Source organism: Scomber japonicus, chromosome 1 (genome assembly GCF_027409825.1).
Source record: "Scomber japonicus isolate fScoJap1 chromosome 1, fScoJap1.pri, whole genome shotgun sequence".
Taxonomy (NCBI): Eukaryota; Metazoa; Chordata; class Actinopteri; order Scombriformes; family Scombridae; genus Scomber; species Scomber japonicus.
This window is the reverse complement of record NC_070578.1, coordinates 22,886,866-23,008,761: the sequence shown is the minus strand read 5'-3', so window position 1 is coordinate 23,008,761 and position 121,896 is coordinate 22,886,866. Positions and strand designations below refer to the sequence as shown.

The window sequence follows — 121,896 nt, the reverse complement described above, 5'->3', positions numbered from 1 at the left end:
CTTAATACAAAAAACAACTCAGAATTAAATGGAGCGTCCTCATCCTATAAATAAACACTAATGCCCGTAAGACTTTTTTTTCTCTTTTTGTTTTCTGTAGAAAAAAGAAAAAGAAAAAAAAAAGAAAAATCAACTCTATACAAAAGTTTAAAAAAATACCCATATTTAAAAAAAAAAAAAAAGAAAAAAAAAAAAGAATATTACGTAGAAAAGAAACATCTAACTAAATGATCTAGTAAAGGGAATGAAAATAGGGAGTCTGCCACTGGAGACAAATCCAGGTGAATGCCATGGATAACCCGACAGAAGGATTCAACAAAAGCAATCACCAGGTTTCTTTAATGTCTTCGGGGAGCTGTGGAGGAAGTGTGTCTGGAAGGTGTGTGGCCACTTGCGTTGATGCCAGTGTGCTCTGTTTTCTGGAGCTGCAGCAGGGCTTGAAAAGTCGAGGGTCGATGATCACCTCTCCAAATCGCCCCTTGTAAACAATTCCGCAGCACACCTTTTGCCTACAGAAAATATCAAAGTTATTTAACATATGAAGAAGATTAATCAGTTTAAACTTGTCCCATCATGTCGTCTAATAAGAATAAATTAAGTTTACTTACCTTTTCCAGTAGGAACGGTCCAAGAAAGAGAAGATAGACGGAGTTGAGCGTCTCTGTTTGGACTCGATGTCTGAGCCGTCATCTGATTGGTTGCTGTAGCTGGGTGACTGGGCAGGAGACACACTGGAGGTCGTACTGTGGGCATCTGAGTCTGCTTAGAAAACAAAACCCAACATTTAACACATCAGTCATCAGATACATTTGGTAATCTGCTGCCTATCATTAATTGTTTTCAATAAACAGTCCAGATTAAAACTACAGGGACATTACCAATTATGCTCCTTAATTGATTAATCTGCCAATTATTTTAATCAATAAACTTTATTCTTAGTTTAAAATGATACGTTCACACTGCTTGTTCGTCCAATAAACAGCCCAGAACAAAAAAAAAAAATACTGTCAGAGGACAAAGAACACATTTTTGCATTATAGAAGGTGGAATCAGTTTTTGGCATTTTAGCCTCAAAAACAACCAAACTATTAATTTTTAATCAAAATTGTTGCCAATTGCTTTTCTAATAACAGACTTATTACTGCAGCTCTAACATGAACCACACTCCTCTGCAGTTTTAGGGCATGCGCTAATATAAAGAGCCACAAGATGCTGCTCTACAGCCATTTTTAATTCAGCTGTTAGATTAACACTCAAAACACAGACTGACAAAGTGAAATGTGGTTGTTGTCAATGACAACATGTGCTCTTTTCGAAGCACATCAACAACAAATCAGAGAAAGTTTCTTTAAACTAACTCCTCACATATAGTTAACACTGTAGAAGTAAAGACATTTTTAAACAACGTACTTAGTCTCTTTAACTTGTGAAGCTTCTTTAGCTTGCTTTTCTTCTTCCCATCACTGTTCTTGATCTTCTTGGGTTTTGTCACCTTGAAGCCCGGTCCAGCTCTGGCATCCACCACCTGTATCAGGTCATGTCAATTTAAAGCTTTACTTAACATGGAAATTAAACAAAAATGCATCTAACGACACTGCAGAGAGTATACATGACTTACATGGTTCCAGTTCTTCTTGGAGCCATTAGGCAGCTTCTTCCACCTCTTCACCAGTAACACACAGGCGTTGCAGATGTCTCCAACACGATCCTCTGACAACCTTAACAAATAAACAAAAACACACACACAATCAAGTACCATGAAAAGTACAATGACTCACACCCTAAACACTGCGAAAAAATAAAAAGGTCAGGAAAGTTGTATCTTATTTTAGGATGGTTAACACCCCCCTTCTTATTCAAAAAACAAACAAATCAAAGACAAACACTCTTTTTGAGCACCACATGCACTACCAGTTATCACTCAAGGCAACTGATCTTAAATTGTAATAGTATGAAAAGTGAACGGCACTGTTATCACATGACTATCAAAACAAGATGGTTTTTGCTTATTTCAGAAATCAGATCACAACTGAAGTGTTTGAAGTTATTAATTAATTAAAAAGGGTAGGCACCAGATACACAACAACTCATAAACTAAGGTGACTTTAAAGACAAATAATCTCGTTTTAAGCAGCTTTAATTTGAATTTCTTATGGTTCATTCATTATAAGAAGCCTTTACACAACTTTTTTTAAATTTACTTTTAAAAAGGTTTGATTTCATTAAATAGATTATTTACAGAAAATTAAGTCACGTGTCCTCACCCAAATTTTCTTTCTTGTAATGATCAAATGTCACAAGTTCAAAGAAAAGTATGCACCGTTTCAATTAGGGGAGTTTTTGCAGTGAATGAAATCTATTCTCTCACACACACACCCACCCACGCTGAAGCAAGACAAACGGACGATATGAGTGAATGAGATATTTTACCCAAAGCAGAGCCTGAATGTTTCTTCATATCGACTGCTGTCTGTGAAGCGTGAACTGGAGGACTTGGTCTTGCAGATGCAGCAGCCGTCGTTACTCCGGTAGATCTTTGACTTGTGAAAGCCAAACATAGTCGGTCAGAGTTAAAGCAAAAAACCTGCAAATGAAAAACAGAGATCAGCCATTGCCTCAGTCCCGGACCACCGTGATATCCATCGTGGATGTCTGCAGACAGCCGTGCTTTTACTACTGAGAAGGGGGCGGTCCCCACACGCAAATACACACAGACAGACATGCAAGAAACCAGCCGCGTAAACCCGTAATTTAAACAAAAGAAAGACATGCATTAAGCACGCATAAATACACAAACACACTCAAGTGCACAGTCAGATGAAAATCAGAAATAAGTTAACAAAAGTGAAAGCGGCGATATCCATGCATCCAAGTGTCAGTAGCGGGAACGGGAACAGGCTAAAAAAATACACAATATTGACTTTAATTCAAAAATATAAGCTACTGATCACTGTTTTATTGTAAATAAGCACATAATTAGCATCAAGTGAGTAAAATTTGGTGCATCAGCAGCAGATAAAGGTCTAAACTGTCAAACACACTGCACGGTAAACGTAACACCGCGTTTATAAGTAACGTTACCAGACCTCGGTTTTACTTTGCTTCAAGGTGCTCAATAAACTGTAAATTTTAGCCATTTGCTGAGGCACCGACACTTCAAAAGAGTTGATGTTATATACACCGCTGTGTTGAGTTGAGTGTTTGCGGGGTAACCTCGGGACAAAAAGCGGGCAGCAGCGGCAGCTTTTCTGGAGTGAACAAACAAAAAGCTACCGGGGCTACTCGCTCAAATATATGTGCAACACGCGTGGATAATTAACACACGATTATCAACTTGGCACGACTCGTTTACGGTGTCAGTATTTTCAACACAATGTGAAAAGTTGCGATGCAAGCATCCTCCCCCTTTAAATTTAAACTTTTGCCCGCTAGAGCGCCAAATACGGCTCATTGTTGTTAGCTGTTAGCATGCTGGCTACCATCACCACGCCACGCTCCCGTTCACTTCCACGTTATCCGGTGGTCGAGTCTTTGTACGCGTTATCTAGCAACGGTTAAGGTAACACCACATCACTACTAGTCTCATCACACAAAACAAGCATGCTACGTCTGACAAATGAAAGTTGTAAGATACACAGGAGGAGAGAAAAGAGGACACTTACTGAACAAAAACTTTGAATCTTCACCGTATTCTTTGAACGCACTGCGCATGCTCTTACTACGGCTGCATACAGCTGCTCATTAGCATCTCATTAGCATAAAAAGCCGGAATGAATCGGCTGAACGTACAATGACCATATAAGGAGTGCAGCCGCTGGGTTTGAACCTGAGTTCAGCCAATCACTGTCCACCTCGAGTTCTCCTCTGGCATGCTGAATGCCGGAAGGTGTAGTTCACGAGCGGGAGATCTCCATGTCGCCAGTAATTAACGGCTTCATTTTGAACTCAAAGTCCCATCAGCCACCTGGCCCAAGGCTTTAAAAAAAAACAGTTACTCGACATGGCGCGAACGAGTTTGTTTACATTTTTCTCAGCTGAGAAAGTAGAGAATATACATCTTTATTAGCGGGTGCTGAAAGTATATGAATCGTTTTACTACTTCAATAAAAGTAGCAACTAAATTCTGTAGAAATACTCAATTACAAGTTCTGCAGTAAAACTGTTTTGAGCAAAATGCACCTAAAGTTTCCAAATCAAAGTAATGTAGAAATGTTGTGCTATTATAAATCATAACATTTGAATATTGTCAATCATTTAATGTTAAGGTAGCACTTCATAATTTATTCATAGATTATTTTCATTATCAAAGAATCTGCCAAATAATCTTAAAATAGTTAATAAAAATATATAATTTCACAGACCCCACAGTGACATATTTAAATTGCTTGTTTTGCCAGACATATATTATAATTGTTGCAGATACATTTTCTGTTAATCAACCAACACTAAATCCCTTGATATACTGTAGTCTGTTTAATACAGTATATAACTATTCAACATATTTTATAAGCTCATGTTTTGTCTGTAATATCTTGATTTGTAAGGTAACTGATAATTATATCTGTCAAATAAATGTATATAAGAACCATAAAGTAGCTTAAAATTAAAATATTCAAGTAATGCAGTCAAAGCAGTAAGTACAGTCATGAATATTTCTACTGCTGACAACTACTCAACACTAAAACAATTAAATTCACTTTAACGCATTACAGATGCTTTATTCTTAATATATTTTTACACTGTACACTGTTGCTCACTTAGTAAACACTACATTACACAGCTATGTCAATAAATGTACAACAGTATTGGAAAACAAAAATATATATCTCCCAAGATGCTCATGTGTGGGTCGTACACGGACGAGTACAACACAGTCGTTCCAGACATTGTTGGCACAGAAAAGAAGTCCTTCACATATCAAATCTCTTGTTCTGCACAGTTCAGTTCAATGTAATGGAGGAGGGCCCAGTAATACCTCAAGAGACCACCGATGTAGAGTTTTTAGGAGGTTTACATTTTCTCTTGAGGATATTGCATAGCAAGAAACCATGACGACAAAAATCAGGCAGGGGAAAGAGCAGTCCTTTAGCAGACAAGCAGGAGTTCGCCCTTCATCACGAGGAGTCTACAAAGACACTGTTGTTGTTCAGAGAGGAGGGCAGACAGAGTGGCAGATGGTGGTCGAGGAAAGGGCCGGTTGGAGGTATTTACATGAAGGCTGTCGTCGTGAACCAGAGAGAACTAAGTCGAGCATCTCTCGGAGAACTTGTGTGTTGAGCACAAACAGATAACAGGGTTTTTTCTTTTATCCGACAGAATCCACCGTCGGTTGCTGGATTCAGGCTGAAGCCACACAGTATCATGCAAGAAGCATCCTTTTCTCTGCTGAAGGTATTCCATGTAAAAGATTTGCATACGAGTACATTTCCCAAAGAAAGGCCTTAAATGTATCAGCCTTTTTAATTCCTATGTAGGTGAGTCAACCTTCCACACGTCACCGTCTCTACCGTCATACACATACTTATAAAGCATACTTCTACATCATTTGCTTTAAGCTCTGCATTATGACATTGGAATCTGAGTTGACGACAGAGCAAGCAACCTGACTGATTTAACAAAATAATACTGTTTTTCTCTGAAAATATATTAACAGTTTTGATCTCCGCTTTCCCTTAAATATAGCCATTGTCAGCAGTTCACGGTAACAATGAAAATATTTAGCTTTCAATAAAACATTTTAGCACAAGTAGGTCATCGTCAATATTGTGAAAATCATGGTTCATAATAGAAAACATATTTGAAACATCTAATGGCAACATCATTGAGGATAAAAATAACAACATGTCTTAAAAGGCTCATTGCACTTAATATATGGCAAATGTAACAGTAGCTTTAATATAAGCCAGAAGATGTCCTTTGTTCAAGTCTGTTCCTGCATATAAAAGGTTCAGTTAATCTTTTAAGTGGTCCCCAGTGCTCTTCCTGGTCAGGTACAACCGGTGGGAGGCTGGTTTGGTTTAGATACCGACGCCTTTGACGAGCGAAGCCTCCAGGGTGATGTTGAACTCCTGCAGAGTCTGTAGTACTCTGATCAGAGAGTTTACCAATGACCGGTCCTTGATCAGTGCGGTGTCCTCATACATCTGAGCAGTGATTGGACAGTCAGCGAGCAGAGCGATCCAGTGGTGCAGCAAATGGTCCCTGAGATAAACACACATACACGTGGAGTCAGCACAACATCCCACTAAATTACTGCACACTGTGTTTTTCTAATAAGAATAATTTAAAACCACTGTTGCAGAAAAGCGAGTTTCATAGACAAATTACTTTATACTGTAATTAAAAAATCCCTTAGTCTATATAGGCCTCATAAAAATGTACAAAGTAAGGTTGCAAACTAATGATCATTTTCCTTATAGATGTATCTAGCATATGATAATAATAATAATAATAATAATAATAATAATACTAACACTAATCAATTGTTTAGTGTATAAAATGCACTTCACAATTACCCAGAGTCTAAGGTAACATCTTCAAATAGCTTATTTTGTCTACCCAACATTAAAAAATACAAACTCATTCAATGTACAGTGATATAAAACCATGAAAAGCAGCAAATATTCACAATTGAGAAGCTGGAATGAGCTATTTGGCATGTTCTGCTCGATGAAATTACTTAAACAATTCATCATTAAGCAATGTTGTTGCAGATTAATTTTTTCTCAGTCAGTTAATCTATGAATTGACTAAGTGTAGTGGCGAGGAACAGTAACGACCGTCAGAGAAGGAGAGCTAAAGGAAACAATGAAATATCTGATACTTCACGAATCCTCAGAGGAGAGATCATGTTCACTTGACCCCTGCAGGTCATGATCCAGTATCAGATACAGAACAGCCCCTCTTAACTACAGACAGGGAGGACAGCTTTGTATCCCAGACCCTCAACACTCTAACTCTTCTTGTCATATTTAGGTTGTTCTCTACATATAAATCAGTTTTATCAGGTTAATAGGAGTGTTTCCTGCCTACCTTGAACCCAGACAAACGAGCATCTGGAACTTTCCATCCTTGCCGATGTTCCTGGACGTATTGTTGATGGCGCGCATGAAGCGGCAGAAGTGGCGCACTCTGCTTTGCCAGTTTTCATCCGAAGCCACCTCTCGCTGCTCCGCACTTTCAAAGTACACTTGTGCCTTTTCTGTAAAAGCAAAATTTAATTAGGAGACACATTAATTACCACATAACTACCAAGTAGTATAAATGTGAATACGACTTAAACTGCTGATGGTTTTACCCAAGAAGTCCCAGATGAAAACATTCTTAAAGAGTCGAGGTGATTTAAAACCGTGCTGGAAAACTTGCTCCAGAGCCCAAACAAGGCCATACTCCCCACAGAGGAGAAGAGTCAGGCTGCCTCTCTGTGAAGAGGAGAAACAGGAAAACTCTTCATCTAAAAACAGCTCATTAAAATACCAACCAAACTTGTCAATATGATGCAGAGAAAGAGGACTGAGGTGCAAAGACACAACCAAACGTAACAACAGAATATCAAGTGCATTTAAATTTTGAAACATCATTTTTCCTTAGCAGTGTCCTTCCACATTGTATTAACAGGTGGAGAAACAGTGACGGGGATTTCCCTGTAAAACCTCTTTGTTCTCTGACTACACAGTGACTCCTAAAACCTGCAATCAACTGTTCAGTTACAATGTGCTTTAAAAATCTCCTTTGAATCTCAATTATCACCTCAAGATCAATTTTATATTAGTCTCTTAAAAAAAAAAACAGGCATCATTTAAAGCCAGAAAAAAAAAGCTCAAGACCGATGTACAACACATTAATAATCTGAATTATACCACACAGCCTGTTACTGAGTTACTGAGGGGCTCAGAGACCACCAGAGGAGAAAGCTGCTTCTCGTCATTCGTGATGAATAATAGAACTACATGTTGGGGCCTGTCTAGACTGCCGTCTCTCACCTCCTTCTCCGGTTTGTGGAAGTGCTTCACAATCCCATTGATGGCCTCTCCCACTCCCTCCTGGATCTGACCTGTGTTTAACTCTGGAAGGGAAGGGGAAAAAAAGATGCTGTAAGACAATATGAGAAGTCTGAGGGAGGAAAAATCCCCCAGCCTCGTTTTATCTATTTTTCTTTGTGTTTTCTTTTTCATGCGTATCAATTTTTACCACTGAAGGTATTAGGAACAAGACTTTAAACACCAGTGATTACACAAAAAAGGGAGCACTGTCGTCTCCAGCTTCTCAGATAACTGAGAATTAATAACTGCTGAATCTTAAACTGAGGTGTAAAAAAGATAATCCGGGGGAAACAAATGCTTCCTGTCAGGTAGGAAAAAAAGGATTTATTTAGAGTAAGCTCCAGATGATTTATGGTTACTCTGTTTTGTTACTTACTTGGTTTGCTGTTTGGCGAGATGGTAACAAACCTCCTCATCATTCCGGGGGACTGCTGCATTGGGGGTGTGCGGCACATCCGTTCATCATTCTCTGTGCTGGGGGTCATCAGCTCTCCTACCAGGATCCTCTCCAGACTGCCGTCATCCACACCTTTCCCCAGCCACCGGCCACACGGAAACCTGCCCAACACACACATTTTGTTCATTTTCTTTAAACTAAACATCATTTTAAAGCAATATTAGGCACATTTTCCTCAGAAGGTTTGCTTACTTGTACGTGTGCCCGGTGATCTCATTGCGGACAATAACACACTCCACCAGCCACTTTGCGTAGAGCCCCGTGTTATCATGACCCATCTGCACGGTGGTCAGTTTGCCCAGATTCTGGCACTGAAAGAGAGGGTCACATGTTAATGTCATACTGAAAGTACACATTCAACTCCAAAAAAGGTTGTAACGCACTTTCAATGTTTCATCAGAAACTAAATGTATTTAAAAGTTTGAAGCTAATATGAAGCTTCAGCCTCCGAAATTAGTCCAATCAAGTTATCTTTCAAATTGACTCTCTTTTTAGTGCCAAATTCACAATTTTTGTTACATCCTCTCAACTCCAGGAAAACAGTCCATCAAGATGCAAACAAGGAATTTTCAAGCTTCATATTATCTTCAGATAAACTAAAAAAACACTTTTGCTTAAAACAACGACTGCAGATTTTTTCCCCCATCACTTAAACTGTAAGAACATTTGGAGGGAATCCTGTAATGGTCTGTACGAACAGGAGCAAAACCTGTTTCAGTGGTTAAATGTGGTACATATATACTTAGGGCCCCATTTTAACGATCTATAGCACATGGCATGAAGCGTGTGGCGCAAGTGCCTTTGGGGCGTGTCCAAATCCACTTTTGCTATTTCAACTGTGGAAAAATGGTCACTGCGCATGGTCTAAAAGGGATGGACTTAAGTCCCCTCATTAAACATAGGTGTGTTTTGGGCGTAACACGCGGTAAACCAATCAGAGTGTCATCTTCCATTCCCTTTAATATCCAGGACCGCTGTCACATTAGCAGATTGCTATTATAACAGCGCATTTACCCAGCAATGCATTTCAATAATATAACATGAGTTACTTTTGTGAAAGGAAAGTTGGCTGATGAGCTGCTAACCTCATATTTAATTCATATAAAGGAAAAATATGGAGATATAACCAACCAGTCTGATGAGTGTAGAGGTGTGCAACAGTCTGGTGTCATCAGCTGATTTAATAAACAGTGAGTGGCTGTGTGTAATGGCACTGCGCTCTGTGCAGCATCTCAGAGGCTACAGACTTTCATAGGTTGTTGGGACTGTCCGCAGATTTAATTAAATCTGATAAATATTATGACTAACTAATATGACATGTATTTTCAATATGTTGATGTACATCATAATACGAATTCACATTGTGGTCCTTTTATTTGTAATGTTTTGCATGTTTGTGTGCTGCTGCGCGTCCATGTGTGTAACAAGCTCAGTGTCTGCGTGCAGCGCACCCGTCTATATAGCAGCATATTGGACTCTTGATGATGCACCCCTTAAATAACAATGAAATATGTGCCAGTGACTTTAGACCTGTTTTTTTTTGGTCAGTAGCGCAATCGCTTTCCTCTGCCTCAAAATAGCAACGCGCCACCAATGCACCTGACCACACCTCATTTTGAGACCAACACGCCCATAGACAGACTGGTGCAAGTGCATTTGCTATTTAGACAACGTGGGCGCAGGGCGAGAAAATGACAACTGCGCTGGGGAAAACTAACAAAGACACATGCACCACGCGCACTGACCGCAAGATGGGGCCCATAAAGTAGGGGTTTGTTTAAATTTTTTGCCCTGGCTGTTTGATTTAAGACTGACCTAAAAATGGTAAACCTGTCCTTCAAACACCAGCTGTGCAAGCAACAAGAAACAAACTTTACCAAATTTATCTCGAAGACAAAACAAAGACAAACAGTCAAATTATGACATAAACTATCTGCTGTAAACATCCATCACAGCTTACAGGCAAACTTCCAAGATCAACTTTGACCTATTGTAGTTATGCACAGTTTTCTTGTGCAAAGAGGGATTATTACTGCTCACTTTCAGTTTTAACACAAACCTCAAAAGTGATCTCCATAGTATTCCTCGGGACCTGCAGAACCCCGGTCTCAGCCAGCTCGCCAGAAACACACACCCAAGGGTTGGCTGTAAACATGGAGCCTCCCAGTTTCTTACTGGGAACAACCACCACATGGTAGGGGATCACTGGGAGACAGAGAGAAGAGAAATGTCATTCAGTCAAGAATAAAAATCAATACCAATGTGGGAGTTTATTGGCGGTGTTATCAGGCTGCATAGCGTCAAAGTAGCACTCACTGATGGTGGTAAAGACATTGGTGAAACAGAAGTAGTCCACAGCATTGAAGGACAGGAGATGGTAGAGGAACTGCTCTTTCTCGTCATCACAGCGCAGGAAGGCGTATCGCTTGTACAGTTTTCTAACATGAAGATAAACAAACAATGCTTTCAGTTATTATTAAAATGGGGACACACTCAACGGTGTCAGCAGCATGACGACTGATGGGTAACAAAGGGTTTATTGCTTTGTGTAAAATAGAAGAAATGACAACAGCGGACAGAAATCCCTCTGACCCAGTTCATCACTCATATCAATTATGAAGTGAGCTGTGAATTATTGATGCTGCAGCGGACTACAGTATGATGCTTTGCAATTTCAAGAGTTCATGTATTAAAGATGAGCAGATCAAGCATCATCTTAATTTTACATGACACAGACATTCCTCCACAAGCTCAGAAAGGAGGTCAACCAAATATGAGTTGGGGAAAATAAAAGATGAGATGTGATGTGATGTCAGATTCACTGTTGTGACCGTTGTGTTTCTCATTTGGTGTTTTTTCTCACTTTGTAAGCTCGTGATCAGACAGCAGCTGCTTCAGGTGTCTGGAGAGCAACTTCTTCTCCATGGAGAGGCGAACCCAAGCTCTGGCCTTGCCCACGTCGGTCTTGATCTCACTGATGTTTTGAATATGTCTGGAAATAAAATGACGAGGTCAGAAGTCTGAAGAGCAGAGGAACTTATACAATCATCACAGGAATGGAGATTCATTTAATATAAAATCTTTGAAAGTTCACTGAAACTGTTTGCATCATCGATAACTTCATTGTGCAAACTTATTTGTCTGTTTCCCCACAACTAATACTGTTAGTACTGTTGCTGTTGCTATTATACTGCATAGAAAACGCAGAAAGTTAACATCATTTACAAACAATAAAGATTATAAAAATGCATCTTAGAACACCAGATAAAAGCTATCGAAGCTTAGATAATGCAGTTGTTTCATTTCAGTGTTATCAGCTCAACACATCGATCAAGTACTTTGTTATTTAGATCAGTTCTGAAAAAATGATGTCGATACACTTTTAATTTGTAAGATTGGAAAAGTGGAGCCACCACAGTGATCTGAATACATATATTGTAATGCACAAAATCAATCGTCTGAACTGATACAAAGCAAACATTCAGGGCAGCCATTAATGCTTTTGTTTTTTATTGATTCATTTGTTGATGATAATAAGGTGATGCCTTAAATGTGTTCATTTTGTTCGCACATATCAAAAACTCAAATAGATTTAGTTTGATAATGATGATATGACATGATATATAATGCCCATGTATATATATATATTTGAAAAGCTGCTACCAGTGAATTGTAGATATTTTGTACTTGATAAATGACTGTTAATTTTCTGTCAATTTATGGTAACACTTTAAGTCTCCCATTTAGCATTTGTAATGACTATACAGACACACTACAATGTGGTTAGAAGCAGATAAAAGGACTATTTTGTGTTTATTAATGTGCAGTATCTGACACAAATTCTAACTTCTCCTGTGAAGACATATTTTAAATTTTAACACCTGTGTTTTATTATAGTTTTATTAATTATCTGTTTATATATCAGCCTCCACTTCAGGGTGTCCACAGAGTTATTATAAATGCTACATTATAGTGTGTAATAAAGCATTTATTAACTGACTTAAAGTAAAGTGTTTTATGGACTAGTCATTTCAGCACTAGAAGAAAGAAAATCTGACTTAGTTTTATTACTTCTGCTGTATTTGTGCAGCATTAACTGAATGATCCAAACTGCTGTTATGGACAGAAACATTGTCTCAGTCTGCCTCTGCAGTGGCATTTTACCGCAGCGGACCTCCTGAGTGTGAAAGCTGGTCTCTGTGTCATCGCTCCGAGCCACTATCATGCCTCTGATGTCCAGACACATTCCCTTCCACTTCACCTGTGCCATAAGCTCGTCTGCTCTCTGAGAGCTCTTCATGTCTCCTCCTCCACCTTCCACCCCCCCCTCCATGTCTCCACCCTCTACTCACATTAGGTAACCCAGTTTCCTGCTCGTTATCTCCATGGTAACAGAGGAAAACACCCACTGTATGCACCAATATTACTGTGACCTCTTACCCAGAAATTACAGCAGATACTGCCAATATCAGATATTATCATCATATCAAAAATGCTTAAAATGTGATTAATTCAAACATACATTCATCTTTTTTTCAGTGTAAACATCTACTCTTTTAAGATAATGCTATCAATTATTAAAACTCATTATGGGTGGGTGATGGTTGCTTGTGTGTCAGAGTATGTTTACGATCCTGCCGTCAGATGTTCGCATGAGTGAGGAGGAGGGGAGGAGGAGAGGAGGCTCCACCTATCGGCACAGTGCATAGACGTGTGTGTTTGTGCCCTGAGTTAACCCCTCCTCTGTTCTCAGCCAGGCTGGCGGGGGGTCTGGTAATTAGGCTGGAAGTAACATGCTGTTACACACGCAACACAAACCCTGACTCCTCAACTCTGGCTGTGCACAGCAGACGTGACGACAGCGCTGGCTACGGTCACGAACGAGCATGCGAAGCACAAACACGCAGCTGATGCTGCAGGAGCTCCCATCTTCATTTGTATGAATATACACATCACATAAAAAGTACTGGGAAAACTGGGACACCCTGAGGTCTGGGATGCTCCTGGCTCTCTTTATCCTCATTTCCAGTCACATCACCTGCCAACTACTAACTATCAAATGTTTAAAATTCCCATACAATAGTAAAAAACTATAATATAATAATAAGTATGGTAGTGATTATATTGGCTGTTCAATGCAGTAGTGTGACAAACATTTTGGCAGTTTCAGTTTCTGTAGTCTTGAACTAAGTTAGGAGTCATAGTAAGTAAAACAATATCTGGATTAATGTTGTGATAGAACATTTTAAACTTCTGCACTATGATGTGAAATGTTTATGTTACTAAAACTTGAGTGGCCTTGAAAATGTGTCACAACATATAATCTTGTGGTAGTTGCCTTATGTCTATTACTGTAATGCTACATTACATCTAGAGTTGTTCCGATTCACTACTGTTTTTATACTGTTCTATTTAAAAATACATTTTAAAGTAAATGGTTTCCATTTGCTGTATTCATTCATGTTTTACAAAGGCTTTAACCTGAGCCAGGCTTTACCACAATGATAATCATAACACAATCATGCAGGCGTAGTATTTTTTTCTTTTTTTTCCTTTTAAAAAAAAAAAAATCGGTACTCGATATCGGCCAATACCCACAGCACAAGTATCGGTATCGGGAGGGGAAAAATGGTATCGGAACATCGCTAATTACATCTATACATGATATATTAGTAATATTATTATAACAGCTCTTTGGCGAAGAAGAGTTAACTGGTCTGTGTGTGAAACAAGACTTTTACAAAGCAGTTACTGTTTTCTGAAGATTTATTTCCTGTCAGAGTTGAACTCAAGTTAAGTGGCAAATTAGGAAAAAAGAAAACAGTACTGCTAGAACTAATTAACTTATTTATTTACAAACACAGTGAAGCCAATAAAGAGACCACTGTATGTATTTATCTGATAGAGGATCTCAGATAATTATTTAATGACTAAATGACTGAATGACTGACCAAAGAAAAAACACACATTAGGTCACTCAAAGTGGATATTTAGTCTAAAGGGGAAATTCTGGGAAAGTATCATTTGTTGTTTATTGTAGTTGTTTCTGTATGTGGGCAGACTGGCAGTTGCACACATGATTTCCACTGATGACCTTTAATTATCATGTGAATGCTTGAACCCCCGAGTAGGTTTTGTTTGACAGTCTACCACAAGGGGGCAGTACTACTCCAACTTACTTTTCTCTGTAAGTACAGTTATACATACATGTCTGTAACAGATCTGCTAAAGTGACTTTATCATTCATTTCTTCACAACAAGATGGCCATTTAAGCTCATGCATAAATGACCATCATCCTTCCTCACCTCATGTCCTGGATCAGAGAGACTTTAAGAGGCGGCAAGGCTGATCCACCACCATCAGATTTGCGTCTCTCGGTATCATGGATGAAACCTGCAGTAGAAAGAAGGATGTTAGGCACTTTCTAGGTCAAAAGTCACCTTTTTCTTCATCAATTAATTAATTAGGTGAACTGATTTTAGTATTTAATTGTACCTGGAGGTCCCAAACCACCTGGAGTCGCATTCTTCTTCTCTTTGCTCTCCTGGTAATGGAGCAGGTGGGACCACAAGGCAGATTTACCCTGAAAGAAAAAGTGCATAACCCAGGGTCATTAAATGCTGTGAGAGTTTGACAACCAGCTGCTGGGACTCAACTAGGCACAGAGTGACTTCCTGACCTGTTTAACCTGCAGACCATGGCTCCAGATCCTCTCCAGCAGGTCACAGAGACTCGCAATCAGGGTGTTCTCCTCCACACCAGTGATGCTGACCTCTCCGTGACCCAACTCTACTGCCTCTCGACCCATCTTCTCTACTAGCATGCGCTTAGTCTGTAGGGAAATAAACAGAAAAAAAAAAAAGAAAAAAAAAGCACATTCTGCTGTTACTTTAAGGTCTGATGATATAGCAATCAAACTAAACTAAAACTAAGATGTATTTATTATTTCGGGTTTCATAAGCTAACTTCAGAACAAGCCTCTCCTCTATGTAAACACATGAACCAACTGAATATAATTTCAGCCTATATTATATAGTATTGACTATACTTTGTCAAATTCATGTTTTTGTTTTTAATGATATCTTTCTTAGTTGAGATAGCAGTAGCTCTCAAGAAAGGTTTGATTCCATAACATTTGTATTTTCAAAATGATTTGATGTATAATTCTCAATGACAATGATTTACTTTGAACTGCAGCACTCCGTCAAAGTTATTTTGTATAAAACCAACTTAAAAGGCCGAAATATCCATATATGAGTATAAAATGCAGTGAGTTTGTCAGCTACAATAATGCTGCAAACAGATCAAACTGAACAACTAAAGGTCAGTCATGCACAAACCTTGTTCCTGCACTCTTTCAGCAATCCTTCAACAAATTTCCAGTTAGTCTGTGCGATGACAGAAGGTGACAGGTTCGACAGTTTGGGCTGTCTGATGGTCGTGCCCAGGTTTCTGGCTTCCTGGATGTATTTCTGATAAAAGACACACAGAATTCAGTCAGGTAACAGCAAACCACAAAAGGAAACTGTGATGTTCTTTTTCAAAGAAATCTACTGAGCACTAGCGTCACAAATGGAGATTACTTCAACGTTTCTTACAAATGTTTCTTTAACCACACAGTCGATCTCACTGCGACGTAGAAAGGGAATAACAGAGAGTTCAACCACAGGTCGACTAATGATGAAGTTAATGCACCATCTGATGATGGGTTACCTTTTTTCTTTCTGCTTTAAAAAGGGATTCAAAGGTCTCACAAGTGACAAGTCAAATATTTTGTTTCTTGCACAGTTTACCTCTTGCAGTAAGCTTTGAGAGATTTGGTATAGTCAGTGTTATACCAGTGGTAAATATCTACACTTTAGCCTTAAGATGCTGAACTTACACTCCAAACGACAATATAAAAGCTGTGTATCAAAACCAACCTAACTGATAGAGCTGCTAAATTGGATCAAAAGCTCCAGTTGGATCTTACACTGAACATTTTCTTTACTTTGTTGTCTTTACTTTCTTTTGTGTACTGACACTTAAAATGAGTGACTAGTGATCGAGTAGACCTGTAAGCATAATTACTGAAAGGATTTCAATATAATAGATATTGTTTTACTACTCAATTCATGTTCATGAGTACCAACTCTCTCTAGGTAATTAGGTAAAGCTCAGCTGGTGTTTGAGGGAGCAGAGGGAGGTGAAGAGCTAAAAGAGAGAAACCACATGAGTGGACGCGTCATGTGATCCCAGTGTGAAAACTTAACACCTCACAGAACACTAACACATACCACATCCACAGTCACCGACTTTAGACAGGGCTTGTAGGACTGCGAGAGCCAGTAGTAGTCAAGAAACAGCAGGAGCTGCAGCTCCGGAAACAAACACTCTACATGCTGAGAGTGTGTGAGCGTGAGTACGAGGCAGGCAGGCAAAGAGAGAGAAAGAAAGAAAGTGACCAAACGTGTGAACAGGGGGTGAACAAGATGATAAAAGCAAAGTCAAAATAAAGCAAAGAGAGAAAACGGTCATGCAAAAGTGAACAAAGATAACAAAGCTGAGGCAGTCGATATGTGTGCATATGAGCTGAGACAGCAGGGACTTCTCACCTCTCTCTGGTCATTGTCTAAATAAAGGTGCTCAGCGTGCTGCTTCTGTCGATCCCTCCTCCTCCACTGGGCAGGAGCGCTCCTCTTGGTCCATCTGTAACACAAGACAACACACATTACAAAACTGTGTCAATGAACATTGTAAAACAGCAGTCAGACTCAAGTCAAGTACAGACAAAGGTTAAAGGCAGTGTGAAATACTCACTTGTTGCTGGTTGGCCCAGTGGAGAGCACGTCGGACTGAAGGCGGGGGAAGAAGCCCTGCTCATAGCGTCCCTGACCGATCTTCATGTCCAACAGGTGGGGGTGCAGGGCAGTGTGGTCGATCTTTACCACTCTCATCTCAATGGCCTTCTCTGTAAGAAGATGTGGGAGGGACGCAAGAGTTGGATATATCACAGGACGCATCCATGAGTTTCATCGTCTTAATTTGCCCGAATAGTGATTTGATTTTGTGAACTATTTGAACTGAAGAAAGACAGAAAGTTCAAACTGAACAAATCATTCCATCCCAAACTCCCACACAAGCAAAAGAAGTGACAGAATAAAGACCCAGCATAAAAGTAATTTTTTCTTTGATTCAACCAGTTCAGTCATCCATGAATCATGGATCAGCTTCAGACAGTGACTCTCTGATAACTGCTTAATAACCCACACACACATTAACAAAAGCACCCACAAATACATAGAGAAATACAATAGATTTTTAATAGATTGCATCAAGTAGTCTACATAAGGCACACAAAGCAGAGAAAGTTCAGCAGAACAATGACTGAGAGAAAACGTTACCTACACTACCTGAAGCTGCGATTCACTGATAACAGGATTTCATTTCCACGTTCACCCACATGCTCTGATCAGACCACCACTAATAAGATCAGTGAAAGTGTTTTCATCTGTAAAAAAGATCAAGTTCACCCAGCTTTCTAAAAACTCACATGTATGCAATGCACAGAGGGTCTCACAGAGGAATCAGGAATTTATAGTAATTCATTAGAAACACATTCATACTATCTCTAATCTATAAGGTTTTCTTTGTTCAACATTATTATTGTGTACTCTGACTTAAAGAGGAGTGTTATTATTACTTCAGAGAATGTCCATCTATCCTCTGTGAGTGAACCACAAATTATGCACTGCACACACATTCAGAGAGCTGCCACCCAGCAATGTTTAAGATATCGAGAGCAAATATTACGAGTCTTGTCGTTCTCGAGATGAATGGCATGAGGTCCAGGAGCAACAAAATCAGTTTTTTCATATCGCTTTTTAAGCAGGTTGTCTGTAAATAAGACAGCGATTACCAGTCAGAGCTAATTTGACACAGCAAACACCAAGTTTGACAAAGGTTCACATTTTGAAGCTAATTTATGCTCTTAGTTATTTGGATGTCAGAGAAAAGGAGTTTTAAGGTCTTCTTAATTTATAATCCACAAAACCTGAAATTGTAAGCTTTTGCCTTTAGACATGGTCAAGATTTAACATAACAGAGGTCAAAGTTTTATCTGTCTCAAGTCAAGATCTTGATTTTCAAACTTAAGCCTGTGGCTTTATCAGTATACATCGATCAGAGTTTCCCCTCAGGATGACAGGTGACAAGATTTAGTGATGCCTAGAGAACTGAGGCAAAATGACACATATGAGTACAACATTGGGTGCTTCAAAAACTCTTTCTAAAGTTTTTTAGTCTTTTTCTGAAATCCACAAAGGTTTTAAGGATTTTCAAGGTTGGCGTGTTTTCTTACCCGCTTCTTCGATGTTTGTGCATTTCTGGTACATAGATGTGCGCAGAGTGGGCGTGCGGACGTTCAGCATGCGGATCTTATCCACACGGGAGTCAAACACCCTCAGCGTGTGCTCCTTCTCCTCGTCATCGTGACAGAGGATCTTACTGTCGATGAAGGACGCAAACATCTGAGTCTCCAGGAAACGGGACAGGAAGGGCAGGTAGGGTTCAGGCTGGTCAGACAGGAAGGAGGCCTGCACACAAACACATTTAAAGGGGGGTGTAATTTAATCTTATATGTCTCAGAAAACAATTAGCTTCACTATAAAAATCTATCTATAGGGCTTCACCTTATCAAAGTTCTGCATCTGGTCTCGGTTGGTGAACCAAGACTCCTTGTCGTGGCTCGGCTGGATGACAAACACCTCGTAGTCTGCGAACATCTGGGTGAACCGGTTGGCAAAGACCTCACGCAGCTGGATGTTAACCTGGTGCATCTTCAGCTCCTCCTCGTCACACTGAACACGAGCATCCTTATTGCTGCTGGCATCTTCTCTCGTCTCCAGCTGATGTTCACGAGCATGAAAAACACGGAAAAAACAAAAGGAACAAAAATGAGGAAAACTGTTAATAAAGACAGGGAGCAGATCAGTGTATATTTATCATAATCTTAACTGACTGTTATCGCAGGGTGCTAATGAGGCTGCAAGGTTATGGGAAAGGAAGTCAAGGAAGTACATTTTTGATTTATAACTGAAAACAAATTGAAACACAGCTTCTATTTTTAGCATGTCAGTGGGTCAGCTGTACAGATGCCAACATTTAGGAGGTTAAAATAACACAGAGCAAACCCACTACTGTATGTACATATTAATAAGAAAACAAAGGGACAATCCAATCACATGATCATATGACCAGAGAGCCTCATATCCATATAAATCCAGTACAGCAGTAAGTATCTGTAGGGCCCGACCTCATAGCTGGACATGTATACATATGAGATAATCCCTTCATGGAAAGCTAATGTCAGTCACCATTGTATAAGCGGATTAGGCCACACAAAGACTTTCTCTAGTTAGCAGCTAATTCATCCATTTATCAACTGAGAGTATTTTGTCATACTACCCTACTGTCCGTAAAACACTAGGGCCGACAAGGAAATTAGACTGTACAGATGCCAACTTCATTTATGTCTGTGAAAGGATTTTGCCATCCAAGCCACAAGATGTCAACCAGCAGCTTTTTAAAAGGCTACATGAGTTGAAGCAAGCTTTGAGTATTTCCAACACTACTATTACCCACCTGCTCTATGTCAGATTATTCAAATATATTTGCTGCTGGCACAAATGTCTTTTTATACATACAACTGTAGGTCTGCATTTAAGTCTACATGGTTATGATAAACATGGAAATCCTGATTCTAAACATCCAAAATTTGTCCAGAAAAAGTTTTATGATTAATAGTTAATGATTTTATAATGAATAGTCTTGATAATATGCTGAAAAAAATGGATCAGTGTCTGCTTCAACAACCAATATTTTATGATCACTTACTGGAGAAGACAACCCCCAAAATGTAATACTCAATCAGTTGTGCATCTTAGCTTTGTTTTATGAGAGATTTGATCATTTCCCACCTTCTCCAGACTGACTCCTGTCCTCTTGACCAGAGCCTGCAGTCTGGCGATGGTTTCATTCTCCCTCAGCAAGTAGGAGTTGAGGGGCGACGCCAGGTTGCCATTACGCTTGTCAGAGACCATATCCACATTTCTGAAGACCCGGTACTTGGCATGGCTGTCACTAGAGTGAATATTTCCCTCTGGAGACATGCCGAAGGACATGAGCACCTCTGAGATCTCCTGGATGAACTCTAGTTTGTTGGGAAACTGTGGCAACTCCTCTGGCAGTTCGATGAAGTGGTTATCAATGTCCACAAAACACAAATTAGCCTGGAGGAAAACAGCACAAAATACAAAAAATACTGAAGTTAATGAGACGAGCTGGGAGAGTCACACACTGTGAAATTTTAATTTTTTTTTTATCTCCTCTGACAGTTTGTCAGCACAAGTTACAATTATTTATACATGTCCGTGTCGAAAGTTTGATTAAAAACTGAAAACTGAAACTGGTACACAATGCTGAGAGCACTTGCAGATGTTGAAAGACCCAGGGGCGTTGGCCTGATTATTAACCATCACTGTCTGAGCCCAAAATTCTTCTCCATCAAAAACATTTTAAATAAACAGTTTCCAAGCATATTTGTCTTGCATGTGAGGGTTACATATTGCTTAAAAATGTAAAAAATTGGAGAAGGAAGAAAGGAAAGGTTTGGATTTGATTTACATATAATCTGCACATAAATATTCCAGCCACGCAAATGTCTCAAACAAAAATGAGCTTTATATCAGACACTTGTAACCATTATAACTACACCTACATGATGTAGAATCCTCAAAACCTATAATACAATAGCTATTTCATGAATGAGAGATGAAAACTACTCAAAATGACTCTTTTATAATTTGGTTATAAATTCATTGCCAATGGGCCTACATTATACAAACAATCCCCACCTCACCTAGAAAAAAAAAAATAATAATATAGTTAAATTTTGCCTACTTCATGACGCAACTCAGGTCTAAGCTGCGATATAAGAAAGGTGACAGACATGAAGCTAAGATTAAATGAAACGGTGACTGAAATTATTTGCAATTACAAATAAAGAAAAGAAAAAAAAGAAATTAACTGTTCACTGAACATAATAAACAGTGCTGATAAGGAAGTGAAAGTAACTAACATATCACACACACACAATCCGAGCTGCTCTGAACCATGATCCCTTGCTTCATCCACAAGTTTTTGCTTCTTTCATCTGAGAGAGGATCTTTGAAATTATAACATCTGAGGTGCTTTGAATCATCTCATTTTGGGATGATATTGAGAGACTTGTATGTTTGCAGGAAAGAATAAAACTTCTAATGAAGCTTCACGCACTAAATAAAGTTCCCTCTATTGTCACTGTTTGGGGCTTCATTGTGACCTCAAAAAGCAATCCCCTGCTTTCCCAAGAAAGGCTGTCACTGCTGCTATACGTCTCAGATGTTCCCTACGATCCACAGTCTCATTGATGTTTGCAGCTTTTAGCTGCTCTGAGATGTCCCCGTGGACCTGTGTTTCTTTAAAGCTCATCCAAAATATCACTGAGCCTTGTGCATGTTGGATTTTTCGTGCTCCCTAAAAGAATCTCGTGCTCTCTTCCAGTTTGTGTAACCTGTGGTGGTGAGTGCATCCTTCTGATCCCCTGCCTGTTTTGGTTTGCCATATAATCTGCACACGAAGCCGAGAGCTGCATTGGCAGTCAAAAAGTACTCCAGCTACTCAAATGTATCAAACCAATTTGGCTAGAGTGACCTTTTTTTGCAGGCCGAACATGCTGAATGGAAAGCAGTGATGTTTTACTCGTCTTGGCGCTGAATCTGCAGTACTCTGTTGTCTATTTTACCCCCTCATCTATCTCCTTTCTTCCTGTTTCTCCTGTTCTCTCTTCCTCCTCTATGCTGTCATATAATCATATCAGTCAACACAAAGAATAATGGTCAATTCTCCACCTCTGTGACAAATACATGTATGACAACATACATAAATGTGTCTCCATTCAAATGAGACCTCAGATACCTACTGTATGTGACACAAAATCATCAACACATAATACAATGGCTGTTATGTTCTGTGTTTTGTCACACCCAAACAGTCATTTTAGTGAGGCTAGTTTGGTGTTGCTAGCCAAGGATAGGCAGAAGTAGGCAATCATTGCTGTTTAGCTGGGTAATGCAATGCTAAGGAAGTTAGCTGTATATAACTTACACTTATCATATCATGTAAGAACTCATACAGACATTATACATTTTGTTTTCCTGACTCAGCACAACAGGATGTTTGTGTCACTGCCTCGGTTTCTCTTTTACCTTCGTAGGTAAATTTTTCCCCTCACACTGACTAAGTGTGAGCTAGTGGTTGGTATTGTAACCCCAAGAATTCACAGAGATGTGTCAGTCAATAAGACACAAGTATTTCATTTATGTTCCTGTAAACCCCCTCTGGCCATGCCTCTGCTCTGTTCACTGAAGATACTAAATAACACTGTCGTCTCTTTTAGTGACAAACTGCTCAAAGTGAAGAATTATTACTACATTATTACTACATTCCTGAAAGCTAAGGCCAAGCAATGCACAGTGACGAGAGCATGGTGCATGTTTTACATTAAAAGACAGAAGGTCAAGTCACTGCAAGCTTCAAAAGGGGGCTTAAAAACCGCTGACAAAAGAGGAATGCAGAGAGTGAAACTGTCCTCTGTCCTCCATGAATCGTGCCTGCAATACAACAAAGGGCTTACCTATGCAGAACAGCAATAATAAAACTGCTTGCTCTGAAACTATTGTAAAACCACTGACATGTTACAGCAAACAACAACATGTGTGCATGATGACAAAACAAAAGTAGTTCCATTTAAGGAGTGATCGATCCACTAAAATCCTGAACATCTTTTTGCACAGACAAAAACAAGCTAAGTAATCTAATCAACAGTAAAAAACAAGAAGAACCGTTCAAAGAAAAAGGTATTCTTTGTTTTACATGTGGGACAAATGAATGAAGGTAGATCTACAGTACTGCTCACACCTCTTTCGACCACTTTCACACATGAATTTAGCAGCAGTTCACAACCATTTCAATTGTTCCGTCATTCCTTTGCAATAAATAAAATATTGAAATATAACAAAATCAGTGTGTGTGTACCTCCTGTGGCAGTTCTAGCTTGGTGCGGTCATCCTGTCCATTGGAGTGGAGGCCCATGAGATACGGCACAGGTGCGTCCAGGAAGTGGAGGAGGGAGGCGGGCAGAATGGGGACGTACACGTGTTGCCACTGGTAGGGGAACATTAAGGCGGTGATGCTCTCTGCCACCGTCATCAGCCTCTGGTAATCTGTTTCACACACACACAAAGAAAACAGGGACTGTAACCATATAACAAATATACTGTACAGTACCAGAGGAGCATACAGTGCACATTTCAGGGTTAATTTCCTAGCTTCATTATTATTTTAAAGGTGATGTAATGTGAATTGTAATCACAGCTAATGTAATGAATTCGAAGTAATCATGTTTTTTTCCTGAGTGGTGGTTTCCTCAGCACAACCACAAAATGTATCATATGCAAGGACCTGCTAAATGACAACAGTTGGGGATTTTTAGTGTTTTTTAAACTGAACTTTAAAGGGTAAATAGAATTATTTTATATCTGAAACCAGAAAGGGAAAAATCTGCAGATGTACTTGCTCATCATAATCATCAAGTTAGCTTCACTCCATTGAAATGTTTGGTTTATTCCTCTTAGAAAAGAAGAGTTGTGCAAGCTGTCTTTTATATTAATGTAACACAGATGTAGCAACTTTCTTATATGGCATGATAGCCAATCCTGCTAAACATTAGCATTAGCTTTGTTAGAAAGCACATCTGTTCAACAAGGTGAACAACAGGAACACACAAAAGGTCAGAACATTCATCTGGGAATTTCTGATGTACCACTTTGTTGGATGTGACAAAATCACTGATGTACAATATGAATGAAAGTACTAACAAAAGAAAACACCTTAACTCTCTGTTCTGTAAATGTGGGGGTGGAACTAGATCGATGACCAATCTTACAGGAATTAGCTGATGAAATGCAAAAATTTGGGGAGTAGATCCTCTCAAGTCCACATCTGTCAAGCAAATATCTAATAACAAGCACACAAAGTCTGCAACTTTCCAAAGACTCTTCCACACGCAGCCAGAAATGTGTAAACAATATGTCTGAATTTGGACAGCACAACTGGTTCATCATTTGCAGTCCTCGGTGCTCCACTATCCACTGAACACTGGAGAATATTTGGCAGGATGTTTTTAGTAAAGGTCTGAATACTTCCAGCACTGTAATCACACTATAATCCCTGATAGCATTCAACTTGCGCATGTTTACTGATGGTATTTACACTTTGTGGGCTATTCTCCACGTCCTTGACTTGAAAGGACCTTTATGAGGTTGGGAAAATCTCAGAGTCTCTCAACTATGACGGAGCTAAAGTCAGCTGGCCCTCCAGCTAACACTAAATTCCTTTGTCATGACTTCACATGGCAACATGTTCATGGTTTCCCACTTGAGTCGACGGGTATACATGCAAATATGCGTCCGGTCCTCCTCATCTGCATTCCTATCATGTTGACACCTACAGTACATTCAGCAGCAGTTCTGCCTCTCCTGTTATGGTGGCAAAATAAATGCCGTTCCTTCATTTGGTCATGTGCTGGTCTCCATGAGAAGAGACTCTAACCCCCCTCGTTTCCCTCCTCTTGCCAGGCGTCCTCTCCCAGGATGGGGACAAGAATACTAACATCCTCCGTCTGCTCTGAAATGAGGCCACAAGAGGAGGAAACCACTTCCACTTCTGATCCTCTTACTTTTATACAAGAGCACAGCAAAATGAACCTCTAAATACTGAGATTCTTGTAAACAACAACTATAAAATCAGAAAATGTGATTTTATTTTGCTTGTTTACACTGAAAACTAGCAGCTCAGGCTTACTTAGGCTTGCACTCTTCAATTTACATAGTGCAAACATATGCACAACACCAAGCTAAATTTACACTGGATATACAGAAATGAAACTGCTACTGATCCTCCATCTCACCACTAAACTGACCTAACAGTTTGACAAAAGACAGCGTTCATTTCAACAGCCTGTCACTTGGCACTAAAAGAAATGACTTACAGACTCTGATACTGTTTGTCAGAGCAAATGTTGTAGATGCAGTTCTTACAGTTACTAGTGGTTGAAGATAGATCAGCTAATTGATATTGCTGTTTAAGGAGGAAAGACAATAATATAATAAGCAGCCCTCAGAGTAAAGTTAAACTGGAGATATTGTGTTTGAGAGGTTGAAGGGAGAGAAGAAAGTTAATGAAGACTGAAGTGCGCAGACATTAAAATCACTTAATCCGATAAATGAAGAAAGGTGGGCAGGATGTTAACGCTATTGCAATGCAAGGAGAACACAGGATGATAAAGTCATTTACAATGCTGAAAACACTATAATGTAAGTGGTTTTGCATTGCTGTAATTAAAGCTTAATTATAAAGAAAGACCACAGCCAAACCCACTGTGCTGTCAAACATCCAGCTTCAAATCCGAGCTTTTAAACTTAATTTCTGAAGCTATTTTGGTGGCTCACACAGCTCAGATCTCTCCTACACAACCCAATCCCTCTCTCCCTCTTTCCTCCCTGCCATTTTCTACTGCACAAACCACATAAAAGCAGAAGCTGCCAATGAAATAATGCTGATAATGACTTTAATTGCGGCATGTCACAATGATGGACACGTGATTGATGCGTGACGAGCTTCCCTTCTGTGATGGTAGAGAGAAACAGCAGCCAGTATTTTAACATTTCTTTAATGGCTGTATAGGAGAGATGCTGGCCAGCATTTTTACAATCAGAGTTATGAATTCCAGCTCTATTTTTAGCACACAACACACAGTCATCTCCTTATTTGCAGAGCATCCTTCTCTCCTCAGTGTGTGTGTGTGTTTGTGTGTTTAAGAGTGTGTGTGTGTGTGTGTGTGTGTGTGTGTGTGTGTGTGTGTGTTTAAGTGTGTGGCATTTGTTTCTCGCAATCCCTCGTTTCTCCTCTGTGGAAGATTGCCAGAGCTCAACTCTACACAGCACCCTTCACACGTTCTGCAGTGATGAGTCCCATGGGGGTGGGGGGTGGGCATGATGTCACTTCCAACCAATAATAATCATCCTGCATCACTGCTATCCTCCCTGTCTCCAGGTCGCCTAGCAACACCACAGCTTTCCCCCCTTAAGAGCTTCTCCCCTCAGCCCCGTCCGTTTTGTAAACCATTTGCCTTCTCCTGCCGATGTAATGGATCCAGAGAGCAGAAGAAAAAAAGTGTCGCACACTCAGTGTGAATTTCCCTCAGGCCTTCTTCAGCTTCAACAATAATAGACGGGCACAGTGTGATGTGTAGGCCGCACGTCTGAGACAATCATGTCCCATATACAAACAAAAGGTCTTCAGCCAATCAAAACTCTCACAAAACAGCAACCCTATCAAATAATTTCAAACAAAGTGACAATAAAATACAGAATTAAATTTTACATTTTAGTGTATTAAAATATGTTTATTTTGAATTAATTAGATTTCAAATTGATTTTAAATAGATATACAGAAAAAGTCCAACCTCAGGGCCACATGAACATGATCTAAATATCCAATAAGTGGAGGTATATGAGAGGAAAAGCTTCAAGTCTTCATCTATATTCAACCCAGGAGGTGACAGGGATCTCAGATGGTGGATTCAACAGTGTTAACTCTTGAATATACCTCATCTTGGTGGAGTGACACCTTCTCAATGTCAATAGATCATAAAGAGGACATAGGATGATGAAATTAAGCAGGAATAATTCATGTTTTTGCATCTAGTAGTGCTTCTAGTGTTGAGCCCTCTGCTCATCTTTCTAGCCTATGACTTACCGGAGAGGTAAGAGATCAGATAAATGACTGACTTGGTGTCACATTAAATAGCTAATTTTATAGGGATCTCTTTATCAGTGTGAGGATGTTAACACAGTCAGTATAATTACACTGATGACAACACAGTAGTGGTGTGCCCTCTGGGATAGATGCTGAAGTAGCTCAGGCTGTTGGTTGAGTGATTGAGGTAAATATGAGTGTACCAGGTGGCCCCTCTAGTTTTACCTCGTTTATATATCATGAGAGATCGTTCTTTGAATACACCATTGAGTTGACAATCAAATACAGCGTACACTACAGCGTCAAGTACAGCCAATGTTTTTCCCCTTTATTCTTCATATTATTATTGATCTAGAAGAAGGGTTAGGGTTAGGGTTACCTGGGAGCCAAAACATCTAAATATAGGAGAAATGCATTTAATACCAGAGGACTTGAATTTGTTGTTTTTCAAGTATAATAATCATCACCTCACCTTACCTCTCCACTATATATTGTAAAGGATCCAAACATCACAGGAGACCAACCATCCTTAAATCATTTCCTTGTTTCTCTAAACACACAAAACACCCACACACACTCTTAACGATGAACAACGCCACCTCTTCTTAAAACCTGTTCTGCCTTGCAAATGATCGTGTGGATTAACTGAATCTTGTCATGATTTATTTAGTGTAATAATAATTTACACTGAATAAATACTAACAGGTTCTCTGTATCTCAGCTCCACTAAAAGGTTGTTTTTTTTTAAATCAACTGCTCCTCTGAAATCTTGCTGTGTGTTTGCTGTAATGAAGAAGCTGAAGAAGCAAAGGGAAGACAAATACAGACTTATCACCACCAATAAAAAACACTTTCTGCTCGGCATCCTAAAATGTGCACACAAGCAGAATCGACATAATAACTCAGTCATGCCCACGTCTACATGTGAGTCGTGGCAGTGGGAGCCGCCTGTGATGGGTGAGGGGACCAACATTTACACAAGCTGGTACTCACACTGCATCACTTTAATGGAAACACTCAACAAGTTACGTAATCTCCTGGATAATAGTTCCGCCATGAATATCAAACATGTGTCCTACCCTCAGGCTCCAGACTCTGCTTAACAAGGACCATCCGGGCATTTTAAATCTAAAAAATCTCAGAAGCCGGCCATCAAGTTGTATTATGGAGCTGAAGCCACAACATTCCTCCTTCTTCTTCTTCTTGTGCTAATCTTCTGTAGGATTGTAGGGGAGGCGGACGTTGCCAAGATGTGATGGTCTAATTTGTCTTGACAAGCACAAAGAGCTCAGAGATTTTGTTTTTGCCACTGACTACACTGAGTGATGGTGTTTTCTGTTAAAGCCTGGTGAATTAACAAACAAGCTTAAGTATTTTAGTATCACCCAAGAATTTAAAAGACAACCATTAGGTCAAAAAACCTTTCCTGGACTCACAATAAATATTTTACTGAAAGATACTCAGAAAATCACAAATACTAAAAATCTAGGTAGTAGACAAAAGCATAAATATCTGTAAAATAAGACTTTTATAGAAAAAGTGACTTAAAATTCAAAAGCCTTTAAGCTGTATCAGTATATAATAACTAATAAGATCCGATATAATATCTAATTACATGTCCAGATGTGGTTTCCCAGCTCCAGCTGCAACAGTTGGTTCCCTAGAGACCACCTCTGCTAAGGGTCTCACTACTATATGTGCTAGAAAACAACTGTTACAGATAATGCATGATTTCCTGTTTTCTTCTTCCAGCTCTTTAGAAAACTTGACGCTGATTAATTGTGTCCAATGCTAAATAGGATTTCAACGTAAGCCTTCAACTCATCTATCTGGTTTTTAAAGACAGGCTGTAACATGCAACATGACAATTAACTTGGGATACTTGAAGTTGCCTGACAACTTTGAGTGTAATTGTGGTGGGGCAGTTACTTACGCTGTGAGTAGAGCAGTATCTGCATCTCGAGGAGGGCACAGGTGAACAGCTGGAGGACGTTCTCCACCCCCAGCAGATTAAACATCTCACTGATGGCAAAGTCAAAGAGTGGCAGCTCTGATGTGCTCGGCCTCTGGCACACCACGGGCCCATAGACGCCTGAGAATTTGAGGGAGCGCCCGGAGGGAGGCAGGGGCACCTCATAGAGGATGTTGTAGATGTAGCTCTCCAGGGGAAGGGGTGGGGGCTGGGGGGATGTGACAGCCTGGTGAAGCTGCTGCAGCACCTTCCTGCAGGCCTGGGCAAAGGCCATGGGTGTTATCAGACAGATGCACTTGGACACGTACAGCGTGTCACGGCTAATGTCGTAGGAGTTGAAACGCTGCAGGCGGGAGATGGCGGGCGCAGCGTGGAGAACGGGCCGGGGCTGGGAGTGTTGGTGTCGCAGCTCCTCGTGTCCATGTGGGGAGGTGGGAGTGTGCAAGATGTCGTACTGCTCTGCATTGTGCATGTGGTAAAGAGTCTGCATGGCACTGCAGATCTGCTTACTGGTCACCTCCTCGAAGAAGGTGAGGGCGAAGCCATAGGTCCGAGAGCCGTCCTCTCTGGTGATGATGTAAGAGTGGAACTGAGGCTCCCGAGAGTCAACCTGCGTCCTGAAGGACAGACCCTTTGGCATGCAGAGCTGTGGAAGAAATTAGTAAATAATATTTGTCTTTTACATTAATATTAATATTGGCAGTAATAGAACACAGTGCTATATATTGAATTATGTATATAACTCTGCATTAGGTCTGCAACTAACAATTATTTCATCAATCTGTCAATTGTTTTCCATATTAATCGATTAGCTGTTTGATCTATAACACTTTCCACAGCCCAAATTAACATCCTCAAATGTCTTGTTTAGTCCTGACTAACAGTCCACAAGAGATACAATAGTAAAGGACTAAATAAACAGAACAATATTTAAACCTTCTTAAACATGCCTCAAAACAATGAATCAATTATCAAAATAGTTGGTAGATTTATTAAATATTTGGCAGCTAATGGATTCATTGTTACAGCTCTGCTATGCATACATTTGCCCTAACATGTTACATGTTTATGTAGGAACAATACTCTTTCAACTATACACCCGGCCCTTGTATTACATTTAAGGGATACAATAAAACTTTTAGCTAAGTAGAGATCATACCATGCCCACTGCATCCTGGTCAAATGGATTCCACTCCACATTGTCTGGATAATGTGCAAGAACTTTGGATTTAAAGGTTCTCCGCAGTGGACTCTGCTCAAAATTCTCACCTAAAAGTGATTTAAAAAGAGAGAAGAGAGGAGAGGAAGAAGGAGAGCAAGAACAGAAGACAAACAGTCAGCACAATACTCCAGCTGAGCGTAGAGGAGTACAGAAGTCAGCTTGATCAGAAGCAGGTTTTAAGTGCCAGGCACAACTCCAGATGGGAGAGCGGGTCAGCATATTTGTCTTGAGAGGAAGACTGTATTGCATCATATAAAGCTGCCATCTGCATCCCAGGCTAGAAAATAAACAAAATAATCTCCTAAATTATGCAAGGAATCAAAGATCATTTAAAAAAAAAAAAAAGACAACTTTAAAAGATCATGATGCTTTCTGACAGCTTTAATGACAATACAAAGAAACACACAAAATAATCAATCAGAGGAAGCACAAACTGAGTTGATTTGAACCCAGAGTGAAGCAGAAGTGATGCACACACCAAGGCAGTACTGAAAAAGTCATTCAGAGTGTAGGGGGGAGAGTAAACATTGACCAAGCAATACCAGTGAAGGCAGCACTGGATTTGTGTGTGTGCGTCAGAGGAACAGAAGCAGCGATTGTCAAACATCAGCTCATTGTTAAGCTGCTGCTGAAGGATGGAAGGGAGATGGAGGACGGGAGAAACCGGGAGGAGATAAATCAAGAGTGCGCAAAAACAGAAAGGGCACGTCCCCAAACCTTGTGCAGAAAATAACCTGAAAAATTTGGAGTAACAAAAAAAGAGGGCTGCTGAGAAATTAACAAAAAAATAGTGCGGTAGGTTAAAGATTGAAGGGTTGAAGCAGAGGAGCACAGGTTAAGAGGGGGGAGGAGAGTGTGTGGTGGGAGGGTTACCTTCATCTGCACTCGCCAATTTTCCTCTGGCCCCATCTCTGAATTTAGTAGCCTCTATATATTGGCATAAAGCTACACAACAAATAAAAGCAAAAATAGAATTAAAAGCCTGGTTCTGGATGGGTAGCGCATCACTTCTCAGTTTGTGCAAACCCATCCTGACAGCTGTGTTGTCGGAGCTTGGCTGTGAGAGCAAGCCGGACACAGACTCAGGACAGGACTGTGTCTCTGTCAGGTGGGTTTGCTCAATTCAAGCCAGATGGTGCAGCCGTGGTACCAGGATACAGTAACTCTGTGTGTGTGTGTGTGTGTGTGTATTGTAGTTTTCTCTTCATCTGGAGATCATGCAAATCCATACTGCTCAGATATGGATTATAGTCTCACAGTAAACACACCAGAATGAACCTGCCAGTGTGGTAAAAATTCAGTGTTACTCATTGAAGATTGGATTGTGTAGGATCTGTGAGTATCAGTGCAGAGAGATACTGTTGGTATTTCATTGTACTGGGCATGCTACTATTTATAAGATATGGTTGGCAATATTCAATATCTTTCTTTTTGTCAAACAATCCCATGAGAGAAAGACCAAAAATCAACAATGAGTTATTTCTCTCTGCTGCATTATCGTCTAAAAAACTACTAAAAACATGTCTGTGTACCTCACAGTTACACCGGGTGACACGTTCCTTCATTACCCTGAATGCAGCCACTGTACTTTATTTTGAAATCGATCAAACATACGCCGTCCTGCTGCCGTTAGAGTTCCCAGAGAGTCAAATGAGGATTAACCCGTGGCTGAAAATAGTCCCTAAAACTAATGCACTTAAAACTATTTGAGTAACATTTGCTGCAGTACCCAGCGGTTGTAGGAATTCACATAACCTTTATAAAAAATGACACTACGTAATTGTGACCCTGTTTTTGGAAGATTTACAGGAACGACTGGGCTTGGAGCCGAGTACCACAGGCAGGGAAAGTTGGAAAATAATGAGAGACGCTAACAAATTGTTGAATTTTCATGGGATTTGTTGACAATAAGAGAAATAAATGATAATGACAACTTCACAGATTAAGATATACAAAGAAATGATGTGGCATTTACACAATTTGCCGTTTCGATCCAACGTTAAAAGCATTTCAAATGGATCTGTGTGACATATGCATCCCATCAGTGGACAGTCATGAGTTTGACAGCAGTGAAAGGCTGCTCTTGTGTTCCACACTACTTGGACCAGGGGCTGCTGCGTTAGATTATCTAACATTTTACATAAAAAGAACCTTTATGTAGCCAGGCAATGCTTTTTGCAGTCCTCCTCTTCATGCATGACATTTGCCAAGCCTCAATGAAACAGTCCTGCTGACGGAAACACACATTCATGCAGTATGTTGAAGCCAAATGAGAACATGCCATCAACTGCTTTCAAGTTACACCATGTGAGCTTTGAATTAAGACTTTTCTTTAGGGATGCAACCAACGATTACTTTAACCTGAAAATTATTTTCTGGATTTATTGTTTTGAATAAAAATGTCAGAAATGAGCAGAAATGCATAATAAAAAATGTAAAATCTCAAATCCTCACAGTTATTTAGGACATGTTTTTATTTATTTAGAACATTTTGTTGTAACACACCAGACAAAATAAAACAAAGACTTGAATCTCAATTGTCCCTTCTGTCTCTCTTCTAGCCAAGATGGAGGCAAAGATAACACATCAAGATACTCATCTCATATTCTGCCTAACTTTAGTCAATCAGGTATGGAATTAATCAGCAGACGCCCCGCTTTGAGCCTCAACAACAACCAAAATTTGGCCTTTTTTTAGTCTAGCTGATTTCCGGAAATGCCTTTTGCTACTTTGTAACACATATAGCAAAATGGACTGCTGAAAAGAAACATTGTGAAATCACTGCATCCACTACAATCATAAATGTGCACAAAAATATGAGGTTGATGGGTCCAGCGGTGTGCCACATTTCCTGGGGACAACCAAGTGCATTGCATGATCCCCTCCAGGCTTACACCTAGCGGACATCATTACTGGTCAAAATAGTTGACGATTAATTTTCTGTCTGACTGAGTAATCGATTAATCATCCAACATTGGTCATGATTTAGTCACAATACTTATATTTTGAATTTGCTTTCTGTCTGTTTGACATTGTGTGGGTATTTTTGTGTTAGTTTGTTTTTGTTGTTCATCCACTTTTTCCTTTTTAAAAAAGATTTATTTATTTATTTATTTACTTATTTTTTATTATTATTATTTTTATTTATTTTATTTTATTATTTATTTTTATTTTTTTCTAGTTTATTCTTGGTTATGGTTTTTATTTTTATTTTTTCTTTGGTGTTTAGATGTTTGTGATGGAAAAATTTATACCTTGTTTCTGTGTATTAATCTTAAAATCAATAAAAAATAAGTGAAAAAAATCATCTAACATTGCAGCTCCACTCTACTTAATGGACTTTCTTATAGTTAGAGTCAGAATATGTCTCGGAGGTGTATGACACACACTGAATGATGATGATAAATCTCTCGAGTGTCTTCTCTGTGAATATTTATATGAAATCTACATTCACATCCTAGCTGAGACTTTCAGAATGACGGGTAAATGTCTTTATTTGGGCCAGCAGCTGAAATTATCTGACCACAAATGTATCAGAGATTAAATTCCCCCTTTAACTCCACAGTCTTCTCTTCCTCCAGGCGGGAGGTGTTGAAAGTAGCGACAGACATGTTCCTCTGACATGAAACTCTGTCAAGGGAATAAAAACCTTGAGGATTAAAGTGGTTTAATCTGTTGGTTACTTTCATATCCAAAAATGCCTACAGGGAAGAAACTAGGCCAGGAACACAAACTCAGACTTCAAACATGTCAGAAACCACTGATACTCAGACAGGGAGATTATTATGATTAGTAATGAAGGGAAAACATGACTCAGTTCCTTTCCTTATTATTTCTCTGATGTTTTTATGCCTCACTGATGGCCCTAAAATCATGTTGTTGTTATTCTACGTCAGTTTATTTAAGGTATACAACTGTTTATATGTTTAGAGACATTTATTAAACACTTTAATACTTGGCAAAGCTGAAATAACAAATTCACTTCATTTGTTCAAAGACATAAACAACAAACAAACATGAAGCACGACCATGTGACTGAAGCTGTTTGTACAACCTGTCAAGTCAAGTCAAGTACTGCGGAAATGTAACAAACATCTGGAAGCATCTGGCTCGACACCAAACACAGAGAAACACGCTTGAACAGGAGCAGAAGCAACATGCTGCTTTACTTGACCAAGTCCCGCAGCTTTGACAAAACCCCGACAACATCAAAATGTGCGGCTCGATCGGTAAAGAGGTGCTATGACTTTTGGTGTTAACCAAAAAAAAACGGGAATAATTCTCCACTGGAAATGAATGGGAATGTTTTTTTAAAACCCAACCTTTTTTTCAAAATCACCTAGCTCTCTCATACCTGCACGTAGAAATGTGCTCTCTCCAAAACCCCAAACTGTTTTTACATAACATGTAAACTTTTCGAACTATGAGCAGTCAAACGAGGAGTGGAAATCACTTTTTCTAATTCCTGTCTGTTTTGCTAGTTAACCGAGCTAATTCATTTGAATGGAGTGATTAATTCATTATTTACTGTGGACAAAATAAATAGTTTTATTGTATCGTATTGTATTATAGTTATATGATTTGTGGTGTATAAAAAGATTCAACATTTATCAATAGACGATGAACAAAATGTTAATAATTATAATGAGTAATAATTTCATACAACTAAGTAATTTAAAATAAAAAAGTATAATAAAATCTACTCTCTTAATGATAACATTTACTGAATAATTTCATAACAGTGATGTTCCTGTCTGTGAAGTGAAGTACACTTTAATTAATAAGTTTAAATAAATATTAAGTTGAGAATAAAGTACATTACACTTGATACTGACTAGTAAGATGTACTTAATACTCGAAACCAGAATATGATCAGGGTGACTTTTGAACACTGGAAATCAATCATGTACTCATCCTGGCAGCGCCTCGTGGCACTCAAAATTTCCCTGGAATTTTCTAGTTGTTCTTTATTCTTCTGTATGTGCAATTATGTAAATTTCCCCACTGTGGGACTAATAAAGGAATATCTTATCTTTTCTTCTCTAAAGTCAAATATAAATATATTTATGTATGATATAAATTTGCTAAATAATAAAAAGTTTTCTTTATGGTGTTGCTTACTGCTGTGAACTTTTCTTTTCATCAATTACCTGCACAAAAACTGGCTACATAAAGATGTACTATGTTTAGTGTATGAAGGATGATTTGAGCTGGACTTAAAACTAGAAAAGAAAAGTGTAAAATTAAAAGAGAAAATGGAAAATGAACTAATATTATACTGAACTACAGGACTTTGGACAATCAGGTCATAAGTAAATGTTAACAAATAGATATTGTTGAATAGTAAATGGAAATGAAATTGAATAAAAATGGTGTCCCTGTCCCTTGTATATGACTTTCATAGCTTTCCTTCCAATAATTTCTAGGAAAACTAATTTAAGTGTGTAATTTTATTTTTTCACATTGGGTGATCAGTCGGTTGTGACTGTTCCTGTGCGACGATGACGAAGGTGCTCCTTTCCTTCACATCTTCACCTGCTTCACCAGAGACTTGCTGACATTTGAGCACCTACAAGCTCTCCAAATATAAACACTTTCTCCATCTGTCATATTCTCCAACAAATGTACACTGATGATGATGATGATGATGATAGCGTGGACCGGTAGCAGTGGGAGTAAAGCGTCACTAAGCTCTGGCTCCTCGCCGGGTTCCCTCATCATGTAAGCCAGGGACCACCCACAGCTCTGCGCCCGTCCGGTATTCAAACACCCTCAAACCTACTGTCGTGTGCGGCCCATCAGGCTCACACACATAAGGGGGTGAACCTCTCCGACCGGAACATGATTTTCATCTACGACTCGATTTTGACTGCCGGCAGCAGAGTGAGGCACAGACACTGACGAACAACATCAAACCACCTCGCCAGCAAAAACATCAACGCTTACTGGCCCAGAGGACCCAGCGTTGACAGAGCATGATAGTTCACTCTGTGCTTAAACTCACAGCCTTCACAGTTTTAACTCCCAACAGAGACTCTGTGTTTTTTGTGTCATTAAAAAGGGATTTTTAAAAAAACTTGCTACAGGGAAGGGGAACGCTTCTAAACCGGCACTGCACTTTACACAAACGTCACTTTACAGGCTAGCTGTCTTGTTTCCTGGATAGCTTTCAGGCAAATATAGATGTAAAAATGTGATATCAAGGCACCCCTCCTACAAGATTGGGTCTGTTTAAAACATGCGTACTGGTGTTAAAACTAATAATGCTCCTCATTTTTTAAAAATACAGACAAAAAGGGGTCTATTTTCTGTCATTTTAATACTGTTGTGATGTTGGATGTCTGTGTTAAATGTGGTCAGAGCTCCAAAACTTGAGGTGAACGTATGTAAAAAAAAAAAAAAAAAGTTCAATTTGTAATGTTCCTTCTTCTTCCTCCTCGACATCGGATCGTTAAGGCGTGTCGACAAATGGCCGTCCGCTGGTAGCCTTTTTTGCTTAAGTTGTTTGCGTTCCCCGCCTGCATATTTTAAAGGGACTTCGGGTTTGAACATGTACTGATGTGTTTGAGAAGTTTCTGTTTTGAGTTAAGAGCGAGAAATAAGAGTGAAATCCTGCTATTACTGTTTGTTTACCTATAGCCTCCTGAAGCTGCCGGGAATCGACCGAGACGCTGCTTCTAGAAAGTTAACGGGGTCTCGTCGGGCGAAGGCCTTAAAGAGACGGGAGCTAAAACAGAGGCTGAACTGAGGGGCTGCAATAAAAGACCAGTAATAGATACATTTATATATATTTACTTGTAAATCGTGCTAATATATTACAGCACATTCCCCAGAATATATAGATGTGGAAATATGCGTGATAGGTCTACTTTAAGAGATTTCCTGCCAGGGAGCCAGAAACAGAGCAGCGGACTGAAAACAAAGTAAGGACATACCATAATGTACGTATGACAAGTTCTTAGCACTCGATAGTTAATCTTTCAGAGATGATAATAATAACAACAACAACAACAACAATTATAATAATAACAACACATTGTATTTATAGGCTCCTTTCAAAGCACTCAAAGACACCTAACAAGGCACACCTTTAAAAAGAGTTACTCTCTCTCATAGGTGGATGATGAAGATGCAGATTATATTACCCCAACTTTAATTGAAGTGTTCATTTATCTGATTAGTTCACACTTCATTGATACCTTTGGGAAAGTTAACACCTGTACAAATACTATAGTAGAGGAGTCCCTTTCCTCCTGGTTATGAGTCAATATTTTGGTAGCATTTTTAGTTGAGTATTCAGCATTAGACTGTTTTCTAACTGTGATGTGAAAGTTAAATGACTTCTTTTATAAGTGGACCTATTGATATTTATACTATGTCCACATAACTTATGACTCAAGGCAGTATCTTAATCTTTAAATAGTTGTTGTTGATGTTCATGTTTTTTATGATACTATGACTAATAATATTTAATATGAAAAAAAGAGTAATCTTTTTAAGCAAAGCCATGGTGTAAACTGGTTTAGGCAGGCTCAATACAATCAGTAGCTCCTCTGTTATCCTGAACTTTATTCCAGTTTATCCAATATTAATATCTGCGTCATATCAACAGATAACAAGAGGACAATGTGGGCAGAAAAGTCATTTAATCTCTGGAGTCTGTGTCTGGAGTCACAAGACAGCCTGAAAATTTAGCTCACAAAACATCTGTTAGACTGCAAAAAGGGGGTTGAACTGCAAACCTGACCCACAGAAAATACACAGCCTCGCAGACAAGAATGTGCAGGTTTAATTACCGATGGGAAAGAATGTAAGTCCTCACTGAGAGAGAAGCTGAGCAAATTTGAGCTGGTGAGTGACAACATACAAACTGAGTGAACTGAGTGATGGCCAACTATAATTTAACTTCAGTGGAGTAGAGTGAAGCTATATATAAGGAGGTAAATCTGTTTCAGTAGAATAAAATCCAATAACTGACATCTGATTAGCCAGTAAGTTGTTAGCTAATTATATCAATGAAAATAAATAAAAGTAAAAACAGACCATCAGCAGATATTATGATGAAGCTCATTACTGATTATTAATAAAAATGTTTAATCTACAGCTCATTGGCCTGTGTTTGTGCTCTGGTTGTGTGTGAAAATATCAAACACACACACAGCACCCTGAGAGGACTTCGAGATGTCTCATGAATCTTTAAACTGCATCCGAACATTTTCACATTATCAAGCAGATTTTTAAATCACTGACGGGTCCTCTTTACAGACGCATTAAATAAACAACTTGGAGTGAAAAATATGAAAGGGCCACATTATGCATTTAAAGCCAGCTTTCATGTTGAGCCATTGAACCTCATTTGTTTGCTGAGTAGGATCGGGGGAGGGGGGGGTTGCCTGGGAAATTCAAAAGGATATTTAGCATTTGAATAAGTGGAGCCTGTGTGCGAGTGTACATATGTCCCTCAGCTCCCTGTCTTCCAGTGTCGCCTGTGAGGCAGCGGGGTCATACATATGCTAATCAGGTCCTGGTTGTGCTGCCAAACACTGCGCCTAAAGAAAGTTTTGGTCATTTCTTTGTGTTTCACTGTACATGAATCACCACAGCACCATAATGTGGTACTGTTAAATACTGGAGAACGTCACTGGAGACTTGGATTTCGCTTACTTCATTCATGGCAAGTATTTATCAGTTGCTGGCAGTGACCATAGCTAAATTTTAGGCAAGATCCCTTTAACTAAAAGAACATTTACAGAAGCTAGAGAAATAAAGCCAAGCACTAGTCCGTACATGACGTCCCATAAAACCAGCACTTGCTTTTATACTGTACAGTTGTTCTACATGTTTAACAAACTTGATATATAACATGTGAATCAGTGAGCTTTAGAGGTGCTACATGCAAACTTTATGCTAAGCTAAGCTAACCAGCTGCCAAAATAATACCAAAATGAGAATTACTGCAGTGTTTCCTGGCGGGCGCATTTCTTACTGATCTGCCAACACATGGATGATGATAAGAAACACTGCTGTATTAACAAATATATTTTATACTGTGAAAAAAGGATGGGTGCTCTCTGAGAAGACTAAAACAGATAACTTCAGATAACTTTATATTTGTAAAAACCAACAGGTGGATTTTTCTTCACATCTGTATTTAAATAGAAAAGACCTGGCAGGTAAACTTATATCCTTTGTTAAGCTTACATAAACAGATGTTACAATGGACTTTCCAAACCATTTCCTTTATTCAAGTGAAAACTGAAACATAGATGAGGGCAAGCCCCTAACCTTTGTCTACAGTAAACAGCAGCAACATGCAGTAAGTAGAACAACTTCAGTCATCTACAACCACATGGCCCCGCATCTCAGACCTGTGCCGGGTTTCAAAGGCTTACTTTGCCCTAGTTGACTTTAAAGGTGAGTAGTGTAGCCACACTTCAGTATGTGACTCTCTGTAGATGTATATTTATGGCATTAAGACATTAGCATTAACCATAAACACACTGTTGTAATACAGAGGTCAAGTGAGCTTTACTGAAATACAAAATAAAAAGTTGGTTTCTTAATTTTGATGCTACACAATTAGGTAACTACACATGGTGACTGAACACGCTTTGAAGAGTGTCAATCATACAATAGTGTTTTATCTTTCCACAATAATGCAAGAATGGCATTTTCAAGGTTTCAAAAGGCCGTACTTTCACAAGCAGACAATGCTCGGCTGCAGACAATGCAGGTTTATTGTGCATGAAAAGCCTAAAAACAGAGAGAAAAAGATGCCTTTTCACCACATGTGTGGACATAGGAAGCAAAATCGGCCTACGCTCTACTCCTGGTTGTTGATGAATTTGGGCTACAAAGGAAGTTAAATGAAAGGAAGTAAAAATGAGAAGTGCAAAGAGTGTGAGTCTTTAACTTTTTTTTTTAAATGATTTTTGGTTAAGTATTGCTTCAAGGAGGAAACCCCTTAACAGCTGGCTCTGTAGGTCTCACTACATGCTGAGTCACGACAAATCTCACAAAAACAGAAGAGATAAAAGATAAAGAGAAACACAAAGGTCAAGTTCATCAATCACTGTGTTTACAAGATCAGTAAAAACTGTTCGGTCGCCTGAAGCACAGAACAGCCTGAACCACTGACCCACTAAACGAGAGCTTACACACCGCAAGACAGTTACTCACGACAGGCTTAAGGCTTATTTCATATTACCAGATTTACACTTGGATACTTTGCCTGACTCAACCATAACAACTGTCAGCAGGAGACTAACGTGAGTGAAAAAAGCTCCAGAGACAAATTGGAGTATTTTCTAATTCTTGGTAATATATATATTATAAAATAATTGAGTGTGAATGCAGTAAGAAGCACAGCATTAGACTTGAAACAATATAATAGTGGATATGCTTGTTTTATTCAGTATGTGGGGTTGTCTCCAGGATATATTGTTTGCAGCGGTGGTGGTGGTGTGGAAAACCCTGACTTTATGTGGTGTGGGAATGCCAGCGCTACCACTTTTACCCATCAAGTCCAAACGACACAAATCTCCATAGTCAAAAACTCTATTATTAAACACGACTTCCACCGTCCCTATCCTGAGTATACTGACTCCCAGAGGTGGAGAGAGCTCAAGAGTATTCATTACTACGTCCTTTTTTCCAAGGTGGAACGGCCTTTAGGGAAAACTATATTGAAGACACAACCCCCGGAAACTGTGTAACCAAGGAAGAGTCAAAAAAATCCAATACACTTCATTAACACAAGTCTTCAATAACACTGCTTAAAAGGCCAGTGGACAGTAAAGATTCATCGTCCACAGTTCACACAGTAGATGAATTACTACTGTAAGAAGGATTTTTTTGTGATTGAATCAAACATGACTGTTAATATTTTAAATCTGTTTGTCTCAGATGATCAAATATGTTCAATAAATTCATCAAAAGCAGAATTTCTGAGGAGAAATGTGATCATATATGTGTAGATTGGATTATGTGACTGCAGTAAAAAAAATGTCTTAAGCAATTAATAACATCTAGATCAAATACCAGACTGACTGTTTCACTCATTAAAGCCGCTGAAATAACAGCTAACTATTAAAGTTTTTGTGAATACTCAAAATTAACATGAACAGGCTTCACATAATGACTCCTTCACCTCATTTGAAATGTTAATCAGATGTTTTTGAACATATTGTACATTAAGTGGTTTGTTTGGTAGGTTTTTATCTTGGATTCTGTGTCTCAAAAGGTTCAGGATGGTAAAATCATGTATTGTTTCGACTTATGTCTCCAAAAACACCAATGTTGTAAGTGCTACAGTAACCATCTAAAGTTGGTCAGTGTTCCCAACCGCCACTGTGCTATTTATATCAGCAAATCCAAGTTATTTGAGTCATCACAAACACACAGAAAATATTTAACCATTTGTAGTATTTGTCTCAATTAAACAAGTGCGTAAAGTATCAGATCTTCTATCACAATATGTACATTGTGTATTGTTATATTAATATATCATCATCATGTAGAACACTGTTTTGGAAAATCTAATCTAATTTCTGGATTCGTCTTAACACAGAGATATAAATAACCTGACGAATGAAGAGAGGTTATTATATTGATGTAAAAACCAAAACATACATCTAGTGACCAGCATTATGGTATAAGATCAATAGCACTATACAGGGCCCAGACTAACCATTGACCCACAGGCAACAGCTTCACATGCATATATTCAGTATTTGCAGCATCTTCTCATTTTCAACTAGTCATATCGCCAAGTCCCAGTCAAAAAGGACTCAGTTCCAGTCACAAAAAACAAACTGGTTTCAGGTGTGTCACAACCTATTGTATTCTTATTAAAAGGTTTCAGCATTTTTATGTAATTGTCTGTGAAGGGTGCGTCCTCTGAGAAGGTTGCTCGTTGTGGATGGTGTACATGCACTGTGTGAATGTTGGGGATGTCAGGGGTCGATGTGATTTTCGCATATAAAATTGGGCCTGGCCGATACTGAATTTTTGGGGGCAATGCTGATACGATTAAAAAAAATTCTGTTATCAATATATCAGCTGATAATCTTACATATACACACACAGAACATATACATAAACACACTTTTCAAATGCAGTAGACAAACCCTTGTGACAAAGGTATGCCACGGTGGTAATATTTTACAGTTTAACATGGAAACTTGAATTAGGTAAAAGGTTTGAAGATAAATCAAATGCGGTGTGTTTACAAATAATATTGGCACTTATCGGACAGGATCAACACCGATACCGATATATCTGCGATACGCCAATATCGGTCGGGCTCCAATATAAATATGCACAAACACATGAAAAAAAACCTCAATACCACAGAGGAAACAACACAATAACACTACTTAGATGTGTCTGCAGTTTGAAAAAGGTGTCAACATTTTAAACAACACATATTTGACCTCAGATTGTGACAGACAAAACATAAACAGCCTGTATCTTGTCTATGTTCCTTTATAATTGTTCATTAACTCATTTATATCATTGTATATTTTTACTTTCTCTAAGTTGATCCTGCCATGTGTGTAGTGTCATCAGCAGTGAGCATCATGATGACTTTAGTAGTAATGAGGATTTATATTGACATCAGTGTTACACCATCAACCATCACAGCGGCCTGATTTAAAATTAATGTTAATTTACGCATCAAATATCCACATTTGAGCTGCGACAACCACTGATTTTTAAGATCAATAGTATAACATTCAGCAGGGAGTTTATGTAGGCTACAAGCTTTAAATTATAATTCATGTCAGGTCTTTAAAGAGACATAGCGGGGCAGTAATCCACTCTCCCTTCACCGAGCAGACACAAACAAACAGGCTGGGATGAGCTAACGATAGGCCTGACATTCACGTTAAATGCGGTGTACGGTCATCCTAACAGCCTCCGGTTAATGTCACACTAACAATTATACCATTCACACTGTTAAATCTACATGAAGAGGCTGTCTCGGTGTTATTTTTAAGCTGGCTACATCTCCCTGCCTCCTGCCCGACATTACCGCGATGGCTGCAGTGCTTACCGGACAGTTCGTCGGGTTCCAGCCCGCTGTCGGTGTCGAGTCCGCAGATCACAAAATAATCTGCGAACCGGCAGGAATTGGAGCTGAAGCCGGTGGTCATTTTGAGACTGGTCCGGTGGTTCCCTTATCCCTTCAACAGGGAGCATATTAGAGCGACCCGGAGAGGTTATTCCTCCCTGCCATCACGGATGCTACGTTACTGCGAAGCTCGAAAATCACTACCGACTGACTTCCAGCTAACTGCTAGCAGAAAGCGTCGGAACCGTAGCTGTTTCACACCCGGCTGCGACCCTTCAGAGTAAAACACCGCCGCCACAGCAATACACAGAAACTTTAATTTGTAGGGTTTAAGTATTCAGATCCTCTACGTCAGTAGAAGCACCACTGTGTCAATACTGCATTACAAATACAAGCTCTGCACCAACAAAATGTAGATAAAATATTAAAGTAAAAGTGGTGGTTTGGTCCCTCTGACTGATATGTTATTATGAGATCATTAGATCATTAATACTGAAGCATCAAGATGTAAGCAGCATGTTGTAACTGTTACGGTAGCTGCAAGAGGTGGAGCTAGTTTGAACTGCTTTACATAGCCTACTTTTAGCTGGTTTGGTCCAGAGGTTTCCAATCTAGGGGTTGGGCCCCTCCAAGGGGTCACCAGATAATTCAGAGAGGTTGTGAGATGATTCATGGGAGATGAAAAAAGAAAAAAGAACAAATCTGTTTTCATTTTTTTTTAACCTTTTCTCTGATCTTTGATCTTTGGTGAAATATTGGATCGTTTGAACATTTATTGAAATCAAAGCATGTGAGATATTTATAGGGAAAAATCACTATTCGGTGAAGCTGTTAACACCATCTGAAATGTGACCATGACTACACACTGCTTTTTGTAGGAAGTCAAAAGCAATAAGGTTCAAATCTTCATCTGGAAAATAACTAGTCCTCAAGCTGTCAAATAAATGTAGTAGAATGGAAAGTACAATGTTTCCCTCTGAAATGTGGCAGAGGTGAGAGGAAGTAGCCTATAAAGTAGCATCAAACGGGAATAATCAAGTAAAGTGCAAGTATACCTCAAAGTAAATGTATTTAGTTATGCTCCACCATATATGCTGAACACTCCGACTCCCTTTAGAGTAATTCACTCAAATGAGTAATTTATATAATTGTTGTGGTTGGTGATAATTATTGTTTTATTTTGAAGAATATCTGCTTAATTTCCGGTTCTTTCTAGTTTTAACGGTTTTAACCATAGACATATATAGCCTACATACGTACGTACGTATATGTATAACATTATATGTAGTATGTATATACATACGTACATATATATATACGTATTTCTATGTTTTTAACCATAGACTGTATTAAAAAAAAGACATTTTTACAAAAAATCAGTGAGTGTTGCAGTCGAAATGCATTGTGGTCTACATCTGTAATCATCAGGTCACATCAGTCTGCTGATGTTTTTGCATGCAGGATTATTAATGTTGAGCAGCCAGAACTCAGCAGTCACTGGACCTCCTCTGTCCTGCTTCACTTTACTTTAAGGCAAAGTGGTTTTAGGATAATTGTTTACTGAAGCATCAAAATGATCCTCTAAATCCTTCATCTTCTCTCTCTCCTCATGCCCTCATTTTCACTGAGATGATAAACATATTTAATTCTGTAGATCACAGTGTAAAACAGTTTGTATTCTTGACAATGAAGCATAGATTAGAGTTTACAAGTACAATTTACTCAGAAAACATCACTGAATGTAATACTGACTGTTGGTACAATAAGACATATTGGAGCCAAATTTGTAAATTTTCTTTTTGTTTGTTCTTTCTTGAAATGGTTGTGTTGTTTTCATACCAGGCTGGACTCAAGTATGAAACAGTTGCTCAACATTTCACAATAGGACAATAATAATAATAATAATAAGGTTCCTCAGTTTAATTTGTGAGCTCACTACAACAAATTAACACTTGGATTTAAGTTTTTTAATTGTATTTGTGCTTTTGAGTTATAAGTTATATATTATATTATAGATTAACTGCTTGTTAATACATTTTCTAACCATTCAGCCTGGAGTGTTTATATTTGAGTGAGAGCTTTTCAGCTTCTTATCATGTATATTACAATGTCACCACCTGGTGGCATTAGCTCAATTTTGTTTTGTAAATGGTGGTAGTTGTTCAAAGATTTCTATTTGAGGATAACTTGAAGTGACACAAATTAGATCACAGACCACCATCTGATAAGATTTTTACTATCACATGTTTTATTACAGAAGTGTATGAACCCCACAACCAAAAAAGTCATACAATCTATCATTGTGTGACTTATGGATGAAATTATCATGAAAATAGATGTTTTTCCTTTTTCGCTGGGGACCACTGTAACCTCGCCCAAGGACCCCTGGTTGCCCCCGAACCCCACCTTGAGCACCACTGCTCAAAAGCGCACAAGAACTCTTTTTTGTCTTAACTGATTAGAAAATGTGCATCATACCATAGAACTTTAAACACCTCAGACAAGACAATAATGTGATTTGAAAGCAGATGTTTGCAACACATTGTTTTTGTAGTTGCAGTGGTCTTTTTTAATTTATTTTTGTTTTCAATATATTATTCTCCATATTATAAACTGTATGTGCAGTTTTGTCTCTATCTGTCAGTTCTCTCTTATTTGAAATGGAGTAATCAGTGCTTGATGTCTCAGTTCTTGAACCAGACTTGATTTACTGTGATTACTCTCATCAGCTGGAAGTTCACTTTGTTAAAAACCTCCTGCTTCAGTTTGTAAGACACATTCAAGACAGGCTTTTTAACACTTAGTCCTGCTTTTTCTGAGCCTTATGAATAGTGGAGCTGAGTGGAAGAACAAACACACTACTGTAAAATCATAAGTAGCAAGAACAGCGATGATTCACCAAGGTTTAAATTTAGCAGCATGCAGAGATGAATATGAAATGTGCTTCACTCATTTCATCCAGTCTTAAAGTAAATGCCAGAAAACATTGGAAGGATTTGCTAGAACTTCATATTCATCTTCTTTTTTTTTTACTGCAGTGTTTCTTATCCACAAAAGGCCACAGCACTATGTTGACAGCTGCCTACATTAGGAGACATGAGAATGAGGATGAAACAGGAGCTCCACACATCATTTTCAAAACTCAATCATATTCTGTAAAGATCATTTTAATGATTCAATAAATATTTTTTTAAAAACAACATAAATTTGATTAGATAGGACAGAAAATTGCAATCTGTTAACACTTGGAACTGCAATACATCACTGCTCAGTACAAAATAATACTGCCTTCTGAGATGTTAACAAACAGTTACAAAGAAATGATTACATCTTTGACAGAATGACAGGACGAAAATACCAGTTATATATCCAGTTTAAGTATATGTTCAGCATTAAGTTTAGAATAGGTTTAAGGTTTGAATGTTTTAACAAATAGAAAAAAAGAAATCTATTAAGATTCTCCCATTTTTCATTTCTTGGAAGATTCAGTGTTGTGGAGACCTCACAAGAAAGGTATCACTTTCTGGGTAAATATTAAGACAAAAATTTGATTTATCCTACTTACTGACTTTGAATTTTCAAGATGACGATGTATTTCAGGTGTAAAAATGCAGCTTTCTCATCATAACCCTGTAAGAACCATAAAAACAACCCGACAGTCTTTTCTGATGATCAAAATGTGTCAGCAGAAAATGCTCAGACATTATAACCTTAAAACAAAACTGTTCAAACTTTACATAAATTAATGTTAGGTCGTCATTTCACATCTGGATTTGAGAGATTAATAATCTCATGGTAGTGGACAGTAATCTGTTCAGCATTAAGATGTTGGAAAGAGTGAAAACAGAAAATGAGCCAAACCTACTGTTTCCATCAATGCAATTTTAAGATTAAACAAAGTCTCTCATATAAAGACCTTTAAAAAAAAAAATAAAAACCTGCATGTACATTCACTGCATCAAGGTCTAACCTTCCAGAAAGGTTTTTAAGCAGCAGCTACAAGTTATCTTGGTACAGTACATGAGTGAGAAAATAATTAATAACATAAAAAATGAAAAATTCAATAAAGTTTATATAGCACAGAACAAAATCATAAGTCATTCAGCGCAATTAAAAGAACACAAACCAATAACATAAATCAGGCATCAGAACACATTTGACCTGGTGAAGAAAGGAAGCAGTAAACGCAAGGTAAGGCTTTGATACCTTGCAGTTTGTTGGCAGTCTTATTGGGGGCACTAGTGCATCACCCACAGTGTGGACGACTTCTCCAGTTCTATACTAGCATAACAAATAAAATCACAGGGGTGGAGATGGAAGCACATAACCTCAGCACACACATGGGTGCATATTTATCAATAGATGCAAAACTCAAGAGCCATCTGACCAGGAGGGTCTGTAAACTTTCCTTTTTTTTTTTTTTTTTTTACATTCACAGACCAAAATAATTGTGTTAGGCTTTTCTGGGATGCTTGCAACTTACTAGATATGAATCAGTTGTTTTGACATCTATATTCACTTCTTAATTATAAATACCAATTGAAAATGGGCAAGTGCTTTCCAGTCCATCCTGTGAGGAAATATTACCTCCGCTTTGCTTGTTCTTTACAAGCTACAGAGAGAAAGAGCTACTTCAGTTCACGATCATGAACAGAAAAGTGTGAAAATAAAAAGGGTCTTATGTGGCAGTAGATCCAGGTACCTTTCAAAGAAGAACACGGGAACTCATCCATACATCAACACAGTTATTCAGATCCGTCGTGTTACATTTTCTCCTCCACCCTGCACACGTTCACCAAGGCAAGCGCCAGGTATTAAAATGTACTTTTAAAAGACTAAAATCCACTTTCAACAGTAGTGTGACAATTATTGCTGTGGTAGTACACTTCACTGGGTTCAAATGAGACACAAGCAGGTTAAAATAAATATTAGAAAGGGAGTGAATCTTAAAGGTGCTACAAATAGGATGTTGAAATTGATATGCTACTGCCAAAGCAAATGTTTAAAAGAAATCATGTAAAAAGATATTTGTAATAGTTATAAACAGGTTTAAAAAGGGTTCACAATCAGGAGTCCTCCGAAAACTGTGAATATGAACTGTGATGTGACGTTTTGGCAGTTTCTAACAAGCAGAGAGAAACTCTATTCCTGATGGAAAGGAGGCCATTTTTAGCCACTAGTACTTGCATTTAAAAAAAATAATACAAGTATAAAAATAATGTGTTTTTATTCCAACATCCTACAAGTAGCACCTTCTCAGGCGAGACTCAAACAACAATTTGCAGTGCCTTCAATAAAAACAAATAATGTAATTCCTATTATTCACATGATGTGGCACAATCAACAACATAATTCACAGAAACTGAAAAACATGTGCAAGCAGCGGCCAGTTTATACTTTACTTAATATCAGGAACAACCCACCACTGCATGCATTTTGTGGTCAATGAGTGCTTGTTGTGTCAGCGGTCAGAGATTCGTCCACCAGCACCACAAGCAGCTGTGTATGAGACCGAGGCAGAGCAACTTGTGACAGCTGCGTGTTCCTGAGCCGAGGGATGGGGATGTGGGATCAGACAGCAGATGAGGTGCTGCGGTGTTCAGTGTTCTACTCTAGTTTCTGCTGCAGCTTTTTCTGGAAGCAGACGGGCAAGATGGAGAGCACGGCGAGTACACCGAGAACAGCCAGAGAGTTCCAGGACACAGCCTCGCCCGCTGTGGTCAGTTTGTACAGTGTTGTACCTGCATTGATCGCTACGAAGGATGGCGGTGCCACTCCTGTGAATGAGAGAAGTTGAACACAAGTGAGTCAATGGAACCATTTAATAACAAAACATATTACTAAAATAAAATACAACAAAATGCATCTTTACCAAGAAAAGTACCAATGAAGAAAACCCCCAAAGGCACATTGATGACAGGTGAGGTGATGTTGATGAACCAGTTGGGAAGAAAGGGGGTTATCCTCAGGAAGATGATGTAATTGATTAAATGGTCTCTATGTTTGTCAACCTGCAAGCAAAAAGTCATGAGCAGAGTGTTTCAACCACTTTATCTATCACACACACACACACACACACACACACACACACTTACTTAACAGGAACATCAGTGCAATCCTATGCAACAACTCTACAATGAGTCCTAACTGTGAAGCTTATAAGTCAGTATCAGTTTTTCAACACTGTGTTGAGAGAGCTGCTGATTCAATGTTCTGCATTACATTATGAGAAGTTTTGTTCCCCTTGTGCATGTAAAAATAAACATCCAAATCACACTTCTTGAATGGAAAATTGCTCTTATAAATATACATTTAATTAACAGTGCACATTTTGTTAAAGCTCTTACCTGCTGGGACCATTTCTGTGCTCTCTCTGTGAGATATTTGTAGACCATGGGTCTGCCCACCAGATAAGACAGCATGTAGCAAAAGGATGCACCCAGCCCAGAGCACTGTTAGAAGAGAAAACACATGGTTGTTATCTCTCTTACTGGTCTATTTAGTTATACTAAATACACTGCAAGTAGTTTCAAACCAGAGGTTGAGGGCCTTGTTGCTTTCATACATTAACCAGCGCCCCTCCTGGTTGCCACAGGAAACATTGTGGTTTTGTGCCTCGTCTCTCATAATTGGCAACACATATCATACAGGAAGAAGAGAAACAAATGCTGATGCAATGCAGCAGTATGGCATGTAGCGTAGAGATAAAGAGCTCAAATTATAGACTTTGTTACATTTAAGTTATAAAAAATACTAGTTAAATAAAACTCAATTACAATACCCCATCTAGGGTTGCAAAGGGGTGGAAAATTTCCGGTAAATTTCCGGAAAGTTTCCGGTAAATTTCCATGGGAAGTTAAGCTGGGGAATTTTGGAAATATTCCAAATTGGAAACTTTCCATGGGAATTAAGGGAATTATGGGAATTTATGGGAATTAAATGGGAATTTATGGCAACTGAGGGTAATTTAGTGGAAAGGTATCATCATTTGATTGATTAATTGGATAAAAAAAGTCCACCCCTCCATTAAAAAACAGAACATTATTTTAAGTTGACGATGAAAAAAGATGCACAATGTCGCTTGATGTCCCTGAGCTTTTGAAGTTACATTAAATTATTAAATTATTTATAATTTAATATTAAAAAAACAACTAAATGTTATTATTCTTAATGGTTTCACACACAACTCTGAAAAAATACAACAATGTGTCAGTGAAGCTGTACATCCCTGACAGGGGTGTGTCCAATGTGTCCTGGTGGAGATACAACTCATAAAATCCAAAATATATAAGATGTTTTTAAAACTATTAGTTATTGTTATTTACTTAGGTGCAAATGATATAACTAGTAACATCAAAGTTCCACTCCTGTCTGTTGAAGTGATATTTACTGTATAAATTGTGGTTTATTTGGTTTTGACCAGTTTTATTTTTTCCACCATAAGGCTAAATATAGCACTTACACATAAAAATATCCCTAAATATATTACCATATAATGTCATCAAAACCACAGGCTCAAAAGTCTGGCTTCAAGTTGTGTGCTCTGGGCTCAAAAGGGTGGTCCAGAACTGTAGAAATCATCTGTGCGTGTGATGGAGGAATGCACAGTGCATGTAGGGGGCGTGGTCTCAGATAGCATTAGATATTCAACTGTACTGCATGATATCTGGTTGTTTTAGTCAGGATTATACTAAAATATTATTTTACACAACTATATTTAAGTTCCCTAATAAGAACCTACCTTCAGTTTAGTAAATTCCCAGTTTATTCCCGTTTATTCCCGTTAATTCCCGTTAATTCCCATTAATTCCCGTTAATTCCCATGGAAAGTTTCCAAGTTTGAAAATTCCCGGAATTTTGCAACCCTAACCCCATCACAAATCAACTCTTAGCAGTTGATCAAAAATTTAGTGTTTGTGTTTTTAAAACTGGAGTAATAATTATAAGGTTTTTTGTTTGTTATGTTCCCTATCAATGCCTGCAAGATTTAAAATGTTGACTTTGGCCTGATGAAGGTCTAGCACCAAAACATTGCAGATAAATGTGTCACTACAAATTAGACACTTTGCAATAGTTTGCTTGCAAGATTTTGGCTTCACTGAAATACTTAAAAGGGTACATTAAAAGAAACACAGGGCCCCAACTTGCGGTCGGGGCACAGTGGATGGTGGGCGTGGCGCATGTATCTTAGTTAGTTTCTCCCGGCGCAGTTGTCATTTTCTCGCCCTGCGTACACGTTGTCTAAATAGCAAATGCACTTGCACCAGTCTGTACGCCTATGGACGTGTTGGTCTCAAAATGAGGTGTGGTCAGACGCGTTGGTGGCGCATTGCTATTTTGGGGCAGAGGAAAGCGATTGCGCTACTGACCAAATAAAACAGGTCTAAAGTCACTGGCGCATATGTCACTGTTGCTCCTGGGCGGGTGCGCTGCGCGCAGACACTGTGCCTGTTACACACATGGGCGTGCAGCAGCACACAAACATGCAAAACATTGCAAATAAAAAGGACCACAATGTGAATTTGTGTTATGATGTACATCAACATATTAAATAAAGTCACAATGACGTGCCACTATGTATCAGAATCAGTCAATCACAGTAATGATCAATGAAACTGTCAATGTAGTCATGTGACCAATCCTGGTAAATCCGTCATCAAACTAACAATCCGCCAAGATGACAGCGCGCCTGGATATTAAAGGGAATGGGGGGTGACATCCCTTTTAGACCATGCGTCTGGTGCAGTGACCATTTTTCCGCTGTTAAAATAGCAAAAGTGGATTTGGACACACCCCAAAGGCACCATGCGCCATGCGTTTCACGCGTATGTGCTATAGATCGTTAAAATAGGGCCCACGATCTCTTTCGCTTACACAACTAAATATGTCCCGTAGAGACATGAGATCTATTTCAGTGTGTAGTTGTGCTTTATAAAATACAACATTTGTTTTTAGTCACACATTTCAAATCATTCTTACTCACCAAGCAGACTAAGGAAAGAGCCAAGGGGAAAGGGTAAAGATATCCAGACAGGATGCTGAGGAAGATAGATCCAGGGATTGCAAATGTCTGGAGGCTGATCGAGGTGTCAAGAAAAACAATATTGCAAAAACATACAGAGCTATCACACAGACACACACATAGGAAACATTGGCATAAGTTGTTGCTACCATTGACTTTATGTAAATACTGACTTCATGACAGCTCCCAAAAGTGAAGCTAAAACATCTTGATCGCCCCCTGGAGTGGCTGGCTGCAGCATAGGTCATATGTCCTACCTCCTCCACGTTAGCGGATGACACATGAGCCAAATCTTTCCACAAAGATGATTTCTGTCATTTTAGGTCGTTCGCATCATGCGGAAGTGCCCATAAGTTTGCTTTTAATTAGTTAATTGATTACATAAAAAGGGGATGTAACGTCATGATTGACAGCTGTGATAGCCGCTCTCAAACCTCCGTCAGGCAGTGGGACAGCTGGAGGGGCGCGTCCCGCAGACCGACTACTGCACAGACTCTGGTTCCAAAGGACGTCATGCGAGCAAGATGGCAGCTCCTGGCTTTTGGCTTCACTTTTGCATAGCAGTAGGAAGTGGAGACTTTATATTTTCTCAAAAAGGATACAAAACATAGGTTGCAAAGTAGGCCACCAACACTTGGGTGTAGTAGGTGTCTTTGTATTTAGACAACACAGTCCCCAAAGCTTTGGCATCATCCATGTCTTTAGGGATCTTAATTTTCTCCATTTCATCGCTGGAAAAAACAAACAAAAAACCTTCAGTCGTTCATATTTCACACAAATTCTTTCTACTTGTTTTTATAAGAGAAAAACATTTCTGACAATCTAGCATCTGTAAACAACAGAAATTGCTCTCTTCTATGCCCCAAATACATACAGACTTTAGATCTTGTTTGTGGGGCGTCTTTTTTCTTTTATTTGACCATGGTATCTTTCTTATGAGTTCTTAAGTGAGTGTGTGCAGATGGAACTGCATGTCTGGTTTTATTCTCATCTCTCAACTAATTCTCAGTCATGTTTCTTTGTCCTATTTTCTCTATAATAAAATGATTCAGTCCTCCTCAATGAAACCAGATACTTTGTAAAATCCCTTCAGTCAGTCAGTGCAGTAGAACAAAAGAAAAGACTTTTCCCCAATTAAAAAAAAAAAAAATCCCCCAAAATGGCCTAGATAAATATAATTACCAATTGTTTTACACCTGAAGACTTTTGAACGTCATGTGATCAATAAGTGGCAACAGTTTAATTGAAGTAGTCTATTCTGAATCAACACTGTGCACAAATCCTTTTCCTCAAAATGCTGATCTAGATTTTTTTGCGTAAACTCAAAAACCCATAACATTAATGTCCAGAGATGGGTGTTGTCAGCATGAATCCATAAAGCAACTTACTCAGGAAGCTCTGGGAAGTTCCTGTAGACCAGGTACATGACTGAGGCAGCACAGGTGAAGATAGACAGAAGAATCAGGAGAGACATGCGCGCTGACCCCCCTGTGTGAAGAGCCTCTGTGAGGAGGGAGAGTGAGTCATTTACCTGGTTAACATGCAGCTTATAATAAGAACAGACATGACTAGCTATCAGGAAGCATCATGTAATTTGCTTATAAATTTTGCATCACTTTTTCAACCTCCACCAGGGAGCTGAGTCTTCCCCATGAGACTCCTGCTGTTGCTGAGCCAGACTGTTCAATCATGCCTCATAGAGACACAGCAACTGTTAAAGGTGTTAATTTCAGGTTAATGTTTAATGGAAAAATTACTCTTATCTTTTTGTAGTGTGCCTTTTACAGAAACATGGAGTTATAATTAAGAAATAAACCAGGATACTGAAGGCAAATCACCAGAATCAAATTAATACTAATTATAACTGATAAAGCAACACAGAAATCATGTCGCCGTGTCCTGCACAGATATCTGCATATATATACACATATTAGTCCAAGTGCTGATGACAGTGGGAAATACATTTTTAAAAATCCTCTAAAGCCACAAATCCTGCTGGATCTTAGTCCAAACACAGCTAGACTACATTAATGTATTAAGTAAACCTAGAGAAAACTAACAATGTAACACTAGTACTGCATTAAGATCAACCCTTGCTAATACAAAATGGGGTTTAAGTATTGCATGCTTAGTATTACTCAATACATTTCAACAACTCTCTACAATAGCTGAACACACTGTGCTTCCTAAAGGTACAGTGGTTTAGTAGACAACTCTAGTTTAAGTAAGATATAATAAATTGACAAGCTGAGTGTAGACTGATTGTGACATTATTCTGTTTAATCTTGGCGTTTTTAATTACTAATTGAAAGGCTTAATAATTGTTTTAGAGTACAGACAGCAACAGATAAAAAGCAACAACAAGCTAAAAACAACTTACAAACATATTGATACTCAACTCCAGTTTGTGACTTTCATTCATTATCAGCACATTTGGATGTAATAGGACTTGAGAGGCATGGACAGGGGCTAATTCACACTAATAATAACACTCTATAGACACAGAAAAAACTCAACTTGAACAGCATCAGCTCAGAGGTGTCTCCCTGCTCACTCTGGGTTGTTCTATTCGACTTTGTTGATACAATAATTCACTGCACCACTCCAAATGAACATTGTGATAACATTCAAGGCGTCAAAGTACAGTACAGTCCTGAAACCCTGGACATCGTGATGCCTTGTTTGATGTTTTTAACACAAATAAGCATGATTTGGTGACACTGCCATCAGCACAGAAACAAAATATCTAACTTTAAGGGGGTTGAGAGATGAGGATATTTGGTTAGAAAGAAGGATGTGGTTGCTTTGGTAAATCTTTGATCTTGAATAGCTAAGCTAAGCCATTTAGATAACCAGAAAGAAGACATGCTATGAGTGTTTGAGTTCCATAGGGCCACTGCAGACTGGTGTCAGCCTGACTTATGAGTTAAATATTCCTAAACCTTTAACAGAGAACTATACAGAGATATCCATCTGTAAATGTAGCTTTAAAAGGATTTGTGTGCACAGTGGGAGATGATGACAGTCTACCTTTGAGGCTCTGATTAATGGATATCTGTTTCAAACTATTTTATCTTTTGATAAAGCACAGCAGAGTCCAACAGTCTGACACCACTTTCACATTTCATACAATTTAATGAGAAAGTTGTCTCTGACTTTTGGACCCCACTGTAGACGTGTCTGTGTTTAACCATTGTTGGTTTGTTTAAAGAACAATATTATTATTATTATTATTATAATTATCATTATTATTACTACAAATTGTCCCTCTGTAATGTAGTCGAGTATTTTGAAGGTTGCATGAAACAGAAATATCTAAAGCACCTCAAACGAGTACTAAAGCACAGTATTTGAATAAATATACTGTCTACCACTGAATAACAGTCTAACGATATAATATACATATAATACTATAACACTCAAAGGGGTCATTTTTCTGCTATGCGTGCTTTTTAATCTTTCAGTTCGTAACATTTTCAGTTCAGGACTTTTAATAGTATTTTAGCAGTGTGGTGTTTGAGTTTACTCAGGTAAAAGGATCTCTTCTGCCTCTTGCTTAAACAATAAGGAGATATTTATTTATATGACTTGCTAGTTAACAGGGTGTAACTATTAGCTGTTGTGTTTGTATTTGAGCCACTTCAACATGACATCACATGCTTTTCTTCTTTAGCTCCGGTATTACTAATAAGCTAACTTAGCCATCGCAGTCTAATCGGCTAATTTTAGCTGTGTGTCTATGTAACAACAATAGCCTTCTGCTATGACCTCAAGGCACAAACGACGTTGCCACACAGTTAATATTTCTCAATCTATCCGTGTCGTCTGTGTTTCCTTCCCTTTGCTCTTCATTCGTTAACCAGCTAGCCATCCCAGCCCGACCCTACCTTTCAGCGCTGGAGGCTCGCTAGGAGCTTTCACCTCCTCCGGGGCCGTGGACAGGCCGTCGGTCTCTCGTTTTTCTCTCCGCTTTTTGGCCATTTTTTTTTTTTTTGAGAAAACGGTACAGGTCAGCTCGGTTACTGATGCGGGCTGAGTGACACCGGTGTAGCGACAGCCCGATGACACGTTAACACAGGTTGACCTTTTACCTTCACAATGAGCATACCCGTATGATCCAGCACAGCGCCCCTAGCTGCAGCACAGTGTCATCGTCTCCATGGTTACACTGAGTTTTAATGGTGGCTATGAAACCAATTTATTGGTGCATTACTTATACTGTTACACTTAAGTCATTAATTAGAACATTGCATGCTTTCCATTATGTCTCTTTTTGCAAATTCCCCAATTAAATTAATTAAAGTTTTCCATCATTTAGTACTATTTTTTATTTTTTGGGACAAAAAAAAAGAAAGGAAAACGAAACGTTTACACAACGTACAAAACCGTATACTACCGTGTACTGGGTACATGCAACAAAATACAAAGAAAAATACATATTATGTAAAACAAAATGTGCACATTACAACTACAAATTAACGCTTGGAGGATGAGGATCAATATAAAGGTTTTTAATAGCACAATGTGTTAGGATTGAATTGAATGGCTGTATTGTTTGATATTGCTAAATGCAATAAAGCATGGTTTATTACCTGTAAAATCATTTAGTACTAATATTATCTCCATGATTACACCTGTGTCCAGAGGTTTTCTAGCTTTGGCCTGAAATTTAGACAGTGGAGGAAGAAGTATTCAGGTGGTTATTTTCTTTCCACAATTGTTCCTCCTGTTCATTAGAAGATTCTTTCAGAATGCACCTACAGTGTAAGTGATGCAGGCTAAATGCCTCTCTCTGAAGCTACTGAAGCTTCCATTGGCATTGGAAGCATTGAAAATGGAAGCATTTTTTTTTTAACAGAGAAGGTGCCATTCCCTGTATTCTGATGGGTTTTGATACTTGATCTGGCTATATTAGCATGAGAAAAATAATGGATACATTTGGTAATTACATCTAGAAGAAGTGTTTGGCTTCAGATCATATATTTGAAGATATTAAAAATCTAAAAATACAGATATTGAGCCATCTCTAGTGATAACTCTGTTATCTAATCAATGAGTAAAGTGGAGAGTATCAGTCAATTTTGTGACCCAGTTTATACATGAGCCACCTGGGCTTTTATTGTCAAAGTGAGAGCCCCTGTCCTGGGGCGCCGAAAAGGGGGGGGTAAAGGAGGCGGATTCTAGGGGTCCATGATTGAGGGGGCCAAGAGAGGCCCCTAATGACACTAAGTTATTAACTAACATATAATCACACATGTTTTATTTTCAATGTCCTGGTAACAATAACTTTATTTGTTTTGGAAACATCAACGCCTGCAGGCCCCCCTTCCCCCCTCTATTTATGTAAAATGGTTCAGTCCGACTGGATCAGCTGCAGGTAGCACACCGGCGGTTTGTCACACAGCCACAGCAGGCAAGGAGGAGGAGACGGCAGTATGCCTCAAAAATCAGGCAGCCAAAAAAGAAAAGAAAAGAAATTAAGAGAGGAGAAGGAGTTGAAGGGTCGACAATATGTCACCCAGTATTTCAAAAAAAAAGGTGGGTTTGTTAGTTGTGGCGGAAAGTTATGGAATATTTACTTTGTCCCTGTCTGTGGTCTATAAGCTAGCTCACTTTTCTCACCATGTTAGCACAAGAAAACTGGATTTTTACATTTTACTGCTATATTAGTTAAATAAGCAATCCAGTCAAACATTTATCAAGCTGTTCTTATTCAATAATAGTTGATCTCCCCTCTGTCAAAATGATGCCTCATTCTGAACAGAGTCAAGTGCACCAGCAGCTGTCTGTCAGCCCCCAACTTCCCCTGCCCCGAGAGAGGGCAGGCTCAATTTGCGGCAGCGGCATTTCTTGCGGCACCCAGAGATGCCGCAGAAAGTGCCGCTGGCTGCCGCCGGCAGCGGCACTTTCCGCGGCATTTCTTGCGGCACCCAGAGATGCCGCAGCTAGATGTCGCTTGTAGGCACTTTCCGTGGCATTTTTTTGCGGCATTTTCTGCGGCATTTCTTGTTGTGTGGGTGATTTTGCGTTAGTTTCTTTTTGTGTCTGTGTTCCTTTTTTGTATGTTTTAGCTTTCTGGACTGTTTTTTGTTTGTTTGTTTGTTTGTTTGTTTGTTTGTATGTATGTATGTATGTATGTATGTATGTATGTATGTTTTCCAAGTTCATTTTAATAATAATACTAGCCTACTACTAGTATTAGAGTACTGTATTATTATTAAGTTAGATAGCCTACTTATTTTTTTTTTTAAATTGCTGTCCTGATTTTTTTCTTTTTGTTTACTTAAAAATAAAATAAATACTATGCAACTTATTTTGTCCTTTATTATATGAATATCACAAAGTTTTATTTGTTTTATTCGGTGGGTTACAATGCCATAGTTGCCTGATGACACTGTTTGGGAGGATAGGTTTAATGTTAACAATTTTCAAGTTTGAATTAGAGTGGGACTACAGGTATAATTTTTCTTTTTACATTTTTTGTGGCACAGACGCCTTTATTAAACAGTTGGTAGACAGGACATATGGGAGAGAGATGGGGGAGTGACATGCAGTAAATGACCGCATCGGTCGGGATTCGAACCAGGGGTCAGCTGCGTCAGTTGTGTAAGCTGCGCATGCGGCATGCGCTCTAACCACGACACTACTCTACTGTACTGAATTCTACTATACTATACTATACTATACTATACTATACTACATATACCATAATCATATACTAATCTACATAGACTATTTCTAAAATCCAATTATTGAGCGATTTTATAACTGTATTTTTTGGAAATGTTTGTATGCATATCAAACAGCATTTTGCTAATGTTGTTGCCCTCTCATATTGTATATTTATCCTCGGATGATTTTATTGCATAAAACTTTGTTTTTTCTCAGGATTCATGTTGTTAAGTGCTATTACCATGTTATGCCACATATGCCTACATAAAATTTCCTTTGGGTTATAATAAATAACCGCAGACTAGACTATCAGACTTCATTAAAAATGATTTCATGACTGTGGCATGGTTTTAGGCTTTAGATGGCAATTTACAGACATGTCAACGTTAGAAAATAATTATGTTTTGATGCCACACATGTTAAACGTAGCCTAAAGAATACATATAGAATGGTTGCCATGTTTGGGTTTCCCTGTCCTCATCTTTCTTTATCCACTATAACTAAAATGGACGTGTGCTAAGGCAATACTTACAATAAGATTTGTGACACTTTATGACACAATGAGACTGCGTCACATTTTTAACATCAGCTTTTTAGGCAATTGGTCTATAATACTGATAAACGGATTTGTGTATTTTTGTTATAGTGTTGGAGATATGTGACATAATAAGAGGCAAGGCCTACTAAAATAGCCTATACTTAATTTTTATGAGAGATTTTTTTTTTTAATTATGGAAAATTGTGTATAAAACCGCATTTTTAAATATCATAACCTACTTTGGAGAGTTACCTGTCACACCTGGCAACCCGAGAGCGTGTCAAATCATTTTGACGACTGCCCACTCATTTGTCACATCAGCGTACGACTGTCAGTCCTGTATTTCAAATCCCTAAAGAGACATTGACGACTGGAGAAACATAGGTAAGTCATAATCAATTTAGTCAAATGTGTGCCTTGATTTTAGTTGTATAATTTAAAGCGTCTGCTATTTCCACTCAAGTAATTTGAAGTGCCTACTAGCGACATCTAGCCGCGGCATCTGTGGGTGCCGCAAGAAATTCCGCAGAAAATGCCGCAAAAAATGCCACGGAAAGTGCCTACTAGCGACATCTAGCTGCGGCATCTCTGGGTGCCGCAAGAAATGCCGCGGAAAGTGCCGCTGCCGGCGGCAGCCAGCGGCACTTTCTGCGGCATCTCTGGGTGCCGCAAGAAATGCCGCGGAAGATGCCGCTGCCGGCGGCAGCCAGCGGCACTTTCTGCGGCATCTCTGGGTGCCGCAAGAAATGCCGCGGAAGATGCCGCTGCCGCAAATTGAGCCAGCCCCTACTGGCTGCCCCTGAACCAGCCCCAGTGCCCCCACATGAGGAAGGAGGTGAGCAGCTGTGTGTGTTGAAATAATAATAATAATAATAATAATAATACATTTTACTACAGTTTCAAAACAATACAAAGGTGAATCTGTTATGGGAAAGATTAATTAAAATGAATGAAATAAAAGTCATTTTGAACCATTTTAATGGTTTAAAAAGCATAAACCCTTTTTAAAAATTAAATAGAAGACGTGCAGTAAGAACAGAGGAGAACATCTGTGGTGTGTGCAGCAGACTGGGGTGACTGCTCTCAGTCCAATCAGAGAAGTTTACATGTTGGTGACTATGCTATTACAAATAGTTATATTATAGGAAATACTATATAATTAATGTATGTCATGTGCACTCTACAGAGCCAGGTCCAGCACCCTCTTCTGGTAATGATAGTCAGAAATACCATTAAAATGCATAATTGTATGTAAAATAGCATCAAAAAATTTCGCCGCTGTGTTCGGGGGCCCTGAAAAGATTCTTTTCATGGGGCCCAAAATCCCTAGCGGCGCCCCTGCCCCTGTCCATAAGGAACTCAGCTGCTAGTTAACTGAAATAAAGAGTATTTGGAAAAAAAACCCTCCTCATGTCCATGTTGTCTAGGGGAGTAAATAATATCAAGACAAAAAATAGACCAGTCTACTCTGCAGTAACAATCAAATAAAAACTAGCCACTTGGTGCATCCTTTTTAAGATTGTGTTCTTGGGCGTTTTTTGCCTTTATTTGACATTTGCTGAGAGGCCAACAAAAACAGGAATGCACTGAAGGTCACATACCTGGTTTAAACCAGCAAAATTATGATTCCAGATGTGTAATAGTTAATATTTGTGCATATAGCCTAGAATTTGCAGTTCCTGCTTAAATTATGATATATAATATTAATCAACAAGTACACAGTAAAAGACAGTGTTTTGAGTCCAGCTGCAAGTCCAGCAGTATAAGTGTCATGAACTACTAAATGTTTTTTTTGTTGTTGTTTTTTTGTGTTTTATTTTTAATCATATATCAAAATTAGACCAAAAAGGGTGATTTTTTAATGCATTGAAGGGACACTGGATTACTCAAAAGGTGTACACAGTATTTTTTTTGCTACCAGCAAAGCTAACAACCACATGTTTTGGCATAGCTATGAAAAAACCTACCTAACTCTCTCTTCATACTTTTTAATGGTAATGATTATTTTATTATAAACTAATTGTGTAAAAGCTTAGAAGAGTAACACTTAAGAGTTGAATATTTACATTTTCACATTAAAAACACTATGGACCCCATCTTGTGGTTGGCGCACAGCAGATGGCGGGTGTGGCGCGTGTGACTTTGTTAGTTTCTCCTGGCGCAGTTTTCATTTTCTTGCCCTGCGCCCACGTTGTCTAAATAGCAAATGCACTTGCACCAGTCTGTGCACTTTTGGGCGTGTTGGTCTCAAAATGAGGTGTGGTCAGGCGCATTGGTGGCGCGTTGCTATTTTGAAGCAGAGGAAAGCGATTGCGGTACTGACCCAAAAAAAAGAAGGTCTAAAGTCACTGGACATGCCCCAAAGGCACTTGCGTCATACGCCATAGATTGTTAAGATGGGGCCCTATACGTCTTCTTATCTAAATGTCAGGCAGTTTACTCCAGAAATGACCTCTGAAATAACTAAAATCTGAAACTTTCAGAGCCAAAACTTTTTAACAGTGCCCTCTAGGGACCGAGATCTGATAAATGTGACAACCAACCCCATTCTCCCCTACATGACTAGGGCGATAATAGAGCTGTGCATCCACTTTTTAAAACCAAATATACAAAGTTTACGTTAAATTTTCATTGGAATCACTTCCCAGCAAACAAATAGTCCCTACTAAAAACGATGTTGCAATTAGCCTCCGATTCAGAGTTAAGGAGAAAGTTAAGGAAACATAAAGAATGCATGCTATTAAGCGTCCGTTTTTATCTAGGCATTGTAGCAAAACCCCTTAATGATTTTGAAACCCATATTCAGATTTGTGAAACCTTTATAATGTGTGAAAACAAGAAAAAGGGCAATTGCTCAATTATGCAGCTGTGCTTTAAAAAGTCCCTGGGGACTTAATGCAGATTTGACATTATTTATCTTTCCCTTATCTTTCCCTAACTTTAGCATGTCTATGAAAACAGTAGGACTACTTATAGAGTAATCCGGGTTCACAAACTGAGCTTTATCATTTTCTAATGCTTTGAGTTAAGATATCCACTCATCTTTACTGTGTTGTTAGATGAGGCAGAAAGACGAAACAAAGGATTGTGGGACTAACCACACCGCCTACCTCAGGTAAGTGTATCTTTCATAACAGCGGCGGCCCTTAAACCAAAGCATCTGTGTGTAGCTTCCACATCCTGACCACAAGATGGCCTCATAGCATTAACACTAAAATCATCTGGCTCACACGTGTCTGCTGTGTTTCTACAGTGGTTTTGTGTGTGTGCTGCGTGGACTGTAGTGTAGTTTCTGCTGACACCTAGTAAAAGGCAGTAGACTATAATGTGTCGACTAAAGTGTTTCTCAGACTGGCGCCAGGAGGTCCCATGCAAAATGAGGAATTTTAAACATGAAAATCCAATCTATTGTACCAGCCTGACTTTGCCACTTCCAGGTCCCCCCCTGATATTTGATTTGTGAGTCTTTGTGTATTTTGTAAGCTACCCCTATATTTATAATCTTGACATTTTACTCAATTTTATGCCAGTGCTATAACTTTCAAATCACAATTCTTGGGGTAAGTAGCCTACTTCATGGTGTCATTTTAAAGCTTTTCAGAGTCCACTCAGTCCACTCAGATTCATTTGGATAAGTCTTCTGTTGTTTGACATCTCTCTAGGTGAGCCTCCCCAGGCTATCAGAAGGAGACGGGTGGTCCGTTAAGTGATGAACTATGTCTCTGGTATGAGAAAGAGTCTGGGATCCTCTGGATTAAACAGCAGCCACAGTAGCAGCTCTGGGATGTGTGGGAGTTTTGAGCACCGCCCTCAAACACTTGGACTCTGCTGCCGCTCAGACAAACTGCAGCTTGTCAGGCAGGCTGAGGACCTACACACTTCACCCAACAAGAGTCAAGGACTGTTTGAACAAAGACACTGGAAGGACAGAGAGTTTGACTTGGGCTGAGAGATATAAGGTAGGTTGATTTTTGTTTTACCCTCTTGTCTTTTTTTGTGTTTCCTGATCAAGTCATTGCTGTGAAGTTCACACACCTGACACAAGTAGGCTACTGTTCACTTATTTGAATTAAATAAGTATAGTAGCCAGTTTCACAAGGCTTCTAATATCACAGTCAGGTTATTTTACAGTTATGGCACAAGGACTTAAAAACAGACTATCAAGAAGTAGCCCACTGTTGGGTCACTGATCTGCGGCTGTTAGGAAGTTGTCAGTGAGATTACACAATGCTGTTTCGCCCTGTTGACATTTGGCTGTAATTAAGGTGTCATCTTTTTGTAAAATGGGTGATTGAGCGCTGTCGTGTGGAGTCAGACATCTGGACTTGTCTCTACTCCCTGATAATAAAAGGATTACCTCCTCTTGCCAACCAGCAGTTTTGTTCTGCTGATGTATGCTAAAACGTCTCCGTGACACTTATATCAGCCATAGTTTTAAGCATAAATCATTTTTCAGTGCATGTGTGGCTGCTTTTCAGACACGCCACTCCATGTAAATCAGTTCAGAACTGGAATGACAAGTTTTCTATTCATTCACAGACAGTAAAAAAGAGCACAGACAAATGATCATCCTCCACCAAGCCCTTTTTTTGTTTAAAATCCAACTCAAAACATCCCTGTCAGTATAGGTTAATGAATTCTGCTCAGACTTTTAAAGCTTTTCAGGCTTACATCACCTGCTCAGCAGCCTCCAGGCTGTAAATAGCTTTCAATCTGTTTTTGGGGTGGCCGTGACACATAATGCTAACTAAAGAAAGGTGTGGTGTTGACAGACTGTACTGTCAAGTTATTGAATGAAGCTCGATGAGTGACAGAAACGTTCTGTTAATGTTTTCCAGCGTGACTGCGGGTTAGTATCAGCTACTGCTACTTATCAGATACACTGCTGAACCTGTGATAAACCTGGGATTGCTGATAAAATAAGAAAAAAAGAAATATTTTTTGATTAAGATATGAGCTCCACAGATAAGGTTACTCACATTTCAACATATCACATGAGAACTCTGGTATGATTCATATGTCCTGCGATGATGATGTGTGATTTGTTCAGCAGCATAGTTAAGGAGGTTCGCAAGAGTCATACAAACAGTGGTAGTTCTCCTTCCCACATTGCTGTATGAGCAATCATTTCCTGTGTGTTTTTACAACTGTTGAAGATGAAGCTCACACACAACTTCTCCATCCAAGTGAGGGTTCAAACATGATTCCAAAGCGACTCTGTCAGTGAACTTGCCAACATCTAAACACTGTCTCTTACATATAGTGTCTGGCCTCTGGCCCGGACACTGATGGTCCATGTGATTTATACTCATGGAGATTAACAACCTCTATGAGCATAAACATTCAACAGCAACCACATCATTCTACTCTTGTTGGAATTTCCCCTCAGTAACTCCTTTTTTGAGTCATTCATGAGCTATGGTATAAAATTTGTGAAAAAGCACAGTAAACAGTGTATTGCTCAACACGATACGTCACCTTTTCATTAAACAGAGTCTTGTTTTTTCTGCCAAATGGCTGCGAGGTTTATGTTCCAAACATGCACAGTGATTACAGGTTTAACTCTGATTCATGCTCTTCTCCTTTCAACACATACAGCCACCTTAGAGCAAAGAGAGAAGACAAACATTCAGTAGGCTCCCCAAGAAGAAAAGTAACCAGCAAACTTCACATTAACAAAAAGAGGAACCGGTGTAACAACAGGACAGTTCAGTTGACATTTACACTTCAGCAGTTTACCACTGCAAATGTCTGTGCCTGCCTCTCATTTTTAGTTTGTAATTACCAGCTTTACTGGAGTTCAACTTAACAACTGTGTGTGGACATGAAAACAACATAATAGAAAGCTGCACTGGTCCCTTCAATCATGCAGCTAAATGAAGGCCTTAAATCATAAAGATCATGAGAATCTAAAAATGATATTAGTTACATCGTCTTTTACGTATGTTGAATGAAATACGCTAAAGCATTACAGGCTCTCACTACTGTCAGTTGGAGCCGATACTTGGCATCAAGTGATGATGCTGTTACAGCCTGTCCCAGTTCAGACGGACACACTATTGATTGTAATAGACACAAGACTACTCACCTGTAAGAACTCAGTGATGTAATGATTGTATCAGTCTTTCAGCTGCTCTTTCTGTCACATTACTAAACTATAGTTATATCTATTAATAAACACTGACAAATGTGAGAGATGTGAGAAATGTGAGAGTCTGATTAATAAATGAAAAATACAGCAAGTGAATTTACTGTATCAGTGAATAAATCACAGAAATAAAGATATGTGACTGAGGATAGAAACAGTGTTCTGGAAAAGAGTTTCACACAGCCCAATAAAGTGACCATTGGTGGAAGCTTGTGGTCATTATTGCCAGAGAGGCGTTGTAAACTTTCTCCTTCCTCTCTGCAATATGTTTCCTTCCTTGTTCCACACCATAAAAATGGACACGTGTCCATCACCCACACAAAACAGATAGGAACTCTGAGAAATAGGTGTGGCGTGTTGTTCACTGCAGCCTATATAAGACGTCATGCAGACATCAGTAGACAGTGAGTGACACTGCTTGATTAATTGTCTTAGAAGCTTTTGCCATATTGCAACATCTGGCATATTACATGTAAACACACGCTGTAAAGCAAGGATGAAGTTGGGGGCAGAGAAGGAAGCGCAAAGGTGACTTTAAGCTGTGTTCTCTTTAAAAAAATTCACCTCAGGATGTCCTTAACAGATTTCCTCTGGCAAGGACAGGGCACACTGAAAATGGTCTCAAACACGCCTTAGTCATGCTTTAAAATGACTTTAATGGAATTTTACAGAGGCAGCTCTCCTCCGAGCTTTGATCTGGACAGGAAACCAGTCACTCCACAGGAAGAGTTTGGATGGGAGGCGTCTGAGGGAGCTCACAAACTTTTCACATGGCACTCAGACCTTTTTGAAATGTAAAATAAGGCGTCGTATCACTTTCTTTCAAAATTAGCTCTGGACAGTGTGCAAAGAGTCTTTTAAAATATTTTGTCTTTGCCTGTATTGCTACCAGAACCTGTTGAAAACAGGTGAACTCAGATGTCTTGACTGTCATCAGGTTGAACTTTGTACATCTTTGTTGATGGTTTGAGACCGCTTTGTTTACAGGGTCTCTTGTTTACAGGCTCCAGATGTGCTGATATCTTAACAGGTCATGTGCTGTATTCTTCTGCAACATGATACTTGTCTATTCTGAGCTTGGCTTTACTGATTGTTGTCTTCTATTTCTGCCAGGCGCTAATACTGTCACCTAAACCTTCCTCTGTGACATGGATGAATGAAACATGACCACACATATATGACCCTCAGTATGCAGTATGCAGTCTTAGTCAGCTGTTGATAGTCTACTCAATCAAAGATGTAGATCTAAAATTGCAACATGTTAAAGTTTTCTTTGACCATTTTCCTTTAGTCTAGATCATTAGACATATGGAAGCTTTTTTTTTTACACCTGCTGCATCCAGTGTCATGATAAGAAATTAAACTCATGTATTGAAACACATGAGGTGAAGAATGTGTTGTTCAACTGAATTGTATGTGTCAGCTGTAGGGCAGAAGTAACTCTGTGTTCACTGTGTCCAGATAAATCATTATCCAAAGGAGCCATGTGGTGAACACACCTCGTGGGCCAGACGGGCCTGCAGACAGCAGCCGCAGCGCTTCACAAGCCCTCTCTGTGTGTAAATGAACCGTTTTCTGCTCTGAAGTTGACTGGCGTTTACTTGCGCTCTGCCAGTGATTCTACCTTGCTCATGACAGATCTTATTTTGTTTTGGCACAGCCCCCTGAACATGCAGCCAGATTTCAGAGAGCTGAAATAACACTGTGGAGTTCTGGGGCTTGGTGAAGGGCAAAGCCTGTGGGCTGAAGTCCACATGAGTGCACTGTTTTCTGAGGCACACTGCCTGCTTATCAGGCCCACAGAGGGTTCCTTCCTGGTTTTCTTCAGTCCAGTCTGTAATTACTGTTGCTGGCTGGCTGAGCTACAGTATGTGCATTTCCCAGCACTCCCAATGTTTTCCTTGTGTTGTCAGCTTCCTATTGTATTCCGAAAGCCTGAAGATATGTGCTTTGCAGAAACAAATGAAGACATTGCGTCACTGATTTGATGTTTTGTTCAGTGTCTGTACAGTTCCTCTTGGTTTCTAGTAGTGGTTCATGTCAGAGTTACAGTGTGTTTTTTTTTCTAGGACTGTCTGTCACGTGTAGCTTTGGCAGATATCAATACTGTGAATGAATTAAATCAAATGATTATTGTTATAAAGACTTATAAAGGACTGAGAAATTAGTAGAATAGTGTGTAGTAAATCAATTAGTTATTATTATTATTATTTTTTCTTATTTGATTGTAAACTTAATGTCTAGTTTTTGGACTGTTGGTTGGACAAAAAAAGGAATTTCAAGATGGAAGTTGTGATAGACATTTTCACGTTATACACGTTTAAACCAAATGATTATTGATTAATCTGGAAGATAATCTGTATTTTAATTTGTAATGAAAATAATAGTTTGTTGCAAACATACATTTACCAGTTTCTTGTTAATGACGAGTTACGTTCACATATTAAAACAGAGCTATTCAATCTTACTATCAGAAAAAGTTTGTGTGTCTAATGGGGGAAAGGTAGAGTGTGTGTGTATGTGTGTTAAAGCCTGTATGTGCATGTTCAGACTTTTTTTCCCTTTGCACAGCAGTCCAGGTGTAACAGGTACATTCTTGACATTCCCTCTATCCCTCTATTCCTTCTATCATACTGGAAAGCTTGCTATGTCTCTCAGGCACACAACAGTACATTATATATGAACACACATTTGATTGCAGATTCATCCCATAAATTTGTACAACATAAAGTGCAGACACTTTCTCTCGACATAGTGTGTCACCACAGTTAGAAATGCTTACTTTGTTGAATAATTCGGACAGACCACAGAAATCACTGCATAATTTCCTACCATTCATAGAAAAATTCATTACTGCCTGTCGGTTTCACTCGATCAGATCATTTTCTAAACTGACAAGCGACTTTAAACCTGCACACTATTAAACTCTCTGATCCTCTTAAGCATTATATGGCTCGGCTGTCATGTATAGTGTGTGTCTGCATGTGTATTCTTTCCGCTTCGTCTGTCATTAGTTGTATTTTTACAGCCGTTCTGTGGCTTCGTTCTGTCTGCCCACAAGTGACTTTCCATTCGGTCAGACTGAGATGGTGAAGTCATGGGACTTTGTCTGAGACAATGTAGTTTGAGGGTCGAGCATTTACTTGTCTATAAAGACAGTAAGTGGTACCTTTTTCATTAGTCCTTGCAGACTCATACAACAGATGGTTCCAATAATTGTGCCTTTTTTAAAATGTTTCGCTTGGTTTGAAATGTGAAAGCGCAGTGCAGGCAACATGTCTTTATTTGAACTTTCCACAAAAGGCACAAAAGATTACTGAGTACTGGCCAACTTTTAGAATAAATTCACATCAGCCTAAACTTATTATTATTATTATTATTATTATTATTATTATTATTATTAAGTGTTCTTCTGAAAAGGCATGTCAGCAGCTACCAGACGGAAGTTTTCTTCTTCTTCTTTATGCTTTTTTGGCAGAAATGTATGTCTCATTGTCCTAAATAAACTTATTGTGAACTCGGCTGTCAAATGGCTTCACAGAGTCTCTATAGAAGATATTCTGTAGGCCCCAAATAATCCACATACCACATGGTAGAATACACAGCAATTTTCCCATCACAGTCTCCTGCCGTGCATGAAAGATTAAAGCACCTGCTTCGTATATCTTGCCTGTCTCCATCATCACTTGTCACTCTCAGAAAATCAGAGTAAATTCCCCCAAAACGCAATGGAGGTGGTCCTGTGACTAGCTGACTGGTGGATTCAGTGAAAGGGCAAACCGAGTGTTGGTCTCATGCTGATGGAGCTCTTCTAGCCACGTGGCAAAGGAATGTGTTCTCACTGAGTTTGAGGCTGAATGTCTGCTGCGAAAGGCCTTGGGGGGTTCACAGTGTCTACCAACAAGATGAGAGCTTTTTGAAGCTGCACAGGTTGATCAGGAAAGCTGAGTCACCTGAGTCCACAGTGTTTCTATGAGCTGGCTGGCATTTCTTTCTTTGAAATGTAAAACAACAACAGAGTCAAAACAGGATGCAAATACACATCCAAACAGGATCTAGTGCAAATGAATATGGTAATTTTAGCCTGCTGCTTTGGGAACAACATTCAAAATCTTAGCACATTCAAATCACTAATAAAAACAACTTTAAGACTGAGTGATCCTTGAATATAGGGGCTAACTTTTGCATGAATGGCCTAAGCTCCACAGTTTAATGCTACAGTCACGTTACCACCTGAAGCCCTGTGGTGGGATGTGACAGTAATAATGGATGACTGTGGGGGGCTGTTAGAGTCCTGTACAACTAGCCTGACCTCACCTCTGGCCCAGCCCATCCCACTCCATGGGACATTAAAATATCAAAGGCAGACTTCTCCCAAAAGTCACGGAAGCTGTGGTCTCCACCCAAGTGAGCACACACATGCTTAATGCAGAAAATGTTCGCATTTTGCTTTGATGTTGAGTCCTGGCACAGATTTTTTGGCATGATTTTCAAAATGCTTGATGGTTGATTCGAGGGAAAGAGAAAACTGCATTGTATTTAATCCTGTCAGATCAGCTCTATTCTGACACAAACATGTGCTCTAGTAGCAGTGTCTTTTACACGCAGGCACATATGTAAGCACACTAAATGCACATACCTCAAAAGAAGAAGGTGGACTACTAAGCATGCATACCCAATCAAATCCAATCAATCTGCACTAGTGTGGGGTTTTAGTTTCAAAGACTTGTCTTTCTACTGCTTCAAAAGCTTTGCTTTGTGTGGTTTGCAGCTGGAGTGAAAGATACCACAAGACAAATACCTTTCCTGTCTGCTCATCCATGGTCAGTGCTGCACTCCGGGAATGAAAGGTGCTTGGTGGTTGTTTGGATAGCAGTAATAGGAAAACCACTTTTTAGCCATGTTGAAGACAGAATATACAGTAAAAATTATATTTATATAGGATTCCAGCTTGTGGAAGTGTCAGGAACATTTTTGAAAAATTAAAGTATATCAGTCAAGACTCAGTAGTTGGGGCTGAGGAGAAGTTTGCACCTTGGCCAATACAGTTTGTACACTGTACTGTAATGGAGCCTTTTCAATCACTCAACGCAATAAACACTGTATGTACTTCTATATGGAGGAATTTGAGAAAAAATATGTTATTACTCACCACTTACTTAAATATACAGTTGATCTCATCCACAAAATGTATACAGTTTAAACCAAGTGATGACACACTGTATATCACAATATGATTTTGAATGTTTGTCCATGGATATCTCATGTCAAAGTTGAAACTGCTTTGTTCTGCGTCATCAGTGAACCTTGAAGCAGTTCAAAATGCTGGCTTCAATTTTAACCAACAAGTATTATGTTGAACCACAAACAACTCCTTTTATAGGCTCAGATGGTTTTGCCTCTATAAAGCAAAAGTAGTAAATGTGCTCTACAGCTGTCTGACGTCATCACACTGGCTCATTTTCCTTTCTTTCTTGATTTTTCTCTCCCTCGTATTTATCTCACAGCCTTGTCTGTAGCTGGAATGTTATCTCGTCAGTGTGGGTGTAAGCTTACTGTGTTTCTAAATGCTTGTTGTTTTAGATATCGGCTGTTAGTGAGGAGTGGTACTGAGTGCCCTCTTGACAATTTGCTAATGTCAAGCTATTTATTATGGTAAGCTTCATAGAGCAGATAAAATGATAACTTCAAATTTTACATTCTAATCTCATCTATTTAAATTGTTGAAATATAATGAAACAGGACTAATTTCAACAGCCTTATAATGGGATATGGAAAAATATCAGTCGCCCTGAAGCCATCTGTGTGGGTTTGTTTGCCATGAGATGACATCAGACTCTATGTGTCTTGCCTCCACAGACTGGGCATGACGGTGCGGGCCAAGCAGAGGGTGTAGCCACATCTGGCAGAGCGCTGAAGTAAGCAGGAGCCTCGACACACCAAACCAACTACTGCAGTCGGGGAAAGATGGGAGAGACAGAGGAGGATAATGTGGGAAAGCTGTTTGAGGACTTTGTCCAGGCCTCAACCTGCAAGGGAACGCTGCAGGCCTTCAACGTCTTATGTAGAAAATTGGACCTCGACCCTGCAGATAACAGCACCTTCTACAGTAGCCTGAGGGCAAAGGTCACCACTTGGAAGGCCAAAGCACTGTGGACTAAACTAGATAAGAGGATGTGCCATAAGGAATACAAGAAAGGACAAGCCTGCATGGGTACCAAAGTAAGTTTTAATGATCTTCATACAGCAAGAAAAAGTTTACTGATCAGAAGCCAACAAAGAGAGAAGTGATGCATTTATAGAGTACATTGAGTAGGATGTATGTAAATTCAAGCACCATAGAAGCATATTAATCCCACTAATTATTAATTATGCATTTTTCCATATACACTTTTTTTGTCAGGTTATGTCATGGTAATGTGGTTGCTTTAAGAAGTCTCTTTGTTAGGGAACTGAATGATCTACCATCTGAGATTTTAGAGTAGACTGCCCAAAAGCAACTTTTTTTCACTGTAAGAATATTTTCTTCTGGGTATGACAATAAAGCTTGTGAGAGATTGACTTTGTGAGCCGCCACAATCAGATCTTGGCTAGCCTTGAATATACAGTATAAATTACACAGGGAGAGTTTTCCAAGCTGTAGTAAACTGCAGTAGAACATACGCTAACAACATTTCCTCTGTAATTAGTTATCTATCAAGGTTCACCAATGTTGATTTTCATTATGTACTCATATGTAAGTGTATGTTGTTCAACGATAATCAACACAAATGTTAAGTGCAATTTGTAGGTAGTAAGCGGAAAGTGTGTGTGGTCCTTTGAAAGCCTGAAATGGGTATGTACCTACATCCTAAAATGGTAAAAAAACATCATAGGGTTTTGTTTACACTTGATTTAGGAAGTGTCCTTGTGACCTCACGTCATTCAGTTCCTTTTTTTAATGTTGTTGTTGCTTTAAACAGCCAGCACTTTATCCCTCTACAGGACCATTAAAGTAGACTACAGAGTGGTGTAGCTAGGGCAGGCAATGTCACGGTCATCACATTTAACCTCTGCCTGCCTAGATGCAGTCCATAAACTACAGTAACACTCACTCTTTGACTGCAACAGCTCCCAGCAGACAGGAGAGGAAATGAAAGCGATATACAATGGTTTGCACTGATTTACTCGCTCCCAGACGGGTGCTACAATACGAAATAAAAACATCATGTAACAATAACTCACAGACAATACATCATATGTGTGTGTATCTTGTCATACAAATAGTTTAAAACTCTACACTCTGTGCATCAGACATTGTGGACAAAAACAACATGACAGCTGTGCATTGCTCCATTGAACCTTGTGCAAATTGCACACAAAGAACAAATGACGAGATGATTCGTGAACTGATACTTGCAATAGGACACACAAGTCATGTTGGGGTGTGTGTGTTGTGTTTAGTGTCATGTGGGCGCATTCAGGGGTCTGTGGCAGTAGGGGAGATGAGGGAAATTAGGCAAACCTGGGGTTGTGTGATTACCTTTCAGGCCTCAGCTGCCCCCAGCTTGAAAAAAGTGTTTTTATTGCCCAGAAAAACAGACAGCATCACTCAGCAAGTATGATTATTTGGCCCAACTTATACCAAGGGTGTGCTCTGCTTTTTATAGGCTCTTCCTAAAAGGCTGGAGCTAGGCCCAGATTGTTATTAAAGTGGGATTTAAATGCTTCAGTGTGAGCTAAGTTTTACAGATTCTGTCTGATTTCAGCCACACCAAAGTAGAAAGTAAATCTTGTGTGACCGTTCTAAACTTCCTAGCCAAAAGTTTCAGGTCAGATTTCATAATTCTGACAATCCACCGGGATGTGTTGTAAAATATAAAGTAGTGCTGTGTACCAAAGTAGTAAACCAGTTGTTCAAACAGTGGATTGTGTGCATTATCGAAACACTAACTTATTGTGAATTTATGAGATTGCTTTTCTCTTCTGTCACTGATTAATTTCCACATATGTGCAGCTTTGAGCCTGTTCTAATTCCTCACAGGACAATCTGCTTTTACTAGATTACTTATCCTTCCTCTCCCGGAGCAACCCATAAGATGATGACGCATGTTTTATGGCAGCTCAGCTCTTGAATAGTGACAGATGTGATATCATGCAGCACCAAGACTTTACGTTCCCGCTGTACCAGCAATCTTTAAAGGATGTGATGTCATCCCCATTTTATGGTCTGACACAGCTGGCTGTGGTGACCCTGACGTGTAACCACAGTGTTTCTTCTTCATAAAGTTTTACTGTTTACAAAAAAACACACAAAACTGAAGCAAATCGACCTTTTAAAAGTCAACATGATATTGGGGGTCATTCTCAGTACAATTTGTCATAGCTCTTTGGTATAAGAAGTGCATTCATTGTTGCATTTAATATTTAGACTTAATTTTCATTTATGTTGCTTTCTTAGTAATATAAGAGGGCAGATTCACACCATTGTCTTATATTCACCATTTATCTGACTTTTCAGTTGCACTTGTGTTCAAACCTCCAATTGTTTGGACCACTCAGCATCATAAATCCAGATGTTTCCTAGGATAAGACAGTGATGGTTTATCCAATCATATGCAAAGTGTCGCCCCTTTTCCAAACAGTTTCCATGGACAAGTTCAACAAGTGTAACAAACCATCTGGCACGTCAGGTTATGGATTGTTAACTGTTAATGAACAGTTGTTGATGTTGTTTTGTCCGATACAGAATATTTAGTCAGAAACAAAACTTTTTAGTGCTGGATTATTATTTTTTGTTATAATTATTCTAATCTCAATGAAGGCCCAGATTCAGCTTTGTGAACACTGTTTAGGCGTAGAGTCTGATATTTTCATGTAACTGTAGGTTGGAGACATTGTTGTGTGAAAACATTTAGCTTTTGATGTAATCCGTATTTGATAGAAAATGCTTATTGTATTTACCACCCTGTGTGCTGAGTTGAAAATGTGCACACTATACGTACTGGGATACTCTGACCGACCGTAAGGGTTCATTAACGAAGCAGGGGACAAATGTGACTCGGATGAGGTGGACCTGACAGTGAGGTCACAGGTGGGGTGCAGACAGGAAGTGCGTCTGTCCTGAGTCAGCAAAAGTGCAGCAAGCACTCAGGAAAAGCCTCATAGCTGGAAAAATAGATGAGCGAATGGAAACAGGCTAAAACAAACAGCCGGTTACTGCTTGTCGCTGATAGACGATGGAAACAGTCACATAAGTTTTGAAAAACACATTGTGAGAATCTGAATAAACTGTACTTTGATGCTACCACTGGACACACTGTATGTACTGAAAGTCATCCTTTCATCTCTACACACCTTATCACACACTTCTCTCGTTTGTTGAGAAAACAGGTCAACAGTCAGACTTGTCCGGGCAACGTTCCACCATCTGTGTCTGCTTCACACCTGAGCATAAATCATCCTGATAACCACAGGCTACATATGATGAAAATTTGTGTTACTCATTACCCACATCCCTCATGAAACTTCCCCCAGAGCTCAACCGCACACTGAGAGACAGAGAATATCCAAGGAATGACTGAATCACAATCATCTTGTTTTTGTTCCTGGAGCAAAGAGCCATATAGGGTAGATGAATGACTTTATTCTGCTGGCACTGGGTGCTATGTAAATAGTTGTCAGTCTGATTGTCTCACAGAATGTCTCACACAACTGATATGGTTGGCACCTTCTCGCCCTATCCTCACTTTGTGTTATCCTGTTGAATAACACACAGGAAGCCAGTTGTTCTGTCTGTATACTGCGGGAATTTGGAGGTCAGGCACAGTAGCAGCTCTTTATGTTGCTGGAAGAATGGATGGAGAAAGAGTGTCTTGTTGGGAAGGTAAAAGAAAATGTTCAGCACTAATTTGGGGAGAGAAACTGTCCAGCTTGTTGAGCACAGCAGGGGAAACCTTCAGAAGTGGTCTGGTTCTGGATCAGATGTCAAAAGAATCAAGACACACACACACACACACACGCATGTCGCCTTCCCACACACTGTTCCTATAATGCCTTTTAATATGTTAGAAAGAAAGATAGAGTTTGCCAAAACACATGCGTCATCTCTTTCATCTATCAGTCAAGAGGATGATGTCATGTTTGAGCCACACATTCTCAGACAGACGCTGTAACCTCAATGAACTGACTTCATGCATTTTTTGGCAAAAGCTGATGCATAAATCACACCTTCGATATGGAAAGGCTGTAATAAAATTATTTAGAGTGATGGAAGGTGCTGGCAAACATCCCTCTCACTTAAGGCTTGTTTAAATACTACAGCACCGTGGTGGCCTGGAGAAGTCATCTTAAGACTCTAATGATACTAAGAGTCAGGGCCTATCCCACTAAAGTGTCCTTGAGTGAGACTCTCAGCCTCTAAATGCCCCAGTGGTGCAGCAATGTGCCGATGATCCATATATGTATATGTATATGTATATATTATAATACTGCCTGGTATGTTAATAAACAAGTAGGATAAAAACTAATTTTCATCTCAGACTCTTCTGTCTCAGCCCTCTGTTAATAATAAAACATAATTAATGTTGCCTGTCCATGCCTTGTGTTGATAATGAGGTCAATTTGTCATTCTCTTTTATTTAGTGCCTTATCATTGGAGGAGGTCCCTGTGGCCTACGGACAGCCATTGAGCTTGCCTTGATGGGTGCCAAAGTTGTGGTAATTGAGAAGAGAGACTCCTTCTCCAGGAACAATGTGCTGCACCTTTGGCCCTACACTATCCATGACCTGCGGGGCCTCGGGGCCAAAAAGTTTTACGGCAAATTCTGTGCGGGGGCCATAGACCACATCAGTGAGTGTCTGACAGCAAAAAACTTTCTTCTTCATTCATTCATTTGTAGGGGTGTGACGATACACTCAGCTCACGAGACGAGACACGATATTGGGTTCACGAAATTGAGATGAGATGAGATTAACTATATTTTTAAGAACTTCAATGAGGAAAATACATGACTGTTCTTTTATTTGAAATTCATAAAATGGAAATAATGCAGATGCATTTTGAAATGTTTTAACTAACCATCTTGTAATGAATCACTTTAGTTCTACTTTCTAAATATATAATTATCATATGCAGTATGCAGCACTGTAAAAGGTTTCCCCATATAGATATTCTATAGATGAATAATTTTGGTATTTATGGAAATAATAACCATAAATGCAAAGGTTAGATACAATCACAAATACTAAAAAGTAAATTATTAAAGAGTAGAAATAATTCTAATATATAAATATACATTAAATAAAGAATCCAATTACCACAAATTATAACATATTGATAATAAAAAAAACACAGAAATAAAAGTAAATTGCGTAAATCCTGTATCACATAAATACACAAGTAGAACAACATATATATTGTGTTGTAATTTGTTAGTGTGACTCATTTTACTTTTGGCATCATTAGGCTTCCATAGATGCACTAGATTCCTCCGCTCCTCCTACTTCAGGCTCTCAGTGTAGAGACCTGAGGTCAACCTGCTCCTGCTCCTCTCCTTATCTCATACTTCTGACTGAGATCTTCTCAGCAGGTAGAAGCTGTAACAAGGTTAATGATCCACACGTGACATTATAAAAAGAAGACATGAAGTGCAAATGAGCGATAGAAAAACGATCTTTCTTTTTTTTTGGAACGAGAGCTTGTCACACCCCTATTAATTTGTGGTTATTGTCCTAACCTCTCTGGACATTATCTTTCCCTCAAATTTTACATCTTCCCTGTAAATAGTTTCAAATTTTGTCCATAATGTACAATGTATGTAAAAATGTGTTATTTACCTCATTGGATTTGAAAAACATTCAAATTTTGGGTTTAAGGAATGAATGAATGATCATCAGCATCATTGATTGACATTTTTTTGCCCTTTTTCTTTTCAATTGGACCAGAAATGGACCTGGTTTCAGGTTTTAAAAAGATATGGGGAAAAAAACTCAATATTTTAAAATAGTACAGTTAAACCCACCAAACAAGACACAATCATAAAAATACATACATTCAAATGACCCTTTTCTCTTTTTAAAAATGTTTTAAGCATTGATTGTCTATAATCTCTACAACACATAAAATCAAGATGAAAAACTTGCTTTCTGCTGTCCTCACAGCAACAGCAAACACAACACAGTAATGGAGCTTGTGGGCTCACTCCCAAGAGTGTCAAGACAACATAACACAAAACACTAAGTTTGGCAGCCTTTTTCACATGTATACAAACGTTAAATTGTGTGTCTTACAGGCATTCAGCAACTACAGCTCATCCTTCTGAAGGTTGCCCTCATTGTCGCTGTTGAGTTTCACATCAATGTGGAGTTTGTCAAGCTGCTGGAGCCTCAAGAGGAATCAGAAAATGAAGGTATCCATCAACACGTTCACCTCACTTACATGTCCAAACAACACATTATTATAGTTTTTATATTCATCCGCTGACAGTAGTTTTATGACCTGAGAGCTTTTGGGAGATGGAGAAATACGAGCAGCTGGAAACTATACAACATTAAAAAAGGATGAGGTTTAATAATGTGTAAAGCCTAATATGACATTAAGCTGAATCTGTCAGTTTGTTAGACATTTTTAATGTGTAGTTTCCAGATGGATCTGTTATTTACCCTCCTGCTCTGTAGTCCTGTGCTCTGCTCTGCCTGATCAGGAAACGGGAAACTTCTCATCCTGTTGTATTTAGTTTCCTTGACAGCCAACCAATAAACATGAAACAAACATTGGCACTGATGGAGTTTCTCATTATATTTAGATGAGGTTAGTAGAGGTCAAGAATATTGAATTTAATATGAACTTCTGATGATGTTTTCATGTCCTGCAGCACTTCAGACACTTCTACATTTCATTTAAGAGCAGCATTTACTGCCTCAAATGTTAATCCTTCTCTGCATATATCCTGTACTGTAGGAGCAGGCTGAACTATTTGACACTGTCCTCCCACATTTGACTTTAAACTCTCAGGAAAAAAACAACGTGCACACCATTGTCAGGTGTTTTCTCTTCAGCTCCAGTATCAATATACAGATAACAACAAGAGCTTTGCCTAAATTTAGACCCAGGCTTATCCCTCCTCTTCTGCTGTGACAGACTTAGCGGTGGTCTTAACATCATGGAACAAATTTTCCACATGGTGATATTACACAACAAAATGCCGGTCTCACAGAACCCAGCACTGCATGTTTAAAATGACTAAGATTGAATCTGAGACAATATTTCAAGCTTTAATTATATGATCCTTATTTGTGCAGATAATCTCAGTATTTCATGAACATACCAAGTTTCAGCACCATTCCTCTGCTTGCACTTTATTTAACATCCGTCTTACAAACATGGCATGAAAAGTCATATTTTTCCTGTCATTGAAATCATAAAAAGAGTGGTTGTACTGGTAAAAACAGCAGAAACCCTGAACAGCAACAAAGATAAAGTGTACTCCATCTATCCTCACAAAGTCAGCATAGCAGGTGGAAAAGAAAAGAAAGATGTTTAGACTAGTAAAAACACTAGTGCTCTGTGGAGTGAATATTTCTATTAATTATATAATTATTTTCTCCCTCTCCCCCTTTCTCTCTGTGTTTGTCTCCCTCTCTCAGGGATTGGGTGGAGGGCTGGAATCCGACCTGCTGATCACCCCGTGGCTAACTTTGAGTTTGATGTTGTGGTGGGGGCTGACGGACGCAGGAATACTCTGGAAGGTGAGAAGGCAGCAGCAGACAAAAGAGATTTATAGTGTTGTTGCCTCAAGGATCTACTTGACGACAAAGTGTGATATATTGTTACTCACATATGATGAAAGAAGGACAATCTGTGACCCAAATATATATTTTCCCACCATCTCCATTCAAAGCGCAAGTTTAGACCCCATCATCACACTCAAATGTTTTCTTAAACAAGGATAAGGCTTTCAGGTTTATTTTCCATTGCCCTCTACTTGTTTTTATTGTGCATCTTTTTGAAAATGCTGCATGTAGCATTTTGTATAATTAAGCTGAACACATAACTGTCCATCACATATGCGCTACATGTTTAATAGACACTTTGTCTTTCTGTTCATCTGTTTGCATTATGGTCAAAATCTTAGCGTGATCATGTGGCGCACAGAGTTTAAGGGTTTCAGTCAGATAAAATCCAGCACACCTTGTTCTAACCGAGCAGCTACAAGACAACTCACAGGATTGTCTGGACTCTCACTTTGAATAGCTGGTGGTGCTGCTGTGAGGGTTAAAATGAAGCCCACCTTTTTGTAAACGTATATCTTACTGAAGCCATTGATCTCTCCCAGTGGGAGAGGTCACACATGAAACCACCAAAGCACTGCACATAAATAGAGCAAAGCCAGGGCTTATTGCAGCAGCTGATGCATGCTGGACTCTCTCCATCTCTCTACCTCACTGTTTTGGTCTCTCTTTTAAAAATGCTGTCATCTAATGACCAATTCACATCAGATGCTTATTCCTAAAAAGGGATTTTTTTGAGCAGGACAAGACGTTTAGCTCATTCTTCAATTATGAAGCAGCCTGGGAGAAATTATTTTCCCCTGTGGTCAGTCTGCTTTTGAGCTACTTTTGTTGTGCTAGCAACATACATACACAGTTAAATACAATCAGATCTGGACTTTGCTGATTGTTGCTGCATCTCAACATGAACAATTAAGTGATAGAGAGGAACTGTCTCAACATCAGTTTCTAATAACCAACACTGCAAACATGAACTCATATGTTTTCTTTTCTCATAGCTTTAGTAATAGTGACATTTTAGTTAGTCCATTTCTGTGTCCCTGTGTTTTGTTTTGAAATAGCTGAAGTAGAAAGTAATCAAAGTTTCAAAGGATTTATTGAACCGCAGCCCTTGAACATATTAATGAAATTTAATTTCTTTTTTTTTGTTTAGTTTTTTTCAGCACAGACGCCTTTATTTAACAGTAGACAGACAGGAAACAGGAGAGAGAGGGGTCGGCTTTGTATATGGCATGCGCTCTAACCACTCGACCACCTGTGCGCCCAATTTAATTTCTATTTTTGAAGTGAACTCTTGAGAAGTAGAAGTTTTTGCTGCAACAGTCCATTTAAATTTGATCATAGCATTTAATCTCTTACAATCCATGCCTTTTGTTCCTTTGTCTATATAAAGACTCACCTTGGTAAGCTGCCTCTTATGCTAAAATAACCGCCTTGTAATTATGGTTAAAGGCTACATTTCCTTTGGTTTTTCCTGACAAGCCAAAAGGACTGGTTGTTTGTTTATGAAGATCTACATCTCTTATGTTTCTTTCTGTTGTGTACTTCTGTCTGGCAGGTTTCAAAAGGAAGGAGTTCAGGGGTAAACTGGCAATTGCCATCACAGCAAACTTCATCAACAGAAACACCACTGCCGAGGCCAAAGTGGAGGAGATCAGCGGAGTGGCCTTCATCTTTAACCAGAAGTTCTTTCTTGACCTCAAAGAGGAGACAGGTGAAAGAGAAGCACAATAAACTGTCTCATTTATGCTGTTAGTTGGAATGAACATGATTGTACAGTGACGTCCCACACAGTAAGCTCCGTACAGTGGAAATATTTACTCAGAAATGTTTCTCAGTGACATGTGTCTGCTCACCAGAAGGTTATGTTTTTGTTTGTTTTGTTGCTCTGGTTGTAATCATTGACCAGTTCTGTAATGATTCACTCAATCTCCTACAGCACAGAATGAGATGCTAGCATAGCAATATGTTTACAGAATAAGACTTTGATGGTTTTGAATCAGTTGCATAAAATGCCACCAGTACAAAACAATCAAAGCATTCACTGTTGATGGATACACCATTGTGGCTTTAAAAAAAATGAAGTCATCGAGGAATTGTACCATTTCTTTGCAGGTATTGATTTGGAGAACATTGTGTACTACAGAGACAACACGCATTACTTTGTAATGACAGCCAAGAAACAGAGCCTGCTGGACAAGGGAGTCGTCATTAACGTAAGCAGATACTGTAGAGGTGTCCTTTTTTTCACACTTTCACATTTTTATTTTTACAAAAATTGTTTTTTCACAGCTAATTTTCATTGTATTCCAGTTTATCAAGATAACAAGGATTCAGTATCATGGATAATGAACAATATATTGTAATCAAATGCAATAGCCCTGCAACTAATTTTGTTATGACTATGTCAATGAGGTGTTGTCATTTCTGAGGCTATGTTTTGTGTATTTGATGAGGTGTTGATATCTTTCTGGCTTGGACATAAGATTGCAGCCGGTAATTGCATTAGTATAGATAGTGTGCTCGCCTGATAATCAGACTAAATTGCCATTTCGCTTCACTTCATTAATCTATTTGAGACACTGAAAAAGTCGGAGATGTGGACAGTAATTTAGAGATCTAAAACCAAGATGATTGTGTTCACTTCAGGATATCTTGTCCACAGTCTGTGTTAGTCATTTTTATTTTCCAATACTTTTTAAGTATTCTATACAGTGGGGCGTTTATTTCACTTTTGTATGCACATTTCTGAAAAAAACAACAACTACACTACAAGAACAGAATAAAGGTGCATTTCTTTGCCTCTTTGAAATACTAAGCTAAGCTCAGACTGTTTGAACTCTGACTGACTATCATGCTTTTGTTCAACAGGATTACATAGACACCCAGATGCTGCTGTGCAATGAAAACGTCAACCAGGAAGCTCTTCTGTGCTACGCCCGAGAGGCTGCTGACTTTGGCACCAACTACCAACTTCCCACGCTGGATTTTGCCATAAACCACTATGGTCAGCCAGATGTAGCAATGTTTGACTTCACTAGCATGCACGCCTCAGAGAACGCTGCTCTGGCCAGGGAGAGATATGGGCACCAACTGCTCGTTGCACTGGTTGGCGACAGTCTGCTAGAGGTGAGAAGAAGCAAGCTGTGCAATATGATGTCATGATAGCCCAGGTCAGGTGGGTATGGGGAGTTGAAGGGTAGGCAGGGTGTTCAGGAGATTGACTTCCTGAGGAAAGAGACTGTTACACAAGCTGGCACTCGTCTTGGATGTTCCAGTTTCACATGCCAGATGCTGTAGGGTGGAGAATCTTTTGACAGTGATGGAAGATGTTCTCTGTGATGTATTCAAATATTGTTCCATTGTTTTTTTTGCACAAGCCTGTGAGCTGCTCCACTGTTGCATGACTCATCCTTGATAATGCTGGTGACAGTCAGTGAAGCATTAATTTATTCTGCACAGCTGCAAAGATTATTATTGTGACTGTTTGTTAAATGGGCTGAAAGTGGGCACTTTGATATGTGAGCTTCCAAAGCAACACATGACAAGTAAGAGAGCACGAAAAATCACAGATCCAATTACAGAAAAGTCTGCTGTTGTTTAATTTATTTATTTTATTGGGATCCCCAATAGCTTTACTGATTCAAAGACTATGTTCTGATTCCCTCCTATATACTGACATTGATATGTTTGCTCCTGTATGTTCCTGTTTAGCCCTTCTGGCCCATGGGGACAGGTTGTGCCAGAGGCTTCCTGGCTGCCTTTGACACAGCCTGGATGGTAAAGAGCTGGGCTGAGGGTCAGACTGTTCTGGAGGTGCTGGCAGAGAGGTAAACACACATATGCACACATATACAACATTTGATATCTATGTCTATTCAGAGAATCCAAGGAATCAATGTCATCAATTTGGATGCTTTGTGTTTAGTCCACATTCACCCTCTCCACTAATCTCTGCTATGGTAAAACAAAATTGACTGATGCTTTGTCTTTTCTCATTTGATGTGTATTTATGTGTATATAGGGAAAGCATTTACAGACTACTTCCGCAGACAACACCTGAAAACATTGCCAAAAACTTTGATCAGTACACCATAGACCCTGGGACACGATACCCCAACCTCAACTCCTCCTGTCTCAGGCCTCACCAGGTGAGAAAGAATACTCACTTCACTTCTTACTTTATGGGCAACACAAACAGATGTGTTGTTAGGTATTTGCTTTAAAATGATCTCTTGTCTCCATTGGTATTATTCCTCATTTTTATCTTGTCACAGGTGCGTCACTTATACATCAGCGGAGAGCTGAAATCCTGCTCTCTGGAGCGTGCTGCTACCATACGCAGACCTGTCAATCTCTCCAGACGAGGTAAGTACAACCAGAACTGACAGATGCCTGTGTGCTATTTTTATGACAGCTGCTGACTCATCTCTATATTATTTAGGACAGTGACTGATAAGAGCTGCTCTCCTCTGTTATTTTGTAAGAATCCTGACATAAGCAAAACTTCCGCCCGTAGCTCTGTCTTCATTTCCTTCCTACTTACCTAACATACTATAAGTGGTATGTAACCAAAATTAACCTCCTTTTAGGGAATAAGTCGCGATCTGTGGTTTATTTTTATGTGTGAGTTCTCTGGGAGGAGAAAGTTTAAAAAATGAGAGCTGGTGGGTAGTGGAGGGAACAATCAATCACACACAGGTTTGACACAACTTCGTGCCACTGTGTTTAAAATAAAGCTTCTATTTGAAGTTAAGAAAACAATCCCTTAGACCACCAAATTCAAGTATAGATATAGATATTTATTTATAACACCATGTACTATCAGTGCTGCAGAATGGGGAACTAATATTACAGAAGCTCTAAATGCTGAACCGAACTGTATGTTTAACAGAAGTGAAAAGAGTCACTCAATAAAGGCAGTGAAGAAGTACATGTCCGGACAGAAATGCATGCATACCACAGCACCTGGTCCCTCCATTTCTGTCTTGACTTTATTTACTGTCTCTTCGTGGTTTGGCCCATGCTTGTATGACATCATATCCTTTATCAGCCTGAACTTCCTTAGTGACTGTCTGACACAGCCTGCATTCCTGTGGATATGCATTGTGTGATTGTGAAATCTGACTTGCCTTGTCTCATTTGTAGAGTCTGAGATTAGACCATCGAGGCTTCTTACCTGGTGCCAGAAACAGACGGAGGGCTACAGGAATGTGACGATCACAGATCTGACATCTTCTTGGAAAAGTGGCATTGCCCTGTGTGCCCTCATCCACAGGTTCAAACCGCAGCTGATGTACGTAACACACATGAAATAAAAATACGATCAGCCTCCAGCACTGCATCAGTCCACCTACTGTAAAACCAGTGGGGCTGGGTATTGGTACTTGATATCTTTTTAAGGTGACAACATAATCCTTTACCAAGTAGTATCAAAACTTCTCAAGTCAAACGATACCCGTATTTGCTCCTTTTCATTCTCAAATCTAGAAAAAAATACTCTTTTTATGGTTTTTGCTTTTAGCCAATCACTGCAAGTGTTCAATTGAATGCAACGTGTGATTAGCCAACTACCACCGCAGCTACAACACATACAGTCTGTGGTGATAACATAACATATTTCATATCTTAATTTGAACACTTTCAAAATGTATTTGGGTAAATATCATTTAGATTGGGAGGAGTGGTGGCATTTTATACCACTAAATGCTTCCATTCACATGATGAGTATCGAAAGAAGCACTTTGTTGGTATCAATATCACTTACAGGGCACTGGTATTGATACTGGTATTGAGACCCAGCCCTAAAAACCAATGTCAGTAACATCTTTTCTATCTCTCTACCTTATTCACTGCATACATACATTCACATGAAACACTTGTTCTTTGTTCTGTATAACAGCTGGTTGTGGAAATTCATCTGTGATGGGTGTGTTAAATATGCTTGGCATGACAGCAACTCTTTGATCTATGTGTGTTTTTTTCTGCTGCACTCTCCACCTCCTCACAGCTTAACCCTGATAGATGTGAAAAAGACTTCATAGTAGCCATTCTGTACTTTACGCTAGTTTGGTGTGTACACATAGATGTTTGCTGAGTGCAGCCAAGTAGACTCATAATTTTATCAAAGGGGCATTTTCACTGAAAAAAAATTGATTGTTCCAGTACAATCAATGTGGACCTGAAGGGATGATTATTCTGCTTTTAAAAACATATTTTATTGACTACTATTTAGCTCCAAAGAACAGTTCTCTCTGCCTTTTAATACTGGACTCAAAGAGAAAAACAGCTCATGTACTGTAGTGCTCACTGTGGTTTTCTACCCGCTAAGAGGACACAATCTTTGCTGGAAAACAGACCAATTTCCATTTTGTAGCATTAGACTGCCTTGCACAGCATGGAATTAGTCAATGCAACTGTAGATTATTGCATTTACAAATCTAATTATATCCTCTCACACTTTAATTATTGCCTTCATACCTTTCCACATGCCACTACAATTTCATGTGGTCCTGCAAGTTTCCAGGAACCACTCATGTTTTTCCCCTTCCCTCCTCCATATGTATGCCTGTCAGCAGAGCAGACTGCAGAGAGGGGAGCAGGTCCATTTGAAAAGAAAGAAAAAATGAGCTTCAGGTCTTACAGAACACCAGAGTTTTTGCATGTGTGTGTGTTTCTGCTAGGTTACTGCTCTTCTTTACATTATATCTGATGGTGTCTGCACACTGTCAGCTTAGACATAGATGTCAGAGCTGCTTTTTTTCACCCATTAGAAGTAATTTGCCACCATTTTCTCTCAAAGTAAATTCTTCTGCCGACCTGAAAATTGATTGAGTAAGATAAGTCTGTATGTGAAGTCATACCATTCTGCAGACGGTGACTGTTTTCATATCAGCGTGCGTATTATGTTACACTCTGCTTACTGTCAGTCACCTGATACCTACATGTACAAATGGAAAGATCTGTCAAGAGATAATCACTTTAACAAATCAGAGTTACAAACCTCATTGTCACATTCCTGCTTTGTTACTCGGGGCATGTTTGATAACCATTAGGGCAGCGCAGGTATAAAACTTGACATATTTCTTAGAGCTAAAAACAAATCCTGCAACAAACTCTGACAACTCAGGATTGGTCAGAATGAAAACTATAACCAATATTTACTGACATTTTTTTTTTACTATATATTTTTCCAGTTGCTTTGCCATGTACATAGCCTGAATCTTATCTTTCTCCATCAGAGATTTCGATTCATTAAATGAGGAAGACCAGGCTGAAAACCTGCAGCTGGCTTTTGACATCAGTGAGCGGGAATTTGGGATCCGTCCATTCACGTCTGGGAAGGAGCTGAGTGCTGGTGAGGATCTGGACAAGACCAAGATGATCACCTACCTGTCCAAATTCTATGAGCTGTTCCGAGGCACACCTTTACCTGCATCAGGTACTCTACTTTACTTAATCCTTCTTGACTGTACTCTATTCTACTCTACATTACTCCATATTTGGTGAAATCACCAATAGTCATCCATACACTACTGTTACAGTATTAATATTGAGGTATTTGATAAAAAAATATTGTGATGTCTGATTTTGTCCATATTGTCCAGCCCTATACTCTTCTATACACTACTCCACTGTACTGTATTCTACTCTACATTACAGTGCACCACTCAACTCAACCCTACTGTACTTTCGTTGACTCTGCTCTGTTTCATTAGTTAAAGACACTGAAGCCTGGTGTCATTCTTCTTTGAGTCTGGTCCCTGTCTTCTTTTTTTTTATTCTATAGCTAAATTATGTACAAAAAACAAAACAGTGAAATTCCAGTGAAGCAGAAGGTATTCAGTTTCCTTTGGTTTCCTGTGAAAGCTGTGTGTGTGTGTGTGTGTGTGTGTGTGTGTGTATGTATGTGTGTGTTGTGCAGTCTGTTAGTCAAGTATAGTGGAATGAAAGGAATGTATTTGTACCAGCACTGTGGACTATAGTGGACTGGTATTCTTGACAACATGAGAACAGCTGCCAGTTTCTATAGAAGGGCTATTTTCATTATTTACCTTCCTCTGACGTGTAGCTGAGCTTTATTCTCTTTTGGAACATTTCTCTGCACAGATGCAATAACCAGACCCCTTGTATAACTTCCCTAATATATATGGGCATTATGAGTTTATATTATTAGACATTTATGATTGTGTGAATAGGAAAATATGAAAACTGTAATTTGGTCAATTGTTGTGCTGCAGGTTCCAGAGGAGTAGATGAAAACAATGAAGATTATCCATCTAAGGAAGTCAGAAGTAATAATAATGTGCTCAATCTTGCACTGCACAGGAAACGAGTACCAAAGGTAACGTTATACTGCACCAATTAAATATGATGTAGTGTTCAAATATCTTTATTTGCTGATTAAGGTGTATTTATTTTATACACACACAGCATTTTATTATTATATGGAAATATATTGGAAGATCACGTGAGATTTTCTTCTACCAGTTTATGGCTGATTTGAAATTCGACTGCTGTACTTTCAGGATGAGAAGAAGTCGGATGGTACAGACCCCATTTACAAAAGGAGGCGAAAATTCTGCAGTTATTTGGAGGAGGTTTGTTGATAAGCTGCTTTTAATGTCAAAATCAATTACTATTAGTGTGAGGAGCTAGTATCTTATCTGTTTTCTGTCTCTTTCCTCTGTTTCTAGGCCACCAATCTGTCCAGTAACAGCTCCCCAGTGCAAGAAGGACAGGAACCAAAGGAGAACAAAGTGCGCTCCATGGCTTCTCAATTACAGGCCAAGTTTGAAAGTACACCTAGTTACACCGTACGGAAACAGGTATAAAAAAAACATAACCATGAATTTTATTTTATTTTATTTTTTATTCTGATCTAGTAGGACTATGGTTTCCATTGTAGGAATGTAAGTAAATATATAGTGAATATATCTACCATTTATTTATCTACACAGAAATACTTTTTATATCTTTCCTGGCTGCAAATTGTTAGAAATTACTATTTGTCCTCTTTTCCATGGATCAGGGATCAAGTGTGTGTTTTAAATTTCCCTTGTTGTCAGTTGGAGTTCTGATTGTGGTCTGTGGTTTCGCTGACAAAACTTTCCTTTTTGCTAATGCTAAAGTCTTCTCTTGTCTATCATTTCCAGCTTTTAATCATTTCAGCCTTTTCTATTTCTGTGCCTCTTTATTAACTTTCTTTCTAACCTTTCTGCAAAATCTCAGTCCGACTGTGAGAGGTCGTCCCTCCGTACTCTTGACCTGACCGAGAATCATCACATTAAACTCGGGCCTCCGCCAGTCCCACCTAAACCTCCTCCTGAGAAACAGGTAGACTGGTGCAGCCAGATGATAGTTAAGACACACAAACTGTAGTCTGCAATGTCAGGAGTCTCCAAAACTACTGACAGTCATTTGTATGGTACATGAAAACACTCAACTTCATACAAAACAGACACACACATACACAGACGTTTGCATATGCACGTGTACTGTATGTTCATGTACCACAAACACACACACATCTGTAAGATATCACTTGTTTTCAGTCTTTTTGAATATTTAAAGGACCTTACTGGTGGTTTTGCACTTCTCAGCCCGGACTGATTTAATTTCAGAGCAAAAACGTACTGAATGAGATTCACCCATGTGGCATTGCAATTACAACAACACAAGAAAGCAAAAAAGCAGAGCACTACACTTAAAGGTCAGAAAATGAAATGCCAATTAAATAACACATCTACCTGAAAACCATGCAGCAGGTTTCTTTTCTTTGTTATTTGACCAGCTGCTATCCACAATATACAGTAAAATAAGTTTTGCTGTCAGCCAATAAAATAGTTAAATGTTGCAAGGAACTCCACAAACTGTGATCATTCTTTCATGAATTGAATTTAGTGTGGAATATTCTTGTCAAGTGACTAAACCCAAACTTCAATTTTCCACCACTTAGATTCACATACAGTAATTTTGACTTTTGATTTGACTTTTGCTTCATTATTATCCTCACATCTTTCTTTCTCCTGCTCAATCAAGCAGGGGGAGGACTTTTTCTTACTATATGTATGAAGTTAAATATGTCTGAAAATTAAAACCAAATATAATATTTTCTCATTAATCTTAACAAACAAGTTAAGTTGTCACAGTTGCTGGTTTACAGGAATTCATTGTTTTCCTTTTTTTGTTTTTCAGTCAAAAATTTGGACACACTCTCATTTAAGGGAATGTGAGGGTGTGTCCAAACTTTTGACTGGGTCTGTGGCAAACATAAATGTCAAACACAGGTCATGAAAAGAATAATGTGAATTTGACATGTTCTCCTTTAATATTTTGCTGCTGGCGGTCGGGTCTCATATATCAAACTGCCCCTCAAAGTTCTTGAACCCACCAGCAAAAACAGTTTTAACAACAGTTCCCATTCGCAACTGCACAACATGCGATGATTACATAACTCCTGGCACCATATACAACGTTCACTGTAATGGATTACCTATGAAAGTAGATTTTCATGCTGTGCTGGCATGAACCAATGGCTGCCAGGAGGGAAGAAAAAAAAACAACTTACGGTATGCTTTGAAAATGGTCAGCAAGACTGAAAGGTATTTGTGATTTGTAGTTAATGGTCTGAAACATATAAAAGCACCAGTAAGGTTCTTTAAATGATCTACAGCCTCTAAGTGGATGAAAAATAAACTTAAGCTTCACTGTTTGGTTGCTTGATGAGGAGCCATACCACAGCTCTCATGTGCACTACTGTATATTATCACTTCCAGTTTGAAGCCCGTATCAGAAATGTAGCAAAGCAGTTAGTCCGCCTGCCACCAAAGACTCTGCCCAAACCCCAGTTCCAGCCTCCGTCCCAGTTTTCTGTCGTGAAACTCAGACATGTGGAACAAACACTTGCTGAGACCAAGCCTCCACCTGAGAGTGTGGACTCTCCTGCCTCTTCTCTCTCCTGCCACTCAGCTGTCCTTTTCATGTCAAGAGTACTCCAGCGCCTCAAGGAGGTGGACGAGCAAGTCTCCGAGGTGAACAATATCTCCTGCTAATCATCTATTTTCTCCTCTTTCCTGCCTTTAAACCCTTGTGATTGTTGCATGTTCACATCCCCAAAATGGCCCCAAAGTGAATGTTAATTATATATCATGCCCTGATTATACATTTAGGCTTGTGTAATGTGTAGTCAGATGGTGAAGTCAGCCCTTAATTATCCAGCATGACAAAAATGGCATGAGCAGGCCTACAGACCTGAGGCAGACACACTGGCATATTATTGGCCAGTCAGAGTCCGTGTGGAACAGGTCAGCCAGGGCCAAGCTGCAGGCGGAGGCTTACATCTGAAAATAAGCTACTTTGATTATTCAGATTGGCCAAAAGCCTGCCTGCCTGCGTAAGATCAGCCCAGCACTGCAGAAATGTTCACCTTATCAAGTTTGTCAAGAAAATGTGATGTGTTTAGTTTTCAAGTGGAGTTTCATCAGTTTGAGAAATGTTCTTTAACTACAAGGAACAGACAAAATAATATAAACTCTCTGATAAACCTCGAACTAAACTATTGTAACTAGCGATGGCCGATATTTACTTAAAAATGTTATATCGGTATCGGGTTTTTATAACCGATGTTTGGTATTTCCGAGCCTGCATGAAACGCAGCATGGGAAGTTTACCGGCGCACGCTTGATGACGTACAGTATAACAACAACAACACGCTAGACTCATGGGTCGCTAACTGTGGCTAACAAGTTCAGTTTTGGTGTAAGAAGCCTGCATATATCGGTATCGGGTGATATCAGTATCGGAAATTAAGAGTTGGGCAATATCGGATATCGGCAGAAAAGTCAATATCGAGCATCCCTAATTGTAACCACTGCCACAAAGACAACTTGTGTTACTGTTAGTGTAATGCATATCAGCAGTATTGGTAAATCCCAGTAGTGTATTTACATAGCCTATATTATATTATTGGTACAAAATTGTTTCATTATCACTGCCGTTTGTCTTTTTATTAATTTACAGAATTTCGGGACTTCTTAATACATAAATACTTATTACATAATCATTTTCTTTTTTTTCTGACAAATGCGATTTGAGAAAAGATTATTTGGATTTCTTGTAGCTCTGTTTGATGTCTTGTGTTGCTTTCATCTCAGTCCAAATGTTGATTGCCATTTCCAAATTAATAGCAGATAAAATGCTGCTAACCAGCATATTATATAATGTAACAATGTTTAAAGTCATTATTAAAAGAATAGTTCACCATTATGAGAAATACCCTTATTAACTTCTTGCTTAGAGTTAGATAAGAGTTAAGGCTGCAACTAACAATTATTTTCATGGTCGGTTAATCTGCCAATTCTTTCTTGATTTAATATTTAATTATTACAATTTTTAACGGTGGAAAAATGGCATTATATATATTCTTTTTTTCATATATATGAAGAAAGAAAACTGCAAAACATCCCATTGAAGAGGATGGAAGCAGAGAATTTTCCTTTTCTATCAATTATTTGATTAATCTTTGCAGCTATATATAGAGAGTGGAAATGGGGGGAAATTTAGCCTGGCTCTGTCTACAGTTAAAAAATACACCATCTATCCTGTTTTATTAAAGCAATCATTTCTGACTTTAGAGAGAGTAATGTACTATAGCAATGCAGCCAGCGTAGTGACCTTTCATTCTCATCATTGCAGTGAAGTTTCCAACAGAAACACTGCTGGGTGGATAGATAAACTGTTGTTCATTGTCCACTGTTGAGATGCTGGTAGATGGATTTTTTTCTGTTTCCATCTGCTGCCAGTCTTTATGTTAAGCACTTGGCTCTGGCTTCATACTTAACACACAAACATTAGAGTGGTGTCAATCCTCTCTTCTACCTCTCTACAGCAAGGTGAATATGTTGCTGTCTTTATTATTTTATCAGTCCAATTTTGCACATTTAATCCTAAATGTAATGTTTAATTGAAACTAATTTTTAAATGAAGCACTCTTAAATTTAACTTACTTAAGCCTTAAAGACTCAATACTTCACTGTATGATTTATTAAGGTGGACATTTCTGTCTGAACCAGTGTATTTGTGTCTGATTCCTCTGCCAGGTCTGTGTGGCTGTCTCATTTTTCTGCTCTGCACAGTATGAGCAGCAGTGCAGTGTGGAGTGTGAAATTACTGTAATAAGGCAGCCTTCGTTCCACACAGCGATGTCATTGTTCTCCTGCCGACAATACACACTCAGCTGTCAAATCATGCTTCTTATTGGGAAAGCAGAACAGAAAGTTCTTTCATCATTTTACTTTGTCTGGCTTATTAAGTGGTTATTGGTCAACCTAATTATGTCTACACATACACACAAGGTCTCGTTTGTTGGTAGGATAATGTGTCTCACTGTACCAATGCCTCTGTTTTGTTCCTGTACTCATTGTCCTGCTGCAGAAAAAAGCTCAGACACAACAGACTAGAGAGTTTCACTCAAAAAGTATAAAGGAAAAAGCAGTTCACCTCAGTGGGTTGTTCTCAGGAGACAGCTCTGCTTTACTCAAGGTGAATATCTCCAGCTTGATGTGTGACCCCACCCTGGCCTTGTGTGTTGCACCACCTACACCCCCACAGAGTGTTTATTTGCATGTTTAAACACCTTATGTTTGGATCACAAGTGTTGCATGGGGATTTTCTCCCTTGTGTATTTTTGTCTTGTGTAATTTGTCTTTTTAATCTAAAAATTTGAATTAATCCAATTCAGTCTGTGACATTTATGTGGAGTCCTGCAGTCAGGAGGACTGAAACATAACCATGTAGTTAACATAAGTGTTGCCTTGTTGTTTGAGGTGGGAAAGCCTTATTAAACATTTTTAAAATTCAATTATCAAAGAGCAGTTGTGTCATTAGGAACCACTGTTCTGGTCGCAACAATATCAGATATATTGTAGATAATGGATTTAGTCTGGGCACATTCTTCTTTTTCTTTCATATAATCATAATCATGAAATTTCAGTTATTTCTGCGTGTAGAGTGGCCTCCTGTCTCCATTATATCAAAGAGGAATATTATCACTATTTATTACTATTTATCATCATTTTTTGACAGATTCGAAATATGTCTCTAATAGTGACGTCTGCATGTTGTTAATAAAATGCAGTTTTTCATCAAAGCTTTCTTAATTCCAGTAATTGCTTGGAATAAGTTTATAATGTGATAACTGTTCCACTGGGGAAGGCTTAATTGTGTCATATTTATCCTAAAAGCAGCACACAGAAATCCTCCGCATAGAAAGAGCTTGCTTATCCTGCTGTTTCTGCTTCGTGTGCTTTTAATTACCAGCAGAGGAGGAGTGTGCTGTGTATTTGTGGTGGCACTTTGTGGGTTCCTCTGCTCCACCCATCCCAAACAGTCTGCTCCAACTCAGCATGCACATGTTACAGCAGGACTTGGTGTCTGGGTACACAGCACTCCGTGTTTTTTAATTTTTGGATCAAGTTTTATTCTTGAAGAGCAATTTGGAAACTATTTGGACATGATAAACTTACTGAACTATATAACCGTGTGATTATCCCCTTTCTATAATTATACTTTACTGTGTTTTCCTTGGGGCTACATGTTGGGAGGAAGACTGTGGGCTCTAAAGGAAAGAGGTTCCTCCCCACAGCTTGCAAATACCTTCACCTTAACCATCACTCAAAATATCCCCAGAGGACATTCAAGAAATGATGCAGTGAAAGAAAAGCTTTAAATCTGTGGGGAAAGCATCCATAAGCACAGCTATGTGTGTTCCTCATCTCTCACATTATTACTCTTTCTGCATGTAAAGCCCACCTCTGTTTGTACTGAGCTCACACTTCCAAGAGTGAAACTGTCCATCTAAATTTAATTTTCAGTATTCATGGTGCCAAACCTTAACTGTAGCAGCCAGAGTATTGTTGGATAATACATTTGATTGTAAAAAAAAAAAGAAAAAAAAGTAAAGTAAGGTCAAATTGTATTTTTTAAATTTTATTTTATTTGAAAGGGACCATGAATACACTACAATATTGAACATGGATATTACCATTTGATGTACTGTACCAGAGTTAGCTTTTTTATCACAGTCCCCAGGAAGGTCACAGTCAAAAAAAAATCGTACAAAGCAACAAACAGACAGAACACACAATACAAAAATACACAGTAGTAGCACATCACACACACACACTTTTGTCTTTATACCCTTGTAGGACACTCAGCGTCCTCGAGTGCCCAAATGACAGGATAATTAGTGAAGAAAAAACATGACCACAACTGATCAACCCATGACATTATGAGGTGTATGACATTAGTGCTCGTTTTCAACTGTGTCATCATAACTCTGTCTGTTCTCTGTTTGCCAGAACGACTCGGTGCGAAGGGTGTTCCCCCAGTCCGGCGACAAGTGTCATTCATGCGAGAAGCGTGTTTATATGGTGGAGAAGGTTTGTGCTGAGGGGCTCTACTTCCACAGGGAGTGTTTTCGCTGTACCACCTGCAATTCTGCCCTGCGCCAGGGAGCACATGCCTTCGACTCACAAGAGGGTATGTGTCACCAAATGCTGGATCCACATGTCATTTAAAAAAAGAATCAGAATCCAGACCAGAATCAGTATCTAGTTGGCTGATATATGCAAACATTTTGTTATCTTGCAGGGAAACTGTACTGTAAACTTCACTTTGATCAACGTAACAATGGGACAACCATACGCAGGAATCTATCTCTACGCTCAGTAAGTGCTTTGCACCTCACACAATATTTTTATTTCAGCAATAGCTATTGTAAATATCTCATTTCTCTGTCTCTCACTTCCTGTGTTGCAGAATCGTTACGGAGGTGGAGTTCAGGAGCAATGTGCTGCAGATGGAGACATTTCCTCCAGCAGTACAGCAGACTTGCAGAGTCAACCTGCAGCAGGTACCTTCAGCTCCTTCATAAGGAAAAAGCTTAGCTGGCCGCTGAGTGTGACTCGCATGGTTTGTAACGCCCCCAAGCATCTGTTTCACCGTGTGCGTAAGACAGCGCAGGCCGTTGCTGGTCACCTTAGGGACAACACCCAGGACTACATAGACCTGTATGAGCTAATGAGCCTGAGTTTACCCCTGCTGCTCGTGTTACAAGAGGTTCTGCTGCAGATGTACGCAGAGGCTATGCCTGACGAGCCGAGCTCTTTTCAGCCTCTACTGCTGTGGCTGCAGGAGCATATCGGCCAAAGGCTGATCTAAAACCTCAACTGTTAATTGTAAACCTTGAACATTACTCCAAACGCCATTATATCTGTGGCCACGGTGCACAGTAGCTGGAGTGTTCTTGTCATTATCTTTTTGTAGCTGTGCACAAGCACCTTTTTGATGTTTACTTGTCTTTTCATGATGATACTAGTTTTGTTCTCAGTGTGTTTTATGTTTTGCATCAGCCAAAACACTGTAGGTTGCACATAACTTTGCAATTTACTACAGGGGTGGAGGAGATTTGTTGAATATTAACCAAAGAATTTTGGTTTAATGGGGAACCTGTACAGTAGGGTTAAAATAAGTTAAACAAATAGATTTAAAGTAGTCAAACTGCAAATAAATACCTTTTTCATAGAGTAAAACAGGCCACAGTCTGCGCATGAAAGACTTAAGACTGCTGAAATCATCATTGCTGTAAAACCGATCCTGCAGTTAAACTTGCTTTACTCAGGTCTTTACGACTGACTAACTTTGTGCACTTTATGTTTGGGAACTGCCCTGTGGATGGAGCAGCAAACTGTCACATACAGTGAGACTGGTGTCATGTTAAGGCTGAACATCTGGCACGTTTTATTTTATGCTCCTACTATATGTTTGGTTTTTTTAATATACATATACGCAGGTATGTGTGTTTTACGCACATGTTTATTTTTTTTAATTATATTTACTCTACTCTGACCACTCATTAACTGTTTCTTCATATTTGTGTATGGATGATTCTCAAATAATCCCTCAGAGGTTCGGATACTGTGGACTCCTCTCCTATTTAGTTCTACTTTGCTGCCATCTACTGTTGACTCTCAGAAAAACAATGAAGGCAAAAAAAACAAGCAGATACCCCACCCTCTCAATTTGTGTATAACATGTCAAAGTAAATTAAATTAATTTTAAAATAGTTGATTTCATAGATTGGATTTACTGTAGACAATAGGCACTGGTGAGTGTGTTGCGATGTGTTTGTATGTATTTGCCACTCTGCCTTAATTTTAAAGCATGTTGTTGAAAGATCAACTGCAAACCTCTTTGACTGGAAGACATGCGGTTGCTTCCTATTGAGATAACATCACTTTCTGTTAGTGCTGTTTAATTTAAAAATATCTGTAAATAAATGTTTGCAATAAACATCAGGCAGTTTTTAAAGTGTTTACAGTATGATATGCAGTAATATGTTTGTTTTGCTCTCAGCTACCTAATTTTACATGTTGAATTACTGAATCTGATACATGTTGTTAAGAAGGAGATGCATAACTGGTTTACAGTGCAGCATAGGTGAAAAACATGTTTTGAAATGCCAAACAGCTGTTTTTTATACACAGATTGTAATTATAGAACATAAAAGTTATACATTTACAACAAGACATCAGTCATGTAGACTGTAATCTGTACAACGGTGCCAACAACAATATTGCTTCTTTTTTATGAATGTCAGTATTTTGTTTTGTTCTCATAAACATTTTCTACTTTTGTGCATTCAGTTGTTTTTATTCATGTCCTCTGTGTATGTTCCCTGTGTTTTAGATCATTTTTCTCTTTTCCTCCCATCAGCTGAAGCCTTTTATGAAGTGTGTGAGCAGGCTGGATGGTTAGGAGAGATGACATGATGAAGGTGATCACCTGCATGGTCACAAGCTCGTGTGTCGTAGTTGTGCTGCTGTGGCTGCAGATGGTGACATTGAATTACAATAACTGACCCAAAGTGTCTGAAATAACTTAACAATATTTACAGTAATAATAAATAATTAAGGGTGCCCCCTTTGTAGTGATATTGAGTTTTGGCTAAACTGAACTAAAGACTAATAAAAGGTTTGTGTTCGTTATTGACCCTCAGCTTGTTTTGGGAATGAATTGGTATTAACTCAGACTGGTACTCAGACTCCTCTGAATTGCTGCCACGTTGTTGTTTTGTTTTATTTTGTTTTTTTTCAGCAGGTCAAATCAATAATGAAGTGAATCAAAGTGGAAGTTCAGTTTAACTATCGGGCTGCTTTACTGGCTAGTGAAAAAAAGAAACCAAAGAGACGTCAAATCGGGTTTTATTCCAATTTATTGCATTAAGGTGAAAGTTCTTCACTGAACAGATCAACAAACATCTACGAAGAAGCTAGTGAGTTTCAAACTAAATTATTTACCAATTTGTATATATTGTAGACTGTAGGTTATCCGTTGACCTGAGGATGCTTTATAAAATCCTGAAGATTTAATAAATACACTGTCAGACATCTCTACTGGAAAATGAGACAGTAAAGTTAAGGTTAAAATCCCCAAATTCTTATTCATCTCTGAAAAAAGTAGAGTATCAATCACACTCTTTGAATGACAAAAAGAAAAACAACTTTTTAGTTACTTAACATACAAAGTTGAAAGGATACATTCACATTTGTTGGCATTCCTCCTCATCAATCTGGCTGTGAGAAAATGCTTTCTTAAATTCAGCCAAAACTAGTTAACATGAAGCAAAATGATGGCCTTATTGGTATGTGACTGTTACTTTAGACAACAAAAAAAGCCCTTTTGATTTGTGTAATTGTGTAATTCACATTGTTGAAGTCACATTAGCTAAATTTTGTAAGGCTTTTTTTTAAAATAAAGAAAATGTAATATTTCCATTTACAGTGGAGCAGGTTAGTAGCAGGTAGCCTTCAGGTGTGAATGTGTGAGTGTGAACATTGCTCTCAGTGGTACTTCCCTTTATAAATAAAGCTTTTTATTTGGTGATGTTACATTCCACAATGATCTGACAATAGCAGCAAAGATCCATTTTTCTAATAAAAGGTTGAATATAGAGAAGCCATTAGACCATTAAACCACATTATTTAAAGAAACGTTCTCTTTCAGTAGTGCACACTGACCTCTTCTATATTTGTGTTTTCATTGTACAACAGGATTCATACCTGGTTGATAAAAAGTGTCCTCTTACCTCTATCTTCAAAGGAAAATGTCCTCATATGTTGTGTTTGACACAGTTCAGGAATGTACTTACAGCTCAGATGGCTAATATGTGGAATAATGTGATTCAACTTTATGCTGTGAACTAAAAAAAAAAAAGTCCTTGACTTCACAACCCCAGCTCATATTCTGCTGGAGCTTCTATGTTGCCTTTGCTTTCAGAGTAAATATTAATAACCTTTTAAATGTTGATGTACACCTTTTAACATTTCAGGTGGCACCTCGCTCTACCTTCTTCTATTGCTCTTCAAAATATTACTTAGAAATAGCATATCAATAAGAAGAGAGTTTTTTCTCATTAATCCATCACAATGATGAACATGTCTCAGTATATAACCTGCTACACAAAAGTCTTTCAGAGTCATGCAGGTTCAACTTTTCATCTAATCGCTTTTGACTCTGAAGCTGCTGTTTTTGCATCCTGCTTTCATATTTTACAACTAAAAACTTTTTACAAATTATTCCTTAATGTTCCTCACAGCTCAGATGACTAACAGGCTGCTGTTTATTTTTCTCCTTCTTTTGTTGTTCTTCTTCTAATCATCTTTCCGTCCTTCACCGACCAAAGTAAATCCAGTTCAAGTGCTCACTAAGACAGTCTGCCGTGAACACAACATTACTACAATATTGTTTGTCACATACATTTAAAGTACATTTGAGTTTAACTACTCTCAAACATATTTGATTATTCATTTCTAATCTCCAATCTATTTTCATGAGTTTGTAAAACTGTTAGGATTAGACCTAAACAATTTATGATTGCCATTTTTCAAATTTCAACATATATACAGTAACATTTAGCACTGTGCAGTTCTGAAAACCAATAACTAATATAATCGAAATACATGATGATAATAATGGATATGATTAATTGACATTGATTTACACATCAAAGGCACTTAGGGTAGCAAAAGATATTAAAGGTAAACACAGATGATGAATGCAGTATTATTTTTCTTTAGAGATTTAGATCTGGTATTTTCCCATTTTGAGTTCTCTGAACCACCCTCAACAAAAAGGGAGCGTCTGTCTTTTTCCAGCCCCTCAGTAAAGTCTGTCTACCATTAAGGTAGTTTGGGTCAGTTATGTATTTCCAGCCTTTCACAGTTAGCGGGTCACCCACCCAGCACATATGACCTGGGACAGAAGTTAAAGTCATTGCCTGTGATCTGATTGATACAATTATGGACTTGTTCGCTGAAGTTTTGAGTCTTAATCATGGAGTGCCCCCTGCATTTTGATATTTTATGGCAAAGATTATATCTTTGCTGTGATTTTAAGGATGTAGTCTAGATAGTGTCCAGTAGAAGCAATTGAGGACTTTAAATTGAATGAGACTTTTATATCCCTTGACAGCTTTCTTTGATTTTGGTATACCCTAATTCATTCCAACTCATTAAATGAAAGGTTTAAATCTTCCTCCCAAATAGTTCTTAATGCTGTTGGAAGTGTAGCCCGGCAAAATATTTTGTAATAGTATCGAGAGGGCTCATGACCACGTTCAGATATTTAAATTATATTAGAGAGCAATTTGGATTGTTGAGGGTGTGCTCTTGGAGAGCCCTGCACAGCATGTGCCACAGTTGTAAGAACGGCTACATACTGGATCAAGGCAGGAAAAACTCCTGGACAAGATTTAAGTAAGTTGATTTTAAACAGATCTCCAAATCCCTTTACTTATCCACACTTTCCACAGGAATAGAAAAAATAATAAAAATAATAATTCTTTCAATTACAATACGGCCTTCACACTGTTCGGTTAAAGCGAGCCTCTTCTGCAAAAAGGAGGAGGCCGGTTAACTACACACACATCATACATGCTGCCAAATGGCCCACTGGCCCCAATCTGTGTTTCCTCCAGACTTAAAGCTCCAGTCCATGATAACAAAATGAAGGACAGACGTGATCCACTACCTGCAGCAGAGTAGGGAGGACCTGGCGAGAGACACGAGAGAGGAAAACACAGAAAAACACACATGAAACTAAAGCCGCATGTGAATGTTGCAAATTAAATGCATAATAATAGGATGACAGCTTGGAAGTCCTATACCTGCTGTGCCCACTGGGAGTCTGTGGGCATTTCTTTTACCAGACCTAAACAATTGAACAAAACTGATAAAGAAATGTCTTAATTAACTAATATTCTATAAGTTTAAACTGTGGAGACGTATTTATCTCTTTCTCAGTGTTTGTTTCCTTTTTTCTTTTCCACCAGAAGCTGCCACTCGAGGGAAATTATCACTTCACCCTCTCATGACTGGAAATTATAATTGAAGGTCATTCATGACTTCAGTTTGTAAAACTATTTATGTTTAAGGGCAACTTTTTTAAAAGTATGTGCTGCTGTGCTGTTTGTGCGGCTGTATTGCATTTGTAAAGAAATTCATTTGTACATTGTTACTGATTTCTGATTGTGATACAAAAGCTTCAGTTTTTCTTTATTGTCATACCTGAACCATGAGGGATGATACAACATCATTTATCTCATGAATATCTTCAGTGGTACTATCTCTTTCATTGTGCACATGTTGACCTGTATTCTGCTAATAAAATACATAATGAAATTGAATTGCTCTGTCTCCACTTTATCATAAAAGGAAAACACTCTCATGTTGTGTTTGAAACAGTTCAGGAATGCACTTAGAGCTGTGAGGGCTGAGCCTCCATTGACATAAAAAAAGGCTTGGTAAAAGATTACTTTTGGAATGAGTGTCAGACAATTCTACCTCAGAGTGTGAACTAAAAAGTCCTTGACTCTACAGTGCCGGTTCATATTGTGAATTAACGTTTTTATCGCCTTCGCTGGTTTAATTAAACTCTCAAGTTTTCATGTCAAGCAGTAGAAGAGCCAAAAAGAGAGTAACAGATAATTACAGTAAAAGCCAAGAACACATTTTGCAATTGTTCACAAGCAGACGTATCCAGATATGAAACGGCATAAAAATGTGACTCCCTGCGGTGATGTGGTACCATTGCACAAAAAGTCATTCAGAGGAGGTTTTTCTTCCAAATGAGAGGAAGCTGTAATTTAAAAGTTGTGTTAAAGATGGTTTCAGTGTGACATACCTCAGTTAAATTGTGCCACTTTTAAGGTTCACTGATAGTCAGGATGCCTTTATTTCAGATGTAATCACATATTTGAGCAGTTTACTTCAGTGCATCTGCCTTTTTTAATGCTATAGGTCATGTTAAATGAAAGCTTTTTAAAAAAAATGTGTGTACAATCTTGTATTTTTTTAAAATAAGTTGTAAGGTGTTTTAAAAGTAAGGAGAGAAAACTTAATTAACATCAGTCTGAAATCATTTACACATCATCATAAATAAATGTGTATCTCTTAATTTATAAATGAATTCAATAATAGTGTCTTTTGTGCTTAAGCTTTATAAATAAAAGGTTCAAACAAACATTTTATTGGTAATGTTACATTCCACAATGATCTGACAATATCAAAAGCATCCACTTTTCATTCAGAGGTTGAATACAGAACCATTTAAACGTTTCCTTTCAGTGGTGTATGTTGACCTCCATATCTTCGTGTTTTCATTGTCCTACTGGATTAATACCTGCTTAATGAAATACATTAGCGGCATTGGTCTGCCTCATACCTCTTTAAAGGAGATCTATATTAAAAGGAAAATGTCCGTATGTTGTGTTAGACACAGTTCAGGAATGTACTCCTTCACTCTCATGTCAAGGTGATCGGCCTGTCTAAGCCAAACAATCTGCTTGATAACCCCAAAGGATACCGGCTCATCCCATTGTTGTGCATTCCATACAAGCTCCTTGAATGTCTCATCCTGGCACTTTCAATACGGTAGGTCAACAGCAGACCAAGTGACCCTCCTGAGCCAAGACATAGAAGACAGCTACCAGGTGGGAGAGAAGGCTGGTGTTGTCTTCCTGGACCTCACAGCTGCATATGACACTGTCTGGCTATGTGGCCTACGCATGAAGCTTCTGGAGAGGCAAGATGGAGGGACCAGTGGAAGTCAGCAGAATCATCAAAGCTCCACCACTACAGACCCCACAGATGTTCCCGGCTAGCAGGGATGGGCAGTATTTAAATCAGTATATAAATCATCAATTTGGATTGTTTGTCTTTGAGTTATTGTCACTGATTCATAGTGGGCAATCTATTACACCAAGAGAGTAAATAAGTATACTTAAGGAAGGGTTCCTTGAGTTAGCGAACATTTCTCAGGGCAGAGGTTTATATTGGGATGTCTCTAACATGAGGGGTCAGCATATCTAATCTGTTGACTGATTATGGGAGTCTTGTGCTTTCAGATGTTTTTTCCAGGTAGTGTACAAGTGAAGGGATAGATGAAAAAGGCTATTAGAGAAAGGCTGTTTATAAAACTGCCTTGGGGAAAGAAGTATTTTGTAGTATTTTGAACATATAAAAATACAGTATTTTATTTTGATACAGTTTTTGGCTGCTGTATTTTGTACCTTATTTTGATACATTTTTAAAGGTGGGTATTTGGTATTTTATTTGGAAATACATTTTGATGTATTTGTGCCCATCCCTGAAGGCTAGCACCTGCCCCGAAAGCAATGGACAACCCTCTACCGCCTGAGGACAAATATGGGACGCTTCAGGACAGCAATGTAAAAATGGGGTCTGGTGGACAGTGCCCACTGGTGGACAGATCCACTACAAATTGTGGAACACATTTTAACCTGCTGCCCCAAACACCAGCCACCAAATGGCGATCATGGTCTAATGGACCTGGACGATGAAACACTAGACTGGCTTGCCTCAACAGAGCTGAAGGTCTAAGGACATATGCCAGAAGTAGAAGGAGCGTACTTACAGCTCAGATGGCCAAAATGCTTTTGGAATAATACTTTATGTGAACTAAAAAAGTCCTTGACTTCACAACATCAGCTCTTTTTCAGGAGGAGCTTCTGTGTTGCCTTTGCTTTCAGAGTTCCTTGCTCTACCTTCTTCTACTACTCTTAAAAATAATACTTACAACTTCTGTCATTATCCTCATAATAGTCACATATCATTAACATTAAGTCCACAAAGGTTTTTTCTCACTAATCCATCACAGTGATGAACATGTTTCAGTAGATAAACTGCTACGCAAGTCTTTCAAAGTTTCAGATTAAACTTTTCATCTGTAAATTATATTGTCAAAGATGATAACACATGGGTTCATAAATTGAAACATGCTGACTTGAAATGTTTAGATGACAACAAAATTGGAAACTGAGGTTGCTGTTTTTGCATCCTGCTTGCAAATTTTACAACTAAACACTTTGTGTAAACTACTCACAGCTGGGCTTTCTGACAAATTGACAAAAACCCTTCTTTCTTCCTTCCTGTTGTTGTTCCTTTGTCAACTACAAATGAATTCATAAATTAATTCAATAATAATGTGTAACGGTGGGGCGTAACAGTTAGCTTGCAGATTATGACAAAGGATGGAAAACACAGTCTCTTTCTGTTTCAGTGCTTTAGTATCTGAAAGGGTTTCACATCTTGAGGAAAGTATGATATTAAATGCACTTGATAACTTTGATTTAAGATGATGAAGAAAAATGAAGGTATAATTGTATGCAGGTGCAAAGCGCTTTTTTTGTGTTGGATGGAGGTTCCAAACAAACCTGCTCATGCAAATTGGGTTAAATGTTTGTACAAATCAGGTTGTGCTGCAGAAAAATGATGGTATCCATTTTGGCACGAAACTGCTTCAACATCTCCCCAAACTCAAACTTTTAAATGCTGATTCAAGTGTGCAGGCCAATTTTTGTGGCTTTAGTTGATGGAGGCGAACACACAGAGACCTCTCCAAAAGAAATCTAATTTATTTCTTGTGTGTTGATTTTCCCTCTTTCACTTCGATATTTGATTTGGAAAGGAGGCGGAGAGCAGCAGCTGTCAGATTTCAGAACAGATAAAGTGATTATTATTAGTCATCACATCAGCTTGTGTTTATTGGATGCACACACAAGACAGACACAGTCTTTTGTGTAAAGGCAGTACATTTTAATTGTTGTCTCAGGCAGACAACATTCTGTAGGTTAAAATACTAAAAGAGATTGTATTCAAGCTGTTTTGGTGACATAAATGTGTAATTGTGCAAATAACAAAACAAACAAGCAAAATTTCCATGAATTCTGTCACAATCTTATATAGTGAGGAATGTATATTTGATTACTTTGAGGAGATGTTTGAAGGTCATTTAATTGTCATCTGATCAAAAGTCAAAGAACAGATTGGTGGATTTAAGTGTATTAACAGTATGGTATTACAAATATTATATATATGAAAAAATTAAATGCATTGTTGTATTTGTCTGGTTTCAAAATCCAATTATTTGACTATGTAGTAGATGTTGAGGCTGAGACTAATTTCTGATAAAATGTCAGTCCTGAAGGCAGTAAAGCAGCCAAATCAAAGAGAAAAAAAACAAGTGGTGTTTGTTTTACTTAACAGAGTTGTAGTGAAATGATGGGATAGGTGGTTTTATAAAACACTGCTCCTTGCTGTGTTTGTGCATCTCCGTGGAGTGCAATGTGCATCTGTTTACTGACCCTCATAACTTTTTCATCTTTTTCTTTCTTTCTCTCTTTTTTCTTATTAAATGACCTTTCCTTAGACACAAAAAAGAGAGCAGAATAGAAAACAAGTTACGACGGCAACAAAGATTAGCATTCAAGCAACAGAGCAATCAGAGCCTGAAATTGCACTGAAATTACAAAAGCTGTGAAAGTTGATGAAAAAAATAGAAAAGCTGGGACGAGATGAATCTAAAAATATAACGTCATTATTTTAGCACTTTCACGCAAATCATCCTTTTAAACAGTCAAACACAAATTTCCAAAAGGTGGAGATGCACAATGAAGGCTGTTGCAGTAAATAATCTGTATTCTATTTGGACATTTACATTTCCTGGGAGGAGAAAAAATTACACTCTTCAAAACAAAGTAGAATAAACAGTAGTCTTTTAAGTGGATTTTTCTTACAATATTTTGCAGTGAAGCTATTAAGAAGGCATAATAGGGTCAAATGTAATCAGTTCATTTAGAACAAACCAATGCTGCTGTATAACATAAAAGCAAACATGGTACAAATGCCAGTGGAAACACATAACAGAGCATTACAGACGAACTGATAAACGAGCCCTCTGCTTCAAACTGACAAACCAAAGAAAAGCACTAATGGCAGCCGATGTCATTCTATAACATGTAAGCCTCAGATAACGAGCCACTCAAAGCCTATCTGACTATCTCCTGCAAAATAACAGGACACTGAGAGATACATTTAAGGCCCTGCTGGACGATGAGAGGAACAATGCCGGGCAGTGAAGTTGTCTGGCGATGCTGCGGGCCAGAGAGGCTCCTCTCTGTCTGCGTTGAGCGCCTTCTTTAACAGAAACAACATAAGAAATGTCCTCTTGAAAATATCTTTAATCACAATTCACAATGCAGGAAAAGTCCCTCAGTATATATTACTCAGAGTGGGATCTGGTTATACTGCTCATATCATCTTAAGGCTGTAAATAAGCTGTGTTCCTTTAACCTTTAGCACTTTGTTGATTGTTGCACTACTTTCTTTTTGTGTCTTGAACACTTGTGCACTCTCTCTCATAGAACCCAGACAGCTACTTTTGGTACCACAGCTCTTTTTGAGTGTCTTGGCTCCCTTTTAGGTCACCTTGGATAAAAGCGCCTCCCGAAATTACAAAATACTAGAACAATGCACCCGTTGGGCACTACAGCATGTTTACTTGCCAAAAGACACACGGTCATAGATTAAAGCAGTGAGAAGAATGTATGTCTGTATATGAAGGGCACAGTACTGTAAGTATGTGTCTCAAACACACTTGTACTTAGTAATTACAACTTGTACTTACATTAATTAGTTGTACATAACCAGGGGCCACATGGTTGCAAGCAAATGTCTGAAAGAATTAATAATTGGAAAGAATTAATTGGAAAGTATCAGTACCTGTAGCTGCAGGTGTCTCCAATGATCTCTTCAGTCTCATTTGCTGCTGACTGTCCTCATGGTGCTCAGCTGAAAAGTATATATTTCATATGTGGCTTTTATGCAGTTGAGACAATGATAATCCATGAGTGTAGTTACGTCAGATAGTTGTTTGAAAGAAGATCAACATAACCAAGGCCATGTTAGGCCATGTGCTATGTAAATTATCATCGTTAATGTTGTTATTGTGTAATCATAAAGTATGAGTATATACCTGTAACCTGAGGTGGTTCCAATGACTTCTTCAGTCTCTTTCGTTGGCGATCGTTCTCACAGCGCTCAGCTATAGAATAAATATTTCAAATGCAATCTATGAGTGTAGTTACATCAGATAGTTGTTTGAAATTAGATCCACATAACAAAGGACATGTTAGGCCATGCGTGAATAAGACTGTGTTTGTAAAGCAGAAAGTATGAGTACCTGTAACCTGAGGTGGCTCCAATGAACTGGTCTCTTTTGCTGGCGATCATTCTCACGTCGCTCAGCTGAAAAGTAAACATTTCAAATAATAACCCATGACTGTAGTTACGTCAAATAGTTGTTTGAGATTAGATCCACATAACCAAGGACATTTTAGGCCATGTAAGAATGAAATGGTGTATGTAAATGAGAATTGTTATTGAGTTGCTGTGGGATGAATTAGTTAAATAGGTAGGTGTTTTATTAGCATGGTAATGCTAGCAGGTGGGTAGGAAAGTGAAGCAGCAATATGTTTATGTTTATTTGTACATTAATTGAAATATATGCATATATAGGCATGAAAGGGTTAATCAGAAGGTATGAGTACCTGTAGCCTCAGGCGGCTCCAATCACCTCTGCTGTTTCATTCTGTGGCAAAAATCTAATTCATAATTTCTATATCTTGGTAAGGATGGGTAATGATAGAGGGAAATGTGAATACTCATCAACTCAGAAAAATGTATTGTCTGAAAATATATATTTTCCCTCGTTTTAACCGGTGTTACACCAAAATCTGTGACCGTCAGAAATGGTGACCTGTGTTGCTGGCTCTCTGCTGAAGAAGTTGTTATAAACCTAAACTTCACCTTGTATGTGTGTGTGTGTGTGTGTGTGTGTGTGTGTGTGTGTGTGTGTGTGTGTGTCCGCAGCTCGTTTATACAGTCTATGGTTTATATGCGCTAACATAATCCTGGTCATTCATAAATTAAGGTTTTTGTTAGGCAAGTTATTATTGAACTCTGGAACAAAAAAGATCTGAACCCTGAGACAAAGAGGAACATACTGTCTGAATTCATGTCACGGAAGGATAATTACATCATGGAAGGCTGTATGGGTGAGTAGTTAACAAACTTTAGCATTAGCTACTGTGTGGATTGAGTAACTAACAGACTGTAGCGTTAGCATTAGCTACTGTGTGGATTGTGTTTTGTGGTTTCTTACCTGACTTCTCTGGAGTTTCGTCATCTTGCGTTAATGTTTGGCGGCATCGCGACTATTTTCCGACAGTGATTTGCTCTTGTTAGGCATGTTAAAAATGTTCGTGACCGTAACAAAATGTCTCCTCTCTCCCTTGTCTCTTCTACTCCCGTCGTTCATGCCCCTACGTACGGCGTCTCTACGCATATACGTCACAGGCTGAAAAAATAGTCCCAGTCCGGAGTCCCAAATACAAAGTATAACTGCAGACTATTTATTTAACATTGAAATAAACATTGAAGTAGACATGAAATGAAATGAAATGTGAAAAGAATGACATATGCAATGGCTGGCTCTCTAAACCTTGGAGTAGATGGAGGGGGTTGGAGAAAGGTGAACGGATGGACGGACAGACGGACGGAACGACAAACATCCTGCTCTCCAATTATAGGCCTAGTAGTAGGATGAATAAAAGGTGATGGAAATGTAAATTTGACTGAGAATGACTCTCTTCCGTAAAATCACTGAGAACAAATTAATCTCAGTGTATTTACACGTGGAACTCCCAAAACTCCCAAAAAATGTTTTATGAAATGATGACTCAATCCTTTATTTGCACTGCATCATCAAATTTGAAATACAAAACAAAACAAAGGATTTTGTATATAGTATGCATTAAAAGGATATCAGAAGAAAATGTAACTGATTACATTAATAGATAGCTGAATACCACTGAATACCATTTTCTAATGTGCCATAAGACATATTTGTTGGTTTTGGGGCTCCACAACTGCATATATAGAATTATATTTTTCTTGTTATTTAGAATTTCATCCCTCTCAGTGTTGCATCCCTGTAAATATGTTGCATATTATTCAGTGATCACTGTGCATTTTATTGAAAATCTTCACTGAAAGAATGTTGTTGAAGGTCCTTGAGCAAATTGTACGCTGCCTCCTCTGAACATAATACACATATTTATAATTGCATATTTTAAAGTAAATCAGGCGGCAGCCTTCAACACGATGGAAATCCTTCACATTTGTCCGCTTTTATCTGAACCCGAAAATTCCATCAAACCTGCTCATTCAGTCCATTAATGTTAAATATGCTGCTGCTTATTAGTATGTGAGGTTCAGGCTGTGATGCCACCTCTGATTGTCAGTGACAGGCTCAGTGACAAATAATTTTGTAAATGTAATGGCTTTCATGTAAAGTCTTATGTTTCATTATATTGTCTTTTTAATGTCTGTTTTATATATAGTATTTGCATTTTTGAAATCCACTCGCCTCTGTTGTTTTATTTTTGTGAACTGATGGTTTAATAAGATCAAGAAGGACGCCATTGACAATTCTGATTCAAAAAATCCTCTGTTTCTTTCAGCTGTCTCAGAGTGACAGTGAGTTAGACCAGACTTCTCTAATGTAGTGAGGAAATTGGTCTGGCTGTGTTTGACAGTTTGACAGTGAAACCAGTGAGGGAGAAGGCAGAGGCCTGTCTGAAAACTGCAACTGAATAAAACCACGAAAGCTCTACAGTGAAGAAAAGCTCTCATTGCTCACATGCCATCTCCTCCTTCCTTTGGTGTGAAACTTATCAGTTCAGGGAATTTGTTGTAAAAGCAATGTACATAACACTATCACATGAAAAAGCTTAAATAAATGCTCTGGTAAATGAATTGGAAATAAACAAGCAAACAAACAGAAAACAGTTTAGATGAAAATGTCAGAGATTATTTCTTTAATAGCCTCCCAAATAAAGGCAAGTCATGGGTTTAGAAAGTCAAAGACAGTCATTGTATTTTTAAAAGCTACTACTTGCTTTCTGTATTGAATTTGAAAACCATCACACAACATAATGAATAGGCTCCCAGTGCATGCAGGAAATAATGTTTTCTTTTGTTACTCAGTCTATGTTTCGGAGGAATTTTTTTTTTTTTTTTTTTACAAAGTGTTTTATATTTCTGATTCTATTCTGAACAAAGATATGAGATCATTCACTATTGTAAAGATCAGCAGGAGGGGCGGTTTTAGATTTTTACTCCAAGGATCAATGCAGAGGTTTTTGTAGTTATTTACCTGTGAAAACACAAAGCAACAAAGTAACCATGAATACTATATTGGGCCCTAAAAGAGACCAACAAAACAGAAGTGAACATTACTGACCAGAGACAAAACTGACCTGGTTAATGACCGGAGGGGAACATATATACTGACTGGCCAAACCATTTGACAGACACAAGGGAGGGGGGCAAAACACTATAATTAGATGAATTACAGATCAACACTACAGTTTGCTGCTAACTCAATATTAACTGAGCAGAAAGTAATCAGGGTAACTCTAAATCAATTTACAAAATTAACTGCAAAATACACAAACAAAAGGCTCTTTCACTAAACCCCCCTCACTGTCGCAGGGGGTTGGTGTAGTCCAGGACCAGGTGCACAACAGTGCTCTTTTTAAGGACATGCAGACACACACATCTCACACACAATATACTAGTACTGACATTCAGATACTGATCAACATGTTAGTCATGACCTTATTTCTTCTTCAAAACTGGCTCTCTCTCTCTCTCACTCACTCACTCACTCACACACACTAACATACTGACCTGCACAAACACACACACAAGCCCTTCTCTTTGTCACGACCACTCTAATCAGCTAGCAGCAATGAGCAATCATGCACATTTTCTTCAGGAAAGGCACTGTAGTTTGCATACCTCTTGTTCTATGCACTCTTTATTATTCTGCCTCTTATTCCACATTCCCTCAGTTTTTTGGATGTTTTCAACTGCTGCATGGTTTGTGCAAGAAAAAGCATTCAAATGTTTAACTTAGCAGCTCGTTCAGCAGATGTGTAGCCTGCTATTACTTTCTATATTCCAACGATTTTATACAAATTTTAAAATCATCAACATTTATAATTGCAGTCTACGGGAGGAATTATCAAACTGAGTTGGAATCTTTGCAGCTCAACTGCTTGGACATCTTTTATCCCCATTCAAACTTTAAAACGTTAACAAAACTATGAAGTCTCAAAGCTATATTTTGTGTGGTGAAATTTATCATTACTTTGAAGCAATTTAAGTCCAAAGTGAGGGCTTTTACAGCAGTTTTTAACTTTCACCAGGGTGTCACGTGATCAGGCAGAGTGGAGAGCAGAATTTTTTTTAGCAAGAAAAAAATAATCTTAACATGTCTCACTCCCACAGTTTTAGCAGCGGTTTTAGCTGCTCAAGCACATATCATACCTTAAAATGTTGCCACAAGCCTCCTCACTCTCAAAATGTAAATATATTTCTCACAAGAGTTATAGGCTTTGAGATCTAAACCTTAATTGATGGTTACACTCTTACAGGCTGCAGTGCAATCTGTCTCCTCACTCTCTTTTTTTCTAAAGATTTTTTCTAAAGACACCTTTATTGACAGCGGATACACAGAAAGTTATGGGAGAGAGAGGGGAGTGTGACATGTAGCAAAGGTCCTCTGGCTGGTATTCGAACCGGGGTCCGCTGCGTACGCAACATTCCACTCGACCACCTGCGCGCCACTCTCCTTATTCTTAAGCTTACAGATTCTCTCTTCCTTCAAACACTTTGTGCACACATTGTACTCCCTCATTAAGTGCTCATCGATTCCTTCTGTCACTAATTATGTACAAATATCTGAGCTGGAATTTTTGTTTTAGGCAAATCCATCCAAAATGTGAATTTATGCTCTGTGACATCAGTGTCCTTCATTATAATAAGAATGTCAGAGCTGCAACTCTTATTTTCCATCTAGTTAAAAGTCTAAATATGCAAATTTGATCTTGCTTACTGGTCTCTGTGTTACATATCAAACACACAAGTCATAGGATCCATCTTAAAGAGGTGAAGCAATTTCTCATGAAAAAATCATTATTGTTTTTATCTACACCAATGGCTCAAGGTTCATGTGTGGGTGGGTGCGCTAAAAATACACTTCAAAGTAATATTGAAAGATATCTTGTTGACTTGACTAATTTGGATGACTGAAGCCTCATATTTACCTCAAATAAACTTCTACACATACACTTACACTGAAAAGGTATTTTGTAATGTCCAATATGAATAGAAGGAATGATTACAGCATGGAAAACCTTAACAAAAGTGAGCATTAATAGATGATGGTAATTTACAGATTTCAGAGTAAAATCAGTGATTTCACTCTCAGGTCCACCTGTTTTGCACCTTTTTCTGATTACTTTAGTTCATTTAAGGTAGTATTTGGAACAGTGTCAGTGATTCAGAAGTCTGTCAGTATCATTCATTTTGATGAGGCCCCAAATGGAAACTTGCAAGCATCCTTTCCCTCAAAATATTTAAATGTAGTCCAGCTTTAATATTGTAATCAAAGCCCTCCACTCAAGTGTGTGCAGCAATTGATACAAGAAGTAGTGGTAGTCATGTTATTTTCACTGCTCTGTACTTTTTGTTTCCTCATGGTAGTGCATTGCAAAAATGTTGTTTAGATTTGAACAAGCTTTTTACCTCCAGTACATTCACTTTAATCAGTACAGGAACATTTTTAAATGTTTATGTGTATACTTTAAAATGGTTGTTAAGATTTAGGCTCATTACTGTAAATTATTACACTATATTTGACTTTTTAAAACACTGCATAGATTTTTTTATGTTGGAGTCGATGGTAAAATGCTGCTCAAGGTTTGTTCCAGTTCATAGCATCATAGAGCTCTTAGTTTTGGTTGAGCATGCTACTATAAATTGAGCCCTGGATTTCTTGCCAGCCTCATCCCCTGACATTTAAGCTGGGGTAGTGACAATGCATTTCAATAGCCCATTGTTCTGTACCACTATCATCAGTAAAGCCCAGGACCTGGGAGCTGTGCTTTTTCACCAAAAAGCAGAAAATGATCACCCATAATCAGACATCATACGCCAAGATGTCTTGAACAGGAGCTTTTCCAGCCATTAGGTGTAATTACACTCCTGTATCTGCCTTTATATACCACTGTATTCATATCAAATAAGCCTGTCCACACATGCTAAGACCATTGTCCTGTCTGTCCTTTATGTAAGACAACGGTTGTTCTCACAGCAGTTCAGAAAAATACCCCAAAAAAGGTGAGCTTGGCAGGACTGACACTGAGGCACTCCAATGAGTGCTGAAATCACAGATGGGACTAAGCAACTGATTTATATCCATTAGAGGTCCAGGAACTTGCATGTGTTTGTTATTGATTTACACTGAGACCCCCAGACAGGAGAATCTATCAAGTGTAATCTACAGTATGTTCTTCACTATTATCACTGCTCTTTCTGTATTTGAACAGCCACAACTAAAGTGCATAATGTTCAGACTTTTTAAAAATGTGCAGCACAGTGAATTTTTATGGTAAATTTGTATTTGACAATCCCTTGAAAGCCTTATGCTATTGTAAAATAGTAGCTGAAACAACGCAGGAACTCTTTCTGAAATATTGTCTATCATACTGTACAACCAACAATTTTTTTGCCAGATGGCAAAAAATTGACGGTGCTCTGATTATTTTTGATGGCAGCACATAAAGCCTTGTTCTAAAAACATGCATCTGTGTGATATCACAAAATCCTCTGCCACGATGCAATCTGGATGCACATCTGGTCATAATCACATTTTAAACATTGGTTATGCAATAATCTGTCTTTAATGTCTGTGTCCACTGGCAGCATCTCCTATTGAGCAGGCAACTGAGCTGCCACACAGATAAAGAGATTTGCAGGCAAGTATGCAAAGTGTTTAAAACTGTAATAAAATACACAAATGGGAGCACCAGCATATTATATGTAAAGCTCAAATTATGAAAGTTTTGCACAGACTTCAACGAATGTCATCAAGTGATTCATGTTACACAGTTTGTCTTACACCTTACAGTACAGACACTGTTTTGTTTGTGTAGACATATTTTATGTTGATGTTTGGATGCCTGTAACAGTACTGTATGTTTTTTGTCCTTGTCATATTATTTTTTTTTACCCATTAACTATTGCTTATTGTCTGCATGTGGGGTTGTGTAGGTGTGTGCATCAATGCAGCAGATAATCATTACAGGGGTGTCAAACTCATTTTAGTTCAAGTGCCACTTACAATTTGATCTGAAGTGGACTGGAAAAGTAAAACCACTGTATAATAACCTATCAATAATATATACTGTACTATATAATATAACTGTACTAATAATATGTAATAAATAAATGTAATAAATAATCTATTTACAAAACATAAGAACAGCCAGATATCTTAAGAAAAATTTCAATTTCAACAGAAAGAGCTGTTGATAGACAGCATTTTGTTCAATATATGAATGGTTTAAATAAAATACCACAACAAACATGTATTCATGTTGTTTTTTCAACAATTGTATTCTGGTCAGGGTGGAAAAACCTCTGAAACATTTACATGAAGTAGGCTCCTCACAGTTTAACCTGGCATCATACTTTTCAAAGTTATCCAGTGGGCCAGATTAGACAGCGGGTTGTATGTTTGACACCCCTGCATTAGTAAAGTATATATATATGAAGATGATGCTGATTATCAGCAATTTATATCTTAGTATCTTAGTACAAAGGTTGTGTTGGATGTACAGTTAAGTATTGTAGTTAGTAGAGTATGTTGTGGTCACACACATCACATGGATGTACATTTAATTATACATAATGTCATGCAGAATGCTGGTTTGATAAAGTGTACAATTTCAATTTTTAGATTAAACTAGTCCCACGCAAATGTCTCCTCATGAGGAGAGTTATGGCTCTGTATCATGAGCTGTGGCATCACTAAAAAGTAACTGATTAGATTCAATATCAGCACACAAGTGCAGCACATAAACCTCAAATAATGAAGGCAATGCAAAGTAAAATTTAAAGGTCAATTTTACAGAGTATAAAAAGACATTTTGACATTTTAGTTGAGAAAAAGCCTACGCTCTAAAAGTGCATGGGGAAAAGAAACTGATTACTAATATCTGGATGAAAAACTCAACTAGAATATGTCATTGGCAGTACAATAGTGTATTTTGTGATGCTACCACGGTTTATCATTGGGTTGAGACACTGACCATGGGCTGCATCTTTCTATCCTTCGCTCCCCGTCATCTCTCTGCTGTATAATAAAAAATCCAATAAACTATTTTTTAAAAATGTCTTTTTTCCACTAAGTTGCCTCATATTGCACAAGTGCCCCAGTGATGGAATATTGAGTGTGATCGGCTGCAGTGAACCAATCACTATTGGACATTTCATCACTGCAGGCAGCAGTAATTTTCATTCATTAAGTCTGTTGATGGTCAACTACAGAATGCCTTATATTTAATGGAGTCCCGTTTAATGACCAGAGTGGTGGCAACTGGTTGTGCTACGGACATTTATTACATCTTGCATACAATAAATCATTATGGAAAGCATGGCACCCAGCCAATGGCTTTTATATCTGTTAAGGCAATTGTAGCTCACTAGAATCCAGTTTATTAGTTGTTACTTTGATTTGAATGCTGTATTTTTGTTCATATTAGGGCCTTGAAGGAATGGTCACTCAATATTTCCAGAATCAACCGCTCAGTCTGTTGCCTGTTTATTTACTTTAAACCAAGCTTGTTAACTTGGCACAAGTGAGGGAAAGGTCACCATGGTGATCAAAGTTAACTCACATTTTAACTTTATATTGTGATGTATGTTTAGTGTGCTCATTACTGTTGATTAATAAACCACAGGGGGAAAAAAGTGAACCCTCACACACTGTTCATATCCTGACCCTTCAGTGTCCTCTCATAATTCTTACTATACCAAACTTTTAAACCACAAATCTATTTTTCATTCATAATAACCTCATCAGCCATTAACAATGGGTGATCAATCATCAATGAAGTTTTCAGAGAGCAGAGAGTTTTTTTTTTTTTAGGTTTTACAATATTTGTTAATGAATCATATGGTGGTGTATATTACATAAAACAGGAAAACATAAAGACCATAATGATTTCAATAAAATTTGACTGAATGTGAGGAATGCAACAACAAATTTGAAGGTAATTTTTGAAAAAAAAGGGTCAAATTTGTTTTTCTTAAATGCAAAAATTGGTCAGAATAAATTAAATAAATTAAAGACCTGATCAGTATGTGAGGGTTAAGTCACTTTTCCAGTAAGTTCATTTAACGTTACAGCTGTAGATCACCATGGTAACCATGGCTGTGTTGCTAACCTACACCACAGCGAATTTTGTTTGGATGATCAGATAACATTTTGCACATATTGCTTCTAAACCAATCATCTCTCTGGATAGTTACTACTTCAACAGAGACTTGCAGAAAAGCTGAATTCATATTGAACGACAACTCTGGTCATCTCTTCATCTTCCAGTAAAGTTTTGTTCCAAATGCTCACTAAAACTGGCAGATAAGCTATTTGTTGTATATGGCAAAGTGCAGACCAAAATAATTAAGTTTAGAGTATGTGTAAATTTGGATTTTAAAGACTTGTAAGTAACACTTATTATTATTACAATGTATTGTGGGTGCTTTAAAATTAATAAATGTGTTTTATAATGGCTTGTTCTTGATGAGGAAACACACGTAGCAGCTTAGACCCATTTTCTATAATTTATTGTACATAAGTTTCTTATCAAAAATGTTGTCAATTGGCTACATGAAATACACAGTGTTTTACAGTCTACTGCTTTACAATCTAAATTTAGCAATGATTTCTCCTTCTTCCTTCTATTTCTTTTATACTGAGTAAAAATGAGGGAAGCTTCAACTGCAAAACTGTTGATATACTTGTTTGTACTTGATAGTTGCATGTATTTTAAAGAAGGTAATGTCTTGCAACATGAAGACAATAGAAGGAAGATCCTTGAATGGAAAAAAAGATTATCAAAGCTTCTGTGGCCCCTGCATTAACAAAAGCATCAAAGAGGTTGTACGAGCACATGGGAGATGAGACATTTTTATCTATCATTATAATTCATTAAGAAGTCATGTAATTGCACCAATGTATTTATTTTATTTTATTTGAATGCCTAAAGATTTTTGTATTGATGTAACCAACCATTAAAAGGATTTGAAAATATCCAAATGAAAACTGTATAAGTGGATAAGTGGAGCATCTTAAATGCAATATACAATATGTCATGCATGATATGTAACATGGCGATAAAAAACAATAAAGCCCATAATAGTCGATTCCACTGAAATCTCTATGAAGAAGCTACAGGTATTTTCATTGGACTGTGAGCAAATTTCTGATCTGCCACAAGGGGGCATTTCCAATCAACCACATTTGAGACGTTTCAACAGTAATAACTTTTTATTAAATCATGCCAAAATGATGAGATATTATTATTATTAAATGTGCAAAATACAGAATTTTAAGACCACTGTTCTTTATTTTATTTGTATATTCCAAACTGTTATGAATCATATAGAAACTAACTTTAAATTGAGCTTTTTCTAAATATCAAGAGTTTAAATATACAAAAAAACAAACATACAACAAACAATGTGTATGAAATAATCAGAAGCTTTGGTAAATGGGATGTGGGCTCCCCCACTCCTATTCATTTAGCTAGTAAGTGGCCCTCACTAGTCCTTCTCTTATCTCTGAATAAAGCGAATCAGTGTGGCTGGCTGAGCAGTCAAAGCAGAGAGCCAGGGAAGCACCTGGCCTTACACGGCTATCTGATTAGAGGAGGGTGCAGGCCAGGCTGGACCAGAGCAGGCAGTGGCAGCGGCAGAGCAGATCTGGAGTAAAATGAACTAAACCAGGCTAATTCTATTGCACCACGACCCCCCTTAGAGGCAGTGAGCAGCAGGTTCAAATCAAAGCAATGCCATAGCACAGACCAACAGTCTCTTATCAACCCTGGAGTCACAAATGAGGACTTCAGCAGTTGAGAAACTATAGCTTCACTTGTTCAGAACAGCTGATTCGTGTTCTCTGAAGCATGTATTTCATGATTAAGCTGCTTTTATCTATGGTGTCCCAAAGCTCCCAAATTGGTTTACGAAAAAGAGTCCTCTCACATATTTGATCTGATTTGAAAAAAAAAACCCACAAATGTTGAAAGCAACACAGTAGAGTGAAGGTATTAGTGAGTCAGTTCTGCACACAAAAAGATAAGGATTACAAAAAGGTTTGGAGTGTCTTCTGCCTTTATTGGTTTCAACTTATTTAAAAAAATGTCTTGTATGATAAAATGAAAGGTCCAAACAGGATGGACCATGTGTACATGTAGTATTCATACAGCATAGAGAGGCCTGCACCTCCCAGGGGTGATCACGATGAAAAATGTGCAAACGTGTAAAGAAGTTTGGTTATTGACAAGAATTAGATTCAAAATAAGTGTAATGTACAGCATGCTGCCCTCATCTTGATCAATTTGGATGTCATAAGTGACAAGAATTAAAGGCAGGTAAACTGAAGTCAATCATTTATTTCTTTACTTGTAACAAATTTGACCATGAAAAGAAATACAAAGTATTGTAAACTAAGCAGATGAGAAATATAAAGATACGGTACTTAATGCATGCTGTCATTACTAGAGAAAGCGCCATTCTACTGTAAGTCATGACCTTGTGGGCCCATTATAAACATTATTTAAGGGATAGCATGAGGAAATCTAATCGGTGGGGGGCACCTGAAAACAGCAGCCTGTTGTGCAAAAAGAAATGGTTTATTATTACAGTGTTAGTCCTGAACAACTATGAAGCTGTTTAAAAGCAGGGTCAGGCCCATTAGCCAGTTTTTGTTCCGTTTGGGGAAAAAATTGACCATTTGTGAGCAAAGTGCACACACAGTGCAATGTAAGTGCAGTGCTGGCGAGTGCAGGTCTGAGTAATGCAAATGTAAAATCTGGGCATGATTTGCACTGGTGGGAAGACTGACAGCAGCCAAAAATGTGTTTGTAACCACATCATATTTGTGATTTTTTTCAGCTGCATATTAAAGGTAGAATATGTAGAATGAGCAGAACAACGCCATCTAATGTCTCGAGATCGTAGTCGCAACAACCAAAAAGTAATTCCAGCAGTCGGGTTGTCCGGTGCCGGATTTTATTTTAGCTCTAACTCTGTAAATATACCACTTTATCCACATGTCTAACCTTTTTAGGTGAGAAAGTAGCCCTTTAGATCCACAGTGTGACGCTAATTTGTCCAAATAACATCTGCTTAAAGTTTTGTTCCTGCGAATTCGGAGCCACTCAAGTTAGCCGTAGCGAGTAACGCACTTCCGGTCATTTTCACAAAATAAAACACCCGTTGCCTTTTATTATTAAGAAAACCATAACGATAGAGTTGGTGCTTTTATTTTGAAAACAGGAAGCGAACATACCCTCGCTGTAACTGACTTGAAACCACCGAGGTACATTACATTGTAACGCCAGTGGGAGTAGCAGCAATGTCTCTGCATGTACTGCCTAATCCTAAACACCGATTGGCTTGTGTGTGGTGTCGTCAAAAGCAGAAGAGGCTCACGGTCGTAAACATCTAGTCACGTGTACTCTGAGATGGACGCGCAGGTCAGGAAATGACGTAAATGGACCGTATATGGTTTGTTATTTGTGTTATTACATTACGTGTTGGACTAAATACATGGACATATTGAGGAAAATATTCCGGTTTTATGAAAACGGATTTCATATTTCACAAGAATGGATACTTGGCGAGCTGTACAGAAAGTCCTGAGTCATAAGATGATCGTTGTGGATAAAGGGAAGACTTTGAAGGTATGTAGCATTATAGCTTTTCTCACTTAGCTGAGTGGCTAGCCGAGCTAATCGGTAATACTATTACGGCTGTGAGCAACCATATAAGTCGTGAGTGGTCTTGAATGAATCAGAACAATCTAAGCTTTCCAACAATGTACGGCATGAGTACATATGTTTAAGGGTTGGTGTTTAAAACATTCAGAAGACCGTGTGGCTACCTCCTAACATCTGTCCCGTCCCGTGAACGGAACAGCGTGCGTTAAGAGGTTAATGATCAAATATCAAAATCCGAATAGCGTCAGAAAGTCAACCCACTCTCCACATTTCCATTGCTACCGTTTTGATACTTCATGGTACACAAACAAATAGCATCTCATATGAAAGCTAAGACCCTGGCGAGTTCAACAGTACCACTATTATTGCGCTAAAAACTCAGTGAACCAGCAGCATACAAAGGTAAACAACCACTTATTTACAGCGACTAACAGATATTCTGTCTTACCTTCGAAGTTTTGTGATGAAAAGTTGTACTTGAGAGCAAAAAACGCTGGTTTTAGTAAGTCCAACACGGCTCTGCTTGTTTACAACTCCATTTCACCCAGTGCCAGCCTACAGTAGCTGCACCAGAACAACAGGCAACCCTGGCAACCCGCAATTCCGGCCGCTAATTGGCTGGTACAATGTACACAGAACGTGTCAGAACGTCATTGTCGAACCCGTCAAAAAATTTTAAAAATATTAATTCAGACTAAATTTTTTTTTTTTTTTTATAGAAAAGCAATACTTTCATTCTGTACCCCTCAAAACGCCCCATGACTGTATTATTTTAAAAAAAATATAGCTTTTAATAAATATTCTACATATTCAACCTTTAATTACATTACAAGTCCATTAGAAAAGGTTTCATAAAAACAGAATGGATTTTTCATTGCTCTTTCTTTCTTTCTTTTCTTTCTTTTAAAAGTTCACAAGGACCACCTGAACATATTGTCATTTTTGTATGGTCAGGCTGTAAATAGGTCCTTTGGTTGGTTGTTCCAATGATGGATTATCAACTGGACAGTTCTCCTGGGGCCTTTGAACTCTACAGGCCTCTAGGTTTACTGTGTGTGTCAACTGGTTTGTGCTAATTTAATTTAACATGTATTTGAGAATTATCACCACTAAAGCACAATGTTAACTGACTGGATATGGACCTTCAAGTGGGTCATGCTTTATCAAAGTCAGACTTTATTCGCCAGCTATATGTGTACAAGGAAATTGTTCTGTTGCAGTTGTCAGAACAGCAAAAGTGAAGAAAAAGTTTAAAAAATAGATGATATACCTAAAGAACAGAAATATATATTTTTTAAAAACTTCTTTAAATCAGTGAAATTGTAATAGACAGCATATGACAATATTCAAATACACAAATACTGTATACGTTTAAGACGGAAGTAAGGTTTTGTAAATGTATATAAATGGTGTGCATGTAATGTTGTCAAATGAGTCCTGTGTGATGAGCAGTTTAGATAAATACACAGTGCAAGCATTCATAGAGTGTAACTGTATTTTATTTTCACTACTTGATCACGTCCCTGTGAAAAATTAGTTCAGTTTTGCTTATGTTTTGCGTATTATTGAATCAAACAAATACACAGCAAAACAGCTGCTAACCTAGCATAGAAAAACTGTACATGTTGTACAACCAGGGGCAATTAAGGTTATTGGGCCATATATCCATCAAGTCCAGCCCCTGAAAAGAGACACACTGAAGTTATCTGGTGTGCTTGATAACTTAAGAATAAAGATATGACTT

The 121,896-nt window shown here is 38.5% G+C and overlaps 4 protein-coding genes across 5 annotated transcripts; 1 reads left to right on the top strand and 3 right to left on the bottom strand.

Annotated features, from left to right (window-relative positions):
• Positions 1-246: 246 nt before the first annotated feature.
• sinhcafl (SIN3-HDAC complex associated factor, like) lies at positions 247-3,684 on the bottom strand. Its single transcript, XM_053335519.1, has 5 exons — positions 3,663-3,684; positions 2,431-2,584; positions 1,619-1,718; positions 1,411-1,525; positions 247-759 (listed from the first exon to the last, which is right to left on the bottom strand). Exons 2-5 carry the CDS (start codon positions 2,556-2,558, stop codon positions 605-607), a joined length of 498 nt encoding a protein of 165 aa, XP_053191494.1. The 5' UTR covers positions 2,559-2,584; positions 3,663-3,684; the 3' UTR covers positions 247-604.
• Positions 3,685-5,420: 1,736 nt separating this feature from the next.
• dennd5a (DENN/MADD domain containing 5A) lies at positions 5,421-43,860 on the bottom strand. 2 transcript variants are annotated; one of them, XM_053335214.1, is made up of 23 exons: positions 43,649-43,860; positions 31,465-31,536; positions 30,529-30,638; positions 29,331-30,015; positions 23,615-23,802; positions 20,458-20,769; positions 19,171-19,386; positions 18,840-19,074; positions 17,300-17,450; positions 17,095-17,188; positions 15,841-15,972; positions 15,180-15,332; positions 14,996-15,083; positions 14,806-14,893; positions 11,363-11,491; positions 10,816-10,937; positions 10,559-10,704; positions 8,692-8,810; positions 8,419-8,600; positions 7,983-8,065; positions 7,298-7,421; positions 7,033-7,201; positions 5,421-6,201 (listed from the first exon to the last, which is right to left on the bottom strand). In XM_053335214.1, the coding sequence occupies exons 1-23, from the start codon at positions 43,746-43,748 to the stop codon at positions 6,018-6,020; spliced, it is 3,882 nt and encodes a 1,293-aa protein (XP_053191189.1). In that variant the 5' UTR covers positions 43,749-43,860; the 3' UTR covers positions 5,421-6,017. The 2 variants fall into 2 exon arrangements, with proteins under 2 accessions (XP_053191189.1, XP_053191260.1); XM_053335285.1 differs by lacking the exon at positions 31,465-31,536.
• Positions 43,861-46,817: 2,957 nt separating this feature from the next.
• Positions 46,818-56,779, bottom strand: tmem41b (transmembrane protein 41B). Its single transcript, XM_053335405.1, has 7 exons — positions 56,576-56,779; positions 54,077-54,191; positions 53,291-53,419; positions 52,650-52,743; positions 50,014-50,118; positions 49,539-49,677; positions 46,818-49,443 (listed from the first exon to the last, which is right to left on the bottom strand). The coding sequence occupies exons 1-7, from the start codon at positions 56,667-56,669 to the stop codon at positions 49,274-49,276; spliced, it is 846 nt and encodes a 281-aa protein (XP_053191380.1). The 5' UTR covers positions 56,670-56,779; the 3' UTR covers positions 46,818-49,273.
• A 6,976-nt stretch (positions 56,780-63,755) lies between these two features.
• Positions 63,756-97,469, top strand: mical2a (microtubule associated monooxygenase, calponin and LIM domain containing 2a). The gene is made up of 22 exons (XM_053324533.1): positions 63,756-63,857; positions 71,906-72,268; positions 76,670-76,877; positions 78,319-78,435; positions 79,673-79,774; positions 81,375-81,530; positions 81,932-82,032; positions 82,688-82,945; positions 83,531-83,646; positions 83,841-83,967; positions 84,094-84,184; positions 84,965-85,112; positions 87,058-87,257; positions 88,057-88,160; positions 88,345-88,416; positions 88,513-88,644; positions 89,048-89,152; positions 90,595-90,849; positions 93,251-93,358; positions 95,176-95,356; positions 95,468-95,544; positions 95,636-97,469. The coding sequence occupies exons 2-22, from the start codon at positions 72,014-72,016 to the stop codon at positions 96,035-96,037; spliced, it is 3,315 nt and encodes a 1,104-aa protein (XP_053180508.1). The 5' UTR covers positions 63,756-63,857; positions 71,906-72,013; the 3' UTR covers positions 96,038-97,469.
• The last annotated feature ends 24,427 nt before the right edge of the window (positions 97,470-121,896 follow it).

Bases quoted from the DNA above. Each gene is read 5' to 3' on its own strand.
- sinhcafl (XM_053335519.1), bottom strand. From the start codon at position 2,558: ATGTTTGGCTTTCACAAGTCAAAGATCTACCGGAGTAACGACGGCTGC. The intron at 1,526-1,618 runs GTAAGTCATGTA...GACCTGATACAG, and splicing joins CCAAGAAGAACTGGAACCAT to GTGGTGGATGCCAGAGCTGG. The intron at 760-1,410 runs GTACGTTGTTTA...TTTTCTAAGCAG, and splicing joins TCACAAGTTAAAGAGACTAA to ACTCAGATGCCCACAGTACG.
- dennd5a (XM_053335214.1), bottom strand. From the start codon at position 43,748: ATGACCACCGGCTTCAGCTCCAATTCCTGCCGGTTCGCAGATTATTTT. The intron at 17,451-18,839 runs GTAAGAAAACAC...ATCTTCTTACAG, and splicing joins CACAAACATCGAAGAAGCGG to AGAAGGCCATTGAGATGAGA. The intron at 8,066-8,418 runs GTAAGTAACAAA...CTTCCCTTCCAG, and splicing joins CTCGCCAAACAGCAAACCAA to AGTTAAACACAGGTCAGATC.
- tmem41b (XM_053335405.1), bottom strand. From the start codon at position 56,669: ATGGCCAAAAAGCGGAGAGAAAAACGAGAGACCGACGGCCTGTCCACG. The intron at 52,744-53,290 runs GTATCCTTTTTG...CACCTCGATCAG, and splicing joins TACTTTGCAACCTATGTTTT to CCTCCAGACATTTGCAATCC. The intron at 50,119-52,649 runs GTGAGTAAGAAT...CTCTTCTAACAG, and splicing joins CTCTTTCCTTAGTCTGCTTG to TGCTCTGGGCTGGGTGCATC.
- mical2a (XM_053324533.1), top strand. From the start codon at position 72,014: ATGGGAGAGACAGAGGAGGATAATGTGGGAAAGCTGTTTGAGGACTTT. The intron at 72,269-76,669 runs GTAAGTTTTAAT...TCTTTTATTTAG, and splicing joins AAGCCTGCATGGGTACCAAA to TGCCTTATCATTGGAGGAGG. The intron at 89,153-90,594 runs GTAGACTGGTGC...TATCACTTCCAG, and splicing joins AACCTCCTCCTGAGAAACAG to TTTGAAGCCCGTATCAGAAA.